General features: G+C 45.0%; 1 protein-coding gene and 2 long non-coding RNA genes across 6 annotated transcripts; 1 reads left to right on the plus strand and 2 right to left on the minus strand.

The window, feature by feature from the left end:
* Positions 1 to 7,732: 7,732 nt before the first annotated feature.
* On the minus strand, positions 7,733 to 50,791 carry ING4 (inhibitor of growth family member 4). Of its 3 annotated transcripts, XM_073311450.1 has the most exons (9): positions 50,581 to 50,668; positions 20,646 to 20,685; positions 12,557 to 12,628; positions 12,198 to 12,364; positions 11,816 to 11,930; positions 11,363 to 11,471; positions 9,392 to 9,539; positions 8,910 to 8,971; positions 7,733 to 8,624 (listed from the first exon to the last, which is right to left on the minus strand). In XM_073311450.1, exons 3-9 carry the CDS (start codon positions 12,582 to 12,584, stop codon positions 8,585 to 8,587), a joined length of 669 nt encoding a protein of 222 aa, XP_073167551.1. In that variant the 5' UTR covers positions 12,585 to 12,628; positions 20,646 to 20,685; positions 50,581 to 50,668; the 3' UTR covers positions 7,733 to 8,584. The 3 variants fall into 3 exon arrangements, with proteins under 3 accessions (XP_073167551.1, XP_073167541.1, XP_073167532.1); XM_073311440.1 differs by lacking the exon at positions 20,646 to 20,685 and having other exon boundaries at positions 9,392 to 9,536; positions 50,581 to 50,791; XM_073311431.1 differs by lacking the exon at positions 20,646 to 20,685 and having other exon boundaries at positions 50,581 to 50,787.
* LOC140898042 (uncharacterized) lies at positions 38,730 to 50,471 on the minus strand. The gene is made up of 3 exons (XR_012154902.1): positions 44,608 to 50,471; positions 41,914 to 42,538; positions 38,730 to 40,421 (listed from the first exon to the last, which is right to left on the minus strand). It is a non-coding gene; the product is annotated as an uncharacterized lncRNA (long non-coding RNA).
* Positions 50,792 to 51,092: 301 nt separating the features above from the next.
* LOC140898044 (uncharacterized) lies at positions 51,093 to 75,435 on the plus strand. Of its 2 annotated transcripts, none has more exons than XR_012154903.1 (3): positions 51,093 to 54,348; positions 54,970 to 61,356; positions 73,973 to 75,435. It is a non-coding gene; the product is annotated as an uncharacterized lncRNA (long non-coding RNA). The 2 variants fall into 2 exon arrangements; XR_012154904.1 differs by lacking the exon at positions 73,973 to 75,435 and having other exon boundaries at positions 54,970 to 60,481; positions 61,159 to 61,472.
* Positions 75,436 to 115,321: the final 39,886 nt, after the last annotated feature.

Raw genomic sequence — 115,321 nt, forward strand, 5'->3', positions numbered from 1 at the left:
GTAATAGCAGACTATTAAGAAGGCACTCCTGTCCTAATAGTACCCACCATCACCAGATAAAGAAAAAAAAACGGTTACCTATCTTTCGTAACTGTTGTTCTTCAAGGTGTGTTGCTCATGTCCATTCCATGCTAGGTGTATACGCGCCCATGTGCACAGCTGCTAGAGACTTTTTGCTTTAGTGATATCTGTAGGGCTGGCTCTGGCGCCCTCTGGAGTGCCACGCTCATGCGCCGGTATATTAGGCACCACCATCCCTGCCCCCTCTCAGTTCCTTCTTGCCATCAATTCTGACAGTGGGGACAGAGGGCGGGTCATGGAATGGACATGAGCAACAAATCTTGAAGAACAACAGTTACGAAGGGTAGGTAACAGTTTTTTCTTCTTTGAGTGCTTGCTCAGGTCAATTCCATGTTAGGTGACTCACAAGCAGTTTCCCTGGAGGTGGGCTCAGAGTTAATGATCTTGCGGCTTGCAACACTGCTCTACTGAAACTTGTGTCACCCCATGCCTGTTGGGTAATGACATAATGGGATGCAAAGGTGTGGACCAAGGACCAGGTCGCAGCTCTGCAGATGTCCTATTTCAGAACTTGTGCAAGGAAAGCTGTTGATGAGGTCTGAGCTCTGGTAGAACGGGTGGTCACAGTAGCTGGCGGTGACACCCCTGCTTGCTTATAGCAGAACTTGATACATGTAGCTATCCATGAGTAGATACCCTGGGCGGAAACCGGCAGGCCTTTCATCCTGTCTGCCACTGCAACAAAGAGCTGCGTCAATTTAGGAAAGGACTTGGTTCTCTCAAGGTAGAAAGCCAGCACCCTTCTAACACCAGGGTATGTAGCCTGAGTTCCTCGCTAGACTTATGAGGCTTGGGATAAAATACCAGCAGGAATATATCCTGATTATTGTGGAACGGTGACACCACCTTCAGCAAGAAGGCTGGAGGGGGGCCCACAGCTGGACCATATCCTTGTAGAACATCATATACAGTGGTTCTGATGTGAGCGCTCTAATTTTGGAAACTCTGCAGGCTGAAGTGATTGCGATCAGGAAGGAAACCTTCTTCAAGAGGAGTAGCAGAAACACAAAGATAATGGCTCGAAGGGTGGCCCTGTGAGCTTAGGCCACACCAGGTTTAGATCCCAAGGCAGGATAGGGTCATGAACTTCAGCATAAAGTCGCTCTATGCCTTTCAGAAATCTGACCGTCATATCATGGGAAAAAAGCAGATCTGCCCTGAACCAGCGGATGAAAGGCCAAGATGGCCACTAAGTGGACCCTGATTGATGAAAGAGTCAGACCTTGGTGCTTTAGATGCAACAGGTAGTCTAGGATGGATTGTAGTGAGATCTGGTGTGGAGGTAGGTTCTGGCCCAAGACCCAACATGAAAAACGCTTCCATTTGGCCAGGTAGGTAGCCCTGGTGGAGGGCTTTCTATTGCTCACCAAGATTTGCTGAACTTGAGCTGAGCAAGCCTGCTCCTCCACATTCAGCCATGCAGCAACCATGCCGTCAAGTGGAGGGGTGCTGGATTCAGGTGTAGCAAAAGGCCGTGGTTCTGAGACAGCAGGTCCAGCTGGAGCAGGAGCTCCAATGGGGCTGCTACCAAAAGCTCTAACAGCGTGCTGAAGTTGATGCAGCCACACCGGAGCTATCAGGATAACCTTTGCTCCCGACCACAGGAACAGGAAGGCTTTGGACAGGAAACCTCTGTCGTGCCTGTGGATCAGGCAGAACCGGTGACGCTTCCTGTTCTGGTCCACGTGGGGAGTCCCCCACCTTTGGAAAATGCAGCTGACCACCTATGGGTGGAGAGACCACTTGTGGCAAGGCAAGAAAGACCTGCTGAGATGATCTGCCAATGCATTCTTGGTGCCAAGCAGGTGAGACACCATGAGATGAATGGCGTACTGGACGCAGAAGTCCCATAGCTGGAAAGCCTTTTGGCACAGGCCTAACAAGCGGACTCCGCCCTGCTTGTTGATGTCAAACATCACCACGGTATTGTCTGTCCATGACTCAGACCTTGCCCTCCAGAAAGTGGAGGAAAGCTTGACAAGGCCAGCCAAACTGCCTTGAGCTCCCTGATGTTTATATGCAAGGAACGATCTTTCTGCAACCAAAGAACTTGCATGCTGATGTCGCTGAGGGGGGCTCGCCAGCCCAAGTCTGATACATTGGAGACAAAGGTTACTGCAGGACATGGGTTTATGAAGGGAATGCCCTCTAACACTGATTGGGGTTCCATCCTCCACCCCAGGGAAGCCAGGATGTGTGATGGGACTGTAATCACCTGTTCCAAATCGCATTTGCCTGGCATGTAGATTGAAACCAGCCACACTTGCAGGGGTCTGAAATGCAGACATGCATGACGGACCATGTAAGTACCTGCTGCCATGTAGCCTAGCAGCTTGATCCATACACGGGCAGTTGTGAGCAGGTGGGTTCTCATGTGGGTTATGAGGTCCGACATGACTCAGAACCTAGACTCTAGAAGGAAGGCCTTGGCTTGGGTAGAATTGAGTACTGCTCCTATAAACTCTATCCGTTGCATTGGTGACAGAGTTGATTTTTGTTAGTTTATAAGAGGTGGGCAAACTACGGCCCACGGGACCATCCTGTCCGGCCCCTGAGCTCCTGGCCCAGGAGGCTAGCTCTCAGTCCCTCCCCTCCTGTCCCCCCTCCCCCGCAGCCACGCAGGCAGCACTCTGGGCAGCGGGGCTGCCCGTTCAACGTGTCTGGCTCCAGCTGGGTGGCATGGCAGCCAGACATGCTGCTCTGAGCGGCATGGTAAGGGGCCGGGGTGTTGGATAAGGGGCAGAGGGTCCCGGGGGGCAGTCAGGGGACAGGGAGGGAGTTATATAGGGGGTGGGGTCCTGGGGGGCGGTTGTCCCAGGAGGGGGCAGTCAGGGGACAAGAAGCAGGGGGGTTGGATGGGTGGGAGGTTCTGAGGGGGGCAGTCAGGGGGCAGGAAGTGGGAGGGGGCAGATAGGGGGCGGGGCCAGGCTGTTTGGGGAGGCACAGCCTTCCCTACCCGGCCCTCCATGCAGTTTTGCACCCCAATGTGGCCCTCAGGCCAAAAAGTTTGCCCACCCCTGGTTTATAAGCAGGCCCAGATCCTGAGAGGTGAACCTCACCAAGTTGAGGCTGCATTGCACCTGAGTTTGTGACCTGTCTCTGAGCAGTCAGTTATCAAGGTAAGGACACCCCTCGACACCTCAGGTAAGTGGCCACCATGGCCATACACTTTGTGAACACCTTTGGGGCGATTCAGTGGCCAAAGGGCAGGGCCATGAACTAATAGTGGCACTGATCCACTACAAAGCGCAGAAACCTTCTGTGTCCTTGGAAAATGGAGATATAGAAATAAGCATCCTTCAAATTGAGGGCGGCAAACCAGTCTCCTGGATCCAGAGAAGGAATGATGGAGGCCAGGGAGACCATGTGGAACTTCAGCTTCTGAGATATTTGTTGAGGCGACACAGGTCTAGAATGGGTCTGACGCCCCTTTCGGCCTTCAGGATTAGGAAATACCGAGAGAAAAACCTTTTCCCCTCATGTCTTGAGGGACTTCCTCTACAACCCACACCCTTAGGAGGGTTTCTACCTCCTGGACGAGGAGTTGCCCCAGAGAAGGGTCCCTGAAGAGGGACGTGGAGGTGGGGTGGGAGGGAGGAAAACTGCAGGGTATACCCAGAGGTTTCAGTGCTCAGCACCCAGCGGTTCAAAGTAATTCGGAACCAGGCAGTACGGAAAGGGAATAAACGATTGAAAAATAAACGGGTGGGGGAGGGGGGCTGGATCTGATAAATCTGGTACTCCGTCCTTGGGCGCACCCTCAGAATGCCTATCTCGGGCCACCTGACTGACATGCAGAGCCTGATTGGGAGGCTGAGGATGGGGTGGGACAATGGTATTTGAAGCCCTTGTCTCTGTCCCTTCTCCTGTAGGAGCCTTGTCTCAAGGAGCCCGAGACCCTCAGTGATGGGGGAGAAGGCCGGAATGACTTCCTGGAGGTCTGCGGTGTGGAAAGCCCCATGGAGCAGAGCATGGCATGGGAGTCTTTCAGGCCTTGTAGCCTGGCATCCGTTTGCTCCAAGAACAGAGCATTGCCTTCAAATGGGAGGTCTGGATGGATTGTTGGACCTCCAGGGAGAGGCCAGAGGACTGCAGCCACAAACTCTGCCACATCGACACAGCCATAGCCATGGACCTGGCTGCCAAGTCTGCCACATCCAAAGCGGTATGGAGTGAGGCCCTGGCTACTGACCTGCCTTTCTCCAGAATAGACGTGAACCGTTGGCCCAGGTCTTGCGGCAGGAAATGTTTAAATTTTGCCAGCGAGTCCCGCAAGTTGTAATTATATCTACCCAGCAGTGCCTACTGGTTAGATATCCTCAGCTAGAGGCGCGCAGTCAAATAAATTTTCCTTCCAAATAGGTCCAACATTTTTGCATCCTTATTTTTAGGCGTGGCTCTTGCCTGTCCCTTCCTGTCCTTTTGTTCACTACTGATACTATGAGTGAACCCGGGGGTGGGTGGGAGTATAGGTATTCATACCCTTTGGCGGGCACGTAATACTTCTTTAAAGCCCTCTTTGATATGCGCAGCAAAGAGGACAGGGTTTGCCACAGGGCCTTTACTATCTTTGATCACCCCTTTATTCACAGATAATGCCATCTTGGCAGGTGTTGCGGTGCCAAGATGTCAAAAAGGCTGTCTGCTTGTTCTGCAAGCTCCTCAGCCTGTAGGCCCAGATTTGAGGCCACCCTTTTAAGCAGTTCTTTGTGGGCCATAAAGTCATCGGGAGGGAGTGGGTGAGATGGGCCCATGACCACCTCATCAGGGGAAGAGGAAGGTAAACCGGGGAGGGGCTGGGCCACACACACTACCCCAAGAGAGTCTTCCCCAGCAACTGACGTCTGTCATCAGGTACCAGAATCAGAATCCGATTCCAGGTCTGGTCCTGGTGCCAATGGTACTGCAGACAGCTTCTTGGAGGGCCCCACTGAGGAACGTTGTGAGTATGGCCCTGGCATTATGGGGAGGCTCCAGGGATTCCAATAAGGCCACTGGATCGGCCACTGGCTCTGTGGCCAGGCACCCATCGCGGGCTCTGCCATGTCTGGTGCCCCAGTGAATGGTTCCCCCTTTGAATTCTGGGGAAGACTCCTCCCTTCCTTACCCTGGAGGTGCTGTCAGAGCCTCCCTCTGCCATCAAGGCTGGAGAATGGTGCTGGGGTCATGGTGATTGGTGGTACCATGTAGGTGGAGACTGATAGTGGGATGGTGGTGAGAGCTGACGGACTGGGGTGTGGGTGACCTGCGCCGAGGAGATGGCAACCGCTGTCTTTAAGATGCAGGTCGGTGCCAAGGAGATTGAAGCCTCGCCAGTGATGAATCACATCGTCTGAGAACACGAAGGTGGTGATGGACTGGTGCCAAGTCTCCGGGGATTGATGGTGCCTGCGGAACCTTTGCCACCTCCACTGGCTGGGAGTCTTGTCATGTAGGTGGTACCGTGAGAGCCATGAGGTCTCTCACCACCTGAAACGCCTCTGGCATCGAAGGCACCATCAACCACGCTGGCCCCCTACCACTCCCAGGAGTCGGAGGCAGGTTCTTGGATGGGCTAGGGGCTCTTGAGGCTGCCACCCCTGGGCTCTCAAGTGCAGGCAGGTGGCCCGACATGGGTCCTTTGCCTGCTGATTGTGCCTTGTCCTCATTAGAAGCTGGGGAGCGCCCCCACTGCTTTATGTGCTTCCTGGGCACCGGTGACAGGGAGTGGTGCCATGGAGAGCTCGAAGCTGGAGGGGCACTCCAAACTGACCTGGACATGTTCTGTGCTGAGTCAGACCTGGAGGGGTCTGACGCCGGTCTAAGAACTGCCTCCATTAATAGTGCATTTAAGTGGATGTCCCTGTCCTTTTGGGTCCTTAGCTTAAGGTTTTACAAATTCAGTACTTGACCTTGACATGTGCTTCCCCCAAACACTTCAAGCAGCTTGTGTGAAGGTCGCTAACCTGCATCGGCTTATTACAAGCAGAGCATAGCTTGAAACCCGGGGACTGGGGCATGCCTTATCCCTGGAACAACGTCTCAACAGGGAATCATAGAATATCAGGGTTGGAAGGGACCTCAGGAAGTCATCTAGTCCAACCCCCTGCTCAAAGCAGGACCATTCCCCAATTTTTGCCCCAACTCCCTAAATGGCCCCCTCAAGGATTGAACTCACAGCCCTGGGTTTAGCAGGGCAATGCTCAAACCACTGAGCTATCCATCCCCCCACTCTAACTGTAACTAACTCTACCTTAACTGCTAACAATACTAACTATCCAAAAACTATAGTACACAAACAGTTCGAAGAGACCACTATCACACTTGCTGAACAAGAGCGAAAGAGGCGTTCTTTACTTGAAAATGATTGATTAAAGTATAGCTACGCAGGACTTAGTTTAACTATGTAACTGGAGTCCAAAAGGAAATTCTTTGGAACCTAACTCCAGCACATAGCCCAAGATCAGAGCTGCCAGACCTCAACACTCTGCCGAGCATACCATGCAGAAGCTGGAGCCCTGGACGACTTGATCCTGACTAGCCACTAAGGAAAGTTCGTCTGCCTTATTGGGAGTGGTGAGCATTGCATGCTTAGCCTATGTGTTCTGTTTTGGTAACTGTTAATAAACAAATAGAGGTTAAGGATATTATTGTGTAAGGCTCTTTCACTGATAAAGGCCTCACAAACACGCAGAAGATTATGCCCTGATCCCTGGGAACTGGGTCAGGGTGGGTGCCTTTCACCCAGAGCCCTATAACTGGGAAAGGGTGGGGGTGCCTAAATTAACCGTGTTATGCTTTGAGTGCACAGAAGGGTAAATGTGGGGTGCCCTAGAGTGTGTGGGAACATCCACCATTCATCAGTATCCCTCCTGGGCTTTGTTAGTAAGCACGTTAATCCATATGATCAGTACAGCTGGGAAAAAATAATGGCAAATATTTTACTCACCAGAAAGTACAATTTTGTTTGACCCAAAATGATTTGCGTTGAGTTTGCCCAGTTATGACCGAACCAAAAAAAAAAAAAAAAGAAATGTTTTGGAGATGTTGAAACAAAGCATTTTGTTTTCATATGACGGCTTTTCATTTTGATTTTTGAAATTTTAACAAAAGTAAAGGAGGACTAGATTCACCAAATGGTTTTTCCCTCAAGCTCTCCTGTTGAAGCTATTCCACCTTTTATAAATAAGTATTTCTTAGAGCAGACTTGCACTTGAGACTCCCACATCCCAGGCAGTGCCCTAACTACTAGGGTAAAAACTATGAGGAGATCACCTCCTCTTCCAGCTGTTTTCTGAATCTAGTCCTCCCCAGCCTTTGTTAAAATGCCCAAAATCAAACCAAAAAATCCAAGTTGAATAATAACAAAAAATGTTTCATATGACCCTACTAGAAATTTTTCCAACTTTTCAATTCACAAAAAAATTGGAAATTTTTCATTTTCAGTTTGATTTTTTGGAAATGCTAGCGAACCTAAGAAGATTCACCTAGGTCATCTTCTGAGTTATCAATAACTCTAAAATAGGTAATGGTGTCTTTAATGTAGAGTGCAACCCTATCCTCCCCCAACAACTCTTTTACTCACTGAGGGGATCTACAGAAGGTTTCTGTGTCATCCTCCACAGGTCAGAGCCAAGACCCACAATCACAGACCCTGGCAAATGCTGGGGTGTTTGTTTCAATGGGTTTTATTTAATTCCATATTTTACAAGGTGGATCTGGATTCCCAAACTTCCCATCACCAGGAGAACAAAGGATCTTGGACAGCAACAGGGATTGGGGAACTCTGGGGCAGAAGCACAGGTGATACAAAACCAGCTCCACCTAAGCTCACGAATGCTTCCTCTTTCCTGTAAGACACAGTACACTACCCATTCCTGAGATATTCCCCCAGAAGGGGAATAAATGAGACTCAGGTTCTCTCTAAACTCCCTCCTCTCCCACATACAACAGAGACCACTTGGTACTGGAGGTGATAGTGGAATGTAAGGTAGGGCAGGGAAGGACTAAGGGATCCAACTTTTCAACCAACCTGTAAGATGAAGAGGTGGCCTGCTTACCCCCCACGCCCAGGGAAGATCTAATAAAATCAGGAGCCTATAAAGTTTGGGGAGCCTTACCTCCTTCCCCTGGGCATTCAGGTAATCTTTCACTTCCCTGACTAAGTCTGGCTTCCCCAAGGAGAGATGCAGGCAATGGACTCTAAGTGGGGTGAAAGGTGAGCCAGGGAAATCAGGGGACCATCCAACCCCTAGGAATCTGGGGGCTACCTAGTTACCCTCATTCCCTCTGGGATTCAGAGACCTGTTCTAGAACAAAGGACCTCCAAGGGGAATCTGAAGGTAGCACGGGATACAGAACACATTGGAACTGTCATGAGGGCACAGCCCATTCAAAGGTCACCCTAACCACAAACAGGGCAAGACTCCCCGCAACCTCAAGGCCCAGGGGCTGGGGGAGCCTTGATGAGGCCCTAGTAGAAGAGATGGGACTCTGGCCACTGCACCAGGGGGCTCTAGGGATTTTATTTCTTCTTCCTCTCCTGGGAACAGCGAGGGCAGAACCTGGTAGGAAAAGGAAAGAGAAGGCAGCAGTTATGACGTGGGAGGGACCCACCAATACACAAAGCCTATGGGACCCTCCTTAGTGCCCCCCAAATACAGCCACACACACAGAAGCCCTTAAACACACACAACCCCCAATAACTCTTCATTGAGATGCAGTCCCAACACCCCCTAACATTCATAGTCACCCCGCCCCAGAACGTTCCGCTCCAGACACCCATGGGACTCCCCAGTGATTTATAGCCTCTTGAAACCTCTGATGTCCTTGTTTCAGCACCCACTCACCATTTCCCTCTCGGCTTTGTCGTCAGGCCCACACAGGCGAAATGGAACCACTCGATGGAGCACTGATGTGGGATGAAGAGCACAGAGTCAGTCATACAGTAGAGTTTCCTTCCCTTCTGAGTCTTTTGGGGGCTACCAACACCCCCTCAGCATTTGATCACATAACCTCCCCTTGCAACTCCTCAGCAGTGACCACATCAATATTCAGGATTGTGGAAGTGGATTGAGAAACTCACCTAATTCCTACTCTGTTTTAAGGCTTCCCTCCTCCTGGATTCCAGACTTGTCCAGGACAAAAATCTGTCCCTTAAGGGTCTCTCTAAAATGAGCATCCTCCTTAATTCTCTCCTCTCACATAATCTGTACATACACCCTCGACCTGCAGGTGTCACTGCTTGAGATAGCAGGACCCACATAAGCACAACCAGATTTCCAGTGTGAGTCTCACCCCGCCCCCATTCTCTCCAAGTCCAGTATCTTACATCAGGGTTATCACAGCCAATCATCTCCCCATAGGAGACCTGGTGGCACAGGCAGTAGGTGGGTTCATTGGGATCCACAGGCATATCCAGCACATCTGAGGGGTGCACATTTCCAAATGTCACTGAAGGCATCCCATACTCCGTGCTGCTGCAGGAGAGAAGGAGGAATCAGGTCAGCAAAGTCACCAGGGTGGGGGCACCCCCGCACTTCACCCGGGGAGACCCTCTGCTGTGGACTCCACCTTGACAGAAACAGAAAGAGACCCTTCCCCACATAACACAACTGCAGAAATTCACTATCCCAGGTCCTGTCCTCACAGCAAGGACCTGACCTCTCCAGGCCTCTATCTCCTTCCAGAGGGAAGGATATTTCTCTCACTAGGAGTCCCAGCCTACCCGGGCTCTTGCTCTAACTGCTCCAGGGCACAGCAGGAACAAGTGGGATGGATGAGCCCATTGGTCTGATCTGGGTGAAGTCAGGGGATCGCTTATGATCTGGATGAGGGATGGATTGCACCCTCAGCAAATTCTCGGATGACACTAAGCTGGGGGGAGAGGTAGATATGCTGGAGGGTAGGGACAGGGTCTGGAATGACCTAGACAAATTGGAGGATTGGGCCAAGAGAAAACTGATTAGGTTCAACAAGGACAAGTGCAGAGTCCTGCACTTAGGACGGAAGAATCCCAGGCACTGTTACATGCTGGGGACTGATTGGCTAAGCGGAAGTTCTGAAGAAAAGGACCTGGGGATTACAGTGGATGGGAAGCTGGATTTGATAGCAGCCTTCAACTAACAGCCCTCCATCCCACTAACGGGGGGTTCCAAGGAGGATGGAGCTAGGCTGTTCTCAGTGGTGGCAGATGACAGAACAAGAAGCAATGGTCTCAAGTTGCAGTGCGGGAGGTCTAGGTTGGATATTAGGAAAAACTATTTCACTAGGAGGATGGTGAAGCACTGGAATGGGTTATCTAGGGAGGTGGTGGAATCTCCATCTTTAGAGGTTTTTTAAGGCTTGGCTTGACAAAGCCCTGGCTAGGATGATTTAGTTGAGATTGGTCCTGCTTTGGGTAGAGGGTTGGACTAGATGACCTCCTGAGGTCTCTTCCAATCCTAATCTTCTATGATTCTATGACAAAGGGCAGGACCTGACCATTGGTTTGATCCTGATTAGGGGTGTAGCCAGCCGCAGCCCCCATCCATGGCTTGACCCCCCCCAGGCAGCAGCAGCTCCTGCTCCATGGGGAAGAGGTGCAGCCCATGGCTCCCTCTGCATCTGCCCTGCCAAGCAGTCTGTGCCTGTGTCGACCTCCTGTCACGTCGTTACCTTGCTTTTGAAGTGCAGTTTGCACAGTTTCCTATCTGAACCACAAATAACAGCAGAAGTCCTTGCGAATGTGAGGGGCTTGCTTAAAGCTATATTACCAATTGTATTCATGCTTATGAACATGTAATCAATATATAAGGAGTGAGATAGTATGAGTGTAAGAAACCAATCGCAAGGCTTGAACTGAAATATTACCATGTAAGGATAATCAAGGTGTATATGGGACTGTATATAAACCTACAGCAGTAGCGGCCAGAGAGAGATGTAACCTACGACAGCAAAAACTCAGGACCGGACCGGAAGCAGTAGAGCCCTCCCACAGACCCGAAGGGGCTTCGGGGACTCTCGTCGCCTAGCGGTTCAATCTCTGGGAAGCTGGAACCTGGCCAGTCTCAGTCACCTAAGATCGAAAACAACACCTGCGTCTTCAGCCTGCCAGTATGCATGGAATGTGTGTGAGTATAACTGCGCAAATAATGGAAGTAAGCAATAAATCAACCCTCAATACTGTTTCAATTCGACCTTTGTTTGTGGTTATTTCTTGGCTGGTTCCAAGAAAGAGTAACAAGGGGAACCTTGATGGACCCACTGGTCTGACTTAACTTGTGTGGTTACCCCCCATTCCCTAAGTCTCCCTGTCACTTACGTGCGGACGAGTTTCAGCTTCTTTTGAGCCATCTTTGGTGCCTCCTCATCAGAGTTTTTCCCCTTAGAACGAGCACGGGCAGCTTTCTTCTCCTTTTGGGCCCGGCCCTCTGGAGGGATGGGGAAAAGAAATGGGCATTAAACTCTTCCACCCACGAAGACAGATACCTGTACACCAGCCCCCTTTACAGCATTAAGACACATACCCTGCCCTTTCATAGTCTCTGGTCTACACACACCCATCATCTCCTCTGAGACACCCCATCACAACCCTCCATCATCATCCCTGGGTCACCTCCTTGTCACTTGCTGGGTTCTAGATCCTCCTCAAACTCCAACTTCACAGGCTCTGGGCCATCTCCTGCCATCCTCCTCCCAGGCTCCCTTCCAACCCCACCACTTTTGTGGTCCTGGGCCCCACTATATCAGTTTGCGGCAGGGCCCTGGGACTCACTCTTCTTGCCCTTGCTGGAGGAGCTGTCGTAGTCACTCGATTCAATCTGCTTCTCCTTCAAGTCAGCTTCAAAACGGGCAAGGTCCGTGTCTAGCCGCCGGATGTGCTTATCCACCTGCAGGTAGGACAGTAAGCAAAAGCATTATTAGGGGATGGAATCCTGAAGGGCCTAGAAAGGACAGGGGAAGGGGCTTCAGCAGAGAGGCAACTGTAGGTGGTGCCTACAAGGGAGACAGGGATCCATGTTGGGACTGGAGCAAAGGATTTCCAAATGCTTTATAACCCCATCCAGTACCAGGAACAGGATACAGTGAGTCATGACTCCCAGCCCTTCATGCTATAACCCTTTGTCACCACTCTGCTCCCTCTCTCTCCTTCATACCATCTCATAGGTCTGCATGGCCAGCTGAACCTTGTCATCCCCGAACTCCTTGCATTTCGCATAGGCTTCCTGAATTTGCTTGAGAAGCCCCAGTTTTTCCTCCGAAGACAGAGTCCGTGCATTGGTGATATACTCCGTGGCCAGTTTATCAATCTCTGACTTGAGGTCTGAAACAAGACCGGATTCATGGTCAAAAATATCCCAGTGCCCTCTGCTAGGAAGGGCAGATCTGGACAGCTGTAGGCTCCCTCCTCTGCCCTGTTGTCACACCACCACCTGCAAGGGAAGGAAGAGCAGGCCAGCTGCAGGCTTCCTACCTACTCACAGCACATACTCTGGGCCTCATTCCTGACACTCACCTTCTGTTCGCTGGTCTAAATCTCGCATGAGTTGGAAATTTCTCTGCAATTCAAATGGCAGGTTCTCAATGCCTGGAGAGAGAGGTAGATACATGGAGAGGTCAGGTCCCTGTCTCTGTTTCCCCCATTAAGCATTTATAATAACCAGATATAGGACTTAACATCCCCTAATTTCCCTGTCAGTCCAACTCTGATGTAATGCAGCAGCTGTTCTCTAAGATGCCAATGATTCAGTCTTGCGCCCATTGGAAGCCTAGAGTCTGGTGGGCTCACAGACGGGGTCGTTACTTTAGTAAATCTTACTGGGGTCCACTAAGTTGGCACTATCTCCAACTCCCCTCAATGCAGACATTATTAACTGGCATTATTAACTTGCAGGTAGCATGGAAAAGGTGGGTCACGAGAAGGAGTGGGTAGTGGTCCTGATCAGAGCAAGAAGGCTCTTCCACGCATAAGATGCGGCATGAGAAGAGGTATGGGGTTGTTTATGGAACAATTTGACAACTACACAATGGTAGCGGTAGCAAAAAAAAATAATAATGGAAAGCTCATGAGGGACGAAGCTGTGCAGTGGCTTAAAGGTCAGGACAAAAAGCTTGAACACGATATGGAGGAAAAAGAAGAACCAGTGGATTCAAAGGTGATTCAGGGATGATAGTCAGACCAAGATACCAGAAAGATAATCTTAGTGGCAGCATGTTGAATGGACTGAAGGTAAGTGGTGTATGTGTCCAGGCAGTCTTAAAGAAAGAAGTCACAGTAATCAAGACAATAGATATGGGGCTGTGCAAGAGTTCTGCTGAGGGAGCAGAGAGAAAAGGTACCAACTTAGAAACATCATGGAAGCAGCAGCAATATTTGGCCTGGATGTAATTCAAATACGCATGCACCAGAAGCACAGGTCCTTATCAGTAAAGATAAATGAGATATATCTTATTGTAAGCTGTACAGGACCTAGGAGAACATGGGTGAAAAATACTGATTGCATCCAGTACAAGACATTGACGACACAGACCACACTAGTCAGTTCATTACAATATAACACAGAATCATAGACATGTAGGATTGGAAGGAAGCTCAATAGGTCATCTAGCCCAGTCCCTTGTACTCATGACAGGACTACATAATAACTAAACCAGAGGTTTTCAACCTTTTTTCATTTGCAGACCTCTAAAAAACTTCTAAAGGAGGCACGACCCCTTTGGAAAACTTAGACCGTCTGCGGACCCCAGGGGTCCGTGGACCACAGGTTGAAAACCACTGAACTAGACCATTTCTGGCAGGTGTTTGTCTAAACTGCTCTTAGAAACCTCTAATGAGGGAGATTCTACAACCTCCCTAGGCAATTTGTTCCAGTGCTTAACTACCCTGACAGTTAAGAAGTTTTTTCTAATGTCCAACCTAAACCTCCCTTGCTACAATTTAAGCCCATCGCTTCTTATCCTATCCTCAGAAGTTAACAATTTTTCACTCTCCTCCTTGTAACAACCTTTTATGTACTTAAGAACCATCAGTCTTCTCTTTTCCAGACTAAACAAATCAATTTTTTTTCAATCTTTCTTCACAAGTCATGTTTTCTAGACCTTTAATAATTTTTGTTGCTCTCCTCTGGACTTTCTCCAATTTGTCCACATCTTTCCTGAAATGTGGCACCCAGAACTCGACACAATATTCCAGCTAAGACCTCATCAGCACAGAGCAGAGTGGAAGAATTACTTATCGTGTCTTGCTTACAATGCTCCTGCTAATACACCCTAGAATTACGTTTGCTTTTATACCGTTCACTCATATTTATCTTGTGATCCCCTATAACCCCCAGATCCCTTTCTGAAGTACTCCTTACTAGGCAGTCATTTCCCATTTTGCATGTGTGCAATTGATTGTTCCTTCCTAAGTAGAGTACTTTGCATTTGTCCTTATTGCATTTCATTCTATTTACTTCAGACCATTTCTCCAGATAATTTTGAATTTTAATCCTACCCTCCAAAGCACTTGCAACCCCTCCCAGCTTGGTATCATCCGTAAACTTTTTAAGTGTACTCTCTCTGCCATTATCTAAATCATTGATGAAGATATTGAACAGAACTGGACCCAAGACTGATCACCGCAGGACCCCACTCAATATGCACTTCCAGCTTGACTGAACCGCTGATAGGTACTCTCTGGGAATGATTTTTCAACCAGTTAGGCACCCACCTTATAACAGCTTCACCTAAGCTTTATTTTGCTAGTTTGTTTATGAAAAGGTCTAGCAAAACAGTAACAACAATCGCAGGAAAGTCAAGACATGCTACATTTACCACATCCACCCTATTCATAAGGCTTATTAACCTGCCACAGAGAGCCATCCGGTTGGTTTGACATGATTTGTTCTTGACAAATCCATGTTGACTGTTACTTATCACTTTATTATCTTCTAGGTGTTTGCAAATTGATTATTACTTGATTATTTGTTCCATTATCTTTCCAGGTACTGAAGATGAATGGTCTGTAATTCCGAGGGTTGTCCTTATTCCCCTTTTTTCAGATTGACACTATATTTGCCCTCTTCCAGTCCTCTGGAATATCACCCATCTTCCATGAGTTTTCAAAGATAATCACTAATGGTTCAGATATCTCCTTAGTCACCTCCTTCGGTATTCTAGGATGTATTTCATCAGGCTCTGCTGACTTGAATACATCTAACTTGTCTAAGATAATCCTAAAACTGTTTTACATTAAATAAATAATAAAATAATAGTTCTTTTCATGCAACCAACTCAAAGCACTGAACTGCTTGAAGTGCCACAAAGAAGGATTAATTTCCCCATTTTACAGATGGGAAAACAGAAGTCGAGATGGGAAGAGACTTGTCCAAGGTCATAGAGCAAATTGGGGAAAAGCTGGGAATAGAATACAGGAATCTTGACTCCAAGTCCCCTGCTCTTTAGTCTATTCTGCCTGCTACATTATAACATAATTCAGTTGTCTCTCTCCAGGTCCTGGAAGTTCTGAAACACAATGTATATTGTAACTACCAAATATTATTACAGTAACAGACATGCTGCAAGACTCAAAAGTCAGTATTCCATGATTCTTTTTCAGCATTACTTCTTACTAGTGTTGTTGATTAATTGCAGTTAACTCATGCGATTAACTCAAAAAAATTAACTGCGACTAAAAAAATTAATCGCATTGTTAAACAATAGAATACCAATTGAAATTTATTAATATTTTCAGATGTTTTTCTACATTTTCAAATAAATATATTGATTTCTATTACAGTTCAATACAAAGTGTACAGTGTTCACTTTATATTATTTTTTATTACAAATATTCACACTGTAAAAATGATAAAGAAATAGTATTTTTCAGTTCACCTCATACAAGTACTGTAGTGCAATCTCTTTATTGTGAAAGTGTAACTTACAAATGTAGATTTTTTTTTGTTACATAACTGCACTCAAAACCAAAACACTGTAAAACTTTAGAGCCTACAAGTCTACTCAGTCCTACTTCTTGTTCAGCCAATTGCTAAGACAAACAAATTTGTTTACATTTATGGGAGATACTGCTGACTGCTTCTTATTTACAATGTTACCTGAAAGTGAGAACAGGCATTTGCATGGTACTTTCGTAGCCACGTACCAGATGTGCTAAACACTCATATGCCCCTTCAAGCTTCGGCCACCATTCCAGAGGACATGCTTCCATGCTGATGATGCTGTGACGAAGTGGGACTGTTCTTAATGTTTCCTCTGAATAGTGTGGAGGTGCCTCAGCTTCCCCTATGCAGTTCTTAAGTATTTAGGTGGTGGGGTAAGGGTGTATGATCATTGCAGAACCCTAGAGGGCAGGTGTGTGCAGGGGTCTGGACACAGAGAATGGCCAACACCCTGTTTCCTAGCAACTGATGGCCTGGGCCCTTCCCCTCGCCCCCCTCCCGCAAGGTGAGAGCTAAAGGGTTGGAGAACAAAGGAATCAGGTGACCTCCTGGCCCGGGAAAAGGGAAAGCCCAGAGGAGGAGGGGCTGGAGGAAGCTTCAGTTTGGGGCTGGCTGGGACATGGAGTGAAGTGCAGACGTGGTTGTCTGGCTCACTGCCCCCCAAAATGGACCCAGCTGAGGGGTCCTGTTCTCTGCACCTGCAAGTTCTGTTTTAGACCATGGTTCCTGTTGTCTAATAAACCTCTGTTTTACTGGCTGGCTGAGAGTCACGTCTGACTGCGGAGTTGGGGTGCAGGACCCTCTGGCTTCCCCAAGACCCTGCCTGGGCGGACTCGCTGGGGGAAGCACACGGAGGGGCAGAGGATGCTGAATGCTCCGAGGTCAGACCCAGGAAGGTGGAAGCTGTGTGAGCTTTGTGTCCTGAAGACAGACTGCTCACAGAAAGGAGACTTCCCCAGAGTCCTGACTGGCTTCATGGGGAGCAGTTCCAGAGCATAGCCCAGGGACTCCATGACAGATGCTCATTAAAAAAATAATATGTTCATTAAATTTGTGACTGAACTCCTTGGGGAAGAATTGTATGTCTCCTGTTCTTTTTTACCCATTTCATGTTATAGCAGTATTGGATGATGACCCAGCACATGTTCATTTTAAGAACACTTTCACAGCAGATTTGACAAAACGCAAAGAAGGTACCAGTGTGAGATTTCTAAGGATAGATATAGCATTCAACCCAAGGTTTAATAATCTGAAGTGCCTTCCAAAATCTGAGCAGGACGAGGTATGGAGAATACTTTCAGGTGTCTTAAAAGAGCAACACTCCGACATGGAAACTACAGAACCTGAACCACCAAAAAAGAAAATCAACCTTCTGCTGGTGGCATCTGACTCAGATGATGTAAATGAACATGCGTCGGTACGCTCTGCTTTGGATCGTTATCGAGCAGAATCCGTCATCAGCATGGATGCATGTATGCTGGAATGGTGGCTGAAACATGAAGGAACATATGAATCTTTAGCGCACCTGGCACATAAATATCGTGCAATGCCAGCTACAACAGTGCCATGTGAATGCCTGTTAATTTCTGATGACACTGTAAACAAGACATGGGCAGTATTATCTCCTGCAAACTGTAACCAGAATTGTTTGTCTGAGTGATTGGCTGAAGTAGGACTGAGTGGACTTGTAGGTTCTAAAGTTTTACATTGTTTTATTTTTGAATGAAGTTATTTTTTGTACATAATTCTACATTTGTAAGTTCAACTTTCATTATAAAGAGCACTACAATACTTGTATTAGATTAATTTAAATATACTATTTCTTTTGTTTTTTACAGGGCAAATATTTGATATCAAAAATAAATATAAAGTGAGCACTGTACACTTTGTATTTTGTGTTGTAATTGAAATCAATGTATTCGAAAAAGTAGAAAACATCCAAATATATTTAAATAAATGGTATTCTATTATTGTTTAACGGTGTGATTAATCTTTTTTAATCACTTGACAACCCTACTTCTTACCCATAGCCATGGAGGTTCTCTTGGACTCCTCTTACTGGGGAAACTGGCTGGCTAGATTGTCGGGCTCAACGGGTAGTGATCAATGGCTCCATGTCTAGTTGGCAGCCGGTATCAAGTGGAGTGCCCCAAGGGTCGGTCCTGGGGCCGGTTTTATTCAATATCTTCATAAATGATCTGGAGGATGGTGTGGATTGCACTCTCAGCAAATTTGCGGATGATACTAAACTGGGAGGAGTGGTAGATACGCTGGAGGGGAGGGATAGGATACAGAAGGACCTAGACCAATTGGAAGATTGGGCCAAAAGGAATCTGATGAGGTTCAATAAGGATAAGTGCAGGGTCCTGCACTTAGGACGGAAGAACCCAATGCACAGCTACAGACTAGGGACCGAATGGCTAGGCAGCAGTTCTGCGGAAAAGGACCTAGGGGTGACAGTGGACGAGAAGCTGGATACGAGTCAGCAGTGTGCCCTTGTTGCCAAGAAGGCCAATGGCATTTTGGGATGTATAAGTAGGGGCATAGCGAGCAGATCGAGGGACGTGATCGTTCCCCTCTATTCGACATTGGTGAGGCCTCATCTGGAGTACTGTGTCCAGTTTTGGGCCCCACACTTCAAGAAGGATGTGGATAAATTGGAGAGAGTCCAGCGAAGGGCAACAAAAATGATTAGGGGACTGGAACACATGAGTTATGAGGAGAGGCTGAGGGAGCTGGGATTGTTTAGCCTGAAGAAGAGAAGAATGAGGGGGGATTTGATAGCTGCTTTCAACTACCTGAAAGGGGGTTCCAAAGAGGATGGCTCTAGACTGTTCTCAATGGTAGCAGATGACAGAACGAGGAGTAATGGTCTCAAGTTGCAGTGGGGGAGGTTTAGATTGGATATTAGGAAAAACTTTTTCACTAAGAGGGTGGTGAAACACTGGAATGCGTTACCTAGGGAGGTGGTAGAATCTCCTTCCTTAGAGGTTTTTAAGGTCAGGCTTGACAAAGCCCTGGCTGGGATTATTTAACTGGGAATTGGTCCTGCTTTGAGCAGGGGGTTGGACTAGATGACCTTCTGGGGTCCCTTCCAACCCTGATATTCTATGATTCTATGAAACTGTTGGGGGGAAAAGCCCACTTTCTTCTGTGACTGGACAAAAGACTGTGCTGCATGCAATAAAACTCAGTGACCCAGCCACTCAAGACCACCAAGCTTGATTACTACTATCCATATCTAGAAATGAAATCACATGACCTGAAAAAACTCCACTTGGTAAGAAATGCAGCAACTTGTGTGCACAACAACATAGGACACCATGAAAACATCTCCATTCTGCACTGACTCTCCATTGAATTCAGAATCTGGATCAAGGTCTCCATTGTGATATTCAAAGCCCTCTACAGGATTGGTCACAACATGACAGACTGCCCCACCTTTCATGACCATGCATTCCCACAACAGAAATAATCAAAACTAAGACAATTAAGCTGCCAACTATTGGGGAAGGCTTGTGAATGCAAAAGACAGAATTCTCAAAAAAACTGGACCCAAACTACAGAACTCACTCTGGCAAGAGAGAAGAATGACTACAGCTGACTTGGACTTGCAGGGCTCAGGCTGCAGGGCTATAAAAGTGCTGTGTAGACATTACATCTACTGCAGGGAAATGGGCTCTGGGACCTCCCCATTCACAGGGTCCCAGGACTCAGGCCCCAGCCCAAGCCCAAACCGTCTAAACCACAATTTTGCAGCCCTGCGAGTGTAAGTCAGCTGACCTGGTGCAACCGTGGGTGTTTAATTGCTGTGTAGACATACCCACTCTGTTCAGAACCTGTTTGTTCAACTTCAATTTCATCATGCAGACACAAAAACAACCACTTACACACAAGCAAATGTCCTTACAAACAATGCAAAGTATTTCTTCTAGAGGCTGGGAAGGAACTGAAGGGGAATTTGTTACTATTATTTCTATTTTAAATAGCTAGGAGAGGCTCAGCTTCTATGGGCCATTTAAGTATCTAAATAGAAGGGAAAGTTTTCATGGTATTATTCCAAAGATTACATATAAATGGGGTGGGGTGGGGGGCGGAGGACTACATTAAAAGAAAGATAACATTGCACAGTTAAGCATTCAAAAGTTAGGAAAAGCCAGACTTAAGATTGCCTCTGTAACCTCAGTCTATCCTCTTTGTACATATGTATTATGCCACAGTCTTTAATTACATGATCACATACTATTTGTCTCACAAAATGCCTGCCTCATTCAGTGCACATGATGGATAGTGCTCACTGAATGAATTCTTTTCATCCTCATTTAATGTGTGGCCCCAGACCTTATTTACTGCACTATTAGTCAAACTATACTTTGAATACAGAATTATTAATTTCCTCGTGGGCTTTTCTATAGCACTCATCACTGAGTGCTTCACAGTGTATCTCCACCCCACTGCTGTCAGGTCCAGGTAGGTATTATAATTGCCATTCTACAGATCGGGAACTGAGGTTCAGAGAATTTAAGGACAAAAGGTATCCATTCATTTTGGGTGCTCAATTTGAGACACCCAGAGCCTGGTACATCAATCACAATACTTAGCATTTTTATAGCACTTTATATGTTCAAAGTGCAGCTCCCATTGACTTCAGCTGCAAGTGCTTACCACATATGCAAATGAGACCCCAGGATCTCAAGTTGGGCACCTAGAAAATGAAGGACACATAATTAGTGACCACCTGCAAAAAGTCTTAATTTAATTACATAGGAACTCCGTGGCAAAGACAAGAATAGAATCCAATGACTAAACCATAAGACCATCCTTTCCTCTTCCTGCAGTCCACTGCCTCATTCACTATACACCTTCCAACTTCTGTAACAAATGTGGCAGGGGTGCCATAGACAACAATCTCATTCACTACACAACCCTGGTCCATTCCCAGAGGAGGCTCAGCTTGTGCATTGAATGATGGAGGGATCCTGTGGAAAAAACAACATGACCCTGTAATTAAAGACTGTATCATGATTGTGACAAAGCTCTGTCCTTGTCTCTGTGGGTCCCGCGTTTCCTGGCGGATTTCGCTAGCCTCAGAGGCTCACTGTGACCCTCCATGTAACCCTTCTCTCTCTAGAGACAAGAGTCACAGTCTACTGAGCCATTTTCACCCTAAGCCAGCGAGGGAGGTGACAAGAAGCTATCCTCCCTTGCACAATCTCTGTTGTCTCGCAGTCTCAGTGATTAATTGGGGGGTGGGGGCGCAAAAGGGGGAGCCCGGGCCCGCCCTTTACTCCGGGCTCCAGCCCAGGGACCCTAATAGTATCAGCTATGGTAACTGACCTTTTAGAAACATGACACGTACAATTCCCTGGACTACTTCCCCACAGCAGCACCCACTTCCTCAAGCTCCACTTCACCCTTACCTCAGGGCCTCCTTCCTTGTGCCTGATATGGTGTGTACTGCTCAGTCTCTCCAACAGCGCAACTTCCTCCCACGGCTCCTTACATTCGCCCCCACCTGACTAACTGGGAGGCTTTTAACTAGTTTCAGCCAGCCCCTGATTAGCTTCAGGTGTCCCAATCAACCTACCATTCTCCCTGCCTTCTGGAAAGTTCTTAATTGGCCACATGTGTCTTAACTGACCTGGAGCAGCTGTCATTTCACTTATCCTGGTACCAGGGATTTGTTTAGCCTGGAGCTAATGTATCTATTTCCCACTACTTTTCTATAGCCATCTGGCCTTGCCCCGTCACATATCCCCACCCCTCTGCTCAACACCATAGAGTTGGGCAACTTGGGACGCCAGGCAGTATGCTCGTGATAGACCATCAGCGTTGCCATGGTGGCATCCAGCCCTGTGCCATATGTGGAATTGGAACGGTTGGAGGGATAAGAACCACCTGGTGACCCTTCCATTCTCTTCCTTATTCCACTGCATCCACTGGAGGGGTGCATGGTCTGTCACAAGAGTAAATCGCTGGCCTAGGAGGTAATAACACAGTGTCTCCATAGCCCATTTGACAGCAAGGCATTCTCTCTCGACTACTGCGTATTTCTGTTCTCTCGGGAGAAGCTTTCTGCTTAGGTAGAGGATCGGGTGTTCCTCTTCTCCCACCATTTGCGACAGAACCGCCCCCAACCCTACCTCAGAAGCACCTGTTTGTAAAATAAATTCCTTGCTAAAGTCCGGGGCTATGAGTCTGAGGTCATTACAGAGAGCCGTCTGAAGGTCTGTGAATGCCCCCTCTGCTGCTTTGGTCCACTTTACCATGTCTGGACTTCGGGCCTTCACCAGGTCAGTTGGGGACTTGCCCTAGGGGCGAAGTGGGGAATAAAATGTCGGTGGTAGCCTACCACACCTAGGAACACTCAGACCCGATTCTTTCAGGTCGGCCAGGGCCAGTTTTGAATTGCCTCTAGCTTATTCGTTTGGGGCTTCACTGTGCCCCTTCCCACAATATATCCCAGGTACCTAGCCTCTGCTAGCCCTATGGAGCATTTAGCAGGATTAGCAGTGAGGCCAGCCAGCCTTAAGGTACGCAGTACTGCCTCAACTTTCTCCAAGTGAGTTCCCCAGTCTGGCATATGGATGATGACATCTTCTAGGTATGCAGCTGCATAACTAGTATGAGGGCGCAGCAGCTTATCCGTGAGGCGCTGGAATGTGGCCAGGGCCCATGTAACCCAACAGGGAGGACGGTGTACTGGAATAGCCCTTCCGGGGTGGAGAACGCTGTCTTTTCTTTAGCTTCTTTGGTCAGAGGAATCTGCCAGCACCCTTTTGTCAGATCCAGTGTAGTCAAGTATCGGGCACTACCCAGTCGGTCAACCAGTTTGTCGATGCGTGGTATGGGGTATGCATCAAACTGGGATATTTCATTCAGTCGGCGAAAGTCATTACAGAATCTCGTGGTACCGTCAGGTTTAGGCACTAGAACAATTGGACTGGATCACTGACTGTAACATTCTTCAATAACCCCTCATTCTAACATTTTCTTTACTTTGGCCTTGATTTCTTCTCTTTTGGCTGCTGGGATTTGGTAGGGTCTCAATGTTACCTTGGTTCTGGGGATCGTGCGGATATGGTGATAGGTCTCAGTCATCCGCACGATCCCCAGAACCAAGGTAACATTGAGACCCTACCAAATCCCAGCAGCCAAAAGAGAAGAAATCAAGGCCAAAGTAAAGAAAATGTTAGAATGAGGGGTTATTGAAGAATGTTACAGTCAGTGATCCAGTCCAATTGTTCTAGTGCCTAAACCTGACGGTACCACGAGATTCTGTAATGACTTTCGCCGACTGAATGAAATATCCCAGTTTGAGTTATCCTCACTTGCTCGTGTAAGTTATCCTCCTGGGGAAGGGTCTCCTGCGTGACTAAGCATGCCTCTCGATCGTACCAAGGTTTTAGAAGATTGATGTAGTAAATTTGCTCCGATTTCCAGCGGCATGGCTGCCGCACCTTATAGTTCACCTCTCCCACGGCTTCGATTACTTTGTAGGGTCCCTGCCACTGGGCCAACAGTTTACTTTCTGCTGTGGGCACCAGTATCATCACCCGATCCCCTGGTTGGAAAAGTCAAAGCTTTACTTGATGGTTATAATGGGTTCGTTGGGTCTCCTGTACTCTCTCCAAGTGTTCCCGTACAATGGGCGTAACTCGGGCTATGCGATCTCTCATCTGCAGTACATGCTCAACTATGTTCCTTCCAGGATTTGGCTCCTCTTCCCAGGCTTCTCTGGCTACATCCAATATGCCCCAGGGGTGGTGCCCATATAGTAGTTCAAATGGAGAGAAACCCGTGGAGGCTTGCGGAATCTCCCGGATGGCGAACATGAGGTAAGGCAATAGGGTATCCCAATCTTTCCCATCCCGGCTCACCACTTTCCTGATCATGGCCTTGAGGGTCCTATTGAACCTTTCCACAAGGCCATCTGTTTGCGGGTGGTATACAGAGGTCCGTAGGGCTTGTACATGGAGCAATGAACAGAGATCTTTCATCAACTTGGACACGTAACGTGTCCCTTGATCAGTCAATATCTCCTTGGGTAGCCCAACTCGGGCAAAGATCTGTACTTAGCTCCTTAGCTATTGTCTTGGAAGCTGTGTTGTGTAGGGGAACAGCTTCTGGGTATCAGGTTGCATAGTCCAGTACAACAAGCACATGTTGGTAGCCCCGAGCTGTCTTCACACCCTACCAGATCCATGGCTATCCGTTCGAAAGGAACCTCTATTATTGGAAGAGGTATCAAAGGAGCCCGCAAGTGCGGGCGAGGTCTATGTAACTGACACTCCGGACAAGAGGCGCAGTATCGCCGGACATCTTCATGTACTCCTGGACAGAAGAACCTCCGCAAGATCCATGCCTGGGTTTTCTCTACCCCTAGGCGTCCTCCAAATAGGTGACTGTGGACAAGACTCAATACGGCTTTTTGATGTTTTCGTGGCACCAGAAGTTGTATTTCTTGCTCCTGCATTTGCACCATGTGGAACAGGAGATCTTTCTTCACTATAAAGTAAGGTCCGGGACTCCGGACCTTCCCATCCACGGGTATCTCATCGATCTCAGCCACCTCTTTCCTGGCGTTATCATATCTGGGGTCCTCTGCCTAGTCCCACCCAAAAGTCTCTCTCCCAGGACTAACCTGCCCAAGCTCCCAGAGGCCAGCTTCTGCTTCTTCCAACGGCTCGCCACCGTCATGGCTGGGGCCAGCCTCTGGCTCACCTTCTGTGGTGGAAGTTTCTCGGTTGGCTGCTCACGTCCATCTGCCTACTCGGGAGGTCTTCTGGCCCTGAGTCAGAATCCGGGTTCCCAAGGCCTTCACAACTTTCCTCTCTTTTTTTGTCTTCCGGGTCTTTTCGGGGGCTGAGAACAGATCCTGAGAAATCTCAGTGAACACAGGGGGTTGACATTCCCCCAGTGATGAGTCGCTGTCCTCAAGATCCCCACCTCCCTCCAGCCTCCCCGGAGGAAGTAAATTGTCAAACCCTGGATAGTCCCTCCCAATGACTACAGGATATGGGAGTTTAGGAACTACGCCCACAGTCACCTCAATGGGGTTCCCCTGAACCTCTATCTCCACCGGAATGGTGGGGTAACGGCTCACAGCCCCATGCATGCACATCACTGCTACACGTTTGGTTTGTAGCAGCTGACTACTTTTTACCAGCTTACCCGATATGAGGGTGATAGCACTCCCAGAGTCCACAAGTGCTGTAGTCTCTACTCCATTTATCCTCACTGGCCTGGTGTAATTATGCGGGGCTAATGCGACCCCCACGAGGTGGATAAGGGAGCATGGGACCTCCCAATCCCTCAAGTTACATTGCATAGGCTCCTTGGTGCTGGGACTCTGTGCTGCTATGTGTCCCTATCCCCACATGCATAACATCTATAATTGCTTTTAATCACTACCCTATCCCGCAGGTTAGGGGGTTTAGTCCCGGGGTTCCCCCTACTCAGGACAGTCCCTTCCTTCTGGGTTCCCAGCTGGTTTTCGGCCCCCCCACTTCTTCCACCTAGGACTCACCGGGGTTTGGCTGCCCAACCTTCCAGGGTTGGGATCGGGTGCTTGCTTCGAAAGGGGCCTTCCTTGAGTAGTCAGGTCAGTTCCCTGGCTGTCATCCGTCTTTCTACCAGCAAGATCATCTTGTCGTACGTGGACAGATCGTTCTGACCTACCCATTTGTGGAGATCTGGTGGCAGTCCCTGCACGTAATGGTCCATGACCAGGGTCTCCAAAATCTCCTCCGGGCTGTACACCTCGGGCTGTAACCACTTCCACATGAGGTGTATGAGGTCGAATAGTTGGCTCGGGGGTTTGTTCTCCTGGTATTTCCACTCACATAACCTCTGGGCCCTTACTGCTGCCATCATCCCTGATCATGCTAGGATCTCTGCCTTCAGACAGGTATAGTCAGTGACATCTGTGGCAAGCAAGTCAAAGTAGGCCTTCTGGGCCTCTCCACACAAGAAAGGGGAGAGAATGCTGGCCCACTGCTTCTGGGGCCACGCCTCACGCTGAGCAGTCCTTTCCAATGAGAGGAGATATGCCTCTACATCATCTCCTGACATCATCTTTGGCAGACAAGTGTCCCTCAAGGTTCGTGTCCCGTCGGACCCCCAGGCCTGGGTGGTGAGGATCTTCAGCTGGTCCACCACCTCTCTCAAGAGGGCACGATCTTGGGTTGCCTGGCTCATCAATAATTGGTTTTCTGCAGTAGCCGCATAGACTCCTGTTGCGGCATTGCCTGAACCCAGGTGGCCTCCTGCTGGGCTGCTGTGTGGCTTGTACCAGAGCTCTTACCACTTCCTCCATTGTGGTACAAAGCAAACATACAAACCAAAACAAAACCAAAAATCCAAAACCCCAGTGCACTTTTTTTTTAAACCTCTTTCTTCCGCCACGCTGTGAACGAAATCCCACCCTTAACACCAGTTGTGACAAAGCTCTGTCCTTGTCTCCATAGGTCCCGCATCCCCTGGCGGATTTTGCTAGCCTCAGAGGCTCACTGTGACCCTCCAAGTAATCCTTCTCTCTCTAGAGACAAGGGTCACAGTCTACTGAGCCATTTTCATCCCAAGCCAGCGAGGGAGGTGACAAGACGCTATCTTCCCTTGCACAGCCTCTGTTGTCTCCCAGTCTCAGTGATTAAACGGGGGGTGGGGGGCAAAAGGGGGAGCCTGGACCCACCCTCTTCTCCGGGCTCCAGCCCAGGGACCCTAATAGTATCAACTATGGTAACTGACCTTTTAGAAACATGACACGTACAATTCCCTGGGCTACTTCCCCACAGCAGCACCCACTCCCTCAAGCTCCACTTCACCCTTACCTCAGGGCCTCCTTCCTTGTGCCTGATATGGTGTGTACTGCTCAGTCTCTCCAACAGCACAACTTCCTCCCACAGCTCCTTACATCCGCCCCCACCTGACTAACTGGGAGGCTTTTAACTAGTTTCAGCCAGCCCCTGATTGGCTTCAGGTGTCCCAATCAACCTAGCGTTCTCCTTGCCTTCTGGAAAGTTCTTAATTGGCCACAGGTGTCTTAACTGACCAGGAGCAGCTGTCATTTCACTTATCCTGGTACCAGGGATTTGTTTAGCCTGGAGCTAATATATCTATTTCCCACTACTTTTCTATAGCTATCTGGCCTTGCCCCGTCACATAATGCATACACACACAGGAGTTTAATTAAGATTTGCGTGAGCAACGTTAATTCTGATATTTCCTATTAGAGGGTGTGACTTTGCTACCTTAATATTTTTCAATTAATTTTAATATAATTTCTTAGTTTAACACTGCAAACTTAAAAACCATGAGAAACCATACTGACCCCTCAAATGCATCATGAGCAAGGTTGGAACCTTTAGATCCACAGCACAGACCCTTTATGACTTGAGCAATAAGAGTTTATGCTCTGTGTGAACCAACAATAGGAGAGTGATACACACCTTTAGCAAATAGCTGTGAAACCTACTAGCAAACAGTTGAGACTCAAAAATCCTGGACTCTACCCCAAGTTCTAGAAAGGAGGCCTCTCTAGTAATGATAGACCTTTATTGCTCAACTCCCAAAGTTACACCGTGACCCATTCCGAGCTACTATCCATGAGGGATAAGTAGTAGCCAAAACAGTGCTCCAGTCAGCCCTCGATGCAGCCAACACAGCAGACTCCATTGTGGTGGTTATGCAACAAGTGTTTTGGTTACACCTATTTGGCCTCCCTAAGGAAGTGCAGATGACAGCTGAAGACCTTCCGTTTGAAGGCACCACATTGTTCCCTAAAAAGACTGATGCATCCTTCTATATCCTTAAAGATTCCAGGGCCACTCTCCGCTAATTAGGAATCTATACTCCTGGCTCATGGTTAATGGCTTGAGTACCAGCAGCGCAGGGCAAGGCTGAACGCCCAAGATGGGAATGGTTGACAGCTGCAGCAGTGGCACAATATCTTATGGAAAAGAAGTCCCCTGCTAAGGCACAAAGAATGAAAGGAGGAAGTGGAAAGTGGAGTAAATATAGAATTCCCAATATTTTGCAAAATTTAATTATAGCTCAGTAGAAAACTTGTAGGCTATTTTCTGGAGTTGTTTGGGCACATGACCAGTTGGAAATTAAGTAGTGTACCTGGCAACCCTGAGACAAAGAGGAAATTCATTCTACTGAAATAAATGTGTAGTGTGGAAGCCAAAATGCTGCTAACCTATAAGGCCCTGTTAGAGGCCCTATGCTTTGCTTATGTTTTACAGATAAATCTGTTCTTGCCACAGAACCACAACTAGGGGATGAGCCAGCAGGTTGTGAAGTTACTCAAATTATAATATGATGGGCATCCTTGTTGGGGGAGCAGACCACCATCACAGCACATACTGGAAGTACTAATTCAACCTGGATGACATATTTGCAAACTAAATCGGGTACCCGAGCTACCCCTAGGGGGAAGGTAATAAAAGCAAAAATAAGATGTAGGAAATGGCAGTATTGGCCACATACAGGAATAATGGAACACAGACCCCTTAAATGGACTCTCCCATGTCCAGGAAGAGATCAATATGTAAAAGGAACCTGGCTTGGTAGGAAATATTTAATTTCATTGGACTCATAAGGTCATTTAGGACAAAACAAGAGGGTCAGATACGGTGTGAAGTTACCCAGATTGTAGCTATAGCCTTTCAACCAGGGGACCAGATTGATATTTTTACACACACAAGTGGAACCGAGTCTGTGTGGATGCTTGAGTGACAAGAACTTAAGGGAATGCTGATTACTTCTCCTGGTCAAACTATGTAGGCACAGTGGAGGTTTAAGGTGAGTAAGTGACATGTTTCAGATCCAACTGAAAGGGGTCCCCCACAATGGGCTTTCATATGGTCACAAAGAACACAGTATGAAGCAAATCAATTAAAATGGCAATGCAATGAAAAATTTGCAGGGGTGAATGTAATTTATGAGATTTATATTTACACTAAAGGATCTGAACTTGAAGTATCAATTTGAAATATTGAGAGACAGTGTGAGGCTGAGAAACATAATGAAGACCCCCATGGTTAATGAGGAGAAAAAAGTGACTGTTACAAATCACACAAATACAAAACCCTAATTATAACCCCCATAGAAATAGAACCTAATATAAAAGGTAAAACGGAACCATAACCAGCAGAGGTTGACCATGGGAGTGATATTCTGATTATCTGGCCAATATCTCTGAGGTAATCACCCCAGTGATGCCTAATGAAGATGACCCGAGTGATGCCTCAGGTTTCTAATGAAGATAAGGGAACAGCAGAGAAAGATTAAACCCTCACCAAAGAGGTTAACTCATCACCAGGCATTACAAGGATTTTGAAGTACCCTACGACCCAACAGAAAACCCCAATCAGCCAAATTTAGTGAGGACTATGAGTGGAAGAAGAACTAGATGAGGGAGTTTGGCAGTGTGTAAATACAGATTAGACTTGGCAAAGTAAATGGGTACCAATTGTTTTGCACAGGGAACCTCCTCAAACATATTAACATAATCTTGAAAAAGTACCTCAAGAGTGTACTACCAAGGGGCCTGGTTTGATAATGGGACTGAAGTGACAGGAATATTTACAGGAGTTTTTGTAAAATTGTATAATATTACAGGGAATATCTATATATGTCATTGGGGATGTGAGTGGTGTTCTCAGAGGAATTGTTCATTACAGGGTGGATAAAAATCAATGATTTTTTTATTTAAATCGGATTTCTTTGATAAAATGCTTTTTGAGGAAAAACCTAACAAAAGATAGTTTTAATTAAGATATAATGTATCTCAAAGATATCTCATCATGGAATAGGGATTATAAATTCTAATTCTATATATAAAACAATATATTCATGTAATGTTTAAGAACAGTTTTGTAAACGAGTTCCAATAGTTCACGGATTAGGGACTCAAGATAAATATATTGTTTCGGTTAATCTTTCTATCTACCCAATGGGACTCAGTGCTCAGTGTAGAACATGGATCTCAAACTCAAATCACCACAAGGGCCACATGAGGACTAGTACATTGGTCCGAGGGCCACATCACTGATACCCCCCCGGCCCCATTCCAATTCCTTCCCCAAAGTCCCCACCCCAACTCTGCCCCCTCCCTTCCCCAAATCCCCACCCCTGCCCCGCCTCTTCTCCACCTCCTCCCCGAGTGCGCAGCTCCCCACTCCTCCCCCCTCCCTCCTGGAAAGCGCTATGCACTACCAAACAGCTGTTTGGCAGCGGGAAGCACCTGGAGGTAGGCAGAGGAGCGGGGACGGGGTGCACTGGGGGGGAAAGGGGGTGGCAGGGGAGGGGAGTTTGGCGGGCTGCAGCAAATAACTCCATGGGCTGCACCGCATGTTTGAGACCCCTAGTCTAGAAGATACCATCAGAGATGCTTAGTTTTGCAGTTCTCAAACTGTGGATTTGTGTCTCCAGAGATAACGCGCTTGTTAACAGCAAAAATGTTTTAAAATAAATAAATAATGTATAGAGGTGAGAAATAACTGACCTCAACCCTATTGTTTGTGTACAGAGCGTTAATCCCTTACTTCTCTCTAAAAGTGCAAAAGTTTAAAAAAGTTCAATGAATAGAAGATTGTTGGGGGCGGAATAGATCTGGACAAGGCGAAGAAGTCAGGAGATAAACATGAGAAGGGAGGGACACGCAGTAGAAACAAAATTGAAACTGTTTGAGCAGCATATTCCAGAAGTCTTGAGGTCTTTCTGAGTGTAGTCTCCATTGATTTGAGATCTACCATTCCATTCTCTGACTAGAAGGGAAAACCTATAATGGCAGCAGGCCGTAAAAGAGACCCAGTTTGGGAATATTTTAATGAAGTTCCTCTACCCGTGGGTAAAACAGGTATGCGTGTAAAATGCAAACAGTTCAACAAAGAAATGCAAGGCCTGGTTGCCTGAAGGAAACATCCTTCTCAGGAGGAAGCTGCATTGAAGATGATGAAAGAAACATGTCTGAACATGCAGGATCTTCAGTTTGGTAACAACCAACAAGAATGCACTTTTATGTAGAAATCCATGATTAAATCGAGTCTTCCTGACTAGTGATTTAAATCAAATCCACCCTGGTTCACTAGGATATGGTAAAGAACATTTTCGAAAGAGTGTTTGGGAACGAATGGGTCATGATACAGGGACACCATTAATGGGACTTGATTTAAAAGATGGGAAGTATCTAGATGGAAATGTCCCATGAACACGTATGTGCCTTGAAACATCTTACTTACATTGGAGGTCAACAACATAGAACTGGACAAACTTGGACTAATATAACCCAACAGATGAAAGAACACTGGACCGTTACAACTTTTGCTCCTGAACAAATGGAATAGCTGATCCCAGATCGTGATCATGGTTGCAGATGTATACAAAATGGGTCCAGATTTGAGATTACTTTGATTTTATCTCCTGAGGATTGGGTTATAGACAGTCACTATCCAAACTGTTCCAAGTGGACTGCTGGGTATAAAACATATTGGTTTTGGGATTTAAAAAGGAGAATGATTTAAAGGAATGCTACATGGGAAACATTTAACACTGGTTTGGGATTAGGAACTACCTGGTGTCTCTCTACTTTAAGGAAAAGAGAGAGCGAGAGAGAGAGAGAGACCTTGGAACAACTGGCTAAAGTGGCCAACACAGGGGGACAATGGGAGGTGGTAGACCAAAAATTAGATCAATCAGTAATGGAATTAAGGAAATTACTGGGAAAGGCTGTTTTGGAAATTGTTAAACAAGAAAAGCACATTTGTTTTGGTTTATCCTGGTGGGAAGTTTATATGGAAGCACAGGGAATATTAGAACAATGGAAAGATATCTTAGAACAAAGTAGTAAAGGTAACTGGCCAAGAGTACTGAATTGGGCATTAAAATATTATCTTACATTAACAACATGTTCAAAGACACCTGGAAGGTGAAAATGCAAAAGTGTACACTACACCAATGTATACTCATCCTTTCAGGAATAGCCAATGGAAAGGTGCAAGAGGTATAACTAGTACTTGGGGAAATGAGATGAGATACTATGAAATAGTGTCAGAAGGAAATGGATTGTGGTAGATCCCTGGAGAAAGATGGAAAAGAATAATAGGAGCCCAATGGGAATGGGGAACACTAATTGAAAAGGGAAATAGAAATTTAGAATGGAAAGGAGAGAACCTTACAATCAATTTGCAATGGAAAAGAGGTTGGTGGGGATTGTATTAAATAAATCAAAATTTATGTTGGCACCACAAACAAAAAGATAATGTAACAATAAAAATACCCTGGATGCTGGAACGAGGAATGTGGTATATGTGTAGGAAAATAATTAACTTCCAATATGAACAAAAACAATGGCACCCCTTGGTAATCAAAACATATATAACTCACCCTAGATTGATGCCACCAACTTTGGAGGAAAGAGGAGTGAATGATACAGATCGGGTCATGGAAATACAAACATACCAGAGGACATTAAATCAGATAGAACAGACGACAGGCCTTGTAATAGGCATAAAAGGTGTACTTGCTTGAAAATACAAGGTTATTGAAAAAGATGTAAAGGGTAGAGAATCTCAAATACGTGCCTGGTATGATATTGTATGTCATGAAACAGAGTGGAATGGGACTGAATGGATAATTGTATTTTGGATTCTTGGAATAACGGTGTTATTTTTCTTGTGCATCTGTATTGGGTATCAAATATGTAAACAGTATAAGAAAAGGCAAGCCTTAGAGGGACACTTTAAAATTCAGTTGCCAGATTATACAACTGAAGACCACAAAATGACATTTTAACTTAAAAAGGAGACACATGGCCCAATAATTAATAGGTATAATTGGTGTAATTGGTGCAATATCACAATTACCTTTAGTAACTGGATATCGAGTGGGGGACTGATGGGATAGTGTTGAAATATTATGAATTGCGGGGGATGACACAAGTCTGGTAAAGCCTGGTAAGTCTGAATTTGCTAGAGGATTCTGGGAAGAGGATTCTCTTGGCATCAGACAGGATGTACGGAAATTTACTGAGAGTGCTGAAATTGCACTTGAACCCTGACACAACTATGTACTCTGGATGTTTAACCAGGGGCTTTGTGTGTATTTGTGGTGATCTGGAAGAACTATGGTCATGGTCAGTCATGTTCAAACAAATCACCCAGAAAACATGTAAATGGTGAACTCAGAACAAACTGACTAGGGTCAACTGACCCTCTACGACAGCACAACAGCAAGAGCTGAGGTGAATGATTGATGAGAAAGTAAATGTCAGTCTGTCCCTGTTGTCCCTTGCAAAAATATTAATCAGAAAAACAAGTTATGATTATGAAATGCCTACATGGCATATTTCAGGGACAATCTGAGAAAAGATTTCAGATAGAGGGCTCCTTGTTCATGTAGCAGACAAAGGCATAACAGAATTCAACCACTAGAAACTGAAGGTAGACAAACTCAACTAGAAATAAGGCGCAATATTTTAACAGTGAAGGTAATTAACCAGTGGAACAATTTGCCTTGGTACGTAGTGGATTCTCCATCACTTAAAAACAGTCTATCTTTTTTAAAAGATATGCTGTAGCTCAAACAGAAGTTACTGTGCTTGATGCAGGAATCACTGTGTGAAATTCTATGTTCTGTGATACTCTATTAGATGATCCTAATGGCCCCTTCTGGCCCTAAAACTATGAATCAAGCACGTGATTCCCCACAATCAGCACATTTTATTCCATCTTTAAAAAAAAAACTTGTCAACAAAACATGAAAAAAATTAATAGCAGTTTTAATTGCACTGTTAAACAATAGAATACCAATTGAAATTTATTAAATAATTTTGGATGTTTTTCTACATTTTCAAATATATTGATTTCAATTACCACACAAAACACAAAGTATACACTGCTCACTTTATTTTTTATTACAAATATTTGCACTGTAAAAATGATAAAGAAATAGTATTTTTCAATTCACCTCATACAAGTACTGTAGGGCAATCTCTTTATCGTGAAAGTAAAACTTACAAATGTAGATTTTTTTTTTTTGGTTACATAACTGCTCTCAAAAACAAAATAATGCAAAACTTTAAAGCATGTAAATATCTTGTGACACTGGCTACAACAGTGTCATGCGAACACCTGTTCTCACTTTCAGGTGACATTGTGAACAAGAAGTGGGCAGCATTATCTCCTGCAAATGTAAATAAACTTGTTTGTCTGGGCGATTGGCTGAACAAGACATAGGAGTGAGGGGACTTGTAGGCTCTAAAGTTTTATATTGTTTTATTTTTTAATGCAGTTATTTTTTGTACATAATTCTACATTTGTAAGTTCAACTCTCATAATAAAGAAACTGCATTACAGTACTTGTATTAGGTGAATTGGAAAATACCATTTCTTTGGTTTTTTACAGTGCAAATATTTGGAAGATTTTGGAGCCTTTTCCCAGCTCTTTCCCCCCAGTTGAGTCTTTTTTTGAGACATGTAGCTACATATGACAGTACAGATGCAGCCCACTTTTCACTGCACCCCATAGCTACAGATACCCTAATGCCATCGCCATTGTAGACAAGACCACAAACATTCACACAGCACACTATGCTGATTTTCCCCTCAAAGAATATACAGACTTCTATCTTCCTTTATCCTGAAAATCCCATAAAAAACTCAAACATTCATTGATATGCAGAGTAGTGGGATTACTAATATTTATATAAAAACAAGTTACAATTCACAGCCATTGATTTTTTTCACACTGCAAGCCTCTGTAATTGCACAATATGTTACCCTTCATCTTCCCTCCTTCTCTAACATTTGACTACTTACTTGTGTCTTGTCTTAAATTAGGACTTGTCTACACACAAGAATTCCATTAGTGTAGTAAAACCGATGCATCTTACATTGATTGCTTGTGCCCACATTGTTGTAGTTGCATTTTGGTAAGATACGTTGCTTTTGAGCCTTATATTCGTATAGCAGGGCTGTGCTGCATCAATTCCAGTATGGATAAATATGCCAGGATTCCTTGCACTGCTCCTAGGCATGCTGCATTCTGAGTAATTTTTGCTCCAGATTGTGAGATACTTCCAGGAGGCCAGAGAAATTGTGGGAAGAGAGGCCCAATTCCTAAAATCTTCTCACTGTATCCTGGAATTTAGCTGACGGAAGTGCCATTTCTAAACAACTTGGTCACAGTGATAGAGACATACTGTGCTCCTGTCCATTATTGAGACTGAAAGCAGGTTTTGGAATATCTGAAAGCATGCAGTGTGGTACCTATGGTGACTGTGAGAATTTTTGAAATTGTGTGAGAAATTCAGAGAAGGACCCAGAAATTGAATTTGCATGGACCAACAAAATCTATTATTTGATCAACTGTCTTTGGAGGGATGCTGCTGTTTACTCCAGCCAACAAGCATTGATAATCTGGAGATTTAGGATGATGAAAGCTTCAAAACTTCAGACTGCATGAGGGTACTGATGAAGCAGGGCCACAGACCAGAATGAGAGCACTTCTCAGCATGCAGAAGTGAGTGACAATCACTATTTGGAAGGTGGCCATCACCAATTGCTACCAATCAGTGGAAAACCATGTCAGTGATGAAAGATTCACAGTTGGAGCTGTTATGCAAAGTGTGTACAAAACTATTCAGCATTTGACACTGCATCATGTGATCAAGTTAGGTAATACGGGAGCTCATTACTGTGTATGAAAAGATCCCAATTGTGATAGGGATCCACTGAAAGGACCTGTGTGCCCATTCTATTTCCCCCCTCACCAGCTCTTGCCATTCAATTACTCCATGGTTCTGTAGGCCTTGTTTGAAGACCCCAACAGTTCACCAGCATTAACACTGGATGGGTCAGGAAAAGTTCGTGATACCAGGGTCTTCAGAAATTCAGCACTAATCTCAAAAATCAAACAAGAAGTTCTCTTCCTCTACTGTACTACAGACATAAATGAAGAAATTGAACCAACTTATTTTTGGATGACCCAGCACCACCTTCTTGCTTCCCTGGCTTATAAAGGGAGCTACTGTAAATCCTGACAGGAACACAAGAGACTAGTTAACTATACCCTAAACCACTGTAGGATGGCTATAGAGCATGCATTTGGTAGGCTGAAGAGGAGGTGGAAAAGTCTGTCACAGACTTCCCTGTTCTGGACTCATCTTCCCTGTATTACTGCTGCATGTTGTTTTTACACATAATCTGTGAGACTAAAGGAGGAGTAATTGCTGATGATTGAAGAGAAGAGGTGCAGAGACTACCTGCCAAACGTGAACAGCTAAAGGTGCAATCCACTGTTGGCAATAATGAGAAGTATTTGTGGCACCTTTGAGACTAACAAATTTATTTGGGCATAAGCTTTTGTGGGCTAAAACCCACTTCATCAAATGCATGGAGTGGAAAATACAGTAGATAGATCGACAGATGGATCGATAGATCATGAAAAGATGGGAGTTGCCTTACTAAGTGGCGTGGGGGGGGTCAAGACAATTTAATTAAAGTGGGCTATTATCAACAGGATGAAAAATCACTTTTGTAGTGGTAATCAGGGTGGCTCATTTCAAGCAGTTGACAAGAAGGAGTGAGTAACAGTAGGGGAAATTAGCATGTGGATATTAGTTTTTAGTTTTTGTAGTGACCCATCCACGCCCAGTCTTTATTCAGGCCTAATTTGATGGTGTCCAGTTTGCAAATTAATTCCAGTTCTGCAGTTTCTCGTTGGAGTCTGGTTTTGAAGATTTTTTGTAGAAGAATTGCCACTTTTAAGTCTGTTATTGAGTGTCCAGGGAGGCTGAAGTGTTCTCCAATTGGCTTTTGAATGTTATAATTCTTAACAACTGATTTGGGTCCATTTATTCTTTTGTGTTGAGACTGTCCGGTTTGACCAATGTACATGGCAGAGGTGCATTGCTGGCACATGATGGCATATATAACATGGGTAGATGTGCAGGTGAACGAGCCCCTGATGGTGTGGCTGATGTGGTTAGGTCCTATGATAGTGTCCCTTGAATAGGTAGGTGGACAAAGTCCCCTAACGTCTCTACTTGCACTACACTGATGACATCTTCATCATCTGGACCCATGGAAAAGAAGCCCTTGAGGAATTCCACCATGATTTCAACAATTTCCACCCCACCATCACCCTCAGCCTGGACCAGTCCACACAAGAGATCCACTTCCTGGACACTACAGTCCAAATATGCAATGGTCACATAAACACCACCCAATACCAGAAACCTACTGACCGCTATACTTATCTACACGCCTCCAGCTTTCATCCAGATCACACCACACGATCCATTGTCTACAGCCAAGCTCTAAGATACAACCGCATTTGTGCTAATCCTTCAGACAGAGACAAACACATACAGGATCTCTATCAAGCATTCTTAAAACTACAATACCCACCTGCTGAAGAGAAGAAACAGATTGACAGAGCCAGAAGGGTACCCAGAAGTCACCTATTACAGGACAGGCCTAACAAAGGAAGTAACAGAACGCCACTAGCCATCACCTTCAGCCCCCAACTAAAACCTCTCCAGCACATCATTAAGGATCTACAACCTATCCTGAAGGACGATCCATCACTCTCACAGACCTTGGGAGACAGGCCAGTCCTCACTTTCAGACAGCCCCCCAACCTGAAGCAACTACACACCACACAACAAAAACACTAACCCAGGAACCTATCCCTGCAACAAACCCCAGAGCCAACTCTGTCCACCTACCTATTCAAGGGACACTATCATAGGACCTAACCACATCAACCACACCATCAGCGGCTCGTTCACCTGCACATCTACCAATGTGATATATGCCATCATGTGCCAGCATGCCCCTCTGGGCAATCTCTACACAAAACAATAAATGGACACAAATCAGATGTCAACTGTCACATTCAAAAACCAGTCGGAGAACACTTCAACCTCCCTGAACACTCAACAACAGACTTAAAAGTGGCAATTCTTCAACAACAAAATCTTCAGAACCGGACTCCAATGACAGACTGCAGAACTGGAATTAATTTGCAAATTGGACACCATCAAATTAGGCCTGAATAAAGACTGAGAGTGGATGGGTCACTACAAAAACTAAAAACTAATTTCCGCATGCTAATTTCCCCCTACTGTTACTCATATCTTCCTGTCAACTGCTTGAAATGAGCCACCCTGATTACCACTACAAAAGTGATTTTTCATCCTGTTGATAACAGCCCACTTCAATTAAATTGTCTTGACACCCCCCCCCCGCTCCACTTGGTAAGGCAGTTCCCATCTTTTCATGTACTGTTATATATACCTTCCTACTGTATTTTCCACTCCATGCATCTGATGAAGTGGGTTTTAGCCCACAAATGTTTATGCCCAAATAAATCTGTTAGTCTCTAAGGTGCCACAAGTACTCCTTGTTGTTTTTGCTGATACAGACTAACACGGCTACCGCTCTGAAAACTGTTGGCAATGTTGCCAGCAGAAGTGCCATGGTCAAAAATGCTTGTGCATACACTTTGGGAACAGGAGACAGCAACATATTAGATTTTGGTAGAATATATATCAGTATTGCAGAAGTGCTTATGGTCCCAAATGAGCAATTTGGGTGCCACTGTTCTAGGCACTGTATAAACACATAACAGAAAGATGGTGCCTGTCCTGAAATCTCTTCATCTTCTAGTTTATATGCATTTTAATGCTATTCAATAAACCTTGGCATCTGTGTTTTGAAACCAAGACCACCACTGCTGCTTTATTAAACAGTACAAATTTTATTAAACACAAATCAGAACTTCAGCAACCATGCAAAGCATTCACAAACACACAACAAAATAATTTAAAGATCAAGTCTGTGACAGATAAGACACAGACTAAGTCGTTCTCCTTGTCCTGAGGATTGGTGGGAGAATGACTGGGACCATGGGGGGAAAGTGAAAGAGCCCACCCAATATCCTCAATCTCAATATTTCTGCAGCACAAAGGTGCAGCTTGCCTAGGCAACAATGCTCTCCAGGAACACAGTGTGCTTCCTTATTAGGGTGAGCATTTCTTCTTGCATCATCCCACCCCGTCATCTCTCTCTCTCTCTCTTTGCTTAGATCAACTTCAAAGAACAGTCTTCTTCCTGTCCCACACTCTCTCAGTTAAGTGCTCATCTTAACACATCCAGGTCCTCTTTGTGGCTCATTGGAACTCCACCATAAGTTTTTTAAACAATCTCTATATTACTTACCTATATGGCCCTCATTACCATCGTACAGTAACTCCTCACTTAAAGTCATCCCGATTAACAATGTTTTGTTGCTGATCAATTAGGGAACATGTTTGTTTAAAGTTGCGCAATGCTCCCTTATAATGTCATTTGGCAGCTGCCTGCTTTGTCCACGGCTTGAAGGAAGAGCAGCCTGTTGGAACCTACTGGTGTGGGCTTGGAATCAGGGTGGCCCAGCATCAGCTCCCCTAAGTTCCCTGTGCAGCAGCTGCCCAGCAGGCTATCAACTGCCAGGCAGTTCAGCTGTTCCTGCCCTCTGTCTTGGTGCTGCTCCTGGGAGCCTCCTGCTTGCTGTGCAAGGGGTGGGGGGACGAAGAGGGGTACTAATGTTAGGGTGTCCCCCTTCCCCTCCCTGCTCCTTTACCCCATCTCCACAGAGCAGGAGGAAGCTTGCTGGCAGCAGCTGCTGTCTCAACTTGCTGATCAACTTAAAAAGACAGTGTACTTAGAGTGTGGTCAGCGTACTTAAAGGGGCAATGCCTGTCTCTCTCTCACACACATTGTGCGTGTCTCTGTCTCTCTCTGCCGTGCTGTCTCCTCTCCCTCCATTCATGCTGCCTTGTAGAGTGTGAGGCTACATTAACAACGTCTTAATCCTTGAGGGCTCAGCCAAGTGTTAGTTCTTCATTTAGCAGTAAGCCAGTCCCCAGGAAATATCCCACCCTCTTCCACCACCACCTCAACCAAGCCTCACAATCATCATTGCTGTGTACAGTATTAAATTGTTTGTTTAAAACTTATACTGTGTATACGTGTGTGTATATATTTAAAATATAGTCTTGTCTGGCAAAAAAAATTTCCCTGGAACCTAATACAACACCCCCTCTCTCCCTTTATATTAATTCTTATGGAGAAATTGTATTCACTTAACATCATTTCGCTTAAAGTAGCGTTTTTCAGGAACATAACTACAAAGTTAAGTGAGGAGTTACTGTATCTATATGCCTTACAATCATTAGTGGGCTTTATCTTCACAACACTACTGTGAGGGAAGTGTTATCCCTATTTTACAAATGGGGAACTGAGGCACAGAGTAGATTTATCAACTTGTCCAGGGTCACAAAAGAAGTCTGTAGCTGATCCAGGTATCCTGGTCCTTTCTCTTGTGTTCCAATTTATAAGACAGCAAGCATCAGTGGAACTTTCTAGTAAGGTATGTCTATTGCAGGTACTGTCCAAAGAAACAGAGATCAGTCAGTAACCATAGTGAATGCAGTAGCTATGGAAACCCAGCATTCCCAAAAAGAAAATGTATCATTTACCCTCCCGCAACCCCTCTTTTTGTTGTTGGCCATTTTCCCAATAGTTTACCATAGTTCCCCAACAATCTGGCACCCAGAGCAAGATGGAAAGCAGCCTTTAAATGCTTCCTAGAAAAAGGATGTTTATCATTAGTCGATGCCAATCTTTACTTTAAAGGTTTGATAGAGTGCGGGAAAATGATGCATTATATGGAACTTATTTAGAACTCCAGTTATACTATCACAGGCAGACCTGGACTTGGAAGACATTACCCTGATGCAGAGTCCCAAAAGGCAAAGGAGGACATAATTCAAGAGGGCTAGAGGCCAGCCAGGGAGACTGCAAGGTTTTGAGCTGAGGTGGTTCTGCCAGATTTGCTACTTGATAAGTGAGAAAACGTATCCTGCCATAGCATGGAAGGGATAGGGAAACATGTACTGTCTAGGAATGTGCATATCGAATTAAAACTCCTCTTGTCCCAGAAATTCTCTGATATGCCAGGAGACATGAGAAAATCAGGATTAAAAATAACCATCTCTGAAAATACACTGCACTAACAAGTTTAAATGACTGCCTCTGATATGTTTCAGAGTAGCAGCCGTGTTAGTCTGTATTCGCAAAAAGAAAAGGAGTACTAGTGGCACCTTAGAGACTAACAGATTTATTTGAGCATAAGCTTTCGTGAGCTACAGCTCACTTCATGAATGCATCCGATGAAGTAAGTTGCAGCTCACGAAAGCTTATGCTCAAATAAATTTGTTAGTCTCTAAGACGCCACTAGTACTCCTTTTCTTTTTACTCGGATATGCGAACCAATAATGCCCATGAATCATTGAACCCCTTTTTTTTTTGAGCAGAAGTACTGTAATTTTCCATGGACTTTCTGTATTATACTGTTATGCATGCAGTTAAACCAAAGGCTTGAGACAGTGAACGACATTGCTTATGATGCTGTATTGCTGGACAGCACAGAGACTGGCAGATATTGTGTTCAAGCTTTGTGATCTCTATATTGCTTCTATATTTATGTTATGACACATCATGGGCCATTTGTGCTGGAATTTTTTTGCTGCTGTTTGCCATTTTGTACCCAACCACATGACTCAATGGGGGGAGAAAAGATGAAAAAGTGTCAGGAATTGAACAAAGGAGAGTGGTGGCAGGAGGAGATGGGGGTGTGTGTGGAGAAAAGAGGAGACCTTGGGGCAAGTAGTCTCAGCAGCATTTTGGAAGATGTGGGATGGGGGCGGAGCGGAATAATGAGAAGGAGAAATGGAGAGGTTTCAAAATGACATAGCTATATTTACCCATTTACAAAAGCAAAAAGTGGAAAAGCAAACGTGGTAGAAAGTTCAAAGCCTCCCCTCCCCCCCGCAGCACAAAAAAAGCTACAATGATTATGTATTACAATAAAAACTTACTGGCTGAGGGCCCCTCATCTCCCTAGTATGTTGTCTCCGTTGTCGTCTCTGAGGCAGATGTATCCTAGTATCTGCATCTGGAGCAGGTCCTGACTGATGGCCTCCAGGACAATACCATGAGTATCAAGCAGCTTTGAGTAGACACGTCAGTATTATTCTCCTATTGCTCTACCTCATCATGGCTATCAGCACTCTTCTGGGGAGCCTCCAGACAGGGTCAGCATGGTTTGCAAGTAACTGAGGCTGAATGATGGGCAGGGTGGATTTGGTTTAAATCAATTTGATTTAAATCATGATTCAAATCAGTAGTCAGGAAGACTTGATTTAATCATGTATTTCTGCATAAAAGTGCATTCTTATTGGTTGTTTTAACCTTAATACATATTCTTCACAACTCAGAGATAGATGTAGGTTTCATTTTTAGAAGGTACACACTATACATTTTTAAAGTGATTTATTTTCAAAAAACTTTTCAGATGAGTTTTACAGCTATATGAGAAAATGAATGATTGTTTATTTCATTTACCTTTGGTAAATGAAGCAGATATTTATGAAGTCATTGGGAGGTGAACTATCTCCAATTCAACAGATTAATCATTAATATTTGGAGGATTTTCTTGCCATGCTGTATTAGGAGGAGATCATCATCAGACAGACACTTAAATTGTTTTATTTAACTAAAACAACGTTATGTATTCTGAATTTTTTTCTTCAACAGCACACACATAATATTTTAACAAAACAAGCATATGAATTTTTGAATTTAGTTAAACATTCAAAGTTTTTAAAATCAGGTTTGTTTTTGTTAAAGTTGTTTTTAACTATAATAGTTAAATGATATTTTTTTAAAAAAAATTAAATCAACTATGTCAGCCAGGTCAACATGAAAAACTTAAAATATTGGCTTCTGCAGCTAACTCAGTCATCTTCATCTTCATTTTTCTGTTTGTTCATAATTTGGAAAAGAAAAACAAGCTTTCCTGCTTTTTCAGGTCCCAAACAATTTCTCAATTTGGAATGAATTAGTCCAAAGGAAGAAAATATTCTTTCTACACCGGCAAAAGAAGCTACTGCTGTTAAAAGTGAGATGATCACTTCAACAGTCTCTGAATCCAAGTGCTTAAGTGACTTCCACCAGTTCACCGGTGTGACTTTCTTTAAAACATCATCAGCAAACATATATTTCTTCAATGGTTTCACCCTTAGCTTTGAAGTTTATTATAGTTGGCATTATGGAGGGATGATTGCTGGAGGTCCATGTCATAGCCAACTCCCCTTCTTCAGCAGTTAAGGTTCAACCCCGGTACCGCGTATTGAGAATATTTGCAAGAAAATGAGCTGGAGATAGTGCTTGTCCCATTCGGTTTTTTAATGCTTGTAATTTAACTCTGTCATGGCATATTTCTCTTTTTAAGATCTCACTCAGCTCCTTCCAAATTTCAACAGCATCAGCAAAAAAACAGCTATTTCCCTGCATTTTGTTCAAGGCTACAGCAATAGGCTTCAGGGTATTCAGTCTGTGTTCAACATTTCTCTTAACCCCAATGTTGAGAACTTTGGCTGTGACAGTGCCATCTATTTTTTCATGATTTTGTTCACAAACTGTCAACAGATTAGACCAGTTCTTGATACAGTGCTCAAACCAGTCCACTACTCAGTTCCATTACACGTCTTGTGGGAGAGTTAGCTTGGCTCCTCCCACTTTTTTCAGAGCAGCTGCTGCTGCAAAGTGGCTGTTACACAAGAATTTTGCAATTTCAACAACATTAGCCTTTATTTCTGGAACACCGAAGTCTTTGGCTAGGAGGTGCATCAAATGAGCACTGCAACCGTATGTCATTAGCTTGGGACTCTCTTCACTGAGCACTGCAACCATGTTATTAGCTTGGGACTCCGTTCTAAATAATTTCTTCTAATCTTAGATACATTTGCAGCATTGTCTATGAACAAGCTGCGTACTAAACATTTGAATTTTTTTCCCCACAGTTTGTTATAGCTTTTACTGCTACTTCTTATAAGTATTCTGCTGTGTGATCATTTCCTGATGTATCAATTGTTTCTGTAAGGAAGACATTCCCTTCTTCTGTTGTCACACAAGCACATACAACACGATCATTGTGGACATTACTCCACCCATCAAGACTCAGGTTAACAATTTTACCCTCTAGACCACTGTTTCCCAAACTTGGGACGCCTCTTGTTCAGGGAAAGCCCCTGGGGGGCCGTGCCGGTTTGTTTACCTGCCACGTCCGCAGGTTTGGCCGATTGTGGCTCCCACCGGCCACGGTTCGAGGCGATGTACTGGCCGCCGCTTCCCGCAGCCCCCATTGGCCTGGAGTGGTGAACCGCGGCCAGTGGGAGCCTCGATTGGCCGAACCTGTGGATGCAGCAGGTAAACAAACCAGCACGGCCCCCGGGGCTTTCCCTGAACAAGCAGCGTCCCAAGTTTGGGAAACACTGCTCTAAACCTTTTGCACAGTGCTCAATTTCTCTCTCTTACACTTTATCCAGCAATTTGCCTGCGACAACTGCTCTGTTGGGTGAACTGTACCCTGGTCTTAATGACTGAACGATGTTAGTGAAGTGTGGGTTCTCAATCATATGGAAAGGAGAGTTTGTTGCATAAACAAACCGGGCAATTTTTTCTATTAATTACCTCTTTTTGTAATCTGCTGGTTAGTATCACAAACTTACCTATGGTTGTTTCTGGGTGACGGAGATTTTTTTTTTTTTTTTTTTTTTTGCTACAAGTGATATACTGTGGCTACGTGACATACATGATGTGACTGAAACACATTGGCAGATAACTCTGAAACTATAGAAAATGATGGTGCTCTTGAAGGTGGATAGTCTTCAGAATCCTGTATGTTGAGGATGGATTCTCCTAAACAAAATAAGTCAACGCAGTTATTTAATTATTATCATATTGCTCATTTAGTATTACTCATTACACTCACTTTTACTCAGTACTACTTTAAAGGTGAAATTGCAAAAAGGAAGATCTGCCTATTTCAGCTATTTATTTTTTATCACAACTGCATCTAAAATCATAGTATCACAGAGTAACAACTATATTTTTTCTTTAAACATGAGAATTCAAGACTACTCCAGAAGGAAGACAGGCGGTCCTTAAGAAAGAAGTATGAAATAAAAAAAGTTTACCAACCTGAAGATTCAGCATGTTCAGACACGTTCTCTCATCATCTTCAACACAGCTTCCTCCTGAGAAGGAACACTTCTCATAATGTTGTTTCATTCGGGCAACCAGGCCTTGCATTTCTTTGTTGAACTGTTTGCATTTTGCACGCATGCTTGTCTTACCCACAGGTAGAGGAACTTCATTAAAATATTCCCAGACTGGGTCTCTTTTACAGCCTGCTGCCATTATAGGCTTTCCCTTCTAGTCAGAGAATATGGAATATTCTGGAATATGTTGCTCAAACAGTTTCACTTTTGGTTCTACTGCCTGTCCCTCCCTTCTCAAATTTATCTCATGACTTCTTCTCCTTGTCCAGATCTATTCCGCCCCCAACAATTTTCTATTCATTGAATTTTTTGAAACTTTGCACTTTTAGAGAAAGTTAAGGGATTGACTGGGTGTACACAAACTTGCAGAAGGACAATAGGGTTGAGGTCTGTTATATAGAGGTGAGAAATATTTAATTTATTTATTTAAAAACATTTTTGCTGTTAACAAGCATGTTATCTCTGGAGACACAAATCCACAGTTTGAGAACTGCAAAACTAAGCATTTCTGATGGTATCTTCTAGACTGAGCACTGAGTCCCATTGGGTAGACAGAAAGATGAACCTAAATAATCTATACAGAAGCCCCTGAAACCCCATAGGACTGGGTCCCTATAATCCATGAACTATTGGAACTCATTTACAAAACTTTTCTTAAACATTACATGACTATATTGGCTCATACAATAGAATTATAATTTATAATCCCTATTCCATGATAAGATATCTTTGAGCTATAATGTATCTTAATTAAAACTATCTTTAGAGAGGTTTTTTCCTCAAAAAGCATTTTATCAAAAAAATCTGATTTAAGTAAAAAAAAACAAAACAAAAAAAATAAAAAAAATCAGATGTATATCACTGATTTTTATCAACCCGGTTGATGGGCTTCTTGGAGGTTGTGTGGGCATTTCCATAGTTGCCATTGTGATCTCTTTTATAGCTTTGTCACAGCTCCTTACCCTTCATTCTACACTGTTATTCAGAAAGTAACCCAGTTCTACCACCTGTCAAGGCAGGTGCTTGGATCTCTTTGCATTCTGGTTCAATTTTCCCAGGTGGGACAGTCCATGTTGCATGTCCCTAACAGCAATTAAAACTCCTTATGGTTCCAGGCAGATGTGCAAAGCATAACGAACACAGAAGGCTGGATTTGGTTGGGAAAGCTCTTTCAAAAGTAGCCTATGAATGGGAACTGTAGATTCGTCAGTGCTCTCTGAACAGGTGGGTGACTTCTAGCTGAGATGAGCTCAGAACATAAAAAGTGTAGGAAGCTGACCAGACGGGTCAAATCTGTTGTGACCACTGGAGCGTGAGACAGCAGCAGCAGAACTATTTGCCATGGAAGTGAAACAAGTCCTTGTGGCACTACACAGATTTAACTCCCACTGGTGCAGACTTACTATGGATAGAAACAAGGGTAATTTCCTCAGTGAAGCATGGGTGGGAGGAAACGTGTGTGTGGATGCACAGCAGTTCCCTCTAATATAAGGGCAATTTCACCAGTGGAACTTTCATGTGTACATAGGGACTTGGATAATAATCTCTTTAGGGCAGGGATCATATCTTATTGTTCATGTTTGTACAGTGCCTAGCACGAGACCACAGTCCTCAAGGGTCCTTTGGTTACTACAAAAAAAAAAATCACATTCTTGTGCCATCCCTTCTCCCACTTGCCCCCCAAGATTACACTCATTTTCCACCCTCTACAAAATCTCTAACAGCCACTCATCTCATGCATCCCATCCAAAAAAATGTCATGTTCTCTGGCCTTCTTACCTCAAAAATCAAGCAAATGCAAACAGCACACACACAGACTGCCTCTACACATAAGGGACTTGTTACACAGGCTCTTCTAAGAGTCCACATACACAGACACAAGCTCCTCTACACAAAGGAAAGAGCTCCTCCCCCCCTCCCCCAGCCTTCTCTCTCCCAACTGTCCCCCAAGACTCTTCCCTTCCCAAGTTCTTTCTCTGATCTCCCTCCTTTCTTCTCCCTCTCTCTTACTACCCACTGCTTCCTTAGTGTAGGGGAGGAGAAAGTGCTTCAGTATCTAGCTTCCTCCTCCCATTACAGGATTTGATAGCTACAGTATAGAAGATCCAGCTTCTCCAATAGTGGAGGCAGGGGACAAAAAATGGTTTAGGACATTAAATGGAGATAAGCTGCAGGAGGACATGTTTTAGGGAAGTGGGGAGATGCCTTTTCATTTTTAACTCCTCTCATATTGGACAGAGTTGAAGGAAGGGGAAGAAGAAGAGGATATGGGACACAGAGACATCACCAGAGAGGAAGAAAGCTGAGTTCAAATGTATCTGTCTGTGAATGGGCTCAGCAAAGCTGGGGCATGCTCAGTGCAGACACACAGTCTCATTTTTTAAACAGCAAGCCTATCATGCTCTGCAGAGTATAATACAAACTGCAAATGGAGATGTTTTACAGTTTTATAACTTTTTCAGTTTTCAAAGGGACAGCAAGATGCAAGTCTCTGAACCTAGAACCATCCCCTCTGCTAAATGTTAAGTCCCTGCTGCAAACCACAGAGGTGTTAGAGCTTACACACACAAAACTGCATTAAAAGAATATGCAACCTTAATTCTGGCATTTCCCAACTTCTGAAAGCTTGACTTTGAAAGCTTAATGTTTGTATAAGAAGTTTTTTTTAAATGGGTAATTTCCTAAGTTTTTAAAAAGGTTAACAAAAATAATTTCATCATGTGATATATTGACACCCACTTGGCTCACCAGCAGGGTTAAAACCTTTAAATCCACAGCACAGACTGCTAGCATTTAAGCTAAGCAATAACTGACAGCAATAGTAGGTTGTCGTCCTCTACATAGATTGAGGCAGGAGGGGTACAAGACAGTGGATTTCACAGCAATTTGCTGACAGCCAACGAATGGTGAGAGCCAGGAATCTTGGGTTCCAGTCCAGGTTTTGGAAGTGTGTGCACTCCGGTCACAGAGCCTTCTGTTCCTGTGCCTTCCAACTGTCCTTGTCTAGTCCTCTCTCTTCGTTCCAGCGCCAATCAGTCCTAGTCCTTTCCTCTGAGCTCCCGGTCTGAGCCCTAGTATCCTTGTAAAATCTGTTTCTTTCCCTTTTCACCAGGTCTCCAATCATCTCCTCCTCACTGGCTCCCAGTCTCCCTTCCTGGGCTCATGTAATCTCAGTTCCCCCACACATATCTTGGCTGAGCCTTCCCCAGTATCTTTGCCCAGCTAGTCTTAGTTCTCCCACGATACCCTGGCTCCTCATGAGCTTTGTCTCTCCTGCCCCCAGCTCAGTATCTATAACTGCTTTAAATTCAGGCAGCTTCCTTCTCCGCACTGCCTGGACCCAGAGGGGAGAAAATTGAGACTGCAGGGGAGAGAGTCTCTCTGCTCTTAGTTCCTGTCCCACAGCAGCAAAGAGTGGCAATTGCAGGGAAGTGCTGTTTGGCCCCTGCAGCCCCAAGCTAGAGTATACTCAGTACTCAAGGAATTTTCAGAGAATTTCGCTGTTAAGTTCCAACAAGTTTATACTGAGCATGTGCAAAAAGATTCCCCCACCCCAGCCAAGACTTGCAACTTGGCCACATTTGGGTGAATTTTCTCCAGGATGGCAAAAGGCACAATCCTAACAATCACAGTAACTTCCCTGCCAAATTTCAAGTCCCTAACCTAACACATGCTAGCAATTTCTAAAGAATAGGTTGCTAACATATCTTTTATTAAAATATGCCAAAACATTTTCTCCTAGACTTGTTCTCTGAAGCAATTGAACTATTTTGGCTGAAATTTAAAACAAAACAAAACAAAATCAGCTCAAGACTTTCCCCCAAAAATGGATCAAGTTTGGTAGAGTTATAAGTGAAAGTGAGGATCTTATAATGAGAAGTATCAGGCAATCTTAAAAGATGGTGCTACCAGCTTCACCTATAAAATTACCACTTTCTCTATAACAAAAAACAAGCAAGGACAATTTTAAAACATTTATGCAAATAAAAATAAACCAGCTGTAACAAACTCCATACAAGTATAAGAAAAACCATAAATATAGTTGGATTTAGCTCACAACCATCCTCTCCACCCACATATTGAAGAGAAAAACACTTTAAACCATCCACTCTCCTTTATTGCTTTCTCAGGGGGTGGGGAGACAGCGTAGGGAGCGGAGAAAAATACGCTTTTTGTCAATTATAGGAGACAGAACTTGAAATCCAACTACTTTCTCTCTTCTTCACTCAAACCATCACTAAAGTCACAGACAGATCATGAGCAAGAAAGGTCATGGAAGACTGTGACCTGTCCGTGACCTTTCCTAAAAATATTCATGACAAAATCAGAAGCTCAGCTGCAGGGTCCCCACACCACACCCAGCAGCCAGACATCTGTGGGGGCCCGCTCGGAGCTCCGGGGGCCCCACCGCCACATGGCGGGGTAACCCCACAGCTCCCAGCCGCCGTGGGCTGAAGTCATGGAGGTCGCTGGAAGTCAGAGATTCCGTGATTTCTGAAACCTCGGTGAAAGAATCATATCCTTAACCATCACCCACACCAATGCCAACTGTATGGCTGCCAGCTCTTGCAGGAGCCTGGCACAAACAATCTGCTTTCTGAACATAACAGTCGCCACACTGGGTCAGACCAACTATTCATCTAACCCAGTTATCCTGTCTTCTGACAGTGGCCAGTGTCAGATGCTTCAGAATGAAGCCACCAGGCAATCGTCAAGTGTCCACTCCCAGTAAGAAGTTTAGGGACACCCAGAGTATGAGGTTGTGTCCCCAACCACCTTAGCTAATAGTCATGGATGGACCTGTCCTCCATGAACTTATCTAGGGTTTTTTTGTTTTTAACCCTGTTATAGTCTTGGCCTTCACAACATCCTCTGGCAACAAGTCCCACAGATTGAGTGTGCGTTGTGGGGCAGGAGAACAAAGCTAAAAAACTACACCTTCCCCCCAACATATAAACCGCGATGAAAGGAGAAGTCAGCAGGGAAAGGATGCAAAAGAGAACGTGCAGAAGCAGCAGCCGCCAGCAGCCCCACCCCCACCCCGAAGCAGGATCTGGCGCCGAGAGCAGGTGTGTGGGACTGACCCAGACCACGTCGAGCCGAGCTCCAGAGAGCACAGGAAGAGCAGGAACTGGGAACAGCTCCGCAACGCCAGGGCGAGCCCGACACCCCATGAGCGCGGGAAGGGGCCACAGCGCCGGCGCCGCGCTTTAACCCCCCTCCCCGCCGCGCACGGGGGCTCGCCGGACTCGGTCCCAGCCACAGCGCCCTGGGCGGGACCGCGCGCGCTCGAAGCTGTCGGGCCGCGTCCCGGAAGCCCGCGCGCCGCTTCTCCCCGAGCCGAACGCACTCCCCACGGGGCCAGCGCCAGGCAACGACCCCCCCGCCAGGAGCCACCCCCAGCCCCACCCCGGCTCTTACTATCCAGGTAGTGCTCCAGGTACATCCCCGCCGCCATCTTGGGCCTCAAACACAGACACTTCCGGCCAGGGCCGCAAACCGGGTAACTTCTGTCCCTCCGTCCGACCAGGCGTCACTTCCTCCCCACTCGAAAGTACTTCCGGGTAGGGCACGGCCGCTTCCGCCTGCGGGAGGCGCCGCTTTGAATTGTTGCTCGTTCCTGCCCCAGCGACGGCTCGGCCGGCCCGCGTCGGGCGGGGGGCGCGGCTAGAGGCTCCGCCCACCCTGCCTCGGGCTGTGAGCTCAGCGCCCGTTGATGGGCGATAACGGTACAAGCGGAGGCAGGCACCCGTCGGAGTGACGCGGTCGCGGGGCAGACGGGCCGGGCCCGGCGCCGCGCCGCGGACGGTTAGGCCCCGAGGCGAGTGGCCATCGCGGATCGCGCAAGCGGGGCGCGGGGCGGAGGAGGGCGCGGGGCCGCTTGGCTGAGGCGCACGAGAGAGCAGTTTGTCTGTGCAAAAAGCCGGTGAGCGGCGTATAGTGGGTCCGGGAGGGTTCAGGGTCGGGGGCGAGACTAGGGCAGCAGCCCAGCGGGGAGCAAGGGCCCCGCTCCTCGGAGGAGCGTGGAAGTGTGTGTAAAGGCGTCTGAGGATCTGGGCCCCATCCCGGTGCGGGAAGGAGGGTGGCTCCATGGACGCGTTCCTGGCCGGCTGCCGCAGCGTGCGGATGCTCTGCCGGGTCATTTCCAGGAGCAGCAACGCCTTGCCCAGCTAGCGGCGAGGAGGGTGCTGATGATGGGAAGGAAAAGGAAAATTCAGTCTAGACTGGCCTGGTATCCAGTCACAATCAGAAACAACTGTGTGCCTGTCGGGATTCATCTCGGGCCCTCCCAGGCTCCCCGAGGGGTAGTTTTCATCGGACTAAAGAGCCCTGGCAGCACTGGGGAAGAGAGTGGAAATATTTTCCTAGTACTTTCCGGGGGGAGCTCTCACAAAAGCGTTGGGGACCCTGACAGCACACAGGGAGAGGAAGAACACAGGACTGAGAGTAGAGGATGGGAATGCTTTCCTAGCCTCGGTGGTGAACACTTTTACCAGGGTGGGACAGGTGCAGGGGTATTGTTCTCACCTTGTGACCTTGGCTCATGCCCTCCAGGAGCAGTGTATTTAGTAGGTTCAGACAGTGGATGATTCAGTCATTGTCTCTTAATCAGTGGTTTGATCTGAGGATGGATAGGGATTTAGTATTAATATAGGAAATGGATTGAATGGAGCCGTAACCTTGTGCGGGGGGAAAGAGAGAGGAGGGCAGACAATAAGATACCAACTGACATAGCCTAGCTATCAATGCAGCCCAGCCAGACCCTGAGGCAGCCTAGGAGCTTTTGCTTACCTTTTTGCAGACCACGTGTTTTGGCTTGTTCAGATGTTCTTTACTACAGGCACAAGTTCTCTGCAGTCCCATCTTTGAAGTCTGTCTCTTAGATAGAAATTTGAAATTATTCCCCAATCATTTCTCTCTTCAAAGTCACTTTACAGGAGACCCCAGTGCAGCTGTCATATCCCTTTACCAGCTCTCTACTAATTCCAAGGTGCCTCAGGAACTAAGTGTCTCTTCTGTCTCCCTTCACACCAATGACAGCCAATGAGCTTTTTGCTCGTCACAAGGCTGAAAAGGTGTCTCATGAGTTATAGTCCAGGAGACCAAGAGGGAAATATGAAATGTACAAAAGGGGATTTATATGTGGTCATCCAGCTGCTCTGTTAAGGATGGGAGATAAAGAGGCTCAGAAAAGTATAAAGGGGGTGACTACAGACAAAACAGGAGGCTATTGAGAGGGTAGCTACAACAACAGGTGGAGTATGTGTGTGGAAAATGGGATGCAATACCTTTTCTTCAAGGGTTTGAAATTCCAACTTTTTTATTGAAGTACAAGAATCATGCATCCTATTTAGGTCACAGGGGCTCCCAGGGAAACATTAACATAGTCATGTCATCTGAACTGAGTGCGTTGTGGGAGATATTTAGTAAAAAGAATCAGAAAGTCAGTAGACTAAGCCCTTGAGGCTGCTCAAGTCCCCAAAAGTACTTGCCTCACAGAACTTAGTCTACACAGTACGATGCCTGCTGCATTTCAGATTCAGTAAAATAAAGGCACCAAAAGGAAGAAAAATAAACTTTGGGGTAAGCAGGACATCTGAATATTGTGTGTGTAACTACTGCAATGGTGGGCAGAGGGGAAAGGCCTGGAGAGGTGGGTGACTGATTGAGAGACTGAATGGCTATAGACCAGTGATTCTCAAACTTTTTTTTCCATGGACCACTTGAAAATTGCTGCGGGTCTTGGTGGACAACTTAATGATCTTTCCAAATGTTGTTTGTACCATTAGCTAACTATTGTAAAACACTTTGGATAAAAGCGCTATATAATAAAAACATCATAATAATTGTTTTTTTATTCTACAAATAAAAGCACACAACTCATATTTTAATATCAGTAGTCTTACCTTTCTAATGCAATGAATGTGCCCTCTCCCCTGACACGGCAGCCCCTGAGCTGGGGTTAGGAAAGAGGGGGGGTCTCTCCCCCACCACAGCACCCACAGAGCTGAGGCTGGGAAGGAGGGGGGTCTCTCCCCGGCAGCCACAGCCCTGGAGCTGGGGAAAGTCACCTCTTTCTCTGGGAACCACAGCCCTGCATGTCCCAAATTCCCCCCACCCCCTCTTCTCACCCTACTACCCCCTCTCACTGACCTCCTATCCCCCCACAAGGCTTACATGTGAATTTCCTACAGGGTCTTCTACAGGTGTGTCTTCACCTTACATGTGTGTCTTCTACAGGGTCCAGGCACCTAATTAGTGGAGCCGCCCCAGGCGTGGCTCCACTAATTTGAGGATGGCTCTTCATTCTGTCGTGTGCGGCCGCCCAGGTGCGCACCTTAGAGGGAACTATCCGCATACCACCTGAATGGAGCTTGCAAACCATTGGTGGTCATAGAATCATAGAATATCAGGGTTGGAAGGGACCTCAGGAGGTCATCTAGTCCAACCCCCTGCTCAAAGCAGGACCAATCCCCAACTAAATCAAAATGGTCCATGGATCAGTTTGAGAACCTCTGATATAGACAGATAAATTAATATATAGAGTATAGATACATAAGACTGGGTCAGCCCAAGGGTTTATCTTGTTCTGTATCCAGCCTCTAATAGTAACCAGTGCCAGATGCTTCAATGACAGGTGCAGGAAACTCCCTAGTGAACAATTACGGAATAACCATCTCTTTTGTTTTGTATTCTATCTAACATAAGATCAGATGTCCAACCCTGTTTTGACTTATAGCGGTAGAAGTGTGAAATACCTGGCCACACTGATGTATGTGGTTTGCACAGCACACTCACATTCTGCACAATTTACGTTTTAGTTTTTTAAATACATTTCTTGTCCTCAGATAAAACATTGAAAATGTGACCTGAATGTAAACTGTTGTAGGGATGTCATCCTGAGGCAGCAGACAGCCTAAAACAAAAACTCAAATGTGTAAACTTCCTCACCTTCCATTAATATCAATGGTGTGTTAACATTAAAGCCTAATCATTATGTTTTAAATGTCAATTATTTCATTTCCAATAATTTTAGAAGATGAATGGGAATAAAACCCACTGCATGGAAGGACATACAGAAATATGAAAGATGAAAAGTCCCAGGGACAGAAGCAGGAGACAAAGAAAGAATGGAGGATGGTAGAGCAAAGGGAGCAGAATTTATTGTCTCATTCACTATTACTCAGAGTAAGGCATTGAACAAATATAGATAATGAAAAGATTAGTTTCTACATAAACTTTCTACCCTGGTTTTCTGTGGACAGTTTTCACTGTTGTCAATGGGAGATCAGCTGTGGATAGAGGCAAATATTTTATCCTAAGTTTATATCCCAGCCCACACACCATAATTAAAAACAGAACTTGGCCCTCTCTACAGAATGAGGGAAACCCCTCTGCTAGGCTCTTGGTCTCCATGAACTCATGGGGCAGTAAAGTTTCCTTTTGTCAGTTTTAAATGTGCTGCCTTTCTATTTCACTGACTGTCCCTTGTTATTACATGAGTGAGTAAATATGGGTGCCCAATTTACCTTCACTAGGTTGCTCATTAGCCTTGGTACCTTTAGCCTGGTTGCCTCCATTAATCTCTTTGCTAAACTGAACAGTCCCAGTCTTTTCAGTCTCATGGAAGTTTCTTCTGGTCTTTTATCACTGAATTTCCTCTATTTCTTCCATATCATTCTTGAGATATGGTAGCCTGAATTAACAAAATGTTCCAGGTGAAGGTGTCCCATTCATTTATGTAATTCAACAATAATGTCAGTATTTTTTTCCATCCCATTCTTTACATTTTGTTGTCTTTTTTGACAGTTGCAGCACAGTGAGCAGAGGTTTTCATTGTCTCCATAATGATTCAGATGGAATATACAGCAAGAATCATGGGATCATAGAAGATTAGGGTTGGAAGAGATCTCAGGAAGTCATCTAGTCCAACCCCCTGCTCAAAGCAGGACCAACCCCAACTAAATCATCCCAGCCAGGGCTTTGTCAACCCGGGCCTTAAAAACCTCAAACGAAGGAGATTCCACCACCTCCGTAGGTAACTCATTCCAGTGCTTCACCACCCTCCTAGTGAAATAGTTTTTCCTAATATCCAACCTAGACCTCCCCCACTGCAACTTGAGACCATTGCTCCTTGTTCTGTCATCTGGCACCACTGAGAGCAGCTGAGCTCCATCCTCTTTGGAATCCCCCTTCAAGTAGTTGAAGGATGCTATCAAATCCCCCCTCAATCTTCTTTTCTGCAGACTAAATAAGACCAGTTCCTTCAGTCTCTCCTCATAAGTCATTTGCCCCAGCCTCCTAATCATTTTCAGAACATACTCTCTACTCCTCTGCCCAAAGGCATTCACCTTACCATTACCAGAACTGCCATGAGCTCCAGACCATATACTGCCACCTTAACACTAGCTCCCTCAATCTAGCACAGGGGTAGGCAACCTATGGCACGCGAGCTGATTTTCAGTGGCACTCACACTGCCCGGGTCCTGGCCACTGGTCCGGGGGGGATCTGCATTTTAATTTAATTTTAAATGAAGCGTCTTAAGCATTTTAAAAATTTTATTTCCTTTACACACAATAATAGTTTAGTTATATGTTATAGATTTATAGAAAGAGACCTTCTAAAAAACGTTAAAATGTATTACTGGCATGCGAAACCTTAAATTAGAGTGAATAAATGAAGACTCGGCACACCACTTCTGAAAGGTTGCCAACCCCTGATCTAACATTCAGGGTCAAGGTTGTGGTATGTGGTCATAATGGTCACTCTGGTCTTTAAAATCTATGACTTTTCAATGCTTAAGTATTTTCCCTGATTAATTGAGAACCCTACAAGGTATATGAGAAGTTCAAATTATTTATTTTAGTGTGCATTATATTGCATTGGTATGCATAAATTTCATGGTGCTACCTGGTCTACCTTGTTTTGGTTCCTCTGATGTTCTGCATAATACTCTATGGTCCTGAGTTTGCTGCAGTTTCCACGATATGCATCTGATGAAGTGAGCTGTAGCTCACGAAAGCTTATGCTCTAATAAATTGGTTAGTCTCTAAGGTGCCACAAGTACTCCTTTTCTTTTTGCGAATACAGACTAACACGGCTGTTACTCTGAAACAATAATTTTGTGTAATCTGCAAAGTTTTGTAACCTCACTGCCCACCTTCCTATTCCAGAAATTGTATCAATATATTAAGCAATAATGGTCCATGTACAGAGACTGGGCACCCCACTGCTAATGAAAATTAACTCTTTTTCTCTTCTCTTTGTTTTCTCTCTTAGCTGCTTTCTAATGCATGACAGAACTTCATATCTCATCCCATGATTGCTTAGTTTTCTTTGGCTTGTCTACATAGTGGGGTAATGCACTCTATGGGGGTGTGATTTTTAAAGTGCACCAATATATTGCACATTAATTGGTCTGTGTAGACCCTGCTGGTGTGCTTTAATGTAGTGCTGTTTGAAATAGTGTTAAAGCACACTAGGGAACTTTAGTGCAGAGCAGCAGAGTCTACACAGACAATCTAATGTGCAGCATGTTAGTGCACTTTAAAAATCACACCCCCATAGAGTCCATTACACTACTGTGTAAACAAGCCTTAGTAGCTTCTGACATGGGACTTCGTTAAAATCTTTCTGAAAATCCAAACAAATTATAGAAACTGGTTCTTCCTTTATCAACTATTTTGCTGACACATCCAAAAAATTCTAATAGATTAGAAATGTGGTTTTCCTTTGTAGACACTGTAGTGTATAGTCCCTAACATATCATGTTTGTCTAAGTGATTTACAATTCTGTTATTAATTATTTTAATTTTCCTAGTCTGAGATACTGCTAATTCCTGGCTCATCCCTAGCTTCTTTAATAAAATTAGCTGCATTTTCTTCTTTCCAGGACCCCTATTACAATAGCTGGTTTTAATGAGCCCCTTTTAATTCTTCAATTCCATCAGAATTCTTGGATAAATTCACTTACAAAAATCTTAATTAAAAAGGATGATGATGCTGTCACACAGCAGTGACTTTTTATTGTACCCTTTCAAGATGTGGGACTTCAAAATGCCAGACTTGTCCCTTCTGAAGTGATTAATATTTCCCTAAACTCTGGGAAACTAATTTTAGGAAAACTCGTAATGCATATTTACCCTCTTTCATTGTGGTTGTGAAGCTGGAAACAATCAGTTCAGTGTGTCGAGCATGATCTGTGTAGTTCTTGCCAAGGATTTGTGGGATAGGAGAGCTTAACTAAGCATTTCAGGTTTTCTAATGTTTGAGTTTGGGGATCTGAGATCCCACATTTCAGAAAGGTAGAAGGAGCAGAAGGCTCTTGGTTGAGCAGCAACCTTAACTCAATCGTAAGGAAGTGTTACCCAAAATTGGGCCAGCTAGTAAGCTTAGGGAGGACTAATCACCCACCAGAGTTTGGCAGAAAGCAGCACATTTATTATACTGATAGCTAAGCTGAAAAGAAGGGAGTGGGGATCACACTCACACTCGCATACTCACGCTCCCAGGACAGGCACGTCACTGGAGAGGTCAGGATCCTTCAAGGTAAGTGTCCCACAGCGCAACGAAGGTAAGTCTTCCTGAGGCACGATGGAACGCAACACGGTGAACCAGTGGCCAGGCGGTCCTGGCGAAGGGCCTTCACAGGAGGTACAATGTTGTGAGTGCACTCCTGAGCACATGGCCCCTTCCCCTTTTAAGGACCTGCTCCTCATGACCTGCAACTAGAGATGACTTGGCCACGTCTGGTTGGTCACACTCCACCTCGTGCAGTGTCCATGCATTGGGTGTGTGATTTTGCCTAATCAGAGTGCCAGACACCTTGTCTACCTTGGAGCTCTTCTGATCTTCCAGCTGTTCAAGCAGCCCATTCATCCCACAAGTATTCCAAGAGGGAGGGGGAAAGTCACTTCACAGATATTCAAAGAAGGAGAAGAGACAAAGGGGCGAGGGGGAAGGTGTAACAGACCTTTTGAACATACAGGTTATACAGAGCATACAGATCACTGCTGCTCCTACAAGAGGAAGTTATTTGTAAGTGAATTTTATTTGTTTTTTAATCATATGAATAAGCCAGGCTGTCAGGGGTTCTGACATGTCAGGAAAATGGGTTTACTCACTTGTGGATGGGATATAAAGTTTTCACAGACCATATTAGATGTTGCCTTGAGTTTCCAACTTTCCCTCAGTGCCATCTTTAATGAGAGTGCTTCAGAAAAAATCCACTATTGGAGAGAGCCTGCATACACAGTGGCTCTTAAGAGCTAACATCAAATGAGACAGCCCACTCACTAGTGACAATTCATATATTCCCAAGCCAGAAGATTCACAGATTCCAAGGCCAGGAGGGACCAGTGTGATTGTCACACTGTCTGGTGTGGCTGGCGACTATGAATTCCTACTTCAGGACAGACTGTCAAAAACAGGCAGATACCCCAAACTGGTGGTATGTTCTATAATTAGATGTCACCAAACCAGTAACAAATGTGAACTCCTGGATCTACTATAACAGTTTCACCGTGGAGTCCAACAGTCCCCTTAGACTCTCCAGTCTACCGTGCTACTCAAGCAGACTGGGCTTAGTGATAATGGTCACTTATACCAAAAATCACACCATATTCAGGTTGCTTCCAGTCCTAAGAGACCAGTCACTTACCCAGATCGACTGGTACCCTAGATCTTACACCAAAGACAGTGCCTGTAGCCAGTCCTGTAAAAAACTACCTGAAGGTTTATTAACTAGGAAAAAGAAATGAGTTATTTACAGATTAAAGCAAGCATATGTATACACAGAAATGAGTTACCATCTAAATCCTAAAAGTGACAGAGTTGTAGTGATCTGTCAATTCGAAATGGCTTTCAGGGCAGAACCAGGAGGTAACCCTTGGGGGATTTCTGTCTTCAGTTTGGTGTCTCTGGCCATATTGGATTAGGAAAGAGATATTGACCATCAGTTTATTGAAAATGATACTTTCCATCCTTTTACAATATCAAAAGAAAGGTTCAATCTAGAGACTAAGAAGGAGTAGCAGTCTATCCACTTGAAACATGCCATCTATTTGGCCCTGATGCCTGCACTTCCCCTGATCCATGTGAACTGCTTTAATTTCTCCAAATATTATCCTGATTGCCAAGACCTAGGACAACAGTATATGCACACCTGGCCAGCAAATTTGAATTAAACACAGATTCCCTATAAAAGAAATAGGAGGAGGAACTAGGCCAATTATTCTCTGCTAACCAATGGAAACAAATTTTAGTCAGTGCTCCAAACTGTTCCTTGGACCTCCATTTAAGATTAAGCCAGCAGAAAATCATACAGAGGATGCATTGGGCCCCTCTCTGACCATTCAGAATAGTCAGAAAAATGTTGGCACTGTGATTCAATATGTACTAACTGAACCCATATGCTCTGGGAACGTTCCTACACTTGTATGAACAGAAATTAGTTGCAGAGTTAATTTTTTCCTGTCAATTAAAATTGTGTTACAAGCTAAACATGCAATTTTAAACCTAATGGATGTTAATTGGAAGTTTTGAATAAATCTGAAAAACTTTGGTTAAACAGAGCACTAATAATTGCTAAAAGACTAATGGACCAACAATTGAAGATTGGAGCATAAACTTCATAATATTGGCCACCATGGAAAGAATTGTATACCATAACAGAAATATCAAAGAAAAATTTTCAGAGATATGGGATGAGTTCCTGGAAGTATCTGAATGATCCTGTTAAATGTATGTCCCCCTCCTCCCCCTCGCTTTCCTCTTTACCCACTTCCTTCCCTCTCTGTATCTATCCCTCTTCTCTGAAATTTGCTTCTATTCTTTATCTTAATTTTTCTTTAAGTAGTTGGATTTTATTAATTGAATTCTGTTTGTAAATTGTGTAATACAAATATTTGATTTTATATTTTAATAATTCATGATATATAATTAAATGTTTTCTGTATAGCTAAGATTAGGTAGCAAATAGTTAATATATTATGAGAAGTTATAGATTATGAGAAGTGTATGCATAATTATTTGTTTTTTCCTCTCTCTGTGTGTGTGTGTGTGTGTGTGTGTGTGTAATTAATAAAATATTAGTAGGAAAAAAACCCCCAAGACTGTTCAGAAAGCTTCAAGCAGGGACATTCTTCCAGAACCCTGAGATTATTATTGGTGATATGCAAAAACCAGTTCTGATTCTGGGGGACCCAGCCTACCCCTTGCTTCCCAGGCTCATCAAGTTGTACACCTGCCACCTCAATAACACCAAAGACAGAATCAATTACCAGCTCAGCAGATGTAGAATGACAGTTGGATGTGCTTTTGGTGGGTTGAAGGGATGCTGGTGGTGTTTACATACTAGGTTGGATCTCAGTGAGAGTAAATATCCCAATGGTTATAGCTGCCTCTTGTGTCCTGCATAATATCTATGAGTCAAAGAAGGAAAAGCTGCTCCCAGAATGGAGGTGGAACTATTGTCTGCCGACTTTAAACAGCCAGACACAAGGGCCATCACAAGAGCTTAATGTGGAGCTATGTAGTTGAGGGAGGCTTTGAAAGAACATTTTAATGGTCAGCCACAGTAGTCATAGAATCATGGAATATTAGGGTTGGAAGAGACCTCAGGAGGTCATCTAGTCCAATCCCCTGCTCAAAGCAGGACCAACACCAACTAAATCATCCCAGCCAAGGCTTTGTCAAGCCGGTACTTAAAAACCTCTAAGGACGGAGATTCCACCATCTCCCTAGGTAACACATTCCAGTGCTTCACCACCCTCCTAGTAAAATAGTGTTTCCTAATATCCAACCTAGACCTCCCCCACTGCTACTTGAGACCATTGCTCCTTGTTCTGTCATCTGCCACCACTGAGAACAGCAGAGCTCCATCCCCTTCAGATAGAGTTCTGTGCTAGACTGTTCTTTGGGCCTGGAGCTTTGGGTGCTGTTAGGAACTGTGTGGTGCTTGACATATAAATATGACTGTATTTTCCTAATCTATGCAGTGATGTAGCTGTGTCAAACAACCCCCCAATTTCTCCAAGCTCATCATCAGAAGCAAGCTCCTCACAGACCAGGATACACCAACTCAAAGTAGTGCCAGATCCTGCCAGAACAACAGATGCAAACGTGCAGACTTATCTCCACAGCCACCATGGATGGCGGGTATCATAGGCTGAGGGAGGCTGTTCCTCCCTAAACAGGCAGGTGTAGCCCCGCCCATGCTCTACCCCCAAGACCCTCCCTCCTGCTTGCTCGGCATGACGCCAGTCTCCTTGTGGGGTGGCACCGGCTTTGGCCGCGCCTCCTGCCCTCCCTATGCTCCAGGGCTGTGGGGGCTGAGGCCGGGGGGGGGGGCTGCAGCTACACTGCCTGCCTTCCTGTTGTTCCAGGGCTGGGGGTAGAGGGGGCACTAGCCTGGTGCGGGAGCTGATGGCTGGGGTGGAGGGAGCTCTTGGCTCCGGCGGTGGGGGACACAGTAGGGGCAGGGGTGGAGGCTAGCCTCCCCCAGCCAGCGGTTCATGCGCCACCCAGACCTGCCACAATGATCAACACCCTCCATAACATACCTTTCAAGATCCAAGGGTCCTACACATGCCTATCACACACAATATGTCATGTACCTAAATGCCCCAATAGCAACTATGTGGGTGAAACCAGACAATCACTATGCTCTCAAACAAACACACAGAGAAAAATGACAAAAGACGAAAAACACCTGTTGGTGAAAACTTTTCACAAAGTGATCATTCAAAGTCTGACCTATCAGTCCCAATGCTCAGAGGAAATCTGCACAGCACTTTCCAAAGATGAGCGTGGAAGCTTAAATTCAAGTTTACTAGATACTAAAAATCATGGACTGAATAGAGAACCACATTTACGGCTTATTACAACATTCTGTAACCCACTAACAACCATCTCCCAGCTGTTTCCTCGCCCCCGTCCTACCTATGACTAGAGGGGTGTTAACGGGCACTTCACTGTGAATGGTCCCTTGAAATATGTGTTAACTAATGCTAAACAATCTGTTCCACCTTGTATTTAGCAGTGAGTTAGTTTCTCAGACCTGAAGAAGAGTTCTATGTAAGCTCAAAAGCTTGTCTTTCTCACCAACAGAAGTTGGTCTAATAAAAGGCATTACCTCACATATTTGCCTGAACCTAGGAATGCTGTGGTGCTTCCTGTAAATTTACAAGTATTGTGAGGGTTTAGTACTCCTATGCATTCTGCAATACATGTTGTGAAGTAATACAAATAATTTTATTCTCCAAAAATTGAAGTTTATTGAGTGGCAAAAAACAGTGCAGAAAAACAATGGCAAAAAACAGGAAGCAATGCAACACAAACTTTTAACATAAATTAACAGAATGGACCTTTAAAATTGGAAAAGCAGCAAACATTTTGGTCCATTTTAGTACACAAATGTATTCCACTGTGGCTACACATACATCAACTGTGGTTCTCTCGGGTCAGTGTATATGAAGCTAGGGGTTTCTTTTCTGTCACCTGGTATGGAGCGGAAGGGGTAAGGATGTGGCCCATGATGCCACATGGTTTGTTGGGGAGCATAGGGAGCTGCTACCATGGAGTTTTCCAAGAATTGCAAAGGGTGGGGAATCTAGAATTTTTGGATCTGTAGATCAACCAGGGTCTGCAGCATCTGGGTTTGTTGCCCGAGAAGACCTATTATGTACTGATGCATCTCCCTGTCCTTTCCTGTTGTTCGTGGTCCAATGCCACACTGGCTTGCCAGATCTCACTGACCATGTCCTCCCTAGTCCTCTTTCTGTTCCTCATCAGGGCCAAGTGTTCTGCAGGTGTGGAGGGGGCACCCCTCAAGGCTGCAATGGCAGCAACTGCTGATAAAAACAGACAGATGTATCATTAGATTTACAGTCACAACACAAAGGGAAACGTAAGTTTCAAAACTCCCTTCCCTTATTCCCATGTAAACTTTCAATAAGACATGCTTACTGACACTTCAGCACTGCTCTCCAGCACCAACCATGCTGAATATGGCCCACTCGGTGAGCAGGCAGAGCAGGGGAGAATTTTGGTTGCATGAAACAATAAATTTTCAGCCCCGATTCCATGAGTATGTGCCTAGGATAATGGCACTGAATATTAGCTCTATTTTCCACAGGCAGTGGTGATTTTGGCTGATATCTCACTCCTGGTGGTAATAAAGGCACAGCGAGCACAGCTACTACTGGTGTCCTGTGTTCCCTCTAAGCTGCTTGGCCATGCGGCCTCCCAAGAGTCAATCAAGTGCCGCACACTTGGTTAGCAGAGCACCCCCTCTCCCCCCACTGCTCTGCAGCTGCATTGCTCCTGCCCTCTGCCTTGGAGCCCTTGGCCAGCTGCTCCTGAGACCCTCCTGCTTGCAGTGCAGAGTCAGGGGAGGAGGAGGGTGGTGCTAATGTCAGGGTGTCCCCATCCCCCCACCCATGTACTCCATCACCACAGAATGGGGGAGGGGGGAACAGAGCTCAGGAGCTGGACGGAGCTGCTGGCCAGGGGCGGGGAGTTGTATGGGCCCCGTGGTGCGTGGCCTTCAGCAAATTCAGGGGCCCATCTGTCGCCCCCGCATGCCTTCCCCGAGTGTCTCTGCCTGCCTTGAGCAGTGGGCAGCTACCCCCTGCAGCTCCGTGTTGTGCTCCCTCACCAGCCACTGCTGGCTACAAGGGGACAGGCTGAGGCGGTTGCTGTGCCTGTGGAGGGAGGAGGGAAGGAGGCGCATGGAAGTCCTCCCCAGTCTGGCAGGCAACACCATGGGAGAGGGGCTTATACTGGCTGGACCTCCTGAGCAGCAGCTTGGGGGGGCTTGGGTGAGTATCATGCTGGGGGGGGGCCTGGTCCTCCCCCAGAGCTCGCTGCTGCTGGCGGGGAGAGGGCTGCAGGGTGTCCTCCTCTCTGGCCCTGAGCCACAACCCCAGGGCAGCCTGTCTGCTGCACCCCAAACTCCTCATTCCTGGCCCATTCCCATGCCCCACACCCCTCCCACACTCCAACCCTCTGTCCCAGCCCAGAGCCTGCACCCAGCACCCAAACTCCATCCCAGAGCCCCTCCCTCACCCCCGTCCCAGAACACAAACTCTATCCCAGAGACCGCATCCCTCCCACACCCAAACTCCCTCCCAGAGCCTTAAGCAGGTGTGGGGGAGGGGGAAGGGTGGGGTGCGACTTGGACCCATTCTGGGCTTCTGCAGTTTCCACATTATGCATCCAATGAAGTGAGCTGTAGCTCACGAAAGCGCATGGTCAAATAAATTGGTTAGTCTCTAAGGTGCCACAAGTACTCCTTTTCTTTTTGCTAATACAGACTAATACACAGCTGTTACTCTGAAACCTGTATATGTGTGTATCTCTCTTTGTCTCACACACACACACACACACACACACACACACACACAGTCTCTCTGTCTCACTATAGCAGGGCGGTCACCCCACCCCAGTTTGGAAGGGGTTGAAATCAGCCCTGGTAAAGGGCTGCTCCGGGGAGCCAATCACGAGCGGGCTTGAGGCAGCCAATCACAGCCCAGCTGGGCCAGTATAAGAAGGGCTCCTGGGGAGAAGGAGGGGAGTCTTGCTCCAGCAGTGGAGCAAGAAGGATCTAGCTGCCTGGTAGAGGCAAGGGTACCTTGACTAGAGCAGTACTGGAAAAGGGGAGCTGAGCTGGGGAGCTCTGGCCTGGCAACTTCCCAGGCTGAGGCCTTGTGGCAAAGGCCTGAGGAGGTACTAGGGCTGCAGGGAGGCAGCCAGAGCAAGAAAAGGCAGCAAGTCTAACCCCCTTGCCAGTGATGAGTGGCCACTTCAGACTGAAGTTTGCCCCTGAGAGAAGGGACTAGATGATGACTGGCAGTAGCCACTGAGGAAAGGTGGGTATAGGAGGGTTGGGGTTCCTCTGGGAAGGGAAACCCAGAGTGTGGGGACTCTGCTGTGGGGCAGTATCTCAAGGTAAGGTGATCTGGGAGGGATGCGGGGCCTGAACTGGTGGAGATAAAAGGACTGCAGAGGGGCAGGTAAGGATAGGGGAGAAATTGGCCAGAGGAGGGTGCTCCTGAGCTGGATGAGCTAATTCCTGGACTGACCAGCAGGAGCCACCATGCTGGTGAGTCAGTGCTGTTACTCACACATACTCTCTGTTTGTGTATGTGAGAGACACACACACACAGTCTCCATCACACTCACCTCCCAACATTGTGGTGGTGTTTGTTGTTACTACTTCCTACAATACACACAATCTCTGTAATTTTATTCTTTCAAAGTGCTGTTTTTTAGTTTTTTGACTGGTCTATGCATTTCATAACTTTATTTCTCTCATGCTTAAATTTAATTCTTTGAGTAGAGAGTTCTAAAATACCTAACCTGTCCTGGCTAGAGTAATTATCCCTATGGTAACTTTTAAACAATATATATGATATCTAGGTTTCTTCTTTGAGTGCTTGCTCACATCTGTTCCATTCTAGGTGTGCACACATGCACAGTTGTCAAAGATTTTTGCCTTAGTAGTATCCATAGGGCCAGCTGTGGCACCCTGTGGAGTGCCATGCCCATGTGGTGGTATAACAGGCGCCACCAGCCCTACACTCTCTCAGTTCCTTCTTACTGCCCAGGATGGTTGGTTGGAGCACCTGGTCTTGCTTAGCAAGAGCATTAGCGATGCTTCACTGTTTAGATCATTCTCCTTTGTTATTTAGTAGAGTGCTTAGTTAGCTGTAAAGTGTTTTAGTAGTTGTTGGAGTCCCAGGTGGGACTTTGTCCTGTAGTGGGGCATGCCCTGCTTCCCAGGCTTCAAGCGGTGTTCTGAGTGCAGGTGGCGGATGCCCATCCATGACCCTCATGAGAGTTGTTTGAAATGCCTTGGGGAGTCCCATAGAAAAGACAAGTCCTGGATCTGCAAAACCTTTTGCCCAACTCAGAAAGAGCGGGGCATTCAATTGAGGGCCCTCCTCATGAAGGCCACTCTACACCCAGTATCAGAGTCCTCGCACTCCACTCCTGGTACTTCAGCATCAGCACTCAGTACGCCGCCAGCACCAGAATCCACCTGACACTCTTCCCCTTCACTGGTACTGCAGAGGAACCTAAGCTAGGCCTTGTGTCTGCAACAGAGGTTTTCAGGGGTGCCGCTGTGGTCAGACCCCCTAGCCTGGCCAGTGCCCCAACTCCAGGGAGCAGTAGGGGGTCCCAGCCCATCGCAGGGCCATCTGTGCCCAAGGCAGGCCTGGTGGCCAGCACCACTGAAGCCTGCCTACAGGCAAATCCTGCCAAGACACCTGTTCAGGTGACCAAGCCACTTATGGGACCACCCCTGAAGGCAGTGGAATGTCCCTGGTTCCCATACCGCAGGTGTCGAACTCCGGAGTCACAACGCCAATCCTCATACTCCTGGTACCGACTATCCTCCCACCAGAGATCGCCAAGATGCCAGTCACTATCGCCTCACAGATCTCCCAGGCATCGGTCCCCTCCAGCACGAGACCCTTCCTGGTTGTGGCACTAGTCACTGGGGCTCCGGTACCATTCTTTGGGCAGACACCAGCCTTCACCTTCCCCATACCAGTTGCCAATGAGAGTCGGTTGACAGACTCAGTCTTCCACAGCCCTGCCCTGGTCACCAGAAGGACAGTGGTCCAGGTTGCAGGGACACTTCAAGCCCTTCCCCTGTAAAGGGTGAATTGTCTCTGAGCCAGGAACCACCAAGGCGCATGCAGCACCGGCAAGGGGTCAAGGACAATGGCCTGCCCAGTGCCAATACTGAAACCCCTGAGGGGTGCCTGTTATGCTGGCACTGTACTCCCACTGCTCCTCCCAAGCTGCATCGCATAAGCTACCTCTGGCACAGCCAGGACTGATGTCAGAGCAAGGGACCAAATCCGAAGCAGCGACTTCATGGGAGGCCCCAGCGATATCTGGGGAAGAGGATGACGATTCCGGAGGGTGAGGCAGTGGCAGGGCCCTCGCAAACCTGTAGCCTCACCCCCAATGACTTCAGGGAGCACCAAGTCCTACTTAAAATGGTGGCGGCCAACCTGAACTTGGAGGTTGAGGAGCTAGCTGAGGAACCTGATGATCTCTTCAATGTCATTCCCTCCTCTGTCCCAGCCTGGGTCGCATTGCCCGTTCACCCAGGAGTCCGAAAGATTGCCAAGTCAGTGTGGCAGACCCCATCTTCTGTTCCACCCACATCCAAGAAGGTGGAAAAGTACTATGTCCCTGCCAAGGGGGATGAATACCTTTACATGCACCCTCCTGCAGGGTCCCTGGTCATGTCCACTGTCAACAAAAGGGACAGGCAAGTGGCACCCCCAAAAATAAAGATGCCAAGAGGTTGGACTTTTTTGGCAGAAAAATTTACTTAACAGCCAGCCTCCAATTTAAGGTCCCTAATGATCAGGACCTACTTGGCAGATACAATTTCAACCTGTGGGACTCAATCAGCAAGTTCAAAGAGAACCTCCCACAGAAATTTGCCACTATGGTGGAAGAGGGCAAGGTGGTAACCAGAGATGTACTCCAGATGGCCTGTGATGCCACAGACTCAGTGTCCAGGGTGGTCACCTCTGCGATAGCCATGCAAACAACTCTCTCCAGGACCTCCCTTTTGAGGAAACAGGGCTTTCTTGGAGGTAACTGATGCAAGACTCCATAGCCTTAGACTCTCAGGCCACCCTCTACTCTTCGGGTCTGTATACTCCTCAGCAGGCTAGAAAGCCATTCTGCCTTCTGCTGTTGTCGAGGTCTTGGGGTACCCCTCGTTTCAGCTCCTACAAAAAGGACAAAGATGGTTGTGATGTTTCCGTCCAGTGTTATCCAGACTGGTTATCTGCTAGGTCACTCCAATCCTTGACTCTGGGAGCCAGCCTTACCCTGCTCTGCTGTGAGAGCCCCCCCACTCCTGGGCTGTTCACGCACAGCCTCTGGCATGTAAGCTGCTCCTTGGATTGTGCAACCAAACAACACTAGCCAATATCTCCGGTCCCAGACACAACCCTAGGAACCTCTGTCTTGCAGTGTCCCGTTATGCCCACTGGATGCTGCAAGCTTACGAGTTTATCAATTTAACAAAGAAATTGATATGTACCAGGCTTGTTATCCCAAGGAGAGCCTCTGACACACTTCAAACCAAACACACTGCTTCAGGTAGAATAAACAAATTTATTAACTAAGATTGACTTCTAATCACTTAAAATCTAAGCACAACAAGTCAGATTTGGTCAAATTAAATAAAAGCAAAAAGCATTCTAAGCTGATCTTAACCACTTTTAGTGCTCTTACAAACTTAGATGTTTCACAGCACAGGCTGGCTGGTTGCCCTTCAGCCAGGCTCTCCTCTTTGATCAGCGCTTCAGTCACTTGGTTGTAATGTATGTAGATGGAAGAGAGAGAGAGCATGGCAAACATCTCCTTTTTATCATGTTCGTTCTTCCCTCTTGACTTTGCCCCCCTCCCCCTTCAGAGTCAGGTGAGCATTACCTCATTGTAGTCCCAAACTGACCAAAGGAAGGGGGGTGACTCACTTGAGAGTCCAACAGATTTTGTTGCTGACTTGGCCAGTTTCCTCTGTTCCTGTAAGACTGGGTTGGGTTTGTCCCATACATCCCCTGATGAGGTGTGAACTACCCCTCTGCTCTTGAAGTTTTTCCTGGGCTTGTTTTAAGCCATGAGGACACATTTTCAGCCTCACAACTATATACATGAAATTACACCTATAACAATGCTCAGTGCATCATGAGCCTTCCAAAGACACCCAACATGACATCCTTTACATCTCATAAGGATGAACATAGGGGTGTAGGGTGTTCCCCCTCCCCCACCCCAAGTTACAGAGCATCACAATGGGTTTTAAGCAACACCACCAGTCGTCATCTCATCTACCTGCCCAGCCTAGTCCTTCCAGGGACCAGGGCAGCCAAAAGGAGTCATTTTGAGGGTGCGCCTGAGGATGACACCCCAGTCAGTGCACCAGATCTGCTCCCCATCTTCCTCAACTGCCTTTATCCTTTCTGGTTGGCCTGGACTCATATCACCTCAGACCTCCAGGTGCTTGATACTGTTATCAGGCAACCCTGCACTTTATAGCCGACCAACCCTTCCACCCCCCTTCCCCGTCCCTCTTCAGAGACCCTTCTCACAAGCAACTCCTTGTTCAGGAAATCTTAACCTCCTGTGCCTGGGGCAGTGGAAAAGGTTTCACAAAACATGGAAGAAAGAGGATTTTACTCCTGCTACTTCCTAATTCCAAAGGCAAAAGCAGGGCCTCAGACCTATTATAGACCTATGTTGCGTCAACAAGTCTCTCAAAATGTTGAAGTTTTGTATGGTCTTCATTCCCTCCCTGGATCCAGGAGACTGATACACATCCCTCAGTTTAAAGGATGCCTACTTCCATATATTCATCTTACTAAGGCACCAGCATTTCCTCCATTTCACATTGGGCCAGCGCCGTTTTCAGTTCACAGCAATGCCCTTTGGTCTCTCATTGGCCCCAAAAGTGTTCAAAGCGTATAGCACCAGTGGCCACTTACCTGCGATGTCAAGGAGTCCAAATCTACCCATACCTCGACAACTGGTTGATAAGGTGTGGATCAGGTATGGAAGCATCTAAATTTGGTCTCTTCCACTTGCTGCAACTTGGGCCTAATAATAAATGACAAAGTCAACCCTCACCCCAGTGCAAAATATAGAATTTAATTGGGGTGGTACTCAACTCCACTTGGGCCAGAGCATTCCTATCTGAGACTCAATTCCAAGCCATGGTGGACCTCATCTAGTCTCTGCATGCCAAACCACTCACCACCGCCCACCACCTGCCTGAGACTGTTGGGTCACATGGCAGCATGTACTTACATGGTCTGGCAGGTGCGACTCTGCCTCAGGCCCCTACAGTCGTGGCTGGTGTCGGTCTATGCCCCCAATCAGCACAGCATGGGTGATCAGGGTTCCTGACAGCGTACTGTCATCTCTCACCTGGTGGCAAGATCCCACATTGGTGCAGGAAGGAGTCCCCCCAGTCTCCCGAAGCTTTGGATCTGGGTTGGGGAGCCAACCTGGATCTCAATACTCAAGGCCATTGGTCCAGTCACGATCAGCCCCTGCACATCCCTAGCCTGCCAAGCCATTCTGCCTCACGTACAAAACAGGGTGGTTCAGGTCCTAATGGACAATGTGGCCATGGTCTTCTATATTAACAATCATCTGCGCTCTGTCAGGAAGCGCTCTGGAATTTGTCTGCAGCCTGACATCCACCTTGTGGCCATTCACCGCTCAGGAGTCAGGAACACTTGGCTAGACCACCTCAGCAGGACATTCTTGTCTCACCACGAGTGGTCCCTCCATCTGGAGGTGGTCAGTTCTATCTTCCACAGGTGGGGAAGTGCCTAGGTGGACCTATTCACATCCAGGCACAACAGAAAATGCTATGTCTTCTGCTCGTTCCAGGGCAGGGACAGGGGATCCCTGTTGGACACCTTCTTGCTCCCGTAGTTGGGGGCTCTGATGTATGCCTTCCCTTTGGTGCCATTGCTGCCCAGGGTCCTCATGAGGATCAAGCAGCACAGGGTGATGGTCATCTGCGTAGCGCTGGTGCGGCCGCACCAACACTGGTTCAGCACTCTGCTGGACCTCTCAGTGCTGCTCAGGGCAGACCTGTTTGTTTCAGAACCATGGCAGGCTCCTGCACCTGAATCTGGCAGTGCTACATCTAACAGTTTTGCTCCTGTGTGGCTGAACGTGCAGGAGTGGCAGTGCTCATCCAAGATCCAGCAAGTAGAAAGTAGGGAAGTAGAAAGCCTTCCACCAGGGCCACCTGCCTCGCCAAATGGAAGCGATCCACCTAGTGGATAAGGGGTGACACAGGTTTGGTCACAGAGACCCCCTTGGGACTGTCACCTGATGTGCTGGAATTCCCTCTGAGCCCATTTTCCCTGCCAGCTTAGGACTCCAGCACTCTGCCTTGTTGAGCCAGACACACTAGCTTGCTGCAACACAGACCCAGGTCTGGTCCATGCCCCCAAAGCTGCAGACTTTAACCAAAAACTGCTTAGCAGGTTCCCTATCTCCATCATCTTGACACCCAGCTCCCAATGGGATCTAAACCCCAAATCCATCTTACTCTGTATAAAGCTTTATACAGAGTAACTCATAAGTTTTCCGCCCTCTATAACACTGATAGAGATGTACCGCTGTTTACTCCCACTCAGGTATTAATTACTTTAGGTTTACTATTAATATCAGTTAAGTATAAAGAGTAGGATTTAAGTGGCTTCAAGTAATAGACAGAACAGAGTAAGTTATCAAGCAAAATAAAGCAAAAATCATGCAAGTCTAAGCCTAATACATCAAGAAACTAATTACAGGTAAAATCTCACCTCATATATTTCAATAAGCTTCTTTCACAGACTAGACTCCTTCCTAGTCTGGGCCCAATCCTTTCCCCTGATTCAGTCCTTGTTTGTTTCAGCAGACCATCTTAGGTAAAAACTAGGGGTTTTCTCATGACTGGCAGCCTCCTTCATTCTTTCCCCTTTTATAGCTTTGGCATAAGGCAGGAATCTTTTGTCTCTCTGGGTCCCCACTCCTCCTCCTAAATGGAAAAGTACCAGATTTAAGATGGATTTCATTACCAGGTGACAGTCACATGTCACTGTAAGACCTCATTCTTCATTACCCATGGGCTGGCCCACGAGCACACAGGAAGGCTTTCAGGTAAATAAACGATTCACAACAGATTGTCCTAGTCAATAGGAGCCATCAAGATTCTAAAACCCATTAATGGCCCACACTTTGCATAATTATAATTGAATCTCAGAATTATACTTCATATTTCTAGCTTCAGATACAAATGATACATGCTTACAAATAGGATGAACACACTCAGTAGATTATAAGCTTTGTAATACCTTACAAGAGACCTTTTGCATAAAGCATATTCCAGTTGCATCATTCATATTCATAAGCATGTTTTCATAAAGCATATGGAGTGCAACGTCACAAGGAGGTCTGTCCTAAGCGAGCCTTGTTGCAGCTTATTCTAGACTACCTCCTGCACCTCCAAGCTCCAGGGCTTGTCGCTGTCATCCATCAAAGTCCATCTAGCAGCTATCTCAGCCTTCCACCCACCGCTCAAAGGCAGGTCGGTTTTCTCTCCGCATAGCATGACCAGATTCCTTAAGGGCCTGGAGCACCTCTACCCACGCCTCAGGGATCCTGTTCCTCCGTGGGACTTAAATCTGGTGCTGTTTCAGCTCACAAGCCCCGCTGCAAGCCTCTGGCTTCCTGCTCTCTCCTTCTCCTCTCCTGGAAGGTTGTGTTCCTGGTCGCAGTGATGTCGGCCCACCAGGTATCTGAGATTCGGGCGCTCACCTCAGAACTGGCTTACTGTCTTCTACAAGGACAAGACCCAGCTAAGACTGCACCCAGCCTTCCTTCCCAAGGTAATCTCTCTGTTTCATTCAAGCCAAATTTACTTATCGGTCTTCTTTCCAAAGCCACATAAGTCGGAGGAGGAGCACAGGCTGCATGCCCTGGACGTCAGATGAGACCTGGCCTTCTATATTGACAGGACCAAGCCTTTCCGTAAGTCAATGCAATTATTCATCGCTGTAGCCTCAAAGAATTTTTTTCCTGGATCACTGCCTGCTTTCACTTTTTTGCTATGATCAAGTAAAGATGCTGCCCTGGCGATAGTCACTGCCCACTCTAGTCACTGCCCACTCTAACAGGGCACAGGCTTCTTTGGCAGCCTTTTTGGCCCAAGTGCCTACCCAGGACATCTGCAGGGCGGCCATCTGGTCGTTGGTCCATACCTTCATGTCCCACTATGCACTTAACCAGCAGGTCTGGGATGATGCTGGCTTCGGTAGAGCAGTACTTCAAGTGGTGAACTCAGAGCCCACCTCAATATATACTGCTTGTGAGTCACCTAGAATAGAATCGACATGAGCAAGCACTCGAAAAAAAAATTATCTACCTTTTCGTAACTGTTGCTCTTCGAGCTGTGTTGCTCATGTCCATTCCATTACCCGCCCTCCTGCCACTCTGTCAGAGTTGCCGGCAAAAAGGAACCAAGAGGGTGTAGGACCAGTGGTGCCTGATATACTGCTGCACTGAGCATGGCACTCCAAAGGGCGCCACAACCGGCCCTATAGGTACCGCTATGGCAAAAATCTCCAACAAGTGTGCACGCGGGCACACACAAACCTAGAATGGAATGGACATGAGCAACACCTCTCAAAGAACAACAGTTACAAAAAGGTAGATAAGTTCATTTGTTTCTACTGGTGATGCACATCCACACATTATCTTGATATTGGTGCACATAATTCATTCCGCACATAGATGGGGGGAAAAATTAGAGGGAACATTGCTGGTGTCCCAAAGCTACCCGGCCCCACATGTCACTAGCCTGTTTACTGAAATGGCGCCAACCAATGTCATCATTAGGGTGGCATGGGAAAATGTCCTGTTGTAGTAGTAGGATTTTGTTTGTATTTTGTATGATTTAGAAGGAAGGATAAAGAATAATGAGATAATGTAGCATGTATTAAATGTATTGGTGTAGGATTTGATCATATCCTGCCAGCCACCCTTTTTGAATAGCAGAAAGGAATGTCCTAATGGGCCATTTGGTAAAAATGCATCAGCTGGAATCTGTGTCTGGGCTGACTTCAAGGCAGTAACAGATGTTTTAAGATCATTGCTTTTGTAGGTTTAGCATTTTAAAATAAGTAAAAGAATGCCATGATTGTTTTATTGTGCATTGCAACTTGATGTTTGTTTAAAATGTTGTGTAAATTCTATTTGTGTGTGGATGAGGAATGTATGTGTAAAGAGAAGTCTGAAGGCCATCGCTGAGTCAGATGTCTGAGGGAGGAACTGGAGACAGACGCAAGTGTGCCAGGAGGCTGCAACACACCCCTATTGAAATGTCAGAGGAGGGCAGATTGACAACTCTAAAGATGAGACATACACCTATCAAGGGGGACAAAATACCTGGGATAAAGAATGAGAAGGACAATTTAAGAAAAGAAGCACTTGTCAAACAACAATTGATCACAGCATGATGGTGCAAAACTTTAGTCCCAATTAAGGAAAATCCCTCTATAAACAGGGGGCCTTGCCATGAAATTTTGGGTTTGTCCTGCCAAGACTTCCCTGGAGCCAGGGCCAGTGTAACCACTAGGCAGCCGCTTAGGGTGCTAAGATTTGGGGTTGCCAAAAAGCAGTGCCCCCCCAATTTTTTTTACACTATTTCTGGGAAATGAATGAATAAAGAAACGTCATTGAACTTGCATTTTAACTTGTCGTTCTCTAGTACATTACAGCTATAGCCTACGCCAGGTCTGCGTTACGGGCACAAGCGTATTGCTTCACTATGGTACAAAGTGGCACTGACGTCATTTTTCTCATCGCGCGCAGCCATTACCCGTTCTGACAGGCTGTTTATCATGCTATGTTTACTAGTTTTTGGAGGTTGTTGACTGAGGCTAACTATTTTTGTTGAGTTGTTTCAGATCTAAGACTCTGGCAATTACTGCTGTATCATTTCGCTAATACTTTCTCAATTGTGTGTGTATGTTAAGTATTTGAGTGTATGTTTATCATGTACAAATATCCAGCTGTAGGTTGTTGAAATTTGTCATTGATATTGTCAGTTGTAGGATGGAGTATCCACCATTCTAATTTTATAAATTAATAATTGGATATTCTAAAGGTAGAATAAAATGTAGTAGATTTTTATAGGAAGGAAGGAAGTATACATGACTAAAGGGTGGATTTCCTATTACAATCAACATTGCTTAATTTTAAGGAAAAGTCATCTTGATCTCTTAATCAACGTTTACATCAAACAGTTGATAGAGAATACATGTCACTAACTGAGTCACTATTTGACTATCCTCTACTTTTAACAGTGAACAAGAAAAAGAACTGATAGGAATAAAACTTCATATTTTGTTTTCAGTTGACGCAGCCTCATGGCAGAGGAAAAATTTGTTGATTAAAAACATACATGCGAACATCAATGTTGCAACAAAGACTTGTTGGGCTATCTACCTCGTCAATAGAACATAACATTGCTCGCAGCATTGACTTGGAGGAACTTGTTTCTAAATTTGCTAAACTGAAAGCGTGGAAAGTAAATTCTAAATTATAACATGTTACTCTGTGACCGTGTATTGTGTATAATGTATGTGATTTATTTCAAGAACCATGCTATGTTGTGCAAAGTGAAAACAATAACAATGTCAACACTGTCCAGGTTATTCATTTATTTTCATTAAACATGTATACTAATGAAATTTTCAAGCTGAACATGTATTAATTCTAATGAATACCACATTATGCACTATTCATTTTTGAAAGTTTATAATAAGCAATGCTTTGGGGGAGGGGGGTGTAAAGTGGAAGTTTTGCCTAGGGTGCAAAATATCCTTGCACCAGCCCTACCCAGAGAATCATGTCATGACTGATGGAACCCAGCTCCTCCCTACCCATGATCAACCTAGCTGGCCACTAGATTGATCTGGACTCTGGACTGGTAACTATAACATTGACTGGCAGAGGTAGGTGTGTGTGTATTTAATTGTATCTTCAATAAACGTGATGTGTTGCCTTTTCCCCTGAAAAAGATCCTGTGTGCTTCTTATAAGCATAACACTGTGGAGGAAAAATTTGCCCATACCCTGTGCTCTGCAGTGTCTAGCCCTCTCCTGAAACACTCAGAGAAATCATCAGATTTGTTTGCTCCTTTAAAGAGACAAAAACCAACAGCTTGCAACTCACTGGAGTTACCGTTCACTTGAATTCAAATACAGAGCTGGGTTAGTTTTAGATTAAAAGTAGAACAAGTTTATTAACAAAAGGAAATAAGATTTTTAGTGAGTTCAGGTACAAAGGATAGAAATGGTTAGAAGCAAATAAAAGTGAAAAGTACTTTCTAGAGGCTAGGACTTAACAAAGCAAGCTACAGCCTTTGTTCAAGGTAGTTTTCTTACCAATCTTCCATATAGCACAATGGCTGACCACCACCCTGGTCAGCATCTCCCACAAAGTCCAAAGTGTTCAGTTACTTTGTCATCTTAGGTGAAAGATCACTTGGGTTCTCTGCCCCTCTCGTCCAGTGAGCCTTTGAAATAGATTCTTCTGAAGACTACCCCCCTAATATAATGTTCGTTCAAGCTCTGAGGAAGGTGCCATGGTGTCTCCTGGTGAAGAAAGCTCCAGTCTGGTTTCTTCCCCAGCTGATATTTGCTAAAATGCAATTTGATCTGTTTTTTGCAATCTCCTCCCCCAGCTGCCCTGATGGTCCTGGTTACCTTCCATGTAATTTGCATTTCCGGTCCTTGTTTCTTAATGTACATTTGAGATGCCTTGCAGGTGGCTCTACCACAGTCCTTTGTCTCAGGTGGAGTAACTTTAGCCTCACCTGGCAGACACAATGTCCAATATGTTTGTAATTTTGAATTTCTCCTCTGTACATAAATCACAATAGTAATTATCAGTACATTATTAACTTTCTATTGATCTTTACATTACAGTTTTTAGATACAAATACATTAGTAAGTTGGGGCACATTCAGCCGATCAGGCCAGCTGAAACTTTCTACTGGCTGGACCCGCCCACTGCATCTCCCCTTTCTTGGTGTTCATAGCAGGGATCTCTGTCTTGGGCTCTTCCAAGGTATCCACGATGGTCTGCAAGGTGGCCCGCAGCTTGTTGTAAAGCAGCAGGTCTGTGTCTCAGCACCACATTGATTGATGGCCTCCCTGTGCTTGCAGGATGCCCGATTAAGTTCCTTCTCTTTTATGTGACGCTGCTGCTGCTCCCTGTCATATCTCTTTGTCTGCAATCTTTTCACAGTTTCTATGACCCCTGGATTTTACAATGGTGACCAGAGTGGTCACAGCTGCAGGGAATGGGGCATTGTGGGACAGCTGCTGGAGGATTGTTAGAGTCAACACAGCTCATGTAGTGTCTTCACTCCCTCTTTCTCCACCTCAGAAGGTCGACCATGGATTGACGCTGTTCAGAGAGGTGGTCTTACTGTGTCTCCATAACAGGGCACTTACACTGGCTGGAGAAAAAATTGTGTACCACTACAAGCACAATTGTTCAACACAAGACAACTTACATAACCCTAACGTTGTAGGGTAGACCAGGTCTAAGAATGTGATCCACAAAGCCAGCACGTGAGGCAGGGAGGTGCCTGAGATCGCCAATGGTAAGATGTTGATGAGAGCATTGTGTCCTAAGCCCTGCTACTTTCACAGAGCCAGGCACCTAAATCCAGGCTCTACGGAAGCATCTATCTCTGCTAGCTGTCCACAAACAGGAACCCCTCTCCTGGAGTCAGGCACATTAGGTGTTTCTGGCCTCACTCCACACAAAATGGCCACCCACCTTAACTTTTAGGCCAGTGGTTAGAGCACTCACATGGGAGACCAATGTTCAATTCCCCCCTCTGCCTGAGGTAGCAAAAGGATTTGAATGGGGGTCTCTGTGATCCAGGGAGCTCTTTGTGGCAACTGACAAGAGGGCACAGGCTACATGAGGGTTAGAAAGATCCCCTGCAGCTGGATTCTACATAGTAGCCCATCAAAGAATGCCATGTAAGGTCTCTGATGAAAGCCTGGTGTATTACGCTGGTCACCATAATCATAGCAAGTTGTATGGGCTCCCTCAATCTGTCCTGTTGAAGCTGTTCCATTATGTATTAATACTTAAAGAGGCACTGGGCCCAAGACCAAAAGAGAGTATAGTCTGGTGGCTAGAGCACCCAGCTCGGAGACCCAGGGTCCAGACCCCCTGCTCCAACGAGTCTTTATTTATACACAAATCTTTTCTCCCCATCAGTCAAAAGGTGGAATTGAACCTGGGTCTCCCACATCCCAGGGAACTGCTCTAACAACTGGGCTAAAAGTTAGAAAACACATTCCCTCACATACCTAGGGAATGTTTACTGCAGCAATTTAGGTGCCTATAGAGTTTGGCAGCAGCCAAGCAGAAGTTTTGTGGATCATAATAGTGCCTAAAACTTAGATTTAGGCACCTAAATCTGAGGTTTAGATGGCTAAGTACCTCTGTAGATCTTGGCCAGACAGATTAAGGCCCAAATTAGTAGCCACCTCCTCATACCTAATATATCACAAAGGAGGTTAATAACAGAACCAGGCATAGAATCCAGCTCTCCTCAGTCCTGGTTGATCCTCTCATGGATCAGTAACTGGTTAAAAGATAGGAAACAAAGGGTAGGAGTAAATGGTCAGTTTTCAGAATGGAAAGAAGTAAATAGTGGTGTCCCCCAGGGGTCTGTACTAGGATCAGTACTGTTCAACATATTCATAAATGATCTGGAAAAGGGGATGTCAGGGTTCCTTCCCCACTCTGAACTCTGGGGTACAGATGTGGGGACCTGCATGAAAGACTCCCTAAGCTTATTCTTACCAGCTTAGGTTAAAAACTTCCCCAAGGCACAGATTCCCTTCTTGCCTTGGGATCACTGCCACCACCAAGTGGCAATCAAGTGACAAACAATCAGGGAAAGGACCACTTGAAGCCTATATACCCCCTTTCCTGGGGAAGCTTGAGAATAATATCCTAATCAATTGGTTACAAAATGATCAAAGACCCAAACTTCTGGGTCTTGGAACAATGGAAAAATCAGCCAGGTTCTTAAAAAGAAGGATTTTATTTAAAGAGAAAAAGGTAAAAGAATCACCTCTGTAAACCTAGGCTGGTAGTTAACCTTACAGAGTAGCAGGAAATTCAAAGAGCACAGAGGAACCCCCTCTAGCCTTAGTTTCAAAGTTACAACAAAACAGATAAACCTCCCTCTACAAAGGGAAAATTCACAAGTTGAGTAAACAAAGGTAAACTAAAATGCCTTGCCTGGCTGTTACTTACAAGTTTGAAATATGAGAGACTTGTTCAGGAAGATTTGGAGAACAAATTAGTCCCAAGAGCGAATGGCACAGAAAAACAAAACCTCTCCCCCCTCCCAGATTTGAAAGTATCTTTTGTCCCTATTGGTTCCTTTGGTCAGGTACCAACCAGGTTATTTGAGCTTCTTAACCCCTTACAGGTAAGGAGGAATTTAGGCTACCCCCATGGTTATGACAAGGGATAAACACTGAGGTGTCAAAATTTGCAGATGATACAAAACTACTCGAGATAGTTAAGTCCAAAGCAGATTAAAAGAGTTATAAAGAAATCACACAAAACTGGGTTAGTGGGCAACAAAATGGCAGATGAAATTCAATGTTGATAAATGCACAGTGGAAAACATAATCCCAATGGTACATATAAAATGATGGGGTCTAAATTAGCTGTTACCACTCAAGAAAGAAATCTTGGAGTCATTGTCGCCAGTTCTCTAAAAACATCCACTCAATGTGCAGTGGCAGTGAAAAAAGCTAACAGAAGATCGGAAATCATTAGGAAAGGGATAGATAATAAGACAGAAAATATCATATTGCCTCTATATAAATCCATAGTACACCCACATCTTGAATACTGTGTGCAGATATGGTCGCTCCATCTCAAAAAAGATACAATAAAAGCTTTTTTATCTGGCATGTTGGGGGAATGGCGGGTGCTGGTAAGTGAAAAATGCTGGTTAACTAAGAGGGAGGGAGTTTGGGTGGGGGAGGCGGTGCAGAGCTGGGGGTTGGGGCATGGGAGGAGATGCGGGGCACAGGTTCTGGGCAGGAGTTTGGGTGCAGGAGGGGGCTTGGGGAAGAGAGTTGGGCTGCTGGAAGGGGGAGCAGGGCACAGGCTCTGGGAGGGAGTTAGGATGTGGGCAGGGATTTGGGGAAAGGGCTTGGGGTGCCAGATCCCGGGGGTGCTCACCTCGGATGGCTCCCCACAAGCGACGACCTGTGTCAGTTGCTCCTAGGCAGAGGCATGGCAGGCGGCTCTGCATGCTACCCCCGCCCATCCTGAGTGCTGGCTCCACAGCTCCCATTGGCCAGGAACTGACGCCAATGGGAGCTGCGGGGGCAGCACCTGCGGACAGGGGCAGAGTGAAGAGCCTTCTGCTACACCTCCACCTAGGAGCAGCTGGGACAGGTAGCTGTTTGTGGGGAGCTGCCCGAAGTGAGTACCTCCCAGATCTGGCACCCCAAGCCCCCTTTCACACCCTAACCTCCTACCCCAACCCCCTCCCGCACCCTGACTTCCTCCCAGAGCCCATGCCCCACACACACCCCCGGCGCTCCAGTCCTGCAGCCCCCTCCTGCACTCCGAACCCCTCATGGCCATTCCTCCACCTATGAGCAGGAGGGACATGTCGATGCTTCCAGGGAGCCACGTGGAGCTAGGTAGGGAATCTGCTGGCCCTGCGCCAACTGGACTATAAACCAGATTTTCTATGAAGATTAAAAATGCCAGTTTATAGAGCTTTCTGGTTGGTACAGGGCTGGATAACATAGCTTTTACTGTATATTGAAATTGGAAAAGGTTCAGAAAAGGGCAACAAAGATGATTAGGGGTCTGGAACAGCTTCCATATGAGGAGAGATTAATAAGACTGGGACTTTTCAGCTTGGACAAGAGATGAGTAAGGGGGGATATGATAGAGGTCTATAAAATCATGACTGGTGTGGAGAAAGTAAATCAGGAAGTGTTAACTATTCCTTCTCATAACACAAGAACTAGGGGTCATCAAATGAAATTAATACGTAGCAGGTTTAAAACAAACTAAAGGAAGTATTTCTTCACACAACACACAGTCAACCTGTGGAACTCTTTGTCAGAGGATTCTGTGAAGGCCAAGACTATAACAGGGTTTAAAAAAAAATTAGAAAAGTTCATGGAGGATAGGTCTGTCAATGGTTATTAGCCAGGATGGACAGGGATGGTGTCCCTAACCTCTGTTTGCCAGAAGCTGGGAATGGGTGACAGGGGATGGATCACTTGATGATTACCTGTTCTGTTCATTCCCTCTGGGGCACCTGGCATTGGCCACTGTCAGAAGACAGAATACTGGGCTAATTGGACCTTTGGTCTGACCCAGTGTGGCCGTTCTTATGGTCCATTGTGTTAAACATTCTTTTTCTTCCTGCAGCTCTCTCTGTTGTTCATTACCACTAGAAATACCATGAAATGAGACAATTCAGCTGTGTATCTCATGGTTCTTTATAGATGTAGGTATGGAGTAGTAAACCCATTACACAGAAAGCATAGCCACATACATAGATTTGACCTAATCTTTCTGAGAGTCTGAGTAGCCAAATGAGTAAGCATTTACTATATAAGGAAACTTGAATTTTATTCTGTCTCTCCTAGAAGTGACCTGGTACAACGTTTTAGGTATATTATCTGTAAAATGCTAGAAAGAAATCCTAACAGCGGTATAGTTCCTTTGTTAGACAGAGATGATAAACATCAATAATGACAGAGAAAGGCAGAAGTGTTGAGTAAATATGTAAATTTCCAAATGGAAAGAAGCTGAATGATGTAGCCATATCTTACAGTGATAATGAAATATTTCCTATTCCAGTGGTAACTAGGGAGACTGTTAAACAGCAGCTACTAAGTAAAACATTTTAAAATGTACAGGACAACTTGCACCAAAGAATTTGCTTAGGATTTCTGTTAGATAATTATACTGATTAACAAAGCTTACGACACTGGACAGGTTCTAGAAGAAAGCTGATGTTGTCCCAATATTTAAAAAGGGCAAATGGACTTGAAGATAAATATAGGTCAAATATCCTAACACTGATGCTGGGCAAAATCATGAAACAGCTGACTCAGGATACAATCAGTTAAGAATTAAATGATGATAGCATAATTAATGTAATTCATAGAATTATAGAATCATAGGACTGGAAGGACCTTGAGAGGTCATCTAGTCCAGTCCCCTGCACTCTTGGCAGGACTAAGTATTATCTAGACCATTCCTAACAGGTGTTTGTCTAACCTGCTCTTAAAAATCTGCAATGATGGAGATTCCACAACCTCCCTAGACAATTTATTCCAGTGCTTAACCACTCTGACAGTTAGGAAGTTTTTCCTAATGTCCAACCTAAACCTCCCTTGCTGCAATTTAAACCCATTGTTTCTTGTCCTATCCTCAGAGGTTAAGAAAAACAATTTTTCTCCCTCTTTCTTGAAACAAGCTTGTACCTACTTGAAAACTGTTATGTCCCCTTTCAGTCTTCTTTTCCAGACTAAACAAACCAAATTTTTTCAATCTTCCCTCATAGGTCATGTTTTCTAGACCTTTAATCATTTTTGTTGCTCTTCTCTGGACTCTCTCCAATTTGTCCACATCCTTCCTGAAATGTGTCGCCCAGAACTAGACACAATACTCCAGCTGAGGCCTAATCAGCACAGAGTAGAGCAGAAGAATTACTTCTCGTGTCTTGCTTATGTAACCTTTCTGCCAGGCCAAGTTGATAGCAGCAAGGGCCGGGTTCAGTACACAGTACACTCTCAACAAAGCAAATGCAAAACTGTCTCGAGCCCCCACCCAGTGATCTGGGAAAATCTTACACACACCCCTTGGCGCCTCAAAGAGGCAATACTTCCCCTCTCACAAGCACAGAGTCTCTGTGTAGCAGAAAATCTTTAATAACATGAGGTAAACAACATCAGCATTAAATTGGGAAAACACCACAACTAGGGTTCATCAAACAAACCATAAGCAAAGACCCATCCCAGCAGATTGGGCCATGTCCTTTCCCTCTGGTTCTTGAGTCCAACAACCCAAACGTCTAGCCCCAGAATTCAAAAGTGTGTGTGTATCTATATATATATATATATATATATATAAATATAAAAAAAGAGGTAAGGAGCACCTTACATGATCTGAAGTGGACTGCCCCGCCGCTCCATAGGGCTTCACTCCACTCTGCCCCACTCCACCAGCCGTCTTGCAAGCAGCTCCCGCCATCCCACAAACTGCTCCGCTTGCCATCCCGCAAGCAGCTCTCACTGTCCCATGAATTGCTCCACCAGCTGGTCCACAGGCCACTCCAGCCGTCCCACAAACTGCTCCACTCTGCAATATATCTTCAGGCTCCACACTACTTAACACAGTGCTTAGTAATTTTAGCTCTTTAGTGATTTCAGCTTGCAGTAGTGGGAGCCTCAGTGCTGGTGCACCATAAGCCCAAAGCAAATTCAACTCAGCACCTGTAGCTAGACTCTTAATAGACCCAAAATTAGCTCTGATATTCAGGGGGGAAAGGGGTGGTGGTGCAATTGATGTTTCATGCTATCACAAAAGGCCCACACCACCAAGTACTAATACCTGTCCCCAATCTGTCAATTCATTGAGTTTTGGAACCCATGTCCCTAGCCTAGCAAGTGCTATTTAGTTGATGGCGAGTCCCTCCATCATAACAAAAGGCCAAGCACAGTTCCACTGTCCTTGATTCACATAATCAGGATAATAACAATTTATTCTTCCTGCCCCAATAACAGAGACACTGGGGATCCCACAGCAGCCAAAGTGACCATTTGGGCAGCCAAGGGCTCATGCTAGGCGGGGTGGGTGTGCCTATGCAAATGAGATCAGACCCTGAAGTTCTTTTCCACAACTTGCCACAACTCACCACTAGATGTCAGGGTGGAGCTCATCCTGACTCTGCTTACACGAACAACACTCCTGCTAATATATCCCAGAATGATGTTCACTTTTTTTGCAACAGTGTGATACTGCTGACTCATATTTAACTTGTGATGTGCTATGACCCCCAGATCCCTTTCTGAAGTACTCCTTGCTAGGCAAAAAAAGTGAGGAGTACTTGTGGCATCTTAAAGACTAACAAATTTATTTGGGCATAAGCTTTCATGGGCAAAACCCACTTCATCGGAAGCATGCAGCGGAAAATACAATAGGAAGATATATATACACAGAGAACTTGAAAAAAAATGGGTGTTGCCATACCAACTGTAACGAGACCAATTAATTAAGGTGGGATATTACCAGCAGGAGAAAAAAAACCTTTTGTAGTGATAATCAGGATGGCCCATTTCAAACAGTTGACAAGAAGGTGAGAGTAACAGTAACAGTGTGTGGGGGGGAATTAACATGGGGAAATTGTGTAAAGTAAAAACTATTTCCTCATGCTATTTCCCCCCTACTGTTACTCGCACCTTCTTGTCAATTGTATGAAATGGGCCATCCTGATTATCACTACAAAAAGTTTTTTTTCTCCTGCTGATAATAGCCCACCTTAATTAATTGGTCTCGTTACAGTTGGTCTGGCAACACCCATTTTTTTCATGTTCTCTGTGTACATAGATCTTCCTACTGCATTTTCCACTGCATACATCTGATGAAGTGGGTTTTAGCCCATGAAAGCTTATGCCCAAAGAAATGTGTTAGTCTCTAAGGTGCCACAAGTAGTCCTCAGTTTTTTTCCTGATAGAGACTAACACGGCTACTGCTCTGAAACCTTCCTAGGCAGTCATTTCCCATTTTGTATGTGTGCAACTGATTGTTCCTTCCTAAGTGGAGGACTTTTCATTTGTCCTTATTGAATTTCATCCTATTTACTTCAGACTATTTCTCCAGTTTGTCCAGATCATTTTGAATTTTAATCCTATCCTCCAAAGCACTTGCAACCCCTCCCAGCTTGGTATCATCCACAAACTTTATAAGTGTACTCTCTATGTCATTATCTAAATCACTGATGAAGATATTGAACAGAACTGGACCCAGAACTGATCCCTGTGGGACCCCACTTGTTATGCCCTTCCAGCCTGACTGTGAACCACTGATAATTACTCTCTGGGAACTGTTTTCCAACCATTTTTGCACCCACCTTATAGTAGCTCCATTTAGGTTGCATTTATGTAGTTTATTTATGAGAAGGTCATGCAAAACAGTATCAGAAGCTTTACTAACTTCAACTTGTTTTATGGAAAATAGGTCTTGTCAGACAAAAGATGTATTTTTATGAAATCACAAGTTTGGTCAATAAAAGTAATTGTGTTGATGTGATACACTTGGAATTCTGTACGGTATCTGATTTAGCACCACAGAACATTGGTCATGTAGGAACAAAGAATGCAGGTCACACTTACAGCTATTACCAGCAGGACAGTGGGGTGGGAGGAGGTATTGTTTCATGATTTCTGTGTGTATATAAAGTCTGCTGCAGTTTCCACGGTAAACATCTGATGAAGTGAGCTGTAGCTCACGAAAGCTCATGCTCAAATAAATTGGTTAGTCTCTAAGGTGCCACAAGTACTCCTTTTCTTTTTGCGAATACAGACTAACACGGCTGTTCCTCTGAAACTTACAGGATGGGGGACTATCTCCTGGAAAGCAGAGACACTGCTAAGGACTTAAGGGTCCTGGTGGATAACCAGCTAAATATGAGAATGTCATATTGTGCCAGACTCACATGGTGGCTAGAGATTCTAACCTGCAAACTTGAAGATGAATAATTCTTACAGCCAAGTAGGTCCATTTGTTTTGAGTCTTTTTTCAGATCTGGTCATTTTAGAATGGTGCTGGCTGGTTCTTTTAATTTCCCACAGCAACCACAAGAGAGCCTGGTACTGGATAGGAGAGCAGCCATTCTGCTCCTCTAGAAGGAACATAGTATCTTTTATCAGCCACCTTAGCTGCTGGAGTTATGGTACCTGGCATCGGCCAGATATTCTTTGCAGAGTCTAATAAAGCCTCATTAATTGGGAGAGCAACTCATCCCAGCAAAGATGTGTGCAGAATATCTAACAATTTATATGGAGTTTCTTGAAGCCCTTCAAGGTGGAGCTGCTGTGATTCTGCCACTCTTTTAATGAAACTTGAAGGAATCACCACTTCATCCAAAGACAAAGAGGAGATGGCCACCACTGCCTGAATTTCCTCTTCCCTGGGCTGCTTTTCCTCCTCAGCGGGTTCTCCAGTTGTTTAATCTAAACAGAAAGTTCGTGTGGCTAAATAGACTTATGCCTGAATCACTCTCTCACTCTGGGATTGGAAGTATGTTGCCAATAATGTCTGAGGGATTCCATTTTGGCCACGGTGGGGCACTATAAGGGAAAGAAAAAAAGAGGCACAAGGGGATGAGTGCCAGGGCACATGGGAAACTTGATAATCCCTACAGTGTTTAGAGTAGTGGGACATCCTAGAATCCTGCTCTATGACATAATCTAGGGAGTAAGCTCTAGGAGAATAGATGGGCAAAGTGCTTCCACTATGTTGAGAGTCAGAAGGCGAATAGCATCCAACTCAGAAAGAGGAGAAGTAGGGGTGGTGGGACATAACCCTTGAACGGAGTTGGTACCAGAGAGGAGGATGAGACCATTGAAATCCTAGCCTCATGTATCAAAGGAATATACAGTCCTCCTGACAGCAATTGGGACGTAGGTTCTTCAGTATACTGTAGCGCCCTAGATATCATATATTTGATCAGTACTTAAGGATAAGATTTTGTCATGGTTACTTTTAGTAAAAGTCATGGACAGGTTGCAGGAAATAAACAAAAATTCACAGGAGCCTATGACCTGTCTGTGACTTGACTAAAAATAACCAGGGGTCAGGGCTGGGAGGGCGGGGGAGCAATGACAGCTGGAGCCCCATTGCGGGGACTGACAGCCCCGGCTCCAGCACACAGTCCTGCGTCCGACCCCAGCCAGGGGACGGAGGGGGGGCATATAGCCCCAGCTCCAGCCCCGGCCATGGAGGTACATAGTCCCAGCTGCAGACATGGGGAGGGGGAGAGGGTGCACAGTCTTGGCTCCAGACCCAGCAGCAGCCACAGGGGAAGGCAAGGTGAGCAGATGGCCCTGGCTCCAGCTCCAGTGGCAGCTGCTGACAGCTGAAGCCGAAGAAGTCACAGAGGTCAAGTAAATTCACGGAATCCATGGCCTCTATGACTAAATTGTATCCTTAGTTTTGATGCTGAAGGAGCTCCGAGCCCTGGGGTTAACATGAGCCCCACTGAGATTGTTGAGGTTAAGGTGCTCAGTTACTTGGCACATATGTAATGGTAGCCAGTGGTACCAAATTCTGCAGTGCCAGAGAAACCTCAGTACTGAGAGCCTTGGCACCCATAATGGACATTGGTCCGACGGTTATTGGTACTCAATGGTCAGTACCATGCTCTACAGAAGCTCTGCTGGCACCCAGACTGGGCTGTGGAGTCTCCAAGGCACAAGAGAGTAGAGGCAAATTTAAACCTATTTTACTGGAGGATTTATGAGGAGAATTGCTTCTAGGCGCACAAGGAGAATGGACATTTTTCCCCTCAGTTGCTCTCCTTGAGATTTTCCTATTGGAGTCCTCAGTTAAGGCAGTGGCTCTGCCTCTCAAAATAATGGGAATGGAGCTTGAGTGGGCACTTTTTGATCCCATTTTGGTGGGTCAGATGGGCCTGGGTCCAAGGCTGCCCACATGGAGTGGTCAAGCAAATACATTTTGAGCCTTACCTCCCTGGATTCCCATGTCCTTTGGGAAAAGGATTTGCACACACTATATTTTGAAGGAATGTATGATTTCTCTTAGAAAGAGAGACACAATGTATCCATCAAGAGGGAATGCTCCCTCACAGGAGAGCCGATATTTGAACCCAGGTGATTTTGGATGAGTCTTTATCCCTTAAAAATAAAGGTTATTTTTTATAGGGAAAGAATAAAACAAAGGAATGGGGGTAGGGAATAAAAACTCTTGCATACTCACTAGCACCTTAAGTGTCAATGAGCAACAACTGTCCTAACCTGATTACAGCTATAAACAGAACAAACTCTTTAGAAAACCTGAAAGTATGCAGAAACTGAGCACTCCATCTCCAACTACGGGTGGTAAGAAGGAACTGGAGCAGTGGTTGGTCCAGAACCACCTTTTAGTTCCTTAGTACAGTGCACACATGGAGACAGAATGGACACTGCTAGCTAAAAATCTCCAATTCTCAAGTGCATGGGACACGTGTGTGCTTTGAGGAGAATACATTATGGACAAGCACTCAAAAAAACACCAAGTGATGTTCTCAGAGATCCTTCTGGTCCCATGACTAAGAGAAGGGAGAGGACAGAAAATACAAGAGGTGAACCTTTGTCTGCATGATTGGTGTGAAGTTGAAAGTTTTGGTTTTGTGGAGCACTGGGCCACATTACAATGGCACAGAGGGCTATAGGAATGGGAGAACCTGCATTTCACAAATAGTGGGGACATATCTTCTCAGTTGGAGACTAGCTAGACCAGCCAGGAGGGCATTAAATTAGTAACACAAGACGAAGGTACTAAGGAGGCAGATGCTGCACAAACTCAAACTTAGTGTGTTGTGAACAAACTGAACCAATGTGACAAAGAATGAGAAGAGAAGAAAATGTTTCAGTTGCTTATATAACAATGCTAGGAATCTGGGTAAAAAGCAAGTGGACGTGGAAATGCACTAATAATGGATTAAAAGAAATTTGATATCATTGACATGTCTAAAACCTGGTGGGATGAGCAGTGGCATAGCTAGGTGGAGAAAACAGGGGGAGCAGAGATAAAAAAAGGCACCACCCACTAGTACTCACTCGGCAGCACTCAGGGTCTTTGGCGTCAGGTCAGGTGGCGTTCCGAGTCTTCAGCGGCACTTCGGTGTCGGGTCCTTCACTCGCTCCTGGTCTTCGGTGGCACTGAAGGACCACCCCCTCGCCCACCACCAAAATGCCTCCAAAGACCAGAGCGAGTGAAGGACCCGATGCCGAAGTGGCGCTGAAGATCCAGAATGCCGCCTGATCTGCCACCAAAGACCAGGAGCGCTGTCAGGTGAGTAAAAATTAATAAGGCACCAACATTTTAAAAGGCGCCACTTCTGCTCGGTGGGAGAGCGGCCACTGTCCCACTCCCCCCCAGCTACGCTACTGGGGATGAGTCATATGATTGCAATGTTTATAACCTGTTCACTGCTTATAACCTGTTCAGGAAGACTAGAGAAGGTAAAAGAGAGGGTGTGCAGTGCCACTGTACATTAAAAGCACTGTTATCTGTTTTAGACTTATTAATAACTCACAAGAAAAGAATCTTGAATGCATATGGATCAATGAACTAACAATATCCAGGAGGGGACATGGATGAGGCCTGTTCCAGACCCATGAATCAAACTGGAGAACAGGATGAGTTACCCTTAAAAACCTTTGTGTAACATGTGCAGAGAAAAAATTGTGCTGTTATGGGGGACTTCAATTTGGGAGACACATGCTGGAGGTCTCATGCAGGCAGTAGTAAAACATCATTACAAGTTTTAAAGATTATAGATGATAATTTTCTAAAACAAAAGGCATTGCACTGAATATGAGGTAACTATTTTGGACCTCATGATGGATAAAGATGAATTAGTCATGGACTGAAAGATGGTGGTTGCCTGGGGACCAGTGATCAAGGCCTCATGATACTCAACATGGGCAAACAGAGGACAACCCCAACCAGTAATATATATACTTTGTGCTTCAAAAGGACTCATGTCCCCAAACTGAGGGAAACTATGAGGGAAGTTGATTGGAAGGAAAAATTCAGACAGAAAAATATTGTGAAAGGAGAAATAAATACCAATCAATATGAATTAGAAGTTATGAAGTGTAGAAAATTGATAAGGGAAGTTAAAGACAACAGGGAAAAGTCCATGGCTTGCAGAACTAAGGACAATAAGGTATTTTAAAATAGGTTAGGAACAAAAGAAATCCCAGCAATGGTACAGGCCCATTATCAGATTGAGATGTTAAAATTGTTAATGATGCAGAAAGGGAAGAAATGGTCAATGAATATTTCTGTTGTATGTTTGGAAAGAAACAGGATAATGTACTCATATATATGAGGATGATGAAGGGATTACCATTCCATTAGTAATGAAGGAGGATGTTAAACAACTACTAGGGTTAAATGTTTTTTAAATCAGCAGGCCTGGATAACTTGCACCCAAGAGTCCTAAAAGAATTGGCTGAGGAGCTTTATGGCCTGCTAATGTTAATTTTTTAATAAATCTTGGAATATGAGGGGAATTGTAGAAGAGTGAATATCAGTACAATAGCACTTTTCCAAACAGGAGAAGTGGAAAAATCCCAGTTAATAATAAGCCAGTTAGCCTGACATCAGACCTGGGGGAAGTAATGGAAAAGCTGATACAGGATTCAATTAATTAAGGATAGAAATATAATTAATGCCATTCAACATATTTTAATGGAAAATATGACCTGTCAAACAAACTTGACTTCTTCTTTGATGAGATCAAGTTTAGTTGATAAATATAACTGCATAGTTGTAGCAGACTTTCGTAAAGCCTTTGATTTAGCACCACACATTCTGATTTTAAAATTCCCTATATTAAGTATCATAAAGCACAAATTAAACTGATTAAGAACTGGCTATCCGGCACAAAAAGTAGTGGTCAATGAGTGATCATGATTGAATGAGAATATTTCTAGTGGGGTTCTACAGCAACCAGTACTAGGCATGACACTATTCAACATTTTTATCAATGTTCTGGAAGTAAATATAAAATCACTACTGATAAAATTTATGGGTGACAAAATTTGGTGTAATGGTAAATAATGAGGAGGACAGGGCAGTCATACAGAGTGATCTGAATCGCTTCATAAACTCAGCGTATTCATAGATTCCAAGACCAGGGATGATTGTAATCATCTAGTCTGACCTCCTGTCGAACACAGGCCCACAGACCTTCCCCAAAATAATTCCTAGAGCAGATTTTTCAGGAAAATATCCAATCTTGATTTAAAATGGTCAGTAATAGAGAATCCACCACAACCCTTGGTAAATTGTTCCAATGGTGTAATTACTCTCAGCATTCAAAAATTACATCTTATTTGCCATCTGAATTTGTCTAGCTTCAACTTCCAGCCACTGTATTGTGTTATTCCCTTCTCTGCTAGATTGAAGAGTCCATTATTAAATATTTGCTCCCCTTGTAGGTACTTACAGATTTTAATCAAGTCACCCCTTAACTTTATCTTTGATAAACTAAATAGACTGAAGAAGGAGTGCAATCTAACACGATAAGGCCTGTTTAATCATTCTCATGGCTCTTTTCTGAATGCTCTCCAATTTATCAACATCCATCTGGAATTGTGGGCACCAGAACTGGACAGAATATTCCAGCGTTAGTTGCACCAATGCCAAATACAGAGGTAAAATAACCTCTCCTCTCCTATTTGAGGCTCCCATTTATGCATCTAAGGCAGTGGTTCCCAAACTTTAACAACCTATGAACCCCTTTCACTAAAATGTCAAGTCTTGTGAACCCCCTCCTAAAAATGAGTATTTCCAGGGATTTTCTCCTTTACCTGAGTATAAATTATAAAAGCAGTGATCTTGGAAATATAAAATTTGTTTTTATGACATGCTTATTACACACTATTTATTATTAATTATTATTGATCATTACAGTATTTTTATTACATTATGAAAACAGCAACACTCTTCCAAGATCTCACTTTCATAGCTTGTATCACTTTGAATAAGCCTATTATAAGACAAGGCTCCTAGGTTTCACTGAGGAGTATCAGATGTGAAACAGCATGAAGGGATTTAAGAAGCCAACTCAAAGAAATCCTCATGTACAAACATTCAGGTCCTGAGCAGTCCAGGTAAACAATGCACATTACAACAAAGCTTAAACTTGCTCTTCATAATAATTTTAAAAACAACACTAGCTGCCAATTTAATTTTAAAAACAGAAAAAAATATCCACCTCCCTTTCCATTTCTTATAAGGAGTCTTGAAGTATTTAAGTCTTCAGTGTGATAGATATGCTTGCTTTGATCTGCTTAGCTCTTGGAAGTCCAGGGGCTCTGGGGCTGCTGGCCCCATGCTGCTCACGGTCCCTAGGGACAGTTCTGTCCGCCATTAGGGAATTTTTTCCCGAGAACCCACTGTCACATTTTGTGAACCCCCAGGGGTTCATGAACCTGAGTTTGGGAACCACTGATCTAAGGATTGCATGAGCACTTTTGGCCACCGCGTCACACGTGCTCGGTTGATTATCTACCACAACCCCCAAATCTTTTTCAGAGTCACTGCTTCCCAGAATAGAGTCCTCCCCATCCTGTAAGTATGGCCTACATTCTTTGTTCCTAGATGTATACATTTACATTCAGCCATATTAAAATGCATATTGTTTGCTTGCTACCAGCTGACCAAGCAATCCAGATTGCTCTGTATCAATGACCTGTACTCTTCATGATTTACTACTATCCCAATTTTTATGTCATCTGCACACTTCATAAGAGGCAATTTTATGTTTTCTTCAGGTCATTGATAAAAGTGTTGTGGAAGTATAACAATGTATAAGTATAACGTTGTATAAGGGGACATGCTGGATACATTGTATATGAGACGGCATGCCAAAACATGTTACAAAGTATCTGAGGGAGCACATGTAGGGACAGTTAGCTTTTGAATGGAGAAGCAATTAAGATAGAGCCAGCATGTCTAAGAAGCAGGCATCAGAATGGAAGGTGTGAAGGGCAATTAGTTAAGTTAACTGGAAGCTGTTAAAGGAGATTGTTAAGGGTGGCAGGTAATTGAAGATACGCGACTGGTCTCAGGGATCTCGAAGGGTGGTGACTAAAATCTTTTTCTTCTTTTGTCTGTAACTTCTCTGTAACTTGTTCTCCAAAAAACTGTATAAATTAAAAGACACAAGCCCCACTCGGGGGGCTCACTTCTAAATGTATTAGCAGAGCAACTTTGCTAATAAAACAGAGTGGGCTGATAAATTGTGAGTCTGAGTCAAACTTTGACAATTTGGAGGTCCCACCGAGATGGCAAGCGGCTTCACTGAGGCTGTGTGATCCCTGACTGCCTTGCAGGACGATCGTGGCAGCCGGCGCCTGGACGCTTAGTCCAAGCGATCCTCCACAAGACAGAAAGGTACACAGCAGCAGAGCATTTGAACTTGTTGGTTCCCACTCTGTTCGGGTAGGGGTCTTTGGATCCAGATTCTGGAATCAGACGTCTCAGGTAATTATTATTTTTGTGCTTTAACCGGTTTGAGGACTGTCTTGTCTTTGTGTCTATCCGTCTTCCCCGTGGTGTGTGTGTGAATCTGGGAGCCATCTCTGTCCGGAGACTGGCTGACCAAGGAGTCCCCGTCCCCACGGTCTGAATAAGTGGAATCTGCACAGCTGCAGCTGCACCACGCCTTGGGTATAACCCCGGGTGTGAAAGCAAGGGCAGTTGAGGCAGTAGCCTGTGGGCTCCTTTCTGTGTGTTGCACCGGGTACCGCTCTGCTGAGCCCGAATTTCCTTCTTGTGTGAGTGCTGTGTGAAGTCCTCCTGGATGGGTAATCAGAAGTCTAAGGTAGAACAGTTCCCTAAGGGAACTCCAGCTTATTTTATGTATTTTAGGAGGGATCCGGACTCTTGTAGGTTTCTTGAAAAATGGTCCAAATTAGCTCTAGAGAACCCCAAATTACAGTGGCCACTGTTAGGTTCTTGGGACAAGGATCGAGTGGACACTTTAAAAAGCAAACTCGTCCTCCCAAAAACCAAATTGGGGAGAGGAGAAGTAGACTGCTTCATGCAGTGGTGGGAAGAGGCAAATAGTAGATGGACTGAGTCAAAACTCACCTCTCTTAAAAATTCTATCAAAAAACTAACAGTTTAATTGGATGCAGTCTCTCCCACCACTAGTCCGAGCGCTCCCCTTTGCCCAGTCCTGTGCAATGATCCGGATCAAACCCGACCCCCACCATACTCCTGCGCAAATAAGAAATCAGAAAAGGAAAAATCTTCAGTGACTACAGATAATGAAAGTGAAGAAGATACCCTCATTGGCCTCGCAGCTCTGCAAAATATTATGAAGAAGAAATCCAAAGCAGACTGCAAAGATTCTCTTGACATCTCTTCTTGGAAAAGAGAACCTGATGGGAGGTTAATGAGAGACTCCGATCAAACTGTTGTGGCACCCTTATGAGTCCTTAAAATGGGAGAAAGTGAGTCTATATGGGATTATAAGCCCTGGACTCGTACGGAACTTTTATCTATAGTTAAAAGTTTTCCCAAACCACAGGAAATCTCTGTCAAATTTGCTGAGGAGTTTCTGTTAATCTGTGAAACCTATGAACCCTCTGAGACAGATCTCCTCCAACTGTGTAAATTGTTAGCTCCTGCCAGTTATTATGAAAAATGATTGGCTGCCGCAGACTGGCCAGCTGAGGCATGCCACTCAACCATAAAAAGTACTGGCCCAGATTCGGCATACAGAGACCGGTGTATGGCTCTTTGGAAGCGCCTGCATCAAGCCATTCCCAAAGTGTGGTCTCCTAAAACAAACTGAACAGCAATACGTTGCTGTAAGCAAGGGCAAGGAGAAAGTCCAGGCGATTATAGGTCCTGGCTAACTGATATTTTCCTACAAAATTCAGGAATACAAGAGCCCGATGTAAATGGGCAGGGGGCCTTGGCACAAGCATTTGTTGATGGTCTTCTCCCTGCCACAGGCAGCATGTTAAAATGAATAAGTGTGGGATGGGAGACTGAAACCATGGACAAATTGCTGGCAGTAGCAGAGCATTGCCACCGCACTTTAAAAGGAAAGGAGGAACAGTTCTCCCAAAAGTTAATGGCTCTGCAGATACAGCATTATTCAGGACTAAGCAGACCACACCGGGGACAGGGACGGGGTTGCAGAAGGGGGCGGGGGGCTGGATTAACTGGGGTTTGTAACTACTGTAAACAGCCTGGACACTGGAAAAAAGAGTGTCCAAGACGACCTAATAATTGTATGGGAAATCAAGTGAACCCCCCGCTGGTTCCTCCAGCTGATCCCCAACCCTATTTTTCACCCCAACAATGATGGGATGCTGGGGAACCTCACAAAGTTTTAGCTCCCTTATTACCTCTGTCCCCTACTGGAGAATGTGTCCTGACTGTAAATGATCTCTCTCTCCCTTTCCTTGTTGATACTGGAGCTTCTCTTTCTACAATCCGCACCACTGACTTGCCTGAGGTTCCCTGATCTGGAAAATCTGTGTCTGCTGTTGGCATTACAGGGATCCCTGCCTCTTTTCCCCTCTCAAAACCTTTGTCTGTTCAGGTTGGTCCCCTCTCTGAGGAGCATGCATTCCTCCTCTCTGATTCCACCCCTGCAAACCTTCTGGGACGGGACTTGCTATGCAAACTTGGCTGTTCTATTTACTGCTCCCCAGATGGTGTCTATCTGCAAATCCCTCAGTCTTCCTTATGTGATGCTGTAGCCTCCCTGCTGTCTGAAACTTCCCTCTCCACTCCTGTCCCTTGCTGTCCCTTATCTCCGTCCCTAGAGCACCTAATCTCTCAGGTTCCTTCCTCCCTATGGCCATCTCACCCATCTGAAGTGGGCCGATTAAATACTGACCCAGTTCGGATTACTGTAGACTATTCCAAACCTCTGCCTCGCCTGTCTCAGTAACCTTTGAATCCTGAGGCAGAGGCTGGGTTTGCTCCAGTTATATCTGCATTAAAAGAACAAGGAATTATTGTCCCTTGTTCCAGCCCCTGTAACACCCCTATCCTCCCAGTTCAAAAGGCTGATGGCAAATAGTGGCGATTTGTTCAAGACCTTCGAGCTATTAACCGTATTGTCATACCTTCTTTTCCAGTGGTTCCTAACCCTGCTACAATACTAGCGTCTATTCCTCCAAATGCAACCCACTTTACTGTTGTAGATTTGTGCTCCGCTTTCTTCTCTGGCCCAGTTCACTCTGAATCCCAGTATCTCTTTGCCTTCTCCTACAAGGGTCAGCAATATACATGGACTACCCTTCCCCAGGGGTATACAGAGAGTCCATCCTATTTTTCTCAAGCCCTAGCCAGGGATCTCGCTGATCTGGTTTTCCCATCAGGATCCACACTGATCCAATATGTGGACGATTTACTCCTGTGCTCCCCCTCTCTGTCTGCCTGCCTCAGAAACTGATTCACTAACACTTCTCACAGCTTTAGCAAACAAGGGTCATAAGGCTTCTCGCACAAAATTGCAGCTTTGCCAAACCTCTGTCACATACCTAGGCTTCCTTCTCTCCCAGGGCTCCCGTACACTCTCTCCAGCCCGGGTATAAGCCATCCTTAGCTTTCCCCAGCCTTGCTCTCCACGCCAGGTCAGAAAATTCTTAAGGTATGACAGGATTCTGTAGGCAATGGATTCCCCAATATGCTTCTCTGGCTAAACCACTCCAATAACTCACTCGATCCTCTGTACCTAACCCCATGCCATGGCCACTTGAAGCAAATGCTGCTTTCATCTCCCTTAAGCAGAATTTAGCCTCTGCCCCTGCCTTAGGGTTACCTAACTATGGCAAGCCTTTTACCATTTTTCTGTCACGAACAATCTGCTTGTGCCCTCGGGGTTCTTACTCAGGAGCACGGTGACAGAAATTGCCCGGTGGCTTATTTTTCTGCAACTTTGGACCCTGTAGCCCAGGGTTTACCCCCTTGACTACGCGCAGTAGCTGCTGCAGCGTGCCTGGTCGATATGTCTGAGTCCCTTGTCCTCCGCTCTCCTCTCACTCTCATGGTTCCCCATTCTGTGGAAACTCTCCTTCTGCAACGCAACACTGCTCACCTCTCCTCTGCTCGCCTCACTATGAACTTTTGCTGCTTTCAGCCTCACATATCACTATTAAGTGCTGCTTCCGGTTAAACCCTGCTACCCTCCTTCCTTTACCTAGTGATGGTGAACCCCATGACTGCCTTGCAACTGTCTCCGCTATCACTGTCCTGCGCCCCGACCTTTCAGATGTACCTCTCCCTAACTCTGACCTGGTCTTATTCACTGATGGGTCCTGTTATAGAAATGACCAAGGCCACCTTCTTGCAGGGTACGCTGTGGTCTCTCTCTCTGAGACCATAGAAGCTGCGCCCTTACCCTCTGTGACCTCGGCTGAACTGATTGCTCTAACCCGTGCCTGCTTTCTAGCCGAGGGGCTCTCTGCCACTATTTTTACTGATTCTCAGTATGCCTTTGGGGTTGTGCATGACTTTGGCACCCTCTGGCAGGCTTGAGGTTTTCTTACCTCTACTGGTACCCCTATCAAGAATGGCCGCTACATTGCCTCCCTCCTGTATGCAGTTTTACTACCGTCTGCCTTGGCAATTGTTAAGTGTACTGGCCACTCAGCGGCAGACACCGAGGTGGCAAAAGGTAATGCACTTGCTGATGCTGCTGCAAAACATGCCGCCACTATAAAACCTTCACCAGAAGCGTTTCTTGGTCCCCTCTGTCTCTGTAACACCACCATCCCTGTCTCATCTCGCTCAGCTCCAGGATTCTGCCCCAGAAACAGAGAAAGACTCCTGGAGTGCTTTGGGTTGCTCTTTGCATTCTGATTCCCTTTGGCGATCGCGCACTGGTACCTTTGTAGCCCCCCTCTCACTCTACCCGTCTCTAGCCGCCCTGCTACATGGTGTTTCGCATGTCGGCAAGGAGGGGATGGTCTCTGCTATGAGTAAGGAGGGGGGGGGTGGGCTCCCCCCATTTCAGCTCCTTTGCAACCTGCCACTGTGCCGCTTGTGTTACTTGTCAAAGCCACAATGTAGGCAAATCTGTAAAAGTAACACAAGGGTTCCGGGGTTTGCCTCAAGCACCTTTCCTACACTGGCAACTTGATTTTGTACAAATGCCAAAGTGTCAGAAATATGAATTCATTTTAGTTATAATAGGTCTGTTTTCAGGTTGGATTGAAGCCTTTCCCTGTCGCAAAGCTGATTCATTGTCCATTGCAAAATGTCTGTTAAACCACATTATCCCTACCAAGGGAATTCCTGCCACTTTGTCTAGTGACCGGGGAACACATTTTACTGGAAAAATTGTTCAACATCTAAACCAGGTATTACATGTCACCCACCTGTTGCACTGCCCTTACCATCCACAGAGTGCAGGGGCAGTTGAAAGGCAAAATGGTGTGCTTAAAAATAAGCTGGCAAAAATCTGTAGTTCCACAGGGTTAAACTGGCCAGCTGCTTTACCACTGGCCCTTACAGAAATTCGGTCATCCCCATCCCAGAGACACAAATTGAGTCCATTTGAAATCATCATGGGACGCCCTATGCGAACAATGGCTACTATTACCCCAGCCCCAGACCTAAACCTAACTCACAGCACGCTCCTCCAGTACTGCAAAGGGTTAATGCAAGCTGTGAGCTCCTTCCATTCGCAGATGCAAGCAGCTTGGCCAACGGAACCCACCTCTGCTGCCTGTCACACTCTTGAGCCTGGTGATTGGGTCTACCTGCAGCACCACCTTCGGAAGCACGCCTTGGAACCCCGGTGGAAGGGTCCATACCAGGTACTGCTCACCACCCAGACAGCAGTGAAATTATCCAGCATCACTGCATGGATCCACGCCTCACAGTGTAAGCCAGCACCACCTCAAGGGGACCAAGCACCTCTGCAAGACCACGCAGAACCAGCTTCAACCCCAGAAGACAAAGAGGAACACCCTGCAATACCTTACAATCTGCGCTCTCGTTAGGGTTGCCAGAAGCAGAGGGTAAGCAGACAGCAGGACCCAACAAACAAGTAGTAGTAGTGAGCCTACCGCCTGCTGCCTGGTGGATGGAAAACCGTGACTGCGGTTCCCTCGAAAGGGGTTGTCGGGACCAGAAAGGGTCCTGCTTCCAACATGTGTCCTTTGAGAAGCTTAATCCTCAGCTACTGAGGATCTGGGGAATCCAGAGTGACAGTGACAATTCTTTCATCCAACAACAGGTGCAGATAGCTCAGATCCTGAATATTTCTAATTGCTGGGTCTGCAGCCACATCCCAGCTCACTCACAAGCTAGTATCCCCACCATGGCAATCCCTTTGAATTCCTCAGAACTTGCTGGAGAACCCTATCCACTTAAAAGGACATGGAAGGAAAATGACACTTGGGGGCTGGGAAAAACATATGTTCCTAAACTTATAAATGTGGTGAAAGGAAAGGGCCACTGGTGCTGGGTGTGTAATGGGACAGGGCTAAATCTAGGGAGAAGCAGCTGTCTCCAATACATTGTGTCCCATGGTGTATGGGACTATTCAAACAAGGTTGGTGAATGGTGAACCGGGTATGGAAAGATAAACTTCCTCTCAACCTGGGATCAAACCAAAGATTCAATCTCTTGCTCCCCCTACAGCCTCCCTGAGAAAAACAGCACCATCTACAAATGTCATGTGAATGCTACCTCTTCTCCCAGTGAAAATCATCCTGTGCCCTTTGGGGGATACTATTCCTCCTTCGTAAATTCTTACATGTCAAAGGGTTGCAGTCAACCCTTCCCAGCTTTAATGGGACATCATTGGGTTTGTGGGGAAAATGCTTACACTGTGTTACCAGCAAATTGGTCAGGTATCTGTTATCCTGCTCAACTTTTCCCACAATTCCGGGTGCTTCAATCCCTCCCACGAAATCACCTCCGTAATTTCAGGCGAAAAAGGAGGGACTTGCCAGATGCTAAATGGTATGTGGATAACATAAGCCCCCTAACTTGGGAAGAAGCTGTTGGCATTTCTTTAGTCCAAGTAGGGGGGGTAATCCACCATGCAAAAAGGCTTTTAAGGTTACAAGCGGTGGTTGAGATCATGGCCAATGAAACAGGAGAGAGCTTAAAAGCTCTAGCCAAAGAAGCAGGAGCGGTCCGACGAGTGGCCCTCCAAAACCGTCGGGCATTAGATATAATACTGGCAGCCAAAGGAAGGACCTGTGCTCTAATTGGAACAGAATGCTGTGTATACATACCTGATCATACTAATGAGGTAATAAATCGTGCTAGCCATCTGGAGCAAATTGCATACCTTCCCCCACGAAAAACCAAGTTCCTTGTGGAAATGGATAAGTAACTTATTCAATTTCTCTAGTCTGGGAAACTGGTTGTTTCAAGGAATCCTGACTATCCTATTTGGAATTCTAATAATCTTTGTGTGTTTTCAATTGATTTCTTGTTGTATCCAAAACTGCACAAGACACACCATCCATCAGGTTACCCCCAACCAGAGTGCTAATCTAATGTTGTTAAATGTCACCAGTGAAAGTAATGAAAAAGAACGATTGATGTATGGAATCCAGTAAGTCACTGGTCATGGGCGTAGCCTTGACCAAAAGCGGGGATTGTGGAAGTATAACATTGTATAAGGGGACATGCTGGATACATTGTATATGAGACGGCATGCCAAAACATGTTACAAAGTATCTGAGGGAGCACACGTAGGGACAGTTAGCTTTTGAATGGAGAAGCAATTAAGATAGAGCCAGCACGTCTAAGAAGCAGGCATCAGAATGGAAGGTATGAAGGGCAATTAGTTAAGTTAACTGGAAGCTATTAAAGGAGATTGTTAAGGGTGGCAGGTAATTGAAGATACGTGACTGGTCTCAGGGATCTCGAAGGGTGGTGACTAAAATCTTTTTCTTCTTTTGTCTGTAACTTCTCTGTAACTTGTTCTCCAAAAAACTGTATAAATTAAAAGACAAGCCCCACTCGGGGGGCTCACTTCTAAATGTATTAGCAGAGCAGCTTTGCTAATAAAACAGAGTGGTCTGATAAATTGTGAGTCTGAGTCAAACTTTGACAGTGTTAAATAGCACAGGGCCAATTATAGATCCCTGCAGGACCCCACTAGAAAATCACCCATTCCCTGTTTACAGTTACATTTTGAGACCTATCAGTTAACCAGTTTTTAATCCATTTAATGTGCTAATTTTATATTGTTCTAGTTTTTTAATCAAAATGTCATGTGGTACCAAGTCAAATGCCTTACAGAAGTCTATGTATATTACATCAACACTATTAGCTTTATCAGCCAAACTTCTAATCTCGTTAAAAAAATCAAGTTAGTTTGACAGTATCTATCTTCCAAAAACCCATGCTGATTGGCGTAAATTACATTATCCTCCCTTAGTTCTTTATTAATCTAGTCCTTTATCAGCTGCTTCATTATCTGGCCTGGTGTCAAAGTCAGACTGACAGGCCTATACTTACCCGGGTCATCCCATTTACCCTTTTTACATACTGGCACAACATTAGCTTTCTTCCAGTCTTCTGGAACTTCCCCAGAGTTCCAATTCTTATTGGCGCATTAATGGTCCAATGAGTTCCTCAGTCAGCTCTTTTTAAACTCTTGGATGCAAGTTATCTAGCCCTCCTGATTTAAAAATATCAGTTAGTAGCTGCTATTTTACATCCTCCAGAGATACTAGTGAAATTGAGTGTTATCAACATTATATGATTACATCATAACAGAAATATTTATTGAACACTTCTGCCTTTTCTGTATTATTATTGATAATTCTACCATTTCCATCTAGTAATGGACCAATACCATTGTTAGGATTCTTACTGTTCCTAATATACTTTAAAACTGCCTCCTTAAGTCTGCTGGCCACAGATTTCATCTTGTGCCCCTTTCCTTCCCTTGTCAATTTTCTATAATTCCTAGCTTCTAATTCATTACAATCAACTGTCCCTTTCTTCTATTTGCTATATATACACATTTTTATAGCTGCCTGCACTTCCCATCTTTTTAAACCAATATGGCCTTCTTCCTCAATTGCTTTTTAATACAGCTAAATGCAAAGTTATACATCTAAGAACAAGGAATGCCAGACCTATCTTCAGAAAGTAGGGGCTCTATCCTGGAAAGCCATAACTCTGAAAAAGAATTTAGGGCATCCTACTAGACAAGCAACACAACATGAGCTCCCAGGGTGATGTTGGAGAAAAGCATAAGAACTAGTATTTGGAAGCTAAACCCGGACAAATTCAAATTAGAAATTAGACTTAAATTTTTAACAGTGAAGATGATTAACCATCCAATACCAAGAACAGTGGTGGATTCTCCATCTCTTGACATCTTCAAATCAAAGCTGGATATCTTTCTGGAAGATAGACTTTTGGAAAATATGAGTGATTGGGCTCAGCACAGGGGTACTTGGTGAAATATAATGACCTATGATACACAGGAGATCAAACAAGATGATCTAATGTTTTTTTCTGGCCTTAAATGCTTTGAAGCTAAGAAATTTTCTGTGACTTATGGGGACATCCAAGGAAGGGATAGTGGACCAAATTCTGGGTCTTTTGAGCATGAGATTCCTAAGAACAAGACTTCCTAAAAATCATGCGGCTACGAAAAGCCTTTTATTCTTATTATTATTCATTCAGTTGGTCACCTAGGGCTCAAACTATGGTTCTGATCCTTCCCAAACTGATATTATCCACTTAAGATTGATCTCAGCTAGTGTCCGGTACTCACTGCCCCTTTGGGAAGCAATATTTTAAAAGCTATTGAGGATAAAGTTGGGAACTCCACCTCGGCTCAAGTTAAACTGATGCACCAAAGAGTGAAATGTGCATGTGTAGCAAAACTATGGCTCTTTTGCAAACCAGAGGATTTGCAGAACCCTGACAGCATAACTGGATGGCTCAAGAGGACATGCTATGGCCATTGAACCTGAGCAGCACTCATGTGTAGGGGTCCTACCAAATTCACAACCGTGAAAAAACACATCACGGACTGTGAAATCTGGTCTCTTGTGTTCTTTTACCCTATACCAGTGGTTCTCAACCAGGAGTAAACATACCCCTGGGGGTATGCAGAGATCTTCCAGGGGTTATGTCAATTCATCTAGATATTTGCCTAGTTTTACAACAGGCTACGTATAAAGCACCAGCGAAGTCAGTACAAACTAAAATTTTATACACACACTCACTTGTTTATATTACTCTATATATTATACACTGAAATGTAACTACAATATTTACATTCCCATTGATTTATTTTATAATTATATGTAGGGCCCTACCAAATTTACAGCCAAGAAAAATATGTCATGGACCATGAAATCTGGTCTCTCCCCACACATCAAATCTCATCTTTTGTGTGCTTTTATTCTATACTATACATATTTCATAGGGGAGACCAGCATTTCTCAAATTGGGGGTCCTGACCCAAAAGGGGAGTCACAAGGTTATTTTAGGGGCATTGAGGTATTGCCACCCTTAGAATCATAGAATATCAGAGTTGGAAGGGACCTCAGGAGGTCATCTAGTCCAAACTCCTGCGCAAAGCAGGACCAATCCCCAACTAAATCATCCCAGCTAGGGCTTTGTCAAGCCTGACCTTAAAAACCTCAAAGGAAGGAGATTCCACCACCTCCCCAGGTAACGCATTCCAGTGCTTCACCACCCTTCTACTGAAAAAGTTTTTCCTAATATCCAACCTAAACCTCCCCACTGCAACTTGAGACCATTACTTCTTGTTCTGTCATCTGCTACCACTGAAAACAGTCTAGATCCATCCTCTTTGGAACCCCCTTTCAGGTAGTTGAAAGCAGCTATCAAATCCCCCCTCATTCTTCTCTTTTGCAGACTAAATAATCCCAGTTCCCTCAGCCTCTCCTCATAAGTCATGTCTTCTAATCCCCTTACTGGACCCTTACTTCTACACTGCCTTCAGAGAGGGCGGCTGGACAGTGGTGGCTGCTAACCGAGAGCCCACTTCTGTGGACAGCAGCACAGAAGTAAAGGTGGCAATACAATACCATGCAGCTCTGCATTCAGAGCTGGACTCCTGGCTTGCAGCTGCTGCTCTGAAGGCAGTGCCGCCACCAGCAGCAGTGCAGAAGTAAGGGTAGCAGTACCGCAACCCCCACCTACAGTAACCTTGCGACCCCCTTCCCACACACGACTTCTTTTTTGGGTCAGGACCTCTATCTTCACGAACAAGGTCAGCTCCCAGACTGCTGCATTGGGCAGCACAGCATGGGGAGGAGGTGACCAGCCCTCTGTGGAGAAAGAATTGGTTCGGGACTATTTAGAAAAGCTGGATGACCACAAGTCCATGGGGCTGGATGCACTGCATCCGAGAGTGCTAAAGGAGTTGGCGGATGTGATTGCAGAGCCATTGGCCATTATTTTTGAAAACTCATGGCGATTGGGGGAAGTCCCGGACAACTGGAAAAAGGCTAATGTCGTCCCCATCTTTAAAAAAGGGAAGGAGGAGGATCCAGGGATCTACAGGCCAGTCAGCCTCACCTCAGTCCCTGGAAAAATCATGGAGCAGGTCCTCAAGGAATCAATTCTGAAGCACTTAGAGGAAAGTATTCAGGAACAATCAGCACGGATTCACCAAGGGAAAGTCATGCCTGACTAATCTAATTGCCTTCTATGACAAGATAACTGGCTCTGTTGATGAGGGGAAAGGGGTGGACATGTTATTCCTTGACTTTAGCAAAGCTTTTGATACGGTCTCCCACAGTATTCTTGCCAGCAAGTTAAAGAAGTATGGGCTGGATGAATGCACTATAAGATGAATAGAAAGCTAGACCTAGTTCGTCAGGCTCAACGGGTAGTGATCAATGGCACCATGTCTAGTTGGCAGCTGGTATGAAGCGGAGTACCCCAAGGGTCGGTCCTGGGGCCGGTTTTCATAGAATCATAGAATATCAGGGTTGGAAGGGACCCCTGAAGGTCATCTAGTCCAACCCCCTGCTCGAAGCAGGACCAATTCCCAGTTAAATCATCCCAGCCAGGGCTTTGTCAAGCCTGACCTTAAAAACCTCCAAGGAAGGAGATTCTACCACCTCCCTAGGTAACGCATTCCAGTGTTTCACCACCCTCTTAGTGAAAAAGTTTTTCCTAATATCCAATTTAAACCTCCCCCACTGCAACTTGAGACCATTACTCCTTGTTCTGTCATCTGCTACCATTGAGAACAGTCTAGAGCCATCCTCTTTGGAACCCCCTTTCAGGTAGTTGAAAGCAGCTATCAAATCCCCCCTCATTCTTCTCTTCTGCAGGCTAAACAATCCCAGCTCCCTCAGCCTCTCCTCATAAGTCATGAGTTCTAGACCCCTAATCATTTTTGTTGCCCTTCGCTGGACTCTCTCCAATTTATCCACATCCTTCTTGTAGTGTGGGGCCCAAAACTGGACACAGTACTCCAGATGAGGCCTCACCAATGTCGAATAGAGGGGAACGATCACGTCACTCGATCTGCTCGCTATGCCCCTACTTATACATCCCAAAATGCCATTGGCCTTCTTGGCAACAAGGGCACACTGCTGACTCATATCCAGCTTCTTGTCCACTGTCACCCCTAGGTCCTTTTCCGCAGAACTGCTGCCTAGCCATTCGGTCCCTAGTCTGTAGCGGTGCATTGGATTCTTCCATCCTAAGTGCAGGACCCTGCACTTATCCTTATTGAACCTCATCAGATTTCTTTTGGCCCAATCCTCCAATTTGTCTAGGTCCTTCTGTATCCTATCCCTCCCCTCCAGCGTATCTACCACTCCTCCCAGTTTAGTATCATCCGCAAATTTGCTGAGAGTGCAATCCACACCATCCTCCAGATCATTTATGAAGATATTGAACAAAACCGGCCCCAGGACTGACCCTTGGGGCACTCCACTTGATACTGGCTGCCAACTAGACATGGAGCCATTGATCACTACCCGTTGAGCCCGACAATCTAGCCAGCTTTCTACCCACCTTATAGTGCATTCATCCAGCCCATACTTCCTTAACTTGCTGACAAGAATACTGCTAAAGTCAAGAAACAATACATCCACTGCTTTCCCTTCATCCACAGAACCAGTAATCTCATCATAAAAGGCGATTAGATTAGTCAGGCATGACCTTCCCTTGGTGAATCCATGCTTGCTGTTCCTGATCACTTTCCTCTCATGCAAGTGCATCAGGATTGATTCTTTGAGGACCTGCTCCATGATTTTTCCAGGGACTGAGGTGAGGCTGACTGGCCTGTAGTTCCCAGGATCCTCCTTCTTCCCTTTTTTAAAGATTGGCACTACATTAGCCTTTTTCCAGTCATCCGGGACTTCCCCGGTTCGCCACGAGTTTTCAAAGATAATGGCCAGTGGCTCTGCAATCACAGCCGCCAATTCCTTCAGCACTCTCGGATGCAACTTGTCCGGCCCCATGGACTTGTGCACGTCCAGCTTTTCTAAATAGTCCCTAACCACCTCTATCTCCACAGAGGGCTGGCCATCTCTTCCCCATTTTGTGATGCCCAGCGCAGCAGTCTGGGAGCTGACCTTGTTTGTGAAGACAGAGGCAAAAAAAGCATTGAGTACATTAGCTTTTTCCACATCCTCTGTCACTAGGTTGCCTCCCTCATTCAGTAAGGGGCCCACACTTTCCTTGGCTTTCTTCTTGTTGCCAACATACCTGAAGAAACCCTTCTTGTTACTCTTGACATCTCTTGCTAGCTGCAGCTCCAGGTGCGATTTGGCCCTCCTGATATCATTCCTACATGCCCGAGCAATATTTTTATACTCTTCCCTGGTCATATGTCCAACCTTCCACTTCTTGTAAGCTTCTTTTTTATGTTTAAGATCCGCTAGGATTTCACCATTAAGACAAGCTGGTCGCCTGCCATATTTACTATTCTTTCGACTCATGGGGATGGTTTGTCCCTGTAACCTCAACAGGGATTCCTTGAAATACAGCCAGCTCTCCTGGACTCCTTTCCCCTTCAAGTTAGTCCCGCAGGGGATCCTGGCCATCCGTTCCCTGAGGGAGTCGAAGTCTGCTTTCCTGAAGTCCAGGGTCCATTTTGTTCAATATCTTCATTAATGATCTGGAAGATGCTGTGGACTGCACCCTCAGCAAGTTTGCAGATGACACTAAACTGGGAGGAGTGGTAGATATGCTGGAGGGTAGGGATAGGATACAAAGGGAGCTAGACAAATTAGAGGATTGGGCAAAAAGAAATCTGATGAGGTTCAACAAGGACAAGTGCAGAGTCCTGCATTTAGGATGGAAGAATCCCATGCACTGCTACAGACTAGAGACCGAATGGCTAGGCAGCAGTTCTGCAGAAAAGGACCTAGGGGTTACAGTGGACGAGAAGCTGGATATGAGTCAACAGTGTGCCCTTGTTGCCAAGAAGCCTAACGGCATTTTGGGCTGTATAAGTAGGGGCATGCCACCAGATCGAGTGACGTGATCGTTCCCCTCTATTCGACATTGGTGAGGCCTCATCTGGAGTACTGTGTCCAGTTTTGGGCCCCACACTACAAGAAGGATGTGGAAAAATTGGAAAGCGTCCAGCAGAGGGCAACAAAAATGATTAGAGGACTGGAACACATGACTTATGAAGCGAGGCTGAGGGAACTGGGATTGTTTCGTCTGCAGAAGAGAAGAATGAGGGGGGATTTGATAGCTGTTTTCAACTACCTGAAAGGGGGTTCCAAAGAGGATGGATCTAGACTGTTCTCAGTGGTAGCAGATGACAGAACAAGGAGTAATGGTCTCAAGTTGCAGTGGGGGAGGTTTAGGTTGGATATTAGGAAAAACTTTTTCAGTAGAAGGGTGGTGAAGCACTGGAATGCGTTACCTAGGGAGGTGGTGGAATCTCCTTCCTTTGAGGTTTTTAAGGTCAGGCTTGACAAAGCCCTAGCTGGGATGATTTAGTTGGGGATTGGTCCTGCTTTGAGCAGGGGTTTGGACTAGATGACCTCCTGAGGTCCCTTCCAACCCTGATATTCTATGATTCTATTATTTTAATTACACCATGAAATTTCATATTTAAACAGTTGAAACAATGAAATTTATGATTTTTAAAACCTGTGACTGTGAAATTGACCAAAATGGACCATGAATTTAATAGGGCCCTACCCATGTGCTTTAAATTTGAGTTCTAACACTCGCAGCTTTCAGAGAATGAGTGTCGTATGCATTATTTGCATTCTGCAGGGGCAATTTCTGGAAGTTTTGCCCAGAGGCCAAAGCTTCTGGTTTAAAAGCTGGCATTTCAAAGTGCTCTGAACTCCCCATGCAGATTCTGATTTTATTTTAGAAATATTGTCAAGGAAATTAGCCTTAACTAAAGAGAAAATGAAAGATGTTAGTAAGCAGCAGCATTAGGGTAGTGTAATCATGCTACTTGCTCCTCACCCTATTTCCTGAACAACGGGATTGAATGTGATAAAAAATGCCAACCACTGAGTCATTTGGTCAAGGGGTTCATGATACACAGCTTCTCCCCTCCCCCCCACCCCAACATGTGCAGTTTATAACATTTTCAGATTCTTACAATTATTATGAGTATAGAGCTAGGGAAAATCTAAGGCACAAATCTTCATGAAATTTATAGTATGGACTGCTAGAATCCAAGAACAATGAGTTCAAATCCTCCACTCAAGCGATTTTTGCTCTGAACATTAACCCTCTCTCTGAGTGAATGGGACAGGTACATAGTGCTGAGACTAAAGTAGGAGCTGAGAATGAGCATGCTCAGTGCATGGTACAGGCCCACAAGGGCTGATACTGCTTGCCCTTGAGTATTATCTGCTTTAGTTCAAACAGGAATTATTTTGGGCAAGTTGTATGGCCTGTCTTCTACAGGACATCAGACTAGATGATCACAGGGGTCCCTTCTGGCTGAGAATTGATGAAAGTACACATGCACTTCTCAAATCACACCAACAGCTCTGCCAATCTGCTCCAACTAATCTCTCCACCATTCAGTATGAGTATACCAAACAGTGGACACATATGCAATGCATGCAGATAAATGGAGCAGTGCAGTGGAGCACAACACAAACAATGACACATTCTTATAGTCCTTCCTCATGTCATCTTCTTATGGTACCACCCTTACCGAATCACTCTCAGATCCAAGGGGACAGAGATAAGATTGTGTTGTTAAGGTGGAATGTATCTTACCTCTTTTCCTGGTTTTCAGCAGATTAAATTTAGCCAGCCATTTAAATTAATAAATAATAGCAAGCATGAGGCATGATCGGGCCACTTTACCTCTGTTTATGAAGTTTTCGGGCTGTTAATAAGCTGTAAACTTGACACAGGAATTACTGAACAAAGTGTTATGGTCTGTGTTATGCAGGACAGACTAAACTATCACAATGATCCCTTGTGGACTTAATACCTCTGAATAAAATACAAGGAACTATAGTTACCGGTCTGTATCCCAGTTGGGACCTCAGGCTTTGTTCAATAATGAGGGTTGCGAAGCATACAAATGTTAATAGTAAGTCACTGTATGAGGTTAGTCTAAACTCATGGGCTCCTAGCTTGTGACTCAGCGTACCTTCTACTGATCTGCAGGATCTTTTGTGGGAGTAACAGCTCATGTCAGAAGTTTACACAGTGTGCTGGAAATCTATAGTGGCATGCCAGCTGCAGCATTAGATTCCCTAAAGCCAAAAACAAAAAGTCTAATAATTATTTCTATGCCAAATGATAGACCTTCAGCATGACACCATGCGCTAGCGCTCACCAAGAACACTGCAGCAACGTGTCTTATACTTCATGCAAAATTCAGCTTTTCATAGGAAACATGTTGCAATCTTAATTGTGGAGCAGCTATTGCTGCCCTATAATACAAATACAATCCCATATTGTTGCTCCCTGTGCATGTGTTTCAGCATCCTTTTTTCAACACTATACTCCAACAGTGAAAAAGAAGAGATTTCTCACTGGGAAAAGTAGGTTCAGGGTAGATCTCCTATTAACGTTCAAGGCAAAAAAACAATGCAAAGAAATGTAGCTACTTTGCAGTGCCCTTAATCTCTCTACTTCCAGATATCCCAGCAGGCCCACTGATTCTCTTACAGGCTGTCTTTCAGTTTCTCATATCCTTAAGAAATCCTTGTTTGTAGGTCTTTAGTTATTTGCTCTTCATAATCTACCTCATAGATGTATAGATTCCAATGCCAGAAGTGACCATTGTGATCTAGTCTAACATATATCACAAGCCATAGAACTTCCCTAAAATAATTCCTAGAGCATATTTTTAGAAAAATATGCAATCTTCATTTAAAAATGGTAAGTGATGGAGAATCCACCATTGCCCTTGGAAATTTTTCCAATAGTTAATTACCCACACCTTTAGAAATGTATACCTTATTTCCTGTCTGAATTTGTCTAGCTTCAGCTTCCAGCCATTGGGTCATGGTATACCTGTCTATGTTAGACTGAAGAGCCCATTATTAAAGATTTGTTCTACATGTAGGTACTTACAGACTGTAATCAAGTCACCACTTAATCTTCTCTTTGGTAAGCTAAATAGTTACTCAAGAAGCTCAATCACTATAAGGCAGGTTTTCTAATCCTTTAATCATTCTCATGGCTCCTTTCTGAATCCTCTCCAATGTATCACAATCATTCTTGAATTGTGGACACCAGAAATGGACCCACTATTCCAGCAGCAGTCACGTCCACGTAAAATAACCTCTCAGTTCCTATTTGAGATTCCATTTGTGCATCCCAGGATCACATTAATTCTTCTGCTTTCTGTCTTACATATTGTCTGCTGTAGTTTGTGCTCCTTTCCATTGGCTTCACTGAAGTTGGATTTCCATTGTCTGAAAGACACTTGCTTGGCTTGAGGAACCTCAGACTTTGCCACTTAGCTATACAGCACTTTTTTGGTCTTCCTCCTTTCTTTTTTTGGCTGGCTGGACTTTACATCTATTTTGGCACCTATCTGGCTCCCATCAGCATAAGATCTGCCTGCTTGCAGTGTTTACCTGTCTTCAGTGTTAAACCGTCAGTTTAGTGCTGAGGTTAGAGGGTCCTTTGAAGGGAACCTGTTCTTGAATTACATAACACACTACACTGTTAGGAAGTGGCTTTCCAGGTTTATCAGGGCATGAGGGCATCATTATTAATAATAAATAATAATAATAATAAAAAACCCTCCTGAAACTGAAATACAAAAATGCATCTAATGCACTATTGAGGTTGAAAATTTAAATACCCCAGAGTCCAGAAAGGAAATGTGAAACGTTATCAGAGCACGCTGAAGTTCAGCCTCACTGAACCTATGCAGTATTTTTAAGCATAAGCCAGACTGTGAAGTGAGCCCGTAATATACCTTGGGCAAACTCCACAGCAAGTGGTTTCAATCAGGTTAGGCAGATGCAAAGAAGTGTATTTGGCCCACTAAGTGCAATGTGGCATGTGTATACTGCTCAGACCTTTAACATTTAGCATTTCCTATCTTTCAAAGTACTACACTTAGGAGGGAAAAATCAAATGCACAAATACAAAATGGGGAATAACTAGTCAGGTGAAGTACTGCAGAAAAGGATGTGGGGGTTATAGCGGATCACAAATTGAATGAGAGTCAACAACGTGATACTGCTGGAAAAAGGCAAATGTCATTCTGGAGTGTATTAACAGGACTGTTGTATGTAAGATGCTAGAGGTAATCATCACCTCTACTTAGCACTCAGCTAACATATTGTGTCCAGTTTTGGGCACCCCACTTTAAGAAAAATGGGGACAAACGAGAGAGTTCAGAGGAGAGCAACAAAAATGGTAAAATATATAGAAAATCTGACCTATGAGGAAAGGTTAAAAACTGGGTATGTTTAGTCTTGAGAAAAGACTACTTGGGGGAGGTAGGGGGCCTTGAAAATAGTCTACAAATATGTTAAGGGCTGATATAAAGAACGAGTGTGATCAATTGTTCTCTATGTCCACTGAAGGTAGGACAAGAAGTAATGGTCTTAATCTGTGGCAAGAGAGATTTAGGTTAGATATTAGTAAAAAAAACTTTCTAATTACAAGGATAGTTAAGCACTGGAATAGGCTTCCAGTGGATGTCGTGGAATCCCCATCATTGGAGGTTTTTAAGTACAGGATGGACAAAAACATGCTCTAGGTAGATTTGGTCCTCCTCAACACAGGGGACTGGGCTGGATAACCTCTGAGGTCCCTTCCAGCCCTACACTTCAAAGATTCTGTCCATCAGATGCCCTTAACACTGCATTAACTGAGAGATTTTATACTGAATATAAAATAATACGTGATGTTCTGTCACTCCCAATTCATGCAGTCAGTTTCATCTTAACAGAAAAAAAAAATCCTGTGTCCAGTGTGCAAGTCTCTGAGGGGCTGCTCCTGGTGCACAGGAGCAGGAACACACAATTGTTACACTCCCCAGCTGCTCACAACCATGCTGGTGCACAGGGGCAGAACAACTCATTCCCACAGTGGCTCACACTCAGTCCTTAGGTACACAGAAACAGGAGTGCGTGATTCTCCCATGTTGCTCAATCAGGCTCCAGTTCACAGCAGCAGATGCACACACTTCTTACATTTGGTCACATGGACAAGAGCACATGGTTACCACATGCCTACAGCTGCCCATACTCAGGTACCAGTGCATAAGGGCAAGAACACCCAATTCACTCCCCTTCCAGATGTCCATTTCCATGCTGGGTTCACCAGAGCAGGAACCTATGATTCTCTCACGTACACCTACTTCCCCCCACACCTCAACGGTAGGTCATACTCCTTCCTCTGGCTGCAGGTTGAGTATGATTCACAAACTCTGGTGGCTACATAATTCTCACACCCACTAGCAGATGTGTTTATCCTTCCATTCCCATACTCATTCATACTAATACCTTCTGTAGGGGGGACAATACTGCATAATTCTCATAGTCCATAGTCACTGAAAGAAAAGGAGTACTTGTGGCACCTTAGAGACTAACCAATTTATTTGAGCATAAGCTTTCGTGAGCTACAGCTCACTTCATCGGATGCATAAAGTGGAAAGTACAGTGAGGAGATTTTATATATACACACAGACCATGAAAAAATATACATTGTAAGGAGAGTGAAAAGGAGTACTTGTGGCACCTTAGAGACTAACTAATGTATATTTTTTCATGGTCTGTGTGTATATATAAAATCTCCTCACTGTACTTTCCACTTTATGCATCCGATGAAGTGAGCTGTAGCTCACGAAAGCTTATGCTCAAATAAATTGGTTAGTCTCTAAGGTGCCACAAGTACTCCTTTTCTTTTTGCGAATACAGACTAACACGGCTGCTACTCTGAAACCTGTCATAGTCACTGATTCACTTCTGGAGCAGCAGTATATGAATATCACTCTCCCATGGCTATTTACCCCCACACTCCATCCACAGGAACACAGAGTTCTCATCACCCCATAGCCATTTCACTCCCTCTCTGGGGAGTAGGGCAAGAGCATGTGCTTCTCCTCCTAGCAAGCCATTCATGCACAGGGGAAGGAGCACACAATTCTCACACTCATACAGCCTCTGGCTGACACCCAGCACATCATTCTCACCTCTCTAGCAGCTGCTCATACTCAGACCCAATAGAGGGCCAGAATGATTTCACAGCCCCTTATGCCTAGTACACAGAAAAGGAGTACATAATTCACAAAAATTAATGGACTTTGAATGCATATGATTCAATATCCTGACAAGGCCGAAGGTGGTCTGCTACAGAACACCGAATCAAACCAAACAGGATGAGTTACTCCTTAAACATCTATCTGATGTACAGAAAGACAAACTGTGTTGACACAGGGAACTTCAATTTGCAAGACACTAGCTAGAGGATTCATATAGTCCATAGAAATTATTAGTTTCTAAAAATTATAGATGATAATTTTCTAACAAAAAGATATTACACCCAACATGAGGTAACATTTTGGATCTCATTATGATGGATAAAGATGAAAATAATTGGACTGGAAGTTGGCAGTTGCCTAGGGACCAGTAATCGTTACCTGATTACATTCAATACGGGCAAAGAGAGTACTGGTCCCAACCAGTAATATGTAACTTGGTGCTTCAAAAGGGCTAATTTCCCAAAGCTGAGGAAAACTATGAGTGAAACTGATTAGGAGGAAATATTCAGACAGAAAAATGTGAGTGAAAATTGGAAGTTCTTTAAGAATTTATTTGATGGCCAAAAAGCCACAATTTCACAATCACAAAAAGGATAACTTTGGGTAAAAGCTCATCCTGGTTCAGTGAAGTGAAGACAGCAATTAGAAATAATATAGATGTAAAAAATGGAAAAGGGGAGAATATATAGCAATTTATATAAATTAGAAGTTATGAAATGTAGACAATTGATAAGGGAAGCTAAGAACATCAAGGAAAAGTCCATGGCTGACAGAGCTAAAGACAACAAGGCGGCAATTTTAAAGTATATGAGAAACAAAATAAATCCAAGTAATGGCACGGGTCCATTACTAGATAGAGATGACAAAATTGTTAATGATGCAGGAAAGGATAAATGTTCAATAAATATTCCTGTTCTGTATTTGGAAAGAAACTGGATGATGTAACGATGATAATTAAATACTTTCCAATCCATTAGTAACTAAGGAGGATGTTAAAAATAATCTAAAAGGGATAAATATTTTTAGATCAGCAGACCTGGATAACTTGCACATAAGAATCCTAAAAGGGTTGGCTGAGATTTCTGCCTTATTAAGGTTAATTTTTAATAACTCTCAGAATACCAGGGAAATTCTAGAAGATTAGAGTGCCAATGTCATGCCAATATTCAAGAAGGGGAAGTGGGATGTGTGACAGTCTGTACCCTTATGTCCACCCCTTTTACAAGACTATGATAAATTTTGCACAAAGCATGCCTGGTGAGGTATCAATTGAAGACTCATAATTTGCTGATCATTGTTGTCCAGGCAAAATGTGTGTGGCAACATTTTATAAGATTCTACGGTACAGGCAGTCCTTGACTTTATGATGTTTGAGTTACGATGAACGGCACTTATGATGTTTATAAATTATCATTATGTTTCAAATTTAAGACATCGGTTTCACCTTTATGACTCTTGATATGACATTGTTCTTATGGGAAATTTGCATTATGACATTTTAAATTTAAGACGAGATTTTCAGGAACCAACTGAGTCGTAAGTCTGAGGACTGCCTGTATAATGTTAAGACATTCCAAATCTGGGGAAGCAGGTACAAACCAGATCCTCAGAGACAAAAGGTAAAACTGATGTCTCAGTCAGGAATCAATGAAATCAAATGGACTATCACCTGGTTGAGTGGCCATTCTTTGGCAGGAAAAAGGGTGTAAGCAAGAAATTAACATCTTGGCAAAGGAACAGCTGGAGGTTCCAATCCCCAGACTTCCTATCTCCTGAATCCCAGCTAGAGATGATTCTCAAGGAATAGGAAAAGATACCAGAATGGGGAACAAATGCTCCCTTTCTTTCTACCCACGGCAGCTGCAACACCTGAGGAACAAAGAAACTGCTTTGGACTGAGGAAGGATCCTGTCTGAAAGGAAGTCAGCCAGTAAGACTGCTGAAGCATGTGGTGAGAGACTTGCTTTCAATTCACTTAGCTTGTTAAGTTGGGTATTAGTTGCATTTTACCTTTTATTTCTTTGTAACCCCCGTTCTGACTTTGCCTCATTTGCCTATGCCTCATTATCTGTAATCACAAAATCTTT

The sequence above is a fragment of the Lepidochelys kempii genome, chromosome 1 (genome assembly GCF_965140265.1).
Source record: "Lepidochelys kempii isolate rLepKem1 chromosome 1, rLepKem1.hap2, whole genome shotgun sequence".
In the NCBI taxonomy this organism is placed as follows: Eukaryota; Metazoa; Chordata; order Testudines; family Cheloniidae; genus Lepidochelys; species Lepidochelys kempii.

Excerpts from the sequence above, each read along its gene's own strand:
- ING4 (XM_073311431.1), bottom strand. The coding sequence starts at position 50,617 with ATGGCGGCGGGGATGTACCTGGAGCACTACCTGGATA. Across the intron at positions 11,472-11,815 it reads CTCCAGCAAGGGCAAGAAGA|AGGGCCGGGCCCAAAAGGAG; the intron begins GTGAGTCCCAGG and ends CCATCCCTCCAG. Across the intron at positions 9,540-11,362 it reads AAGCTGAAACTCGTCCGCAC|CAGCACGGAGTATGGGATGC; the intron begins GTAAGTGACAGG and ends TCTCTCCTGCAG.